Source organism: Tamandua tetradactyla, chromosome 11 (genome assembly GCF_023851605.1).
Source record: "Tamandua tetradactyla isolate mTamTet1 chromosome 11, mTamTet1.pri, whole genome shotgun sequence".
NCBI classification, from domain to species: domain Eukaryota; kingdom Metazoa; phylum Chordata; class Mammalia; order Pilosa; family Myrmecophagidae; genus Tamandua; species Tamandua tetradactyla.
In genome coordinates this window covers 27536311-27680489 of record NC_135337.1, presented here as the reverse complement: position 1 = coordinate 27680489, position 144179 = coordinate 27536311, and the positions used below count along the sequence as shown (strand labels likewise).

Below are 144179 nucleotides of genomic sequence, written 5' to 3'. Positions count from 1 at the left end.
AGCAAAATACGTAATGCAACATACAGAACAAAATGATGGAAATCTAGAAGATGAATAATCATCAAATGGGCCAGAACTATTGCCACTTATTGCCTTAGTCACAAAGCGTAACATTTCTTACAGATTTCCAGCTAACAGGAACTGAAACTTGAAACTGTAACTCTGCTATATAGCCTTTTTATTTTTGTATCTATTTATGCTTAATTTAAGTGTATCATAAAAGGACATGAAGTTCTTATTTCAGGATGTGGGTTCCATTGTTTGTAACTTTTACAAAGCCCTGAATTTGGGAAACTCCTCTGGGAACTGCATCCACATTTGGTAAATAGCAAACAGAGAGGATGAAGAAAGGGAGTGTCTATTATAAAAGTAAGTGTAAGTTCCTTCAAGCTAAGAAAAGAAATAATTCGATGGAAGACATATATACAAAAAAATGTGCAATACAAGCAAAATCTATGGAGAGGCTAAAGACAATGACTATTGATTATTCCTTACTAAACCCTTATCCAGAGGCATCTTTTTAAAAAACAAGTCTGTTCTTCAAATGTGGATCTAGACATTAGTATAGTGTTTCCAGCGCTGTGGGATCAGTGCAGAGTGCTGGGGACAGTCGTGCCCTCCTCACCCTTCCTGGCCCCAGTCCACTGTGTCTAATACGAAGTCTTAGAACAGGTCTCCCAGGCATCCCCCACCAAAGGCCCCTGTACTTTCCTCACGAGACCACCAGGCCGTTTCCTAACAAAGGAAGCACAGATTGAACAAAAGCACATTTAATAGCCTGGAGTGCAGGAAATCTGAAATTCACAGTCAGAACTAGAGACTAATATAGTCTCAGGTCTCCCAGAATGGGGGAAGCTTCTGAGGCTAAAGTAATCAAGTGGCTCCCAGGTGAGAGGACAAAAGACCTGAAGCGACCCATGTAGCATGACTGTCTCGTGGCATAAAACTGATATCTTTGACCTTCCTAGTCGGATTCTATAACCTCAGGCCCTCTAGATTAGAAAACAGAAGTTGATAATTCCATGGCTCAAGTACTATTTGGTATCACTTTGAACGAGATCTTTGACCTTCCTGTTTCACAGTTTCGCTCCTCTATAAAATGATAATAATAACATTTGCCACCTATTTCTTAGCAATTTTATTATTGCTGATTTTTCTGAATCCCTGCAATGGTTACATTATGTGTTAATATAAAAACCTGAAAAGATTCTTCAGATATAATTAAAGTCCCTCCTCTGTTGACTTTAAATTAACTAAAGCGATTTTATTATGAGTGAGCATGACCTAATTAGGTGAATCCTTAAAAAAGGGTCAAGAGGGCAGAAATGACTTTGTACCAAGAACATGAGAAATAAAAGAAAAAGAGATCATTCGGACTTCAACAAAATTTAATATCTTTATGCATCTATTGATATTATCAAGAAAGTAAAAACTTACAGGTAGAATTCAATATTTGAAAACCATATATATGGTAAGGGTTTACCAGGCAGATTATAAAAGGAACTCTTACAACTCAACAACGTAAAGACAAAGAACCTAACAAAAATGGGCACAAGATTCAAATAGATATTTCTTCAAAGAATATATACAAATGGCCATAAAAGCACATGGAAAGGTACTCAATATCATTAGTCTTTAAAGAAATGCCACTTTATGCCCACTAAAATGGCTATTATTTTTTTGAAAATGGAAAGTGACAAGAGCTGGTGAACGTACAGAGAGAACTCAGTATGTTATTGGTGGGAATGTAAAATCTAATTTTAGGAGTTCCTCAAAAAATTAAATATAGACCTATCATATGATCTGGCAATCCCACTTCTAGATGTATACCCCAAAGAACTGAGAGCTAAGACTCTAAAAGATATTTGTACTGATGTTCCCAGTAGCCAAAAGGTTGAAGCAACCCCAGTATTTATCAACAGATGAATGGATAGACAAAATGTGGCATATAATTTCATATATATATGCATATGCATAATTATAGGTAAGCTTAGCTTCTCAAGCCTCAAAATCAAGGGCTTGACCTATTAACTTGGGAGTCCTTAATGTTGAGAAAGTATCAGAGATTTCCTAGGTGGGAAAGTTTAATAGTTCCAATTTTTTTCTCCAGTCCCTCCAGGGACTTTGCTAATACTTTTTAATTACCTGCCCAACATACTCTGGGATGCGTCTGGGTATTACATTAAGCTGTACAGAATTGCAAACCCTCGTTCCCATTCTGGACTCTGTGCTCTGGGGTTGTTTAAATGACCTATCCAGGCAGGTTGAGTTAGATTGTGTGTGACAAAAAATTTATGTTTTGGACAAAATAAACCTTCTTTCCTTTCATCTCATACAGTAGGTGAAACTCTAAAATGCAGACTCCTTGGCCTTTTGTTTTGATTTACCTTATTCCCACCCAGATTGGCTTCATTTCTGATCTGTAATTGAGGCCTGATCTCTCTTTTTGTTTCTTTGTTTCTTTAGCAGCTGTTATATGTAACAATGCTGACTTTCAGAGCTACAGAATTTTAACTGTGAGTTTTAGGTGTCACACAAGTACCCAAAGTTCCAGGGAAATATCAGGTTAAACACATATAGCACAGCAGCTCAGAATCTAGAAATAACACTTAGAACTCCAGACTAAATGTGTCTGCTATATAAGCTTATACTCTAGGCTCCAATTTTCTTGTAAATATTTTCTAAAAGCAACCATGCAATATTGGTTCTTTTGTTTCTGGCTTATTTTGCACAACATAATGTCCCCAAGTTTCATTTACTTCATTGCATGCCTCAAGGCTTTGTTCCTTTCTGTAGCCACACAATATTTCATCATATGTATACACCACAGTTTGCCTTTCTGCTTCTCAGTCAATGTACCCTCAGCCACCTCCATCCATTAGGTATCATGGATAATGTCCAAAATAAGTAATCCATATCTTATAGTATCCTTACTTAGTTGTATAATCATCAACACTTTCAATTTTAGAAAATTTTCATTGCTCCAAACAGAAAAACAACAGATATACACACTCTCACCAAATAGCAAATCTAAACCTCCCCTTAACTCTTGTCCACTCCCCCCCCAATTATTTACTCTTGGTATTGCTATAGTACTGGTGATGTCTTCCTGTTATCTATAGGCCATAGTATGCAATAGTAGTTTTCTCCCTATACCCCTCTATTCTTGATGCTTTGCACAAGATGCAAACCTTTGAAGTAGTTCGTGCAAGAACTTATTAATATTTGTGGTGGTAATTAGTGGCATACATGACTATATATAAACTCTTTCAATCATGTTCACCTCTTCAATTATAAACCCACTAATGAATTGCCTTCACTTCTATCCATTCTATTACATTTAAATTCAACCTCATTAAGTACATTCACCCACCTCTAGCTTCATTTGTATCTCTAAGTCCCCTATAATCTACATTATAAGTTTCTGACTTTACTTTTACCAGGGTCACAATAGAAAGATCATACAGTATCTATCCTTTTGTACCTGGTCTGTTTCACTCAATGTTATGTCACCAATGTTCATCCATGTTGTCATATGCTTTAGACCTCATTTCATATGTATATACCGCATTTTGTTTATCCACTCACCTGTTGATGGGTGCTTGGGTTGTTTTCATCTTTCGGCAATTGTGAGTAATGCTGCTGTGAATATTGGTGTGCAAATGTCTGCTCATGGCACTGCTTTCGGCTCTTCTGGGTATATACCGAGTATTGATATTACCAGGTCTTAGGGCAATTCAATATTTAGCTTTCTGGTGAATCACCAAACTGTTTTCCATGGGGGCTGCACCATTTACATTCTCATCAACAGTGAATAGTGTTCCTATTTCTCCACATCCTCTCCAACATTTGTAGTTTCCTGCTTGTTTAAGAGCAGCCATTCTTATAGGCATGAATTGTTAAATATTTTTAATGTGATAACTGTCCTTAATATGATTATATAAGTGAAAATCTTGTTAGGAAATGAACACATAAATATTAAGTGTTCAAGAAGTATGATGCATACAATCTACTCTCAAATGTTTAGAAAATACAAGTAGATAGATAGATAGATAGGTAGATAGATAGAGATGGACAGATACAGCAAAAGTGGCAAATTATTAAAAGTTGGTAAACTTGAGTATCTGGGTAGGGGGTACATTAGAGTTATCTGTATTGTTGTTATTTAGTTTTGTGTCTTTCCTATAAGTTTGAAATTATTTCAAAATGAAAAGTTAAATAGAGAGAGCAGAGGCCCTCTCCTGATGGTTTGAAGAAGTAAGCAACCTTGGGTTCTATAGCTACAAAGAAATAAATTCCTCTAACAAACACGTAAGCTCAGAATAAGATCCCAGACCACAGATGAAATAGCAGCCCTAGCTGACACTTTGACAATAGCTTTGTGGGCAGAGGACTCAGCTAAGCTATGTCCAGACTCCTGCCCCATGAAAACTGTGAGATAATAAATGTATGTTGTTCTAAGCCATTAAGTTTGTGATAATTTTTTACACAGCAATAATGCACTTAGAAATACTGATTCTGCATTCAGTATACTCCTCATCTTTTTTTTGTACTTTTGCAAACAAAAATAGGCATATCTTCTCTCTTATCGGGTCAATTTACATACTCTCTGAACCTCAGTTTCCTCATCGGTAATATGGGAACAGCAAATCTTTAACCTTGAGTTCTTTGAAGATTAAATTAAATATGATAATATATAAATTATAACAATATGATAGATCAAAATTCACATCAGGGCAGAGTGGAAAAAACCCTGTAGAGAGGTAAAAAAAATGATGTGTGAGATCACAGGGAGAATGCAGCATTGTCCTTGAGTAGGTAAGAATGGAAAGAATCTAATGTACAAATGGAAGTAGTCTCTTAAGACAGGTACATGGATGTTCATCAAGATGTAAAAGCATCTGGTGGGTGGTAAAATGTGGGTATGGGAATCTGCAGAACTTCTGATTATTTCAACATTTTAGTTATCTAGGAAACAAGTATTATCAGTTGAGAATGAGGATAGTGAACAAGATATTGAGGTTTACAGACAGAAGAAATGAAATATTCATCAGAGGCATGACCAGATGAATACACTAAAATAATAATAACTTTATAATATACTGTATGATGATATATAATATAATAGTATATAAATCATATGCAAGAGATTGCCTGACAGCACTAAGGAGTCATTTGAAATTCAGGAATTAATAGGGAAACCCACCAATGTGGTTGTGTAGTTGACTCCAGCACATTCAATAGGATAAGTCATGGATAGAGAAGGGGGAGAGTTAGATTAAACCGGGATTGTTAAATCCTGTCAAAAAGGAGTCTATCAAAGCAAGAGAGAGACAAAGGAGTCCAGGCAATTTACAAAGGAGTGGTTGACCAGGGACGGTAAAGTGGATAGCGAAGTGTGCAGAGATATTAAGAGCTAGATAAAATTGAAAAGTTTGTGAAATCATGATTAGAGGTCCTTTAGGGTGAAAACATTTAGGTGGTTGGAATACTAAAAGAAATGAACTGGAGAGATTGGAGATGGTCAGCAGAGTGAAATTCAAGAAACTAGGACAATGGTGAAATTCTATCATTGGTGATAACAGGATCTTAAATGTAGACATAAGAGAGGATGGCGAGGTAGTGAGGGGCAGAGAATCAGTGGAGGTGAGAAATCCAAAGCACTGAGAGATTCATGGGGTTAGAGGGTTCATCTACATCATAATCAGTGACATGAGCTAGGAACTAAAATTTTGAGAAATGACTTGGGGCTTATTGGATGACAGCAATACTGAGGGGTAGAGGTGACACAGTCTGCTGATATTCAGAGGTGGAGGTTTCTCCAAGAGGGAGGAAGAACATTCTGAAAGCAGCAAGGAAGAGCATAGTTCACTTATCCACATACAGGCCCGTTAGGAAAAGAACTGCATGAGAAAAACCTTGCCAGCATTTGGGAGCTGTGTCCCCCAGGGAAAAAAAGACTTAGAGCAAGAATATGATGAGGATACTCAGAGAATAGGTTCTGATTACTAATTGGGCTTCCTAGGGGCCTCCCTTATGGTATCCAGGTACAAAGAAAGACCAACCAAATCCATGCATTCATAAGGCTATCATCCAAAAATGTGGATATTTCATGTGCTATTTTGTCTGTGTTTATAATACTAGATGCAGGAGAGTATTTATCCTCAGGACATTTTTTTTTCCCTTGGAACATTTTTTTTTTCTTACACATTCTGGTTGAAATGGGCTGTGGAAATGCTATTTGTTTTGCTAAGATTTTGTCTGTGCAAATGATCTTTAACTACTTAATTGACTTCAATAGATGAAATATAGGGGAAGCAAACTGCATGCTGGGTTGTGACTTTATAGGCTTCCAGGTCTGGGAGGTGTTAGTAGGGTAGAAAACTACAGTTTGTAGATTACTTGTCATTATTGAGGTCAGAAATAGAAACTGTGAAGGAGTCTTGTAAATTTAGCAGAGTCTCCCGAGCTGTTGAAATAGTTTATGAATGTACAAAACAAAAGGAAAGCATAGCCTTGTAACTTGTGGATAAAAGTTTATTTTAGTTCATTTTCTTTGTGTAATAAAGTGCCTTTTATTTTGTTAGCCAGTATTTAAAGTTTTAGTTTTCTTCCAATTGATGTGCCATGGGTAGTAAATTATGCACAGTACTGCTGAAAAAAATGCCCTTTTTTATTTAAAAAAACAATAATTACCAAAGACCAGAATTACAGTCAACATTAAAACAGATAATTTTGGCCCACAACTCGCTGTCTGCTTCTGTTACTCTACCATAACAGCAATTGGTATTTACAAGCTGAAAAACATGCCCCAAATTGTTGGCTTTAATGTACTGAGAACCTTGAGAAAAGTGTAATGCCAGGAAATACTAATTCCCGTTCATCCTTACCCACCACAGTTCGAGATTCTGATTTTTCTTTTATTTCTCTCATCCTACTACAATTTCAACACACAAGTCTTTTCATCTGTCCTCTAACTAGAACATGTCTAATCCATTTTCCAAATCCCATGCCATGGTAACTTACCCACAGCTGTTTTCTGGCTATTTTCGTTCTTTGTTTTGCTACAAAGCCCTAAATGGTGAGAGTGAAAGTGAATTGGGGTGAATCATAAGGAGAAATTTCACTTTGGGGCACTGAGAGCCTAAACTTGATACAATGGTGAGTTTTTCCTTCTGCTCTTTTTTTGTAGCATGATAACCATTTTTCTAATATCCTTTGTTAATTCATCTCAGGTACAGCCAGCTGGTTGTGGTCTGCATTTCCTTTTTTCTCAGGATATTTTCATAGGTTCCATTGAAATTGGGTAGTTAGAAATGAGCTTCTCTGTCTTTCACACATTTGCTAGATTGGTGCATATACATTTTGGCTCATCTACGAGCAGGTATAAATGCAAACAGGTTTAAATGTTTTTTATTTTTAGTATTTTCAACAAGAAGTTGTAATATGGACAAATGAAACAGATGATCTATGACTACAGATGCCAAAGTGCCAAAATAATTGGCATATACCAGATCTTTTCAAACTTCAATGTGTGTAAGAATCACCCAGGTCTCTAGTTAACATGCAGATCTGATTCTATAGATTGGGGTAGGGCCCAAGATTCTGCATTTCTAGCAAGCTTCCAAGTGAAGTTCAGAATGCTCGCCTGTGGGCCATACTTTGAATTAAAAAGATGTAGACCAGCACTGTCCAATGGGAGAATAACATAAGTCAGAAATGTGGACCACATATGTAATTTTACATTTTCTAGTAGTCATATTAAAGTAGTAAAAAGAAACAGGTAAAATTAATATTAACAATAATTTTGTTCAACCCAATATATAAAAATATTATAATCTCAATGTAAAATTAATATAAAATTATTGATATATTTTAGTTTCTTTTTTCACTCTGTCTTCAAAATCTAGTGTATATTTTACATGTATGGGCCATTACAATTCAGACTAGCCACAAATCAAGTGCACTTTAGCCACATGTGATTGATTGAGATGTTTAGCTTTAATATGCAAATGGAAGGCACCCTCAGGTGTGTGTCTAAATGAACCAATCAGTGCCCAAAAAATGTCACGAATGTCTTTTTTGGTGCTGTGTGAAAATCTTCAGTTATTTCCAGTTCTGTCAAATTCCCTTAATTTTTTTTAGAGGATATGTTTTTATAAAGAAATTTCTGAAAAAGAGAGAGTGATGAATTCTGGACTTTGTGACTATTAATGTAGGAGATGTTACGTCGAGGGTTGTTATGAGACTAAGTGGTCATACATGTAAAGATCAAAGGGCCTGGCACATCACAGATGACTAATAAACGCCTGCTGCTATGATTATGATAATTCTTATCAGTCCTTCATCACTACAGTTCCATTCTGTAAACATTAAATAGAACATTGCCTTTGGCTGAGTTGTGAGAATGCCAGGGTGGTGGGGTTGGAAGGTATATACTCAAAGATAAACTCAAATAAGGGATGGATTCTAAAAGGTGACCTCTGTGCCTGCCTCAGATAAAGCTTTGTCTCTCTCACGCTCATTTACTAAGATAATGAAAACTGAATGTTGTCCTCTGATTACTCTAAACTCATAAACACAGTCTTAACATAGTCACTTTTTCCTCTCCGGAAGTCACTTCCAGGCACCAAAATGCCCAAGCTGCTCCACTAACAGAGTTCTCAGCAGGGTTTACCGTTCCAAAGACAATCACTTTGAGACTGGCATGCTTTTAATGCCATTTTTAGATATATGGCCACAGAGTTTCCCACTGTTAGTTCATTGCTCCTAGGAATGTCTTTTTAAAGGGGAAAGCCATTGTTAAAAATATACATAGACTATCCTGAGATCCTCTTTTCGTAAAGAATACTCCTTTCATCACAGCCACTGTGATATTAGTTTGGGGCAGTTTAATGAGTGTTTTTCTTCCTTAACACAAAACCTGGAATGAATTTATCTGGCTGTTTACTCCTCAGCTGTAGCTAGCACGACCTGTTTTCAGACCCACATGCTCCAGGACTAATGCTTCTACCTTTCCAGCTTGTGTTCAGTGTGACTTCCTGAGAGCATTATTATGCGTCATTGAAGTAAAGTCCAAGTTACCTATTAAATCAGAAGACTATTTGGAGGAAAATAGGAATTTTATACCTCATTGAAGGGCTGACTTACAAAAGCATCATTTATGTTTATTTCATTGAACTGCTTTAAGAAATGTCACCAGGGCATCAGATTTGGGCGATGCCCAGCTTTCACACAGAAAATTCCTTTCTTCCATATTGTTTCTAAACTGTTTCAAGCAAGCAACCAAATGTCAACTACTGTCTCCATGTCTGTGGAATGTTTTAATTACCCTCTTCATTGGGAAATGACCAGTTCTTTCACCCGCCTCCTGGGGAAGTGTTTCTCTAACAGGTGACAGCTTAGGCCGTTTTGTTCTCAGAGCTCTGCTCAAGGTGGGATGATGCCATCCAGCTGTGGTAGGAGAGCATTTGGTGGCATACCCTAAGTCATACTTTTTATTTTTCTTGAGAAGCTTGCCTGCCTGCCTCCTGATTTCCTGCTGGCACACCACCCCCTTCTTTCCTTACTTTCTGGGCATATGGACTCCTAATTTTTATGATTCTCCTAAACTATACTGATGATAGACAGTTCAGTAGAAGGTCATCTTACGCGGAAGCGAAGATATTTTTTGTGTGAACAATGCATTTATGTTTCTGTTTATCAATGTTTCCTTGTTAGATTATGTATTTAGCATTACCAGCAACAATGCAAGCAGGCTGAGAACAACCCTGAATGAAGAAGAAAAGATTACCATTTTCTTTTAAGTCAAGTTTAAAAATATTTATTACTCAATAACATAAACCTCTGTCTGCTAGATAATGTAGGGGATACAAAAGGATCATATGATAAGAGCTCTGGCTTTAGGGCATAGTAGGACAGGTCAACGTTAGCTGAGCACTTAGTGTCTGCCGAGCTCTGTGAAAGGTCTAAAGAAGTGAAAGATGAGATATATGTGAAGAATATTTATAATTAAAATGATAAAACAATGTGTGACTACATGGTAAATACATGGCACAAGTGATCTGGGTGTGATTTTTCAGAGCAGGGAGAAACAATTAGAGGGTAGAGTGAGACCCAAGAAGGTACACCCAGAGTAATTTTTTAAAAGCCAATTTGATGACATCAACCGACACTCACCCCATTGAAAATCTCTTCAATATCTCCAGTTTACCAGACCTTACTTATGCATCTTTGTCTATTTCCCTCTCCCTCTAGAACTTAATGCTCCAGCCACATTGAAAATTGATCTCAGTTTCTTGGATTCTCTACTCCATGTGCTCTAAGCTTTTGCTTCTCTGATTCCTTCTGCTTGGGGCACTTAAAACCTTCCTCTTGTCTTGCTAATTCATATTAATTCTCAGAGTTTTCAGGGCACATTCCCTGGCTCCAATACCTGGGATAAGTGCCCCCCTTGGTACTCTGTGCTTACCTACTTGTAATTTCTGTAATTTCCTTGTGTTTTATCCCCCTTAATCCTAAACTTCTGACAGGTGAGGACCCCATTAGTTGTTTCACACAATCCATGTTCAGGACAGTGTTTGAAGAAGTGTTTTGAAGTCTCTGTACATTTGCCCAGCTAGAAGTGAGAAGGTACGGCTGGAGTGAGACTGAGTGTGAACTGACCTTTATTTCGTCTTCCCTGTGCCTGGTGCTGCAGTGGGGGCCCTGAATGCATCATCTCTTTGCATTCTTAGTTGTACCCTGTGGGATAAATATTATTCCCATTTTACAGAAGAAGAAACTTAGGATGAAGTGTTTGACTATCTTACTTAAGATCACGTAGCTAGTAGGTTGTGGAGCTAGAATTTGAATCTAGTCCTGTTTGAACCTAAGGGATTAGTTTGGGAACAATTTTATAGATTTAAAGCAATTTGATAATAATAATAATAATCCCTAAAATTTATTTCGGTTGGTGTATGTCTAAGCACTTCACATGGATTAGTTCACTAATGTACACACAAACTCTATAAAGGACACACTGTAATTATCTTTGTCTCACGGATGAGGAAACAGGCTTAGAGAATTTGACTGGACAAAAGCCACCCAGCAAATAGAGGGAGTGCAGGTGCCTGAATCCAAGCATGGGGACGCAATTGCTTGGGCTCCTGAGATGAATAAATTGCTTTGGCTCTCAGATCTGCCAGTATTCCAGTCCCGCCTCTTAGCATTTGCAAAACTTTGAGTAGTTACTTTACCTCTCTGAATCTCTTTGTCTTCATTTGTGGTTTTAAGGATTAAATCTAAAATCTTTAGAACAGAGCCAGGGATTGAGTAATTGTTAGCTTTAGTATAGTTGTTATTTGTACTATTGTTAAAGGTCTTGTTTCATCAGAGTCAAGAACAAACTTCTTGTTGCCTTTTCGATATAGCATAGTATTGTTTTTGGTGACTTTATTATTTGATACATTTTTAAGTTAAATTAGATGAAAAATGTTCCAAGTTGTCAGTACTTACAACAATAATTTCTCAATTTTGTGGTGAATCACCTTTTAAGTGAACTTTCAGAGGTTCTGAATTTGGTCATAGAGATAGTGGGAGGGAAATGTGTCTGTTTCACTTAGGGAATGTATTAACAGGTCCATATAAAGCCTGGGAAAAAACCTGGGCAGCAGCTTCAGGGGAAAAGAACTGAGGGCCTGTGTCTTGCTCTCCTCATAGTTGAATATTTGCATATGTGTTGGTGAGACTATTCAGCAGCAGCATCTTGTTTGTTGCAATTAATGACCTCCCCTAATTCTTGATTTGACTGAATGAGATATGTTTTAGATTTGTCTGCTTGTTTTTAGAGCTGTGTGTACCCCATCAATACAAATCAGGCAAAGTAGAAAAGTCTTGGTTCAAAATTTTGCCTTTTTTTTTTTTTTTTTTTTTTTTAAAGAAAGACAGAGAAGGAAGGAAGGATAGAAGGAAGGAAGAAAGGGAAACATCTTTATTTTATTATATTTTGTTTGTTTGTTTGTTTGTTTGTTTTTTACATGGGCTGGGGCCGGGAATCGAACCGGGGTCCTCCGGCATGGCAGGCAAGCACTCTTGCCCGCTGAGCCACCGCGGCCCGCCCCTCAAAATTTTGCCTTTATTGAACAAAAAGATCTGTATGGGTTTTACATAGTTTCAAGTGAATTTTCCATTTGTTCAATACAGTATAGTAAACTTTTTTGCCATATTAATTGGTGAAATCTCTTAAATCTGACTTAATGAAAAGGTGACCAGATTGAGACTCAGGAGACCTTTCATCGGGTTTCTGATCACAAATAGTAGTATAAATACCTTCTCCTCTCTGGACTCCAGTTTTCTCATGTGTAAAGAAGGGATCTGTACTATAGGAGAGATCATCACATTATGGGTTGTGGACCTAATCCAGGCCCAGTCACTCTCATTCATGTATGTATGCCTTTGGCAGCTTTCATACTACAACGAAGAGTTGAGAAGTCCCAACAGGAGGCCTGGCATACTTACGATTTGGCCTTTTCCAGAAAAAGTTTGCTGACCAGCTGTAAGTTAGAGACACAACTTCACCATTGACCAGGTGGTTGACATTGGCCATGCCATTTACTCTCTCTAGGTTTCAGTTTCCTCATCTCTAAAACAGGAATGATAATAATAGAACCTACTTTATGGGTATTTTTCTTGGAATAATTGAGATAACCATGTAAAAAGCACAGTGCAGCCCATGTACATCACAAAGACAAATTAAAATTAGGCTATTCTATTATTATCATTATTAGTAATGGTGCTATCATTTTCCATTTTATTAAAAAAGAATGATCTACTTAAAGTTGCATGCAATCTACACAGTCTTACTTTTAAATACTTTTGGGGCTTGTATCTCATGGCAGACAAGACCCTCATCTGAAATCTCTATGACCAGAGGAGAAAATATCAATCCTACATGATGGACCATCCTGCCATTGACTATTCCCCCAATCTGCACATACTGGCTGTTAAGAGGCTCTGTAGTCTATGAAAACAGATGTCTTTCTAGAAATTATGCAGCAGACTATCTAGAGTCTTGAGTCAACATAGGATCTAACTAAGATAGAGACATTCCTCCCACAAATCTATGGGTTAAAGTAGGCAAATCACATATTCATAAAGCTTCTGCATTGATACTGAATCCAAAAAACCTCCCACAGGAGATCCAGAAGGTGCTCTGAGACACTTAGGGAGAATCTTAATTGAGTAGTTCAGTTGTCTCTGGGCTTCTTCTTGAGTAGGATGAATCTCATTGTCCTCTACAATTAAGGTTCATTTCCCCTAACTACAAAGAGGAGTTTTGACCAAACACAGCCAAAGATCAGGGGTCTGGGAAGAGACTAAGTAGCATCCAGGAGCACCCAAGAGAAAAACTCTTCTGTTCCCACAGAGGAGAGTGGTACGTTTCCCCCACCCTCTTCCATTGGTCAACTGTTGAATGGCACTCAACACTCATCTCTAAAGCTGTACTGCATCTACTTCAATAGCCAGAGTAACTGTTTACATCCAAGTGGATGCCTAAAATCCTTTCCAAATAGGAAAAACACAATGAGCTCAGATATAAATGAAGTGCAAAATCCAATACATAATTTTGTGTCAGTGTTCACTCAGTTATGGGGCTATAAAAATTGAATTCTTTTGTGGAGAATATCAATACATTGCATTGAAAGTTCAAAATACCCACAACTTTTGAAGGGTTTCAAACCATAGGGAATAAAAATAGAAGTTACTGGTAGCTTGTCTTGGCAAAGGGGAAGTGAGAGTTAAAATAAAGAGGCCAGGCAATTGGGACTCCTGGAGCAACAGGCTTGTGTTCCCGACTTTTAGTGCCTTATTCTATTTTAGTCATACAAAACAAGTTCTTCAGATGTGAGTCAATGGCATTATTTTCTTAATTTGTTCTAAAACTATTTTTTCCATTCCTCCTAGGCAATGATGTTTTATTTTTCCCTTTGTTAGGAAGTTGCGCGTTTACAGAAGCATAATGCAGAAAGCATAAGATCCCCATATACCGTCCCACCACCAACATCTATATTGGTGTGGAATATCTGTTACAATTGATGATAGGGCATTTTTACAATTGTACTATTAATTTAAGTCCATGATTCAATTTAGAGTTCACTGTTTCTATAGTGTAGTTCCTTAGATTTTATCTTTATTTTTATCCTGTTACCATGTATACAATCTACCATTTCCCCTTTTAATCATATTCGGGTATACATATATTATACATATAATACATGTACATATAATATTGAGCTATGATCACTACCATCTATTACCAAACTTTCCCATCATTCCAAATAGGAACCCTGTACATTTTTTTTTTATTAATTAAAAAAAGAATTAACAAAACAATTAGAAATCATTCCAATCTACATGTACAATCAGTAATTCTTAATAACATCACATAGTTGCATATTCATCATTTCTTAGTACATTTGCATCGATTTAGAAAAAGAAATAAAAAGACAACAGAATAAAAATTAAAACAATAATAGAAAGAAAAAAAACAAAAAAAACAAAAACAAAAAACCTATACCTCACATGCAGCTTCATTCAGTGTTTTAACATAATTGCATTACAATTGGGTAGTATTGTGCTGTCCATTTCTGAGTTTTTATATCCAGTCCCGTTGTACAGTCTGTATCCCTTCATCTCCAATTATCCCTTCTCTTTTTTTTTTTTTTTTTTAATTAACGGAAAAAAAGAAATTAACCCAACATTTAGAGATCATACCATTCTACACATGCAATCATTAATTCTTAACATCATCACATAGATGCATGATCATCATTTCTTAGTACATTTGCATTGGTTTAGAAGAACTAGCAACATAACCGAAAAAGATATAGAATGTTAATATAGAGAAAAAAATAAAAGTAATAATAGTAAAATCAAAACAAAACAACACAAAGCAAAACAAAAACCTATAGCTCAGATGCAGCTTCATTCAGTGTTTTAACATGATTACTTTACAATTAGGTATTATTGTGCTGTCCATTTTTGAGTTTTTGTATCTAGTCCTGTTGCACAGTCTGTATCCCTTCAGCTTCAATTACCCATTGTCTTACCCTGTTTCTAACTCCTGCTGAACTCTGTTACCAATGACATATTTCAAGTTTATTCTCGAATGTCCGTTCACATCAGTGGGACCATACAGTATTTGTCCTTTAGTTTTTGGCTGGATTCACTCAGCATAATATTCTCTAGGTCCATCCATGTTATTACATGGTTCATAAGTTTATCTTGTCTTAAAGCTGCATAATATTCCATCGTATGTATATACCACAGTTTGTTTAGCCACTCTTCTGTTGATGGAGATTTTGGCTGTTTCCATCTCTTTGCAATTGTAAATAACGCTGCTATAAACATTGGTGTGCAAATGTCCGTTTGTGTCTTTGCCCTTAAGTCCTTTGAGTAGATACCTAGCAATGGTATTGCTGGGTCGTATGGCAATTCTATATTCAGCTTTTTGAGGAACCGCCAAACTGCCTTCCACAGTGGTTGCACCCTTTGACATTCCCACCAACAGTGGATAAGTGTGCCTCTTTCTCCGCATCCTCTCCAGCACTTGTCATTTTCTGTTTTGTTGATAATGGCCATTCTGGTGGGTGTGAGATGATATCTCATTGTGGTTTTGATTTGCATTTCTCTAATGGCCAGGGACATTGAGCATCTCTTCATGTGCCTCTTGGCCATCCGTATTTCCTCTTCTGAGAGGTGTCTGTTCAAGTCTTTTTCCCATTTTGTAATTGGGTTGGCTGTCTTTTTGTTGTTGAGATGAACAATCTCTTTATAAATTCTGGATACTAGACCTTTATCTGATATATCATTTCCAAATATTGTCTCCCATTGTGAAGGCTGTCTTTCTACTTTCTTGATGAAGTTCTTTGATGCACAAAAGTGTTTAATTTTGAGGAGTTCCCATTTATTTATTTCCTTCTTCAGTGCTCTTGCTTTAGGTTTAAGGTCCATAAAACCGCCTCCAGTTGTAAGATCCATAAGATATCTCCCAACATTTTCCTCTAACTGTTTTATGGTCTTAGACCTAATGTTTAGATCTTTGATCCATTTTGAGTTAACTTTTGTATAGGGTGTGAGAGATGGGTCTTCTTTCATTCTTTTGCATATGGATATCCAGTTCTCTAGGCACCATTTATTGAAGAGACTGCTCTGTCCCAGGTGAGTTGGCTTGACTGCCTTATCAAAGATCAAATGTCCATAGATGAGAGGGTCTATATCTGAGCACTCTATTCGATTCCATTGGTCGATATATCTATCTTTATGCCAATACCATGCTGTTTTGACCACTGTGGCTTCATAATATGCCTTAAAGTCAGGCAGCACGAGACCTCCAGCTTCGTTTTTTTTCCTCAAGATGCTTTTAGCAATTCGGGGCACCCTGCCCTTCCAGATAAATTTGCTTATTGGTTTTTCTATTTCTGAAAAATAAGTTGTTGGGATTTTGATTGGTATTGCATTGAATCTGTAAATCAATTTAGGTAGGATTGACATCTTAACTATATTTAGTCTTCCAATCCATGAACACGGTATGCCCTTCCATCTATTTAGGTCTTCTGTGATTTCTTTTAGCAGTTTTTTGTAGTTTTCTTTATATAGGTTTTTTGTCTCTTTAGTTAAATTTATTCCTAGGTATTTTATTCTTTTAGTTGCAATTGTAAATGGGATTCATTTCTTGATTTCCCCCTCAGCTTGTTCATTACTAGTGTATAGGAATGCTACAGATTTTTGAATGTTGATCTTGTAACCTGCTACTTTGCTGTACTCATTTATTAGCTCTAGTAGTTTTGTTGTGGATTTTTCCGGGTTTTCGATGTATAGTATCATATCGTCTGCAAACAGTGATAGTTTTACTTCTTCCTTTCCAATTTTGATGCCTTGTATTTCTTTTTCTTGTCTAATTGCTCTGGCTAGAACCTCCAACACAATGTTGAATAATAGTGGTGATAGTGGACATCCTTGTCTTGTTCCTGATCTTAGGGGGAAAGTTTTCAATTTTTCCCCATTGAGGATGATATTAGCTGTGGGTTTTTCATATATTCCCTCTATCATTTTAAGGAAGTTCCCTTGTATTCCTATCTTTTGAAGTGTTTTCAACAGGAAAGGATGTTGAATCTTGTCGAATGCCTTCTCTGCATCAATTGAGATGATCATGTGATTTTTCTGCTTTGATTTGTTGATATGGTGTATTACATTAATTGATTTTCTTATGTTGAACCATCCTTGCATACCTGGGATGAATCCTACTTGGTCATGATGTATAATTCTTTTAATGTGCTGTTGGATACGATTTGCTAGAATTTTATTGAGGATTTTTGCATCTGTATTCATTAGAGAGATTGGTCTGTAGTTTTCTTTTTTTGTAATATCTTTGCCTGGTTTTGGTATGAGGGTGATGTTGGCTTCATAGAATGAATTAGGTAGTTTTCCCTCCACTTCGATTTTTTTGAAGAGTTTGAAGAGAATTGGTACTAATTCTTTCTGGAACGTTTGGTAGAATTCACATGTGAAGCCATCTGGTCCTGGACTTTTCTTTTTAGGAAGCTTTTGAATGACTAATTCAATTTCTTTACTTGTGATTGGTTTGTTGAGGTCATCTATGTCTTCTTGAGTCAAAGTTGGTTGTTCATGTCTTTCCAGGAACCCGTCCATTTCCTCTAAATTGTTGTATTTATTAGCGTAAAGTTGTTCATAGTATCCTGTTATTACCTCCTTTATTTCTGTGAGGTCAGTAGTTATGTCTCCTCTTCCATTTCTGATCTTATTTATTTGCATCCTCTCTCTTCTTCTTTTTGTCAATCTTGCTAAGGGCCCATCAATCTTATTGATTTTCTCATAGAACCAACTTCTGGCCTTATTGATTTTCTCTATTGTTTTCATGTTTTCAATTTCATTTATTTGTGCTCTAATCTTTGTTATTTCTTTCCTTTTGCTTGCTTTGGGGTTAGCTTGCTGTTCTTTCTCCAGTTCTTCCAAATGGATAGTTAATTCCTGAATTTTTGCCTTTTCTTCTTTTCTGATATAGGCATTTAGAGCAATAAATTTCCCTCTTAGCACTGCCTTTGCTTCATCCCATAAGTTTTGATATGTTGTGTTTTCATTTTCATTCGCCTCGAGGTATTTGCTAATTTCTCTTGCAATTTCTTCTTTGACCCAGTCGTTGTTTAGGAGTGTGTTGTTGAGCCTCCACGTATTTGTGAATTTTCTGGCACTCTGCCTATTATTGATTTCCAACATCATTCCTTTATGGTCTGAGAAAGTGTTGTGTAAGATTTCAATCTTTTTAAATTTGTTAAGACTTGCTTTGTGACCCAGCATATGGTCTATCTTTGAGAATGATCCATGAGCACTTGAGAAAAAGGTGTATCCTGCTGTTGTGGGATGTAATGTCCTATAAATGTCTATTAAGTCTAGTTCATTTATAGTAATATTCAGATTCTCTATTTCTTTGTTGATCCTCTGTCTAGATGTTCTGTCCCTTGATGAGAGTGGTGAGTTGAAGTCTCCAACTATTATGGTATATGAGTCTATTTCCCTTTTCAGTGTTTGCAGTATATTCCTCACGTATTTTGGGGCATTCTGATTCGGTGCGTAAATATTTATGATTGTTATGTCTTCTTGTTTAATTGTTCCTTTTATTAGTATATAGTGCCCTTCTTTGTCTCTTTTAACTGTTTTACATTTGAAGTCTAATTTGTTGGATATTAGTATAGCCACTCCTGCTCTTTTCTGGTTGTTATTTGCATGAAATATCTTTTCCCAACCTTTCACTTTCAACCTATGTTTATCTTTGGGTCTAAGATGTGTTTCCTGTAGACAGCATATCGAAGGATCCTGTTTTTTAATCCATTCTGCCAATCTATGTCTTTTGATTGGGGAATTCAGTCCATTGACATTTAGTGTTATTACTGTTTGGATAATATTTTCCTCTAACATTTTGCCTTTTGTATTATATATATCATATCTGATTTTCCTTCTTTCTACACTCTTTTCCATATCTCTCTCTTCTGTCTTTTTGTATCTGACTCTAGTGCTCCCTTTAGTATTTCTTGCAGAGCTGGTCTCTTGGTCACAAATTCTTTCAGTGACTTTTTGTCTGAGAATGTTTTAATTTCTCCCTCATTTTTGAAGGATAATTTTGCTGGATATAGGAGTCTTGGTTGGCAGTTTTTCTCTTTTAGTATTTTAAATATATCATCCCACTGTCTTCTAGCTTCCATGGTTTCTGCTGAGAAATCTACACAAAGTCTTATTGGGTTTCCCTTGTATGTAATGGATTGTTTTTCTCTTGCTGCTTTCAAGATCTTCTCTTTCTCTTTGACCTCTGACATTCTAACTAGTAAGTGTCTTGGAGAACGCCTATTTGGGTCTAATCTCTTTGGGGTGCGCTGCACTTCTTGGATCTGTAATTTTAGGTCTTTCATAAGAGTTGGGAAATTTTCAGTGATAATTTCTTCCATTAGTTTTTCTCCTCCTTTTCCCTTCTCTTCTCCTTCTGGGACACCCACAACACGTATATTTGTGCGGTTCATATTGTCCTTGAGATCCCTGATACCCTGTTCAAATTTTTCCATTCTTTTCCCTATAGTTTCTGTTTCTTTTTGGAATTCAGATGTTCCATCCTCCAAATCACTAATTCTATCTTCTGTCTCTTTAAATCTATCATTGTAGCTATCCATTATTTTTTCTATGTTTGCTACTTTATCCTTCACTTCCATAAGTTCTGCGATTTGTTTTTCAGTTTTTCTATTTCTTCTTTATGTTCAGCCCATGTCCTCTTCATGTCCTCCCTCAATTTATCAATTTCATTTTTGAAGAGGTTTTCCATTTCTGTTCGTATATTCAGCATTAGTTGTCTCAGCTCTTGTGTCTCATTTGAGCTATTGGTTTGTTCCTTTGACTGAGCCATATTCTCAATCTTTTGAGCATGGACAGTTATCTTCTGCTGCTGGCGTCTGGGCATTTATTCAGATTTCTCTTGGTGTTGGACCCAGCAAGGTTGTAATATTTTTCTGTGAAATCTCTGGGTTCTGTTTTTCTTATCCTGCCCAGTAGGTGGCGCTCGTGGCACCCGTTTGTCTGCGGGTCCCACCAGTAAAAGGTGCTGTGGGACCTTAAACTTTGGAAAACTCTCGCCGTCCTGGGGGTTCACTAACCGAAGCGGCTTGAGCCGGCCCAGGGTCCGAACGCAGGGAGGGTTGCTGGTCGCCGCAGCCAGGGAAAGAGCCCGTCCGAATTTCCTAGTCGGCCCTGGGCAACAAGCGTGGCGGGAGGGTGCCAGCGGCAGCGGCCCGCCCGAGAGAGTGCACGTTCCCCGGGAGTCACGGGTTTGGAAGGGACCTCCCGCACCCGTCACCGTTCTCCGCGGCCTGGGGGTTTCCGATCCAATTCTCTCAGTTGGTCCGGGGGCTGCGCGTGGTGTGGGCGCCAGTCGCCTTGGTTTCAGGGAACCGCGTCTCCAATTCTCCCAGCCGGCCCGGGAAGGGGTAAGGGAGTAACTCCGGCCGCTTGCCACCCCACCCGGTAAGGCCCGCGCGCCTCGGCGATCTCACCCGAGCTGCTTCTCTCAGCCAGCCAGCCGTTCCAGGATGGGGTACGCTGTCTTTTTTATCTCTGTTGTGGCTTTGGGCGCTTTCTGTATCGTTTCTACTCCCCTAGTAGGTGTCCTGGAGAAGAAACTAAGATCCGCGCGTCTTACTAAGCCGCCATCTTCCAGAACCCTGTACATTTTAAGCCTTAACTTCCCACTTCCTATCTCTACCCTGTCCCCTGGTAAGCTATATTCCAGATCCTGACTTAATGAATGTGCTTATTCTAATTGTTAAACTCAGTGAGATCATTCAATATTTGTCCTTTTGTGTCTGTCTTAAATTTCACTCAACATGATGTCTTCAAAGTTTATGCATGATGCTACCTATGTCAGGAATCATTCCTTTTTATGGCTATTATAATATTCCATTGTGTGTATATATACCACATTTTACTTTATCCATTCATCAGCTGATGGACACTTACGTTGCTTCCATATTTTGGCAATTGTGAATAATGCTAGTATGAATATCAGTGTGCAAATATCTGTTTGAGTCCCTGCTTTCAATTCTTTTGGGTATAATCTAGTAGTAGGTTTGCTGGGTTATCTAGTAGTTCTGCACTTACCTTTCTGAGGACTGGCCAAACTGTCTTCCACAGTGGCTGTACCATTTTACATTGCCACCAGGAATGAATGAGTAATCCTATTTTCCACAACTTCTCCAACATTTGTTATTTCCCACTTTTTTTTATAGCAGCCATTCTAATGGATGTGAAATGGTATCTCTTTGTGGTTTCTAAATTGTTTTATGCATGTATGTATGTATGTATGTATGTATGTATGTATGTATGTATGTATGTTTGGGTGCATGATCTGGGAATCAAACCAGCTCTCCCTCATGGAAAGCAAGCATTCTACCATTGAATTACCCATGTACCCTCATTGTAGTTTTGATTTCCATTTCGTTGGTAGCTAATGATGTTGAGTATCTTTTCATGTGCTTTTTTAGCCATTTGTTTATCTTTTTTGGAGTGATGTCTATTCACATCTTTTGCTCATTTTTATGTTGGGCTGTTTATCTTTTTGTTGTTCAGTTGAAGGATTAGTTTAAATATACTGGATATTAATCCTTTATTGGATATGTGGTTTCCAAATATTTTCTCCAATTGTGTAGGCTATCTTTTTACTTTCATGATAAAGTCCTTTGAGGAATGAAAGTTTTTTTTTAATTTTGTTTTGATAAGGTCCATTTAACTTTTTAAAAATTTATTTTGCTGCTTGTGTTTGGGTGTAAAGTCTAAGAAACCATTGTCTAACACAGTATCCTGAAGATACTTCCGTATGTTTTCTTCTAGGAATTTGATAATTCCAGCTCTTATATTTAGGTCTTTAATCCATTTTGAGTTGATTGTTGCATATGGTGTTTTTAGGTAGGGGCATCCTTAATTTTGATGGCGATCCAATTTTCTTAGCACCTTTTGTAGAAGAATCTATTCATTCCCAGTTGAGTAGTCTTTGCCAACTTGTCAAAAATCAGTTGGCTATAAATGTGCGGGTTGATTTCTGAGCTCTCTATGCTATTCTCCTAGACACTCTTGTGTGATGTCATGTTGAGCCATGGTTTTGTTGCTTAAAATATACTTATGCAGACAGATCACCCTGGTTGTATGAATGTTGTTGTGAGTGCAAACACTGTATCTCAAGAGCTGCATGTACACTTAATGTACTTATGTTGTATTTCGTCTCCTTCTGGATGGATGAGAACTGTGACATTTTGCTAGATGAACAGAAACTAGAAATGACCCACACATGAATGAAATAAATCAGACTTACCTAGCTCTTTGTCTAATCTCCGATCTGCAATGGATGTTCCTCAAATGCCTTTGGGCCTCTTCCCTTCCACTACAGTTAATTTACTTAATGGTCACTGGTCAGAAGCTAGACCTTGGCACACTACAGTAAAAGACAGAGCAACGAATAAATAAAGAAAATATTGAAGGATAATAAGACAGTATCCATTGGGCTTGATAATAGTCTACCTATTATTATTTCCAATGATAGTTTTGACTGTTTTTTTTAAGCCATTTACTCATACATTCATCACAAATTTTCTGATGGTTTATTTGGTTCTGACTTTGGCTGTAAATATTGGGGATGTAGGAATGAATGACAAATCCTTTTCTCTGTCCTCATAGATTTTTATAAATCAGTAGTAAAAGTAGACATAGATATATTGGATAGATGGATATACTAGTGGTCAGTGAGAGGGAGGGGTAAGGGGTATGGTCTGTAGGAGTTTTTCTTTTTATTTCTTTTTCTGGAGTGATGCAAATGTTCTAAAAAATGATCATGGTGATGAATACATAACTATGTGATGATATTGTGAGCCATTGATTGTATACCATGTATGGAATGGTTGTATGTTAAGAATGTATGTGCTTATACATTGTTGTATCAATAAAAATTTTTATTTTTTACATATGCAATCAGTAATTCTTAATATCATCACATAGATGAATAAAAATTTTTAAAAAGTAGGCATAGAAACAGATGCATGCTAAGTGAAGAAAGAAGAGGCAAGACTGAAATAAGTTTTCTCTGTAAGTACTTTCTAAAAGTTAGAGTATGATAAATATGATTTCAGTGTTCCCTCACTCTCTCTCCCCCCCTTGCCAGAATATACACAATTTAATTATTTCTTGTCAATAACTGATTCTACCACAAAAGTTGTATTTTTGTAGCTTCTACCACAAGAGTTTTTTTGCTTTACCTTATAGTTTTACGTACACAAATGCTGTATATTTGGTGTATTTGTGTATGAAAGACTTTTTAAGTTGTTATATTACTTGTATATATGTGTGAACTCCGTCTTCTTTCTTAAAGCAAGATTAAACTAGAAAACAGGAAAGAGGGAAAGAACATATGCCATTTAAGGGAAAGATCTGGAGAAGGATGCTGCAGAATTTTTATCCCGGAACTTGACTTGAGGATGCTTGCATCTTTTACCTTCTACCCTTTACTTCCCTATTACCAGGATTTTCTCTTGAACAATAGATGGCCTAGAAGAAAGTTTTCTTCACATCTTTAAAGTCTTGTTCCCAGCACAGAATCCATATTCCAGAATGATTAACCCATCGCCTTAGCCACATGAGCGAATAGTGCTGTTTCTCACTCAAAAGTTACAGAGTGCTGAACCTCACCCAGGTGAGTGCACTGATTTCAGCCCCCACCATGCGAGTTTAAGGATCAAGGGCAAATGGCAGCTCAAGTATCATTTCCACATCTCTATGTGCCAAAGAAGTGTTCAAATAAGTCATATTGTCCATCCATGCTCTGAAGCTGGCTGGGCAATGTTGGTCTATGAATGGTAAAACAAGAGCTTTGATTGCATCCATTGTCACAGTGTCTTTGACTGGGTCCTATCCTCCAGGCTGGGCATAAGAGGATGCCTCCTGAACATAACCATATTTGACAGACCAAGTCTGAGGCCCTCCAACCAATATCGGAGAGCCTTAGACTTGGTTGCTGGCCATTTTCTCGTGATATTTTTGTGAGCAATTCTAGAGGCAGAATACAAACAGGTGATTGTCTCAGTTATACTCAGGTTACTTCTATGGGCATGACATGTTAATAATTGCAGTATCAGAGAAAAATCAAAATTATCCCCCAATTATGTTTGTCTCAAATTTACTCCCAATAGCTATTGCTCTAGGAAGTATAGCATCATGTTTCTTCAGGATCCCAGAGAAAGCTCTGTTTTTGTTTGGTGAAGCTTTCAATTGGAATTCAGGTGGCTAGCAGTTTTTCCATCACAATACTTAGGAAAAAACATGGGTCTCATTGAGAGTAACCTCACCCCTGCTGTGTGCACATCACAGTGACAATTTCACCTCTCCATGATCTCTGGAAGCTGTTATTAGAAAGTGGCTACTTTCGCCAGTCATTTTTGTGTGCGTTATACCTAAGGAGAGATAAAATGGAGCAATTTTTTACTTTTGTGGACTGTAATCATTAATACCTGGAATAAATGTTACCTTATGCCCCGAGTGAATCATGTTCTGAACATGGTACTTGTAGCTGCCTGTCCTTTGAACTTCTTCATAACATTGCATAGCCCCAGGGCCTTAGGCCAAAAGGTCATCAGAGAAGAAAGAATAGAATGCATCTTGAAATACCTATGGCTTCTGACATACATATTTTTTACTGTTTGAAAATTCCCATGTTGTAGTTTCAATCTTGCCAAGTCCACCCCCAAAAATGTACCAAATTAGAAGAAATTGACTTGGATGGATGATTGAAATAAGAAATTCATTTCAAAGGCTAAAATTGTAGAAAGAATGAGAAATAAATCCAAAACCTATGAGAAGTGAAGCTAAAATAAATAAAGAAAAATGTTGTTAAGCTTCCATAAGATTTAAATATTGCAAACAAAAAAAGCCAACAACTTTATCCTTTAATGGTATGTAAATCACAAGATTTCCTTTAAGTAGGAAGTCACGACTATTAATAACAAGAATGAAATGCCGGTACAAAAAGAGAGCTTGTGCAGTTTATTTATTCTTTGAGTATAAGTCAAAGAGCTTGAATAAAAATAGCCACAAAAATTTTAATATACATTTAACCGAACATTTACAAAATACAAATGGCAATAAATTAGGCTCTCCCTCATAAATGTATCATGGGAAAATTATTTGTAAATCAATTTCTAAATGACTTAGAAATATTGCTTTTTGATTTGGGTCTTTCTGGAAGCAACATTTTTGTTCGTAATTTTGAGTCATTGTGCATATTGCTTCATAATATCTAGTTTAGTGTTTGAACTTCTAAGAACTCAGCACAAGCTGGGATTTGCATAAACGGGAGCCATTTCCTCCCTCAAGACCAAGTTTACCAAATGAGTGTGTTTTTCTTATCACACACATTTTATATTTGGCTCTCTTTTCTCTTCTCTCAAACCTTGGTTATCAACCTTGCTATGAATTTAATTGTCAAAGTCACTTTGTGCTGCCACAATTTATAATCTCAGTTATCTTCTCAGCAACTTCTACCTTATTTTGTCTTCATCCATTCCTAGAGAAGTTAGCCAGTTCTGGAGTGGATGTATAGCACAGGTGAAGGGCATGAACTGGAGATGATTAAGTGCAAATCTCAGTCCTGCAACTTGCTATTCATATGACATTGGAGAGTTGTGCTTCTGTTCCTCAACTATGGAATGGGGATAAAATTTTCTCTCAGGGTTGTAAAGATTAGATGATTCAATAAATGTACATAAAGTACATGGACATAATGCCAGAAAAAGAACAGAACTTGAAAAAGGGTGGTGAGATTAGATATTTTCATTGCACTTGTCATTATTTTAGACTGAATCCCAGACCTTCTTTTACATATTCTCACTCTTGGTTTACAGCCTTAGCTGGTATGAATTTATCACCGGAGTCTCCAAATCCATCGTCTCTGGATTATCCCAGCCCAGCAACAGTTTAATAGTTCATAATCGCTTTGAAGGCCTTTACTAGCAAAAATTCACCTTCAGAAGGAAATTTCCAAACTAGCAATCCATCAGGCAGGTAAATTTGAAGTTGCTGGACCTTGAAACCCAGCATCCCAAGTGTGAGCCGTTTGTCCTGAGACCTCGCTGGTTCACCTTGGTCTGAATACTTTGCCGGTAACCTAAGAAATAGAGAAGTTGCTCAACACCCTCTTATCCCTATTCAGCCCCTTTTGAAACACCCACATACTTGGCACCATGAGCCTTATTCTCAGCTTATTCTTTCAGTGTTAGGTACATTCTGGAGGAGAGCCTGGTCCTAATATCAGGGTGTAGCAGCATGGGAGCAGGGCTGGGGATGCCAGCTATAGCTTGGTAAAAGGTAAGAAAATTACAAATGCTAGCACCTTTGATTAATGTCTTTGTGAATCATCTGGTTTCACTTTCTTCTAACATCTTTTCACATGAACTCTAATCAGGTCAACATATTGCCTTCTTTATGTTGTAAAAGGCTCCACTTTTGGAGAATACATTTAGGGGTAGAAACCATTGTCCCTGCTCCCCCAATAGCTAAGGTATCAATACTCTCTCAGGATTTGAGGGGAGCCCTCTGAATAGCACGTCAGCAAAACTTCTTCCCTGGTATTCCAGAATGGGGGCAAAGACAGAGAGACACCAACTGATATGCCCTGGCTTTTCCTGTGAAATCCTCTTGGCTCAGTCCCAGAAGACTCAAGGGCAGTAGCCACTCTAGGCACCCCACCCCAACCTACACTCTGCTGTCCTGGTCTTATAAGTGGGACCTTACACCATGGTCATGTCCAAAGTTCGCACCGAGTAGATTTGCTAGAATCTTATTGGGGTATTTTCCAGACTTTCTTCAGCAGAGAAAAAAAAATTCCCACAAAATTTAGAGAAGAAGAGTTGGGCTTTTTCCCCCAGTTAATAAAAATTTCAAATTTAGGTAAGGCATGAATAGGGGAGGAATGAAGTGGATTCCTGACCACCATGTTACTGAGTTGGGTGCTGTTAGGAGGGGGATCCACTAATTATCTTAGATTGAATGCCAGCTATTGCAGTGGGCTTATGGCAAGGACAGGGAGACTTGATAGAGACTTGAAAATGCATTAACAAAGGCTCCAGACTGAGATTCTGGGCCATTTTGGGCCTTGAACTCACTCAGGGCCAGAACTCCAGTACATAGAGCAGACTCTCTTTGAATCACAGGATCAATTATAGTAGATAAAATTCACAATGTTAAGTCATACTCTTGAACGCACCTGTAGCTACTGTAGATGTTGATCGTTGCTTTCATTTATTTATTCTAAACACAGTTTAGAATAATATAAGAATTTTTTTTCCCTCCTAATACTGTTTCTCATTATTGGGCTTGAAATAAAATATCCTGGCTATTGACCTAAATCTACTTTTAAGCAGTCATACTGAAGCCCTAAAAATACAAACTAAGTTGCCTTCCAGATTTAGCTTTTACTATTGAATTGGGATCAGTATGACTTTGCCATTGCTATTAAAATATCTATTAATCTGAACGATATTGTATATTGCTTTAAGGTCTCATCTAGGAAACTGGAAAGCCTTTGTAACTGGCTCCTTTGCTTTTTTTGCATTCTGACATTTTGTACATGAACAATTGCTCAATAGGTAAAGTCTAAATGGCTCTCTTTATTCAAGAAAGTATTGTATTATTGAATGAATTACAAAGAGGCAGTATGTTTTGCACATTAGCTTTGAATCTGCTGCTTGGAGCAAAATCCTGATTTTCTCTCAGATGCTAATAATGTACTGTCCAGGTAAAGGAAGGTCATTCTCTAAAAGGATTTGGTAAGATTATGTTTGCTTTCATTATTTATTTTCCTTAATAATGATTTCTTACAGTAACAGAATAACTTCTTTCCTTACTATACGTTATGGTAATTTTAACTCAGTTGATGCTTTTCTGCTTTTGGTAAGTTAAAATATTGATATGAAAGAATTAAATGAACAATACAATCCTCTTTTGATGGCTTATGTTAATTTTGGATGCATTTTACTATTTTATATTGCTAGTCAGATGAATTGTCATATTAATGTTATTATCAGTATCTTAGATTTCCAGGTTGCTATGACAAATACCATGCAATGGGTTGGTTTCGGAACAGGAATTTATTGGCTCATGGTTTTGAAGCTAGAAGACGAAACTCAAGGTATCCACAAGTCTAGCTTTCTCTAGGAGTCTAGTGCTGGCTACCAGTAATCCTGTGGTTACCTTGGCTTGTATCTATACTTCCCTTTACACAATGGTGATATCCTTTCTTTATGTTAGCTGCTCTGGTTTTCACTGACTTCTGGCTTCTTACTCTTCCTGGTGGCTTTTTCTTCTGATTTCCAGTTTCTTCTCTTTATAAAGTCTCCGGCAATATGGCTTAAGATCTCCTTCATTCGGTTGGATCACACCTTAATTAAAAATGACATCTTCAAGCAGTCCTATTTACAATGGGCTCATGTCCACAGGAATGGAGTTTAAGATTAAGAACATGTATCTGTTGGAGTACGTAATTCAGCTTTACCACATGCAGTAGGAATATGTATAATATTTACTAGATAGCTTGAAATTATTTGGTTTAGAAGTTGGTTACACAGATGTTTAAGGAATGAAAAAGCAAAATAAAACATGGAAGAAACACAGGGAAGACAACTGTTAGAAGCGCCACATTTTGGGCTGAAAGAATAAAGGAAAGAGGAGCAAATTAGGACAGCTAGTAATATTGAGGAGTCAGAACTCAAATGTCTGAGAAAGGGGACAAATTCTGACTAGTTCTGAGATTCCTGAAAGAAACTTAAGCCTGAACCCAGTTGTGGCTGCTGGAATAAAGTGTATTTCTGAGGGGATGCCGATAGAAGTAGTGAGAAAATAGGGAAAAGAAAAGACCTTTCACCCCTCTTCCAGCCTTCTATTCTATCTAGTACTCTCTGTTGGTGGAACCCAATAGGGAGCTTGCTGGCAAAGGAGAAATGTAGTTTTCAGAGTCCCAAATGGTAGCATCAAAAAGCAGACTTTGGAAGGACGAATCCAAAGCCAAGAGACAATAGCTTAAAAACCAATTCACGTTGTGTTATGTGGAGGTGTTTGTTAATAGTCTCCAGTCTGTAGACATAACCAGTCTGTATCTCATGGGGAAAAGGGACGAATAGCAGAGTGACGAGTGCCTAATCATCTTCTCCTTATTGAGATAATGACAGCAATTTTCCATACCATTTGCCCAATCAAACATGAGTCAGCCTTGGAACACCAAATTCTTAAAAGAACACTGCAAGACCTTCCCCCTGAGTTCCCCCTTTCTTTAATCTCATGGTGCCCCCTTATTCCTAATCTCTCAGAAAATTATAGAAAATCCAAGAGGATTTGGACAAATAAATTTAGAAGATGACCTTAATTTGGACTTTTACTTTTCTGAGGCCTTGTCTCTATGGTCTTAATTTGAAAAAAATAAAAAATTCAGAACTAGAAGTGACCTAAAGTTTTAGATCTTCATTTTTACAGATGGAGAAACTGAAGGTTAAAATATTTAAATGACTTGCACAAGAATAATTTTGGTGACAAAGTTGATATTGCCATGTGTGTTTCCTAATTCCCAAGTCTGGCTCATTCTACCATATCATGCTGCCAGGTAGGACTGGATAGTCATTTCATGCATGTTTGTTACCAATATGTATATTCATTGACCTTAAACATTACCACAAAACCACAAACACCTTCATTATGATTGTACCATTGCACCATTTGGCTGTCATTTCCAAAGAAGTTATTAAACCTAGACTTACATGTGTTTGTCAAGTCATTTTGTCATTAATTTTGGCCATTATTATTGCTGAATTCCAAGATTCTATTGCAAATAAAATGTTATGTTGTGTCTTACCAGCTGAGAAAACAATGTTCACTACTACTATAGCTGAATATTAAAATGTAATTTTAGTAAATTAAGGTCAGCTGTCCAAAGCAACTTTCTTGCTGTCTCAAATATTACAAAGAATGTGATTGAACCTTTTTACACTTTGCAAAAATGCCCAAGATTCATTTTATGTATGGTTTGCTAGCAGTGCTTTTATAAAGTAGGAATTTTTTTCTTTTTTCTAATTAGTATATACTTTCATAAATTAACATAAAGAATAAAGAATACATTTATAAATTTAATAAATCACAATATAACTATTAATTGCATTTTTAGATGTTGGTATCTTAGTTTTCTAGCCTTTCAATTCCCTATAATTCAATTCAATGCATTCTTATTAACCATTTACTTTCTTACTAAGCTTTAATAACCATGACCAAAAGTAATGATGAAATGTGAGAAATGTGAGAAAAAGTGTCTTTGCCTTAGCATGTATCAGGGTCAGAAAGTTTTCTACTCTCAAATTTATATTTGTTATGTAAACTTTCTTCTTCATCACATAACTGTTAGAAACTACTCATCCTCATCATCAGCATTTGAACAGTGGCCTGTTCTTTCTTACAAACCTGTGAAATGAGAAATGGAAGAAAAGCCATGAGGGTTTCCAGCACTTTTCTTCCAGCCTTCATCCCCAAACTTGGTTTTACTTTAGTAGGACTATATATATATGAGCTTATTTTCACATATGTAGTTTCATGTAATTCTCATTAACAGCCATATTAATTGGATCTCATGCCCATTTTTTACAGATGAAACTAATCCTCAAAGAGCTTAATCATCTTGACAAAGACTACAGACAATGATCTACTCTAAGTTATATGTTCTTTCCATTGTATTTAGTTGAGCAAGCACTGAGTATCTACTTTCTGTTAGGAACTGTGCTGAGCATATTGACACAGACCATCCTTGGCCTCATTCTCAAGGATATCGTAGTGCAAAGGGAGTGACACAGTGTTAAGGAATTAATTCTATGTAGAATCAGCTATTATGAAAAAGATGTAAGATATGCTGTGAGCATATAGGATGAAATGAACAGCTTCACTTGGGTGAGTTAGGGAAGTTTTCACTAGAAAGGTGGACTTTGAATTATGTGTTGAAACAATTGAAAGGAAGCATTCTCAGGAAGGAATCAGTATGCCCAAGGTGAGAAAAGGTGAAACAGCATTGAGTTCAGTGAACTTCATTGGTAGAATGAAATTCAGGCAAAGATGTGTATAGCTAATTGGATAAGTGCAGCTGAGGCATATGACAGAGATCTAAGATGAAAATGAAAATTAGGCAGTTAATGGTGCCATTTAAATAATAGGACTAGATACAACGCTCAAGTAGAATGAAAAGAGAGGAAGCCGAAGACAAACCTCTGAGAACCACCGACATACAAGGAAAACAGAGGAATAGAAGCCAACCAAGGGATCAATGAGGAATGGTTGTAGGATAACCAAGAGAGCCTGGTGTGTTACTGGGTGGAACTCAGGAGTAGGGCAATTTTGATGAACAGATCTTTGTCTATCATTGTGTGTCATAATGCATCTGGAATGCTATCTCCTAGGAATGTAGGGAAGAAAGTGGAGATTAAACACCTTAAGGCAAGAAGAAACTGGGACAGTTATCTAGCTATAAGACACAAGGTGTGTTAGACAATGCATATAAAGAGTACATTATTTTCTATGCTAATTCTGGAAATAGTGCTCAGTCTGTGGGAGTGGCCAGACCAAAGTCCTGATATCAGTCAATAGTTGGGCATCATGTCACCCAATAACCATTCTTGAGAATTTTATCTACATGTGGCAAAACCCTGGTAGACAGCTGAGGACACAGGAGTAAGCTATAGCTCTGGGGAATCTGACCAAAACCAGGCAGAACCCTGGCACCTCAATGACTGAACTAAGCTTCCTGAAAGGGACATAATTGTGAAGAAACAGGTGGAGAACCTTGCGGGGCAACTCATCAGCATCAAGAGGTCTGAAAACTAGGTCTGAAGCCTTTGTGGGAATTTGGGCTAAAATTTTGTAATGTAGGCTGAAGTTGATTCTCTAGGTTCTTATACAACTCCATGAACATTCGTTTAATGTAGATTCCACCAGTAAGCTTTTAAAAAACTAATTCAGTGCAAACTAGTTAATTAAAATGATAACATAGTAGTGAGCTACTACCAAATTTGCTGAAGTTTGACATTTATAATTCTTTGGCTCAAAAACTACTCTTTCAAAGAAACACACATAAAGGAAATAAGCTGGAGGGTTTAAATAAAATTGTTGGATCCAGGAAGCTAAAAAGTATTGCATATTACTTTTTTTAAGGTATAATTTTCCTGATTATCCTCAGAGAGCAGGTTTTTACTCATGAAAAATGAAAGCTTTAGTTCTAATGAGAACATTATATATATATATATATATATATATATATATATATATAAAATACTATATAATACTTTTTAAAAAAGAAAATCCAGCCTATTGAAAGTATTTAAAGTGGAGTAATATATTAATTTAAGGCAAGCCATTTTGATTAAGCATTTTGAAGATTAAAACAAGATATATTGAGGTGAGGAAGAAATGAGCTTCTTAAAAAGCCAAATAAACAAGGGTATACTCTTTCAGTATGGGAACCCTCAGATACAGAAGGGGTCTTTTTTAAATCAGTCTGTCTACATCAAAAGAAGTATCAATCCAGTTTGTCTTAGAAAATAAGAGGAAAATTGTTTAGTTTTACCTGGTGTATTGCTCCTCTGGCAAATACAAATATTTTCATCTCTTTGGTAAACTAGGAAAATTATGCATTTGTATTTAAATTTAAAAAAAAGCAGGAGTCTCCCAGATCAGCCAATTCTTTAATTTCCAAAATAAGCAAAGCAAAGGATGTATAAGTGATGTGCTAATAGTATGGCAATGTAAATCATTAAACCAATCTGTAGAAATATTGACTTTCACTTTTGTTTGTAAAGATCTGTTTATTTTATAAAATTCAATGTACACTTATAAATATATATATATATTTTTGAGGTAAAAAATTGAAGTTTGTGAAGCAGAAATACTCCCCTTGACTGTTTCCTGTCTGTCTGTTTCTGTCTTAATATACTCTTATCTGCTATGTACTCATGGAAAAAAAAATACCTTTGAGCCACATTTTACTTTATATGCCAGTTACAAAGTAAAGGGAAAAAATTATTGGCATCTGACTATCCAAGAAACAATTGGATTATTTTGCTATAGGAAAACTCACTTGGGTCCCAATTATTAGAGGACCAATGATGCGTCCATTTTAAAATCTTGACTTTTTTTTGCAAGTGCTGAACTTTACAGTGATATTTTGCTCCTTCTATGTTTAGAATTTAAAACCTAAAAAACATATAAGTGAAGTGCTCAAATCTTGAAAAATGGCATGTTCCCTTAAATACTTTCATAGTAATATGATAGTTAAAATATAAATCTATCTACTTATGGTGCTTTATTGAAAATTGAAAACAGTATTATCCTATATTGTGGGCTTAAGACAGTGTTTGGCAAAAGTAATGAGAGAAATTTAGTTGCCTTTAACTCAATAAGAAAAACAGTGAATGGAGCAGTTTGGAAATTGCAGAATATCAGGAATTTTCTTTTTGGACATATTGCATTTAAGATTTCTATTAAACATGCAAACAGAGATGTGGAATAGACACTTTAATATTTAACTCAGATTCAAGGGCTTAGTTCAAGGTAGAGACATAAATTGAGAGTTCTCAATATAAGGGTGATATTCCAAGCAATAATACTGGAAAAGACAACAAAGAGGCACGGGTTTAGATCAAGAGAAGAGGTCCAAGAACCAGGGCATGCCATTATTTAGATATTTGTTGAAAAGAGAAAAAGAAGCAGGACTAGGGGAGGAGCGGCCAGTGTAGTAGAAGGTAAATATGGAAATTTAGACTCTTCTAAATCAAATGAAGATTTCAAGGAAGAGGGAGTGAACATCTTGTCAAAAGCTGCCAAGAGCCTGTGTGAGATGTGAATGGAGGATTGACTATTAAATTTGGTAACATGTAGTAGAAATTTCCACTTGACAACTATTGCCTCAGATCTTGAAAACAGATGTTGTAGTTAATAGACCTATTTAGCTATGCCTAGTTTACTATAGTGTTAGAGTGTAGTGGTGGTATATTTTAGGAATGGCTACAGGTTTTCTAGTTGTCCATGGGAGCAATATGTTTCCTCAAGGTTCAATTATAATTCCTTATATAATTATAATTCATTATAAATTGTCTCTACTTTCACTTTTGTTACATCTTTGTTGAGGTTTAATCTAAATAGATAAGCTGTACATATATGGTATACAATTTAATGATTTTTTACATATGTAGACACACAGATAATGAACATATCTATTGACTGCAAAGATTTCTTGTGGCCATATGAGTCCATCTTTCCCCTTAGGCTCAACAACCACTGATTTCCTTCCTGATGCTATAGATAAGTCTTTTATATTTACCAAATATAAACCACTTGGGGGGTTCTTAATTCCTTTGTATAGATCTAAGTTTCCATTTGATATCATACTTCTTTTAACCTGAAAAATGTCCTTTTCTTATAGTGTATATGACACATTTTTCCATCTTTCATTTCTCTGAAAAAGTCTTTTTTAACCTTCATTTTATCCCAATCAGATATAGTGACATAGAAATGCTTTAATTTTTTGTAATCTTTAAATTTTTTGTACAGAAAAATCATGTAGAAAGCACAAACTTCCCATATCCCCCCCCCGTTATTAACATCTTGCTGTAGTGCAGTATATTTGTTATAATTGATGAAAGAATATTATTATAATTGTACTAACTTTACTCCAATATTTGCATTAGTGTTCCCTGTTTGTGTTGTACAGTCCTATGTTGTTTATTTGTTCTTAAACTTTGATTCTAGAAACATATATGCAGCCTAAATTTTCTCTTTTTTCCACATTCAAATATACAATTCAGTGCTATTAATGACAGGAGGACACAATGTTGAGCTACCATTGTTAACCTTGGTTTTTGAAGTATATTTTAACTGTGTACTGAATTCTATCTGGGCAGTTTTCTTTTTATTTCAGCCCTTTTAAAGATTCCATTCTATTGTATTTTGACTTGCATTGTTTTTGATGAGAAGTTTGTGGTAGTTCTTATATTTTTTCCTCTCTGTGTAATGTCTATTATTTTTTTAGCTGCATCAGATATTCTCTTTATCACTGAATTTCAGCAATTTTATCATGATGTGTTTTATTGTGGTTCTTTTTGATGTTTATCCTGCCTGAAATCCTCTGAGTTTCTTGGATCTGCAAAATTGCATTTCTCAGCAGATTTTAGAAAATATTCTGTCAGTATTTCTCCAAATATTTTCTGATTGTTCCTTTCTGAGTCTAACACTAAATATATGTTAGACTGCATGATATTTTCCTACATGTCCCTGTTGTTCTATTCATTTTGTTACTTTTTTCTTCTCTGTGTTTCAGATCATTTCTATTGCTATGCTTTCAAGTTTACTTATCTTTTCTTCTGCAGTATCTAATCTCTTGTTAATTTTACTCAGTGAATTTTTATTTCAGATATTGCATTTTTCATCTCTAGAAATTATGTATAGTTCTTTTTATATAACTTTCATTTGTTTCATCATTGCACTAAGATTTTCCTGTAAATCCTTGAAGATATTTATAATAGCTATTTTAATGTCCTTTAATTTCATCTAACCTGCCATTTCCAGGTTGGGTTCAAGTAACTAATTTTTTTCCTGCTTATGGTGCATTTTCCCATTTCTTTGCATAAGTAGTCTTTTTTATTGGATGTTACATGTTATTTATATTAGGCTGTTGTGTACCTGGGTTTGGTTGTTGTTTTAGCTTGCTAAGGCTGCCTAAATGCAACACAGCAGAAATGGATTGGCTTTTACAAAGGAGATTTATTTAGTTGCAAATTTACAGTTCCTCAGAGGAAAGGTATCTGGCTTTCATCTGGGTTCTTCTGTCCCATTGAAAGACACATAGTGGCATCTGCTGGCCTTCTCTCCAGGCTTCTGGTTTCAAGGGGCTTTCCCTGGGGGGTTCCTCTCTGCATCTCCAAACTTCTGGGTCTGAGTGCTTTCTCTCTCTTCTGACTTCTCCTTTTAAACCTCCAGTCATTAAATTAAACATCACTTATTGTGGAGGTCACTCCCCTTAGCCAACCAAAGATGTAATCAGCCATAGATGAAATTCACATGCTGATGATTTAAGTCCACAGCAACAGAACAACTGGGCACTATCTCTTGGCCAAGTTGACACCTGAACCTAACTATCACAGTTGTCTTCCTATAAAGAGTAGAAGTTTGTTTTAAGAGGTGGTTAAGTTTCTTGTAATTCAATCCGATCTTTATAGCTTATTTTCCAGTTTGTGGTATTGTGGATCTAGAATAGCCTTTATTGTAGAGCTAGTTTAGCCATACTTCCAAAGTGTGAGCACACTGGGATCTCTTCTGAATATCCTGGGTGGTCAGTGAAGTCTCTACTCTGGCTGGTCTGAACTCAAATGTCTTCTAGCCTAGCCTTGTGTGATCTTGGGGAGTTGTTCAACTTCTCTTTGCCAGACCTTCTGGAGTTTCACCATACACACACATACAGCTTAGAATTCAGTAACAAACTAAAGGGGACCTAATACATATTTAAGAAGTTCCCTCTCTGTGTAACTCTCCCATCTCCATTTTTTCTGATCTGCAATTTCAGCTACTTCCAATGTCCTCAAACTCTGATCTGTCTCCTTAATTCAGTAATCCTGTTGTATGATTTTTGGGTTTCCCCCTCCTTGAAATGTGCTATATAAAGTGCCTCTGGGCAGAGAGCTGAAGTAATATTAGTACTTACCTCCCTTGATTCCTTTCTCCTTGGGATCATAGTCCAGCTCTATTTTCCAATGTCTGAAAACAGCACTTTTGCATATTTTGTTTAGTGTTTTAGTTGTTTATGGTAAGAAAACGAATCTGATACCAGATACTGTATATGACCAGAAGTGAAAATTAAAATTGCCTCTCTTTTAAAATAAAAGTTGGCATTTAATTTTAAATATTGCCATTGGTACTAAAATATATCTTTATCTACTTTTCACACATGATGCCTTGATTTTCTTACCTATTTTGGAAACTAATCCTTACTCTGCAGTAGACTGTATTTCATACTCAACTTTTAAATGGCTTTTCATGTCAATAAATATATATTTTTTTTTTTTTTTTTTTTTAGAAAGACAGAGAAGGAAGGAAGGATAGAAGGAAGGAAAGGAGGAAGAAAGGGAAACATCTTTAAACATTTTCTTATTTTTATTATATTTTGTTTGTTTGCTTGTTTTTTACATGGGCTGGGGCCGGGAATCGAACCGGGGTCCTCCGGCATGGCAGGCAAGCACTCTTGCCCGCTGAGCCACCGCGGCCCGCCCAATAAATATATTTTATATAATTTTTTGTCATTACATAGTAGTCCCTTGATAGCATCACCACAATTTAAATAGTCCCTTATTACTGGACATTTATTCTTTTCTAATTTTTCATAATTATAAACAATGCTGATTTGAACAATCTTAGATATTTGTATTTTTTTGCCCTTTTCTGTAATTTCCTTAGAATACATTTACAAAATAAAATTTTTAGGTCAAATGATGTAAACAATTTTAAGGCTTTTGAGTCATATCGCCAGACTGTCTTCCAGAAAGGTTGCATGAACTCAGATCCTATTCAATCCTGTAGAACTGAACATCACAGTTCTTGTTCCTAACTAACCTTTCCTGTGTCACCCTTGACCATATAGTCTCTAACAAACACTTTAAACATCTATGGTATAAAGACAAGTGTGGTGGATTCAAATTTTAATAAGCTATAATCCAGGTTTTCTAATGGCTTATATTCTCTTAGAGAAGATCAGCATATAGATAGGAAGATATACTAATAAAGGTCTTTGGGCTATACAAACTATGGTCCTTTACCAAAGACATAAGAGCCTCCAGTGCTGTTATACAGCAGATTGTACTCTCTTAAAAACTATATAATCCAAATATTCACAAAGGGAAAGGAAGTCTGAACATAATGCCTGGCTAGGATTGGTTCAGAAGACTGAGGTTCATGCCCTATAAATGTGCAACAGGGCTTCTGCATGGCAATAAGGAAAGAAGAGACAAAGATAGATTCAATATTCAATCAAGAGTTAGATAAAAGTAAGCTACCTACAATTACAATCATCTTTAGTAATACAAGAAACTTGAGGCATGAAATATGCCTTAATATGACTTGTGAATTAATATAGAGATCACAAAATTAGAAGCATTTCCTTTCTAAATGACTCAGCTTGTTCGGTTTATCTCGTTCTAGTGATAATTTGCTTTATCTGTACACTAAACATTGCATTGCAGAAGCTGCAACCTAGTGAGTTAAATGTACCTCATTTAAAATGGCTTGGTGAGCCCAGAAAGACCCAGAGGTACTCAGGAGTCAGAAAACCTGCCTGTTTCCTGGATGTCATAATTGTAAGTACAGTACAATGAATAAATGACAAATGAGATAATTAAAGTTGAGTATGGTATGAATTACATTTAAAAACTCAAACATAAACACATCATATTATTTTGTGCCAGGAATTTTTTTTTCCAGCCCAAGGGGAGCCTATTCTTATAAAGCAGATTGAAGAAACTCACACATGAATAAAAATGCATGTGAGATTCAAAAATGCAAATGACAACTATTCCTTTTGTGCACACTGCAGACTGAAGAACAGAGTATGTGCTCACAGCTGGAATTCATGCTGGGAATTATATAATGTAATATTAGTAGCCTCCTTCAGATCAGGGACACCCCAGCTGTTCACTTTACAGAGGCTGCCTCCCCATCCTTCCCCTTCCCCATTCAGTAACCCCAACAAAGGCATAAATGAAGCAAAAACTTTTCATATAAAGTAAAGCACTATGAAGGAGAAGGTAAACCATAAGCTTTATTTTTTTTAATAAATTTTAAATAGATTTTGCCTTAAAAGTTACTCTTTCCCTCCACATCATCACTACATAGAATACTTATTCTGCATTTCCAAGAAAGTCACTGACCTCTGTGCATATTGGAGCAATTGATATGGCCCTAATGTTTTGGTGAATGAATAACAAAATAAAAAGTTTTGCAATGTTTAATATCCATTTTCTTGTGCTTGATTTTTGCATGTCATCTGAATCAATGTATTTTAAATTATGCTGTCACAAGAACACCATGCTGTATATAATTTACCAAAATTGTCTTGTGTTGAAAACTAATTCCAATTCCCGTTATATAACTGATTTGTGACTATGACTAAAATTCTGTATTTATTTTTTCCCATGACTTTCCAAAAACAAATGTCATTTAGTTATTAGTTAAAATTCTGTGTCTTAGCCTGGGTTCTCTAGAAAACAGAGCCTGAAGCATACACTACATTGTGAAAAAGCATGGGGCACTAAGAGTAAGGAAAAAAGGAAGGGAGGCATGGAGAAACTGGAAGCAATGTGGTGGGATCTGTTACCACACTGGTTATGACTAACTGCTAAGAAATATAGTATGCTGCTCTACTTTAGTACTTAGACTTCTCTAGAAAGCTGCAAGGAGAACTCTCGGTTCCTCCTTAGTTTATGGAAAGGTAAAAAGAAAAACAATTTACCTGCCTGGCTCTATCCCATGTCCTATTCCCCATGGCCAAGTCTCAGTGACAGCAATGCGCTTCTAAGATGAATTACGCAGCCCCTCAGTGATGGCTTGGGAAGCCAGATCCTGTACTATGTGGTGTATTGTTTCATACACATACAGAAGTGAAGGGAACCCGGAATGGATAGATTCAGCATGTGGGTCATGAAAACCATACATGCCTGAGCCTTCCATTTGGACTCCATCCAGCTTAGCAAAGATGGTGGCCTTGGTGGTTGATTTGGTGTGAGCCCAAGAAGCAGGATTGGGAATCTGAGGAGCAGGCAGAGTCTGTGCCCGATACTCTGATGCCTGAAACAAACTTCTGGGACTCCTCATCATTATGGTAGACACAATGATAGACTCATAATTGTGCTATGTTCAGTGCTCAGACTGAGGTCTGAGAAAGTTGTATTTTAGGATGTTTCCCAGAAACGGTGTTAAATAAAAATTAAGTCATAATTGATAGAGGTCGTCACTTAACACACTTCATTTTCCTCAGTTTATTTTTTCTATCTAAGCATTGCCATATTATGTTATCATTAAATGATGTCCATTTGAGGATTCTTAGTTACAAACCCAAGAATATATTATATTATATAAGAGAATGCTTTCATTAGCCATATCTACAGTGTATAATGCATATTCTCTCTGTTTTAAAATTATACATTCATTCATTTAATCATTAATTCACATAATATGTGTCTGGTTCTAAAATACAGTGGTGAATATGACATTTATAGTTGCTGACACTGTGAGAAGACAAACATAAAAAATAATTACAATGAAGTGTGGGTATTGTGATGGGGAAATAAAGGGTATTCATTCACTAACACACTCATTCATTTTATAAGCATTTTTCAAACAATTGTTAGGCATCAGAGGTACTGAGTTCTAGGAAAACCAAGAATGAGATAGAGATCCTCATGCTTTGGCTGCTCACTTGGGTAAGATAGCCAAGACATACTGCAGAGCATTTTAACCTTATCCTACTTTGGAAGATAGGGTGTGCTGGTTTGAAAGGATGTATGTACCCTAGAAAAGCCATGTTTTAATCGTAATGCTGTTTTGTAAAGACAGCCATTTCTTCTAATCCCTATTCAGTATTTTATGTTTGAAACTGCAATTAGATCATCTCCCTGGAGATCTGACTCAGTCAAGAGTGGTTGTCAAACTGGATTAGGTGGAGACATGTCTCCACCCATTTGGGTGGGTCTTGATTAGTTTACTGGAATCCTATAAAAGAGAATGACAAGAGAAAAAGCCAGGAGATTCAGAGAGAGCAGAGAATGCTGCAGCATCATGAAAGTAGAGAGTCCACCAGTCAGTGACCTTTGGAGATGAAGAAGGAAAACGCCTCCCGGGGAGCTTCATGAAACAGGAAACCAGGAAAGAAAGTTACCAGATGATGCCATGTTCACCATGTGCCCTTCCAGATGAGAGAGAAACCCTGACCATGTTGGCCATGTGCCTTCTCACTTGAGTGAGAAACCGTGAACTTCATCGGCCTCCTAGAGCCAAGGTATCTTTTCCTGGACTCCTTAGATTGGACATTTCTATACACTTGTTTTAATTGGGACATTTTCTTGGCTTTAGAACTGTTAACTCTTAACTTATTAAATTCCCCTTTTAAAAACCATTCCGTTTCTGGTGTATTGCATTTCAGCAGCTAGCAAACTAGAACATAGGGCTTCTGATTAAGTACCAAAAATAGATATCCTAGGAAGTTATTATTTTTATCATTTTTATTATTACTTTCTGAGAACTGCAAGGACTTTAGTAGAAAGAATTTGAATTGATGGTGGTGCCAGGAGGTGCAGAGAAGCTTCCCAAATCAAGGACTAAGATGGACCTTGCAATCTGTGTAGGTAAATGATCATGGAAAGAATACCTATTAAAAGATAATGTGAAAAATAAAAAAGAAAGTGTGACCAACCCATCAAGATCAAAGACAGCACCCTAATCCAGGGGAATAGGAGAAACAGTGTACTGCGGGTGCTAGCCACAAAAGCTGATTCTCTCTCTTCATTAGTGAATGTTAAAGGATGTTTGGTGATGTTTTTTCTGGAAACTAAGACACTGAGGACACTCAATAGCAACATGCTGACCTAAAAGCCAAAGTTTATTGGGGTTCTTTCTTATTAAATTAAACTTTTATTTTTAACCTTGTTTTGTAGTTTATGACAACTTTTTGGTGCCTTAGTTTCCTTACCTCTAAAATGGGTGCCTAATAAAATTTCCCTTGTAGAATCAGTTTTGGGATGATATCGGTAAAGCAGTTAGAATAGGGCCTCACTCATAGTAGGCACTAGATAAGTACTTAGTAAATAAATAAAAGAGGCTGTCCACTAAGTTGTGTTTTCCCACATAAGGTGAGTATGGACTGAAGCCAAGTAATGCTAACAACTGTAAATAGTATTGAACTCTTCCTGTCTGGACAACCCAACGGGTGCTGATAAATGTTTCACAGCCAGATCTTCCCTACCCTCACCCATCAAAGTATGGCTGTCTACACACATACACACATGAGATTATTTTATTGATACAAAGGATGTGTAGCACACAATTTACTGAAAGTGATAGCATAAACTCCCCATTTAACTTCCATATAGTCAATCGATCCTAAAGAAAGCTGTCTTTGGTTTTTACCAAGTCTTGTAGAGTAGCCAAACTTTAGTTGTAACATATGAATGAATGTAATTCTGACAGGAGTATTCGTTGATACTTTCCTTTACATCAATGAGTAAGACAAAACTGACAAAATGTCATATGTTGAAATTTTACTCATTTATCGGTGACATGAATGACTTTTTCACTAAATGGTATAATAGTTTTCAAATATTAGAAGAATATTTCCTTATTTTTTCTGCTATTCGTAATATGGCTATAGACGTGTCATACATTTTAGTTTAATCTGCATTGTTAACATTTTCTCCATAATATTTTTAAGTTAAGACAATTCACAAAACAATAAATCAAGCTCTGATTTGTAACATTTACCAATTTTAGTGGTATAAATACCATTACCGTGACTGAATTCAAGCTATTAATGTGATGTCACTAAATGCAGATTTGGTAGCACATTATCAAATAGTGTTTCCACCAAACAGATTCATAGGCATAAAAAAACTTAAGAACATAGATAAAGTAAAATTTGGTAAAATAATCAGGAAGCGATAAGTTTTGAGCATTTATAACAATTTTAATATAATTTCATTATATATAGTGTATGTATATAATTTGTATAATTTAATTTTTAACATTGTCTGTGTTAAACAATCAACTTGCTTTCAAACTGCCTAAAAATTTTACACTCGGCTCTAGCTAGCTGGTATGTGTTGGTTCTAGTAGATACTGCTAAATTAAAGGAAAATTGCTAATGGGTGGTTGTGAGAATCAGTTAAGATGTTTTAAGTGAAAATATTTTGACACATGTAACGTGCTAAATAAATGCATACATTCTTATTGAGAATAATGATTAAAAAGCCAAGTTCAAGTATGCCAAGAAGCAAATATTTGCCTGTGGCTCTTCAGGGGAAAAATGGGGATAAAGTTGAAACAGAAATTTGTATTGTTCTTGTACCATATGCACAGCGAATATTTGATACCTGGAATTTCCCTTATTCACTGATGAACACAGCATTAGACATTTTCAGCTTCATGAAAGTATACTTTTGTTCACCAAGTTTACTAAGAGTGATCATTTATTATAGAAGGGACAGGAGTAGATTGGAAGATCAATTATAGCGATTGTCTTTGAAAACCTAGTTTTATCATATTTTTGCTTACTTCATAGCATCTATTCAGTATTTTTAAACTTTTTTTATTGTGAAATATAGCATATATATTAAAAGGCAATAAATTTCCATGTACCTTTTAACAAGTAGTTATAGAACAGATTTTAAAATTTGGTATGGATTACAGTTCCACGATTTTTTGTTTTTTCTTCTAGCTGCTCTAAGACACTGGAAACCAACAGAAATAACAATATAATAATTCAGCACTCGTGTTCATTTGTTAAATCCTATCTTCTCTGTTATACTCCTCCTTCTCTTTAAATAATTATTGCTTACAAGCAATAAAATAAATAAAATAAATAAAATAAATAAAATAAATAAAAAATACATAAGCAATAAATTTCAAAGCACATCACAACAATTAGTTGTAGAACAGAGTTCAGAGTTTGGCATGGGTTACAATTTCACAATTTTAGGTTCTTATTTTTAGCTTCTCTAATGTACTGAAGGCTAAGAAATAGGGGCATAATGATTCAGCACTCATACTCATTTGTTAAACTCAAATTCCTCTGTATATCTTCACCATCACCTTTGATCTTTCTCCCACTCTTTAGGAATATTTGGACTATGCACAGTCTATCTTTTTCATATTGAAAGGGGCTGTCAATAATATAGAATAGAGGATTGGAACTAGCTGATGCTCTGGAAAGGCTGGCCCCTCTGCATTTCAGGAATTATCTGGTCCAGAGACCCATCTGGAGATCATAGGTTTTGGAAAATTACCCTAGTGCATGGAGCATTTGTAGAATCTTATATAATGCCCTAGGTATTCTTTAAGATTGGCAGGAATGGTTTGGGTTTGGGTTTGGCAAATTATGATTGGTAGCAATGTCTAACTGAAGCATGAGTAAAAGTGACCTCCAGTGAACTCTCTCAGCCACTGATAGCTTATTTGTTACACTTCTTTCCTCCTTTTGGTCAGGATGGCATTATTGATCTCATGGTGCCAGGACCAGGCTCACCCCTAGGAATCATCTCCCACGCTGCCAGAAGACTTTCATCTCTGGATGTCATGTCCCACGTAGCGGGGAGGGCAATGGTTTCACTTACAGAGTTGGGCTTAGAGAGAGAGGCCACATCTGAGCCATAAAAGAGGTCCTCCAGAAGTAACTCTGAGGCATACCTACAGATAGGCTAAGCTTCTCTGCTGTACACATAAGCTTCACAAAAGCAAGCCTCAAGATCAAGGGCTTAGTCCATTGATTTGGGTGCCCCTAATGTTTGGCACAGTATCAGGGGTTTCTCTGGTGGTAAAGTTCAATAGTCCCATAATTTTTCTTCTATCCCTCAAGGGACTTTGCCAATACTTTTTGACTATCTGCTTAATATACTCTGGGATTTGTCCAGGCATTGCATTAAGCTATACAGGATTAAAGGACCTCGTTCTTATTCTGGGCTCCCTGTGTTTGAATTGTTTAGATTATCTATCCAGACAGGTAGAGTTAGATTATGTGCTCAAGGAAAGTTAGGTTCTAGACATAATAAAACTTTCTTCCTTTGGTCATAAAGAGTAGGAGAAGTTCTAAAATATAACAATGTCTTCCTTATCCCTGTATTCTGAATCACCTTAATCCTGCCTCGATTGACTTCATTCTCTCTAAATACCAGGTTATACATATCTAACACAGCCTTAGTATTACTTTTAACATTTGCAGCAGTTGCTCATATTTCTATAACTCTTTATCATATTAAAAACCCTTTCATTTAGGGGTATGCTATCAAGTATAGTGTTCTATTTCACTTACGACTGACAATAACTTTTGTGGGAAAAGGAGTAGTTGTTAATTTCATTTACATACAGTTCAGGAAACGAAGTCTCAGTGTGGTGATGTATTTTCTCTGAAGTCACAGAACAGAACCTAAGAAGAACCCATGTCACTGTCTCCTAGTCCAATGTTCCTTTTCAATATCTGGCTGGGCATGCATGTTACACTTCATATATTGAAACTGGCCTGATTTGGGGAGGATATGAAGGAAAAACTGTGCTCAAATTTGGTCAACGATTAAAAGCCATTCATTCCATCATTTATTCATTTAGCAAAAATATATTGAGTCTGCACTACATACCAGCTACTACTAGGGGCACTATAGCTGGACCTCAAAGCTCTGGTCATTCAAAATATTTAATTGAAATGAACAGAATAAAACAGTCATCCACGAGAGAACCAGATCAGCTGTTCTCTTAAGTCTCTGAATCTGAGCTCTTGAATCTTTGGAGGGTAGGCATTTGTATCAAATTCTGTACTTGTTATTCTAATAGCTCCCAGGGTATGTCTGGAATTTAGTGCTATAGTAAGACTGAAAAGGCAGGTTGTCTTCAACTGTGGAGAACTTTTAATGCCAGTATGCAAATTTTCTTGTTAACTTAATTGGGTTATTTTTCTGGTTAAGAAATCATGCCGCATGCACATGGAAGAGGAAAACTCAAAAAATACAAAAAATACATAAATAGAAAATAAGTTCCCCTGAACACTTTTATGTAATCTACCATTAATATTTTAATGTTTCATTTCATACATGCACACATTTGTGCATACGTATACATATTATATATTATATAATGGCCATTGTCATATGCATACATATACATGTAGTCATTTATATACTACTCTTTACTTAGCATAAAGCATAAGTATTTTAATGTCATAATATATACTTAAGAAACATCCATATATGTCTGCTCAATATTTCATTATATAGATGCAGCATACATTTGCAATAGCCAGAAGTTCATCTATTTCCAATTTTTCATTATTATAAGTAAAATATACACTAAAATCTTGTAGAAATTTCTAATTATTTCCTCATACTATTTCTAGGAAGGAAGTTTTAAGTCCACAGGAAATTTTTAAAGGTTCTTGGTATATTTCCAATTTCTTCCCTGAGAACTTGTACCTATTCGCACTCCCAGCAGTGCTGTGTAGGAGTTAGTATTTTGTTGCATTCTTGCCAACGTTGAACATTATTTTTTAAATCTTGACATTTGATAGATAAATGATATACCTTCGATTTAAATAGCTTCATTTTGATTGTTAATGCACTTGATTTTATTAAATCAAGTCTGATTATTTGTCCTTTCCATATCTTTCCCAGTTAGTGTTTTGTTGTCCTTGCTCATTTTATTTCTTTTAAAGGTCTGTTGAGATATTTAAACTTTTCTACACTATTCTGGGTGCTATAGACAAATTTTGAGTAGGGAGGTGATATATGATCAGATCTGTTTTCTTTTTCTACTGAACAGTGTAAAAATTTTTGAACAAAACATATGGAGATAAATTTTAGCATATTTACATAGTACTAGTCTCATATGTACTACATTTCTCCCTTTTTAAATTAAATTAAATGAATTTTTTAAAGCTGCCAAGTGGCACAGACTGGCAATATACATACTCCTTAAGTTACACAACAGTCAAGCAGCTAAAGTCACGATTTATCTAAGTGTGCCCAATTAGAAAAGAGGCTAGTGCCAAGATAATCACAAATTTGCCATAAACTAAAGTTCAGTACTGTTACATGAGCAGAGACATTGGAAGAACTTCTTTTATTTGTTCCAGTTGTCCTGAAAAATAAAACAGGATTATGTGAAAAACATATCAGATAAAGAAAGGCACAACTAACATTTATTGAATGACCACCAGGAGTATGTATTAAGCCACTTTACATGTACTAAGAATTTAATCTTCACAAAATTCTACAGGATAGCTCCTATCTTCAGCCCCATTTCATGAATGAGGAGACTGAGGTACACATTTAGGTAACTTTCCCAATATTCTTTAGTAAGTACGTGGTAGTGCTAAGGTCTGATCTCAGACAGCCTTGCCCCAGAGTTTTGTACATAATCCTTCCTTGTTAGAAGCAGAAAACACCTTTCATTTCATATATCTACATTTCTTGATTGTGTTCAACTTATGGAGATAAAAAAGAAATAAGGGAGGGTTCCTGCCTTCAAAAGTTTACAGACAGATGAAAATGACACACCTGTAAAGAGTAGTAAGGGCTTAACTACTTACCACATAAAGTGGTAAGGACTAGTTAACCACAGAGGATTCTATCGAAGCACAAGGAAGGTGTAATTAGCTCAGTCTCCTGGCTGAGGCTGCAAGAACGAGATGTTAGCCAAATGAAGAAAGAGAGAAGAAAAATCTGAGTAGAAGAAACAGCTTGAACAAACATGTAAAGATCTGAAATAGTGGGAGGGTTTGGGGAAATTGTGAATTATGTGGTATTATTGGTATATGACATATAAGGTGTATAGCGGTAGTAAATGAGCCTGTATAGGTAGCTAGTCAACATGTAATAAGTGAGCCTCTCTCATGAATTAGCTTTATCTTGACTTCTGGGAATATTGCACCGAATAAATCTGAAAGGTTTTGTGCACTGAAAAGGAATGGCTCAGTCGGACAATAAATAAGAAATCAACAAAATGCAGACTGTGACAGGCACTGTGAGGGAGGCAAATGGTGTGCTGACAGAGAGCAACCGGGAATCTGTTTTAGATGAGGAGTCCAGGGAAGGATTCTTGAAGGAGCCAGTCATGTGAAGATCAGAGGAAGAACTCTTCAAGTAGAAGGAACAGCAAATGCAGAAGCCCTGAGGTGGGAAAGAGTTTTAACATGTTCCAGAAAACGAGAGAAAGCCATGAGGTGATAGCATTGTGAGCAAGAGGTAAAGCCGCAAATGAAAAGTTTGAGAGGTAGGCAAAAACCAAATCTTGGAGCATCTTGTAGCCATAGTGAGGAGATTATATTTTATCCTATGTGCAATAGATAGCTATTGATAGGCTTTTCGGTCATGATCACAGCATGTTCTCATTTCTCATTCAGGCTGCTTTGGGGAGAATGATATAAGTAAGGAGAGAGAAGCCACGAGCAAGGAGGCTCAGGCAGTGGTCAGGGCAAATTTGGGGTTTCCATCCATCACTTTAGTAAGGTTATGGAGACTGAGAGAAACAAAACCATTTGTCTGGAAATTTTTTTCAACGCGTTGTGTGTTTATACATATTAATATATACATGCAATTATAAATATGAATATTCCTTCCCCAAATGTAATTTTCTTCTTGGAAATGCAGGGGTCTCTCAGAAGATATCATAGACTAATATCCTTTGACTTCTTTCCCTCTTTCATAAGGGCTCACATCTCCACAGAGCATTCCCAGAATGGATTTATTTTTTTTATACCGCTTGCTAAACACTTCTTAGCCCCAAATGGATTTTTTTTTATTATCTTTAGAATCAACATTCAGATTAATGCTTCAGAGAAGAGCTGATGTGCATCTGCAGGAAGGAAAAGCAATGTAGGAGGGCAGCTCTATATTTGGTCTTTTCCCTGATTAACAGGCAAACTGTAGAAGGTCCTCTCTAGCATAGCTCCTGAAACCCTTGACAGGCTGGCTTCCATTACCCTTAGTCTGACAATTTGATTCCTAGATCTGTCTTTTCTCTGGGCAAATGGGAATCCTGCCCTGAACCCCTGAGGGTCTCACATGCTACAAACACATGCAGACAAAATAAATGTGTTAAAGAACACTAATTTTAATTCTCTAGATCGGGGAGTCATTACTCTGCATAGGCACAATGTGATTTATGTCCAAAACATCCACTCTTATGACTGATGTTGCTGAGGCCTCAGGGAAATGCTCTTTCATGTGTCCTCAAAGCTTAAACGCTATATGCAAATCCCGGGAAGGTTTGTGGATGGTGCTGCTGCCAGTGAGAGAAGAGGTAGAGAGTATTTTACAGTGTCGGAACTTAGGTTAAGAAAAAAAAAAGGTAAATTAATTTATAAAGTCAGTCCTTGCAGTAAACATGAATGCAATAGATTCTCGTATAATGAAGTATTATTTATCAGTAGTTCTGAGCTTCCGTATCCTGCTTGTCTTTTTGTTCAGTTGGTACTTCTGGAAATGCTTATGAGAAGTAGTGCTGGGCTCACTACTTTTGGATATGTTAATTCACATTGCTCCCAAGTTTGTTATATGTAGGTCAAGACGAGGCATGATAGCAATTCTTTGCATTGGCAAAAGATGGATGGAAGCTACAACTCATTCTTACAACATTTTTAATGATTTAATATTAAGAATTCAAATTGTTTTTTAAAATACCATATTTTTTCTTAATTAATTAAAATGTTTAATAAAATGTGTTCAAAACGCAAGTAAAATTTTAAACTAAGTATTCTGGTTAAAAAATTTTTTGCTTTTTTTAATTTATTTATTCTTTTATTTTGGTTCACATTTGATGTTGACCAACACTAATTTGATTCTTGCCTTATAATTTTATCATAATTTAAAAATATTTGGAAAGGAAATCATTTAGAAACATTTTTTAAAAATTTTCGTCTTTTACAGTGACTTTAATTTGTATTTTTGATAAAAATATATCACATTATTTACGCTTTGACTCCAACTGCAATATTTTAACTCCATAAGTTATTCCTGACAAAAGATAAGTATGTAAAGAGCTTCTTTATAACAACACAAGTTAGTAATTTTGCTGAATTGAAAGCAAGAAAATATTGTGAAATATTTAAAGGAGGTATTTATTTTATTATCCTCTAAACATTGCTATTCCATCGACACAATCCCCAGAAATGCTCAATAATTAAATTTAGCTGCCTTTGTTATGTTGCCAACCTTTAGTTATATGAAACTATAGCTTTACATGTATTTTTCAAGTTTGTTGTTTATGAAGGTATATTTTCAAGGTAGGAGATAGAGCTTTATTCAGTAGATTAATTCCTAATTTGTTTAATACTTTTTAAAATATTTAGACCTATGATAGAGGGGAGTCTCCTGTACTCTTGCTCCAGGCCCTGCATGTGTGAAAGGAGGGTACGTTGATTGCCTTCCTTTCCAGCCTCCTCCCCTCCCCTCCCCACACACTTACTGTCCTGCCCCAATAAATCTGCTCCCTCCCTCTTCTCTGCCTGGCTTCAAGGCTTAGCCCCATTGCCAGTCTTCTCCTGGTCTCCATCTATACCTAGTCACTTCCTCCTTTGGGTTCCCACTGCAATTTTCATGCTTTCTTTTTGATTAACCATTTGTATGAGTCCATCTTTTCTTCTACCATGAGCTCTTTGAGGCCAGAGAGTCCTCATTCCTCTCAGTATTATTCGTGATATAATACTGGCTTGTAGCCTACACCCTCCATGACTGAGGATAAAATTAATACTTACCCCCCAACCTTCTATCTGCAAACGAGAGCTTGTGTTTATGTGCTGTATTTGCTTGTGCATGCGGGAGGACACAGACACAGACCCAAATATAATAGACACATACTCTCCCACATATGCAGATTTCTTGGAAACTGATTCCCAAATCAAATAATATGTTTGTGCAATACAGATTTTTAAAATTATGATCTTATTTCATTTGAAAGTCAAATGCAAACCTTCTTTTTCCAATTCTCTGTGTTGCAAATATGAAGTTGGCTTTATTATGTGCCCTTAAGGTCGAGAGAACTTGCCTTTCTTTGGGCTACTTTTATTGTTATTATTATTAAGTTAACAGCTTAGGCATTTTTTTTTTGCAATTTACCTTTAAACTGTATTTATTTACCTCTTTAAATGACATAATTTCACCAAGGATAATTTCAAGTTACGGTGGCAATTTTGGAGAAGTTTCATTTCAAACAAAATTATTCATTTGAGAGACACTTTGGAATGGAAATGGTCTGCATTTACCACTGGCATAAGAAAACTTCCAGAAGAAATACAGTTTCCAAATTGATTCTTTCAAAAGATTTATTAGTCAAGGCAAATTAAAAATGTAAAAAGTTTAAAAAAAACACTTTAAACTATTGCTCTTTTAGATCCCCTTGAACTGCAAACTGAACGTAGTTAACTTCTATTCCACTATTCTTTCTCCCTCTTCCTAGGTTCGTATATTACCTTATATACCTACCTTGCTTCCTCATTTGTCTCCTTTCTTCTTAAAATTAAACCCCCTGCAGAATACTTTAAGCTCCTTGTGGTTGATTTTAAATCCTGCTATTTACCTACACAAAGCAGATGGAAATTTACAGAAATATTTAGAGGCATTCTAAGAGCAGACAATTTTGGACTCCTAGATATATATCATTAGTTCATATGCTATTAGGAATATTAGATGCAAAAAATGAATAAAAAATTAGTTTGGAAAGATTATGAGGTGACCTACTAAACCTTAAATTTCAGAGAAGATCATAGGGCTTTAGAAAAACTGTAGATGTTGAGAAAGGGCTATGAGAGGCTATCTCCAAACATTGTCCTATGAAAACAGATTGCATTGTAATTTTGTCCTAAAAATAATGAAAGGATGAATAATCTGTTGATGCCTTCAGAAATAGGTTCTTTAATACCTTAAGACAGTGTTGAAGAATAGATTCTGTAGCAGATGTGACTCCAGCTCTCTCCCCCATTATTTGAACACACTTAAGTTATAATCAGGGGGTGTAATATAAAAGCAAAAACAAGGAGAAATAGTTCCATTGCCAGATCCCCAACTGCTTCTTGAACATTTTGAAATAATCTTAGAGACAAAAGTATAATAAAGTCTAGAATTGCTAAAGCAACTGGATGCCTTCACCCAATCACGAGAATCTGGGTAGAGATTTATTGATAGAAATACCTGTAGACAATGTAAGCAGAAAGAACAATGAAAAAATGAGTACACTGTAAGAGTTAAGAAACTGAAAGAAAAAATGTGAGTGAACAAAGTCCTTCAAAGAGAAACAAAGTGTCTATCTTCCTATTTTATTCTAAAATTCATAAGGAGAAATTTCTGCAAATGTCAAAGGATAATCTGCCAAACATTTCTTTGATCAAACAATCCCTGCAAACAATATAGAATCTATCCCCTAGAGTCAAGGAACTAATAATCTCTAGATAATTCATCGCCTCAGCATAACTTTTGCATTTGAACTTTTAACCAAAGAACGTTTTTTCCTCCTCTGTGATAGCACACCTATGAATTTAATAGAAAAGGAGCTACAGTGAAAATGGAATGTTTATATTAAATGCTCTATTGTTGACCTCTTACTTAAAATCTATAGGATTCTTCTACTCCAAATCAGGTAACTAGATGTTGACATACCAGTATCTTGTGTCCTGAGTCAAGTCCAAATTGAAAATTTTCTCAAGATATTTAACTACTTGTGACAAAAATGTTCTCCTGGTACTGGCAAAATTGTTGATGCTGAACATCAAGATTTAGATTGATGCATCCAAACTTCTATTCAAGGTTGCAAAATACTATTTAAAACAAGAAGTTAAACAAGACTAAAACCAGTAGCTTAAAACTATTAGAGAAAGGCTGTTCATACCTTGTACTAGTCCTTGAAATTCTCCTAATTTCCCAGTCAATAAACCCAATTGGAAAGTATATACATTCATTCACATTTTCAAGATCCTAAACAAAGTAGTCATTCTCTCTTCATTGTAGTACCAAACTCCTTGTGTTATTTTGATGTTACTTGGTGCTACATTTTCTTTTATTTGGGAAGTTGTGGGTTTATAGAAAAATTTGGCATAAAACACAGGATTCCCATAGACCACTCATTATTACCACATTGCATTAATGTAGTATATTTGGTACAATTGATAAAAACACATTTTTATAATTGTACTATTAACTATAGACCATGGTTTACCTTAGGACTCACTGTTTGGGTTGTACAGATCCATGGATTCTTTTAAAAATTTTATTGTAGCAACATATATACAATCTAAAATTTCCCCCTTTGACCACATTCAGATATATGATTCAATATGGTGAATTATGTTCACAATGTTGTGCTTCCATCACCACCATCCATTCATAAAATTTCCGTCATCCCAAATAGAAACTGTACAATTTAAGCATTAACTCCTTATTCCCTATCCCCATTCTATCTCCTAGTAACCTATATTCTGGTTCTGGCTCTATGCATGTGCTTATTATAACTATTTCATACTAGTGATCTACAATATTTGTTGTTTGTTTCTTAACTCACTCAACATGATGTCTTCAAGGTTCATCCATGAAGCCGCATGTATCAGGACTTCATTCTTTTTACAACTAAATAAAATTCTTGTGTGTATATACCACATTTTGTTTATCCATTCATTGCTTGATGGCTAGTTGGTTTGCTTCCATTTTTTAGCATAACCTGCATTCAGTTTGCTAGTATTTTGTTGAGGACTTTTGTGTATGTATTTATAAGGACTTTTGTGTATGTATTTATAAGAGATATTGATCTGGAATTTTCTTTTCTTGTGGTATCTTTATGTGGCTTTGGTATAAGGGTGAAGTTGGCCTCGTAAAATGAGTTAGGGAGCGTTTCCACCTCCTCATTTCTGTGGAAGAGTTTGAGCAAGATTGTTGTTGATTCCTCCTGGAATGTTTGGTAAACTTCCCCTTTGATGCCATTAGGTCTTGGGCTTTTCTTTGTTGGGAGGTTTTTGATTACCGATTCAATCTATTTATTAGTTATTGGTTGGTTGAGATATTCTATTTCTTCTTGAGTTAGTGTATGTAATTTTTATGTTTCCAGGAATTGTCCATTTCCTCTAGGTTATCTAATTTTTTGAAGTACAATTGTTCATAGTATCCTAGCATAGTCCTTATTTCTGTGGTGTTGGTGGTTATGACTGCCTTTATAGTTCTGATTTCAGTCAAAAAAAGTTCTCTTTTTTTCTTTCTCACTCTAGTTTGTCAACTTTTTGATCTTTGCAAGGAATTAACTTTAAGTTTTGTTAAAATTCTATTGTTTTTCTTTCTTTTTTTAATCTCTATTTCCATTATCTCCTCTCTAACCTTCTTTTATTCCCTTCTTTCTACTCATTTTGCATTTAGTTTGCCCTTCTTTTTTCTAGTTCTTTCAGTTTTGAGTTTAGGACTCTGATTTGAAATTTTTTTCTATGTTTTGGCATGGACAGGCTGCAGGAATCAAACCTGGGTCTCCAGCATGGCAGGAAAGAATTCTGCCACTGAGCCACCATTGCACCGCCCTTTTTCTTCTTCTTATTTTATGTAAGCATCTAGAGATATAAATTTCCCTCTCAGAACTGCATTCACTGCACCCCATATGTTGCATTTTCATTGTCAGTCACATCAAGATATTTCCTAAATTCCCCTTTGGTTTCCTCTTTAACCCATCGGTTATTTAGTGGTATCTATTTAATTTCTATATATTTATGAATTTCCCATTTCTCCCTCTGTTATTGGTTTCTAGCTTCATTCCATTGTGGTTTGTGAAGATAAATGTATTACTTTGATATGTTTTAGTTTATTGAGACTTGTTTTGTGACCTAATGTGTGCCCTATCCTGGAGAATGATCCACGTGCAACGGAGAAGAGCGTGTGTTCGGTTGCTGTTGGGTACACTATTCTGTATTTGTCTATTAGGTCTAGTGGATTTAGAGTATCATTCACATCCTCTATTTCCTTATGAATCTTCTATATAGATTTTGTATCCATTATGGAAAATGTTGTATAAATTCTCTTACTGTGAATGTAGAACTATCTCTTTCTCCATATTAGTTTTGCTTCATATATTTTGGGGCTCTACTGTTAAATGTAAGTGTGTGTGTGTGTGTGTGTGTGTGTATGTATTCATCATTGTTATGTCTTCTTGTTAAATTTACCCCTTTATCAATATATAGGAGCAAAGGACCACCTTTGCTCCTTGTAACTGTTTTTGATTTAATATATATTCCATCTGATATTTGTATAGATGCTCCATTTCTCTTTTGGTTATTATAACATGCACATAATAACCAATTGAATAAGATTGGTTTATTTTTACAATTTTTTCATTTTAATCCTACTTTTATCTTTGAATTTAAGATGAGCTTCTTGTAAATGGTATATTGTTATTTGTTTTAATCCATTCTTCCCATCTCTCCCTTTTGACTGGCGAGTTTAATACATTTACATAAATGTAAAATACATTTACATAATGTAACAACAGAGAATGTAGGACTTTATTCTGCTGGTTTTCTATTTAGTCTTTGTTATTATTCCTTTTATGTCCCTCAATTCTTCTATTAATGCCTACTTTCAAATTTATTTGGTTTTTAATTTTTTTTTAAATATTGTATCTTCTTGGGTTCCTTCTCATTTCTTTCTGGATATATTTTTCATATGTATGTATGAAATTTTAACCCCATGGTAATCATCTAAAATCTATAACAGTCATATTTCATTTGATACCAACTTGACTTCAATAGTATACACATATACTGTCCGTATATCCCTCCCTTTCCTGTGCTTATTATATTTTGTTCAGAGAATGTCCAAAACTATATTTATCATGATATTTTATACATTTGAATTTTGGCCCCTCTAGGAAGTAAGCAGTGGAACTACATGCCAAGAAATACAATGAAACTGTATTGACATTTATAATTATTCAAATTATTACCTTTACCAGAGGTCTTTATGACATCTAGTGTCCTTTTCTTTCAGTCTAAAGAACTCCCTTTAGTATTTCTTGTAGGGTTGGTCTAGTGGTAATAAGCTCCCTTAGCTTTTGTTTATCTGGGAATGTCCTAATCTCTCCCTCATTTTTGATAGACAGCTGCTTTGCTGGGTACAGAATTCTTGGTTGTCACGTGGATTTCCTTATTGCCTTTCATATATCTCATACAGAGAGCTCAAAAAGAATCCAACATACCAACCATCAACAGGCACAAAAGAGGAAAAATAAACTCCAGGGAAAGCATTTTGTGAGTTCCTGCCCTGTTCAAGATGGTCCAGTGAGATGCTTCAAGGCTCTGGGTTTCATTCTCCCATAGAAGCTTTGAACAACATGTAAGAACTGGAAGAAACATCTTTCTTAAGAAGCTCCAGAAAACAGAGTCTTGCAGTAACAAGACAAGCACCAAATTAGGAAAAGGACTGCTAAAAGTGGTAGGATACTGTGGCACATTGCTGGCCCTTCTATCCCTCACCAGCTCAGTGTGACACTGGCTAGCCTTCCCAGGGCAGGTCCCTGATTCGGGTTCCAGAGAGAGCAGAGAAAACCTTGTGCAAATACTGTGAGCATGTATGTCTGGTCCAATCTCTATGGCAGCGACCTGAGAGACTCACTGTCCTAGAATTTGCCTTGCATGTAGAAGGCAGCTCACAGAATGCACATATTGAATTCTGTGGGAGAGCAGTCGACTTGTGATGCCTGGGACAAGGTATTATTGGCTGTAGAAAACATATCAGGAAACTGTTTTCTAAGGAAGAGGGAACATCTTAAACCACACTCAGGGGTATTTTCAGAGCCACAAATGCACGCCCAAGACAAGACACTTGTTCAGAAAGGATCAGGGAGGCACCTATAAGCTAGTCTCTAAACTTATTATATGGATAAGGCCTGAAGTTGAGCACTCACGCAATCAATCTGTTAAGACTGGGAAAGGTATTTTCTTTTTTTCCTTCTGTTTTACCTTTTGCTAGCTCCTGTCAATCAAGGAAAGCTCTGGCATAACACTAGCTGAATTCAAGCTTAAGGAACAGAAGCCTCATAGTCTAAATTCCAGTGTCAAATCAACATTAAAATATCAAAATGTCCAGGTTTCAACAAAAGGTTACAAAACATACGAAGGGATGGCTGAGGCAAAGGAGATTAAAGCTTTATAAACCATCAGTGAGGATGATCAGACATTGGGCATACCAAAGACTTTTAAAAAATGATCCTAAATAAGCTCCCAGTACAATCGGAAAACATGGACAAAGGATTAAAGGACATCAGGAATATGATAGAGGAATACAACAGGAATATCAATAGAGAGATGGAAATTATGAAAGGGAACCAAATAGAGCTAAAGACCACAGTAACTGAAATATATATATGTATAAAATCTTTGGAGAGGGCTTAATGGCAGATTGACACTGGCAGAATAAAGAATCAGTGGACTTAAAAATAAGACAATTGAAATCATCTAGTCTGAGGAGCAGAAGGAAGCAAGAATGAAAAAGTGAACAGAGCCTGAGGAACCTTAGAACACCATAAAGTATACCAATATATGCACTGTGGGAGTCACTGGAGAAGAAAGAAAAGGGACAAAAAGAATAGAAAGTTATAATGGCTGGAAACTTCCCAAATTCAGCAAAAGATATGAATACACACACCAAGACAAGCAACAAACTCCAAACAAGATAATCCCAAATAGACCCATGCCACAGCATGTTCCAATCAAACTGTCAAATGCCAATGATAAAGAGAGAATTCTGAAAGCTGCAAGAGAGAAGCAATATGTCATATCCATGGGAGTCTCAATAAGATTAAATTCTGATTTCTCACTGGAAATCATAGAGGCAAGAAGGCAGTAGGAGGACACATTAAAAGTGCTGAAAGCAAAAATGTACCAACCAAAAATTCTGCATTTGGAAAAGCTGTCTTTCAAAAATGACGGAGAGATTAAAACATTTCCAGATGAGTAAAAGCTGAAGGAGTTCATCACCACTAGATCAGCCCTACTAGAACTGCTAAAGAGAGTTCTACAGGTTGAAAGAAAAGCACAAAAGATAACACGTTGAAATCAAAGGAAAAAAGAAAATAATACCTGGTAAGGGTATGACAGAGGTAAATATAAATGCCAGTACTGTTGTATATTTGGTTTGTAACTCCGCTTTTTACTTCACCTAGGATCAAAAAAGGCTAATGTATACAATGTAATGATTAAATCTGTGGCTTTGGACTCATGCTGTATAAACATGTAATTTATGACTGGAACTGAATCAATGTTGGGGTACAGGGGTATAAGAACATAGTTTTGTATACTATTCAAGTTAAGTATCAAAGCAAATGAGATTATTATAAATTTAGGATGTTACATTTAAGCCCCATGGTACCTAGAAGGAAAATATTGGAGAATATGCAGTCTCATAGAGACAGAAATTGCTAGTGGCAGGGGCTAGAGGAAACGGGAATTAAAGCATAATGGGTTCAGAATTTCTGTTTGAGGAGCTGGAGAAGTTTAAATAACCGAGGGTGGTGAAAGTGCCATAACATAATGAATGTGAATAATCCCACTGAAAGTTATGCTTGGGAGTGGTAGATATGGGTAAGATTATGCTACATATATGTTTCCACAATTTAAATAGAGAAGAAAATGCAACTAAAGAGACAATGGCAATTAAAGGCAGTACATGATCCTGAAAGATATCTAACAAGAGAGGAGAGAAGGCTCAAAAGAATATTACTGGGATGGATGAAAAAAATTAAAAATAGACTGGAAGTTTTATATCAAGTTACATTTCTTGAACTTGATACACTTAAGGTAGACATATATTTGAGTATCATTGTTCTTAGGAATGTACATGACAATATTAAATGTTCGAGGAACATGATGTAAATAAACTTCACTCGAAAGTGCAGAAAATAGATTGATAGATAGTTGGGTTGACTGATGGATAGAGAAGTAGAATGATATGGAAAATTTGGCAAAATATTAAGATTAGTGTATCTGGGTATCTAGGGGAGTAGGGGTATGTTGGTGTTCTCTGTGTGGGGTGTGTATTATTCTTGTAACTGTCATGTAAGCTTGAAAGTATTTCAAACTAAAAAGTTTAAAATTTTTTTTAAAAGCCAGTAGTCTTGAGCCAAAAGATTGGGGAAACAGTGGTCTAATAACAGGGAGTATTTCTGTAATACTTGCTTACACCAAAGGAAAAGTAGCATTCCTCTACCACAGTGTCAGCAGCATTGATCAGGGAGCCGATCACACCCCACTCTCCCACCTTACAGACCCAAGTGGTGGTACTCAGGTTACCTGATGGATGGTGTCAGCAGACCAGGTGGGGAGCTGCTCTATCGCTCTCACAGCAAAAGTTGACAGTGGGGCTCCAATAACCCTGGGAAGGTCATGTCATAGGGACTGAGTGGAGAGCAGATCTTCCACTATGTGTGGTAGAAGTAGGCAGTGCTCTGTTTGCCCCTCTAGGTCAATGTTGGTAAGGCCTAGGGTGACGACCACCACCCAGTAGGGATGAGACATTGTCAGCTGGTGAGAGGCAGGTCTTGGCATCATTATGCTTGACTCCCTACCCCCAGTGTAAGTGGGGTCCAACAAGGAGCCGAGCTCCTCAACCCATTACCAGGCATCAATAAGACTAAGCATAATGTGTTCCTTGGGGTTAGCAGTACTCTGCTTCCTCCTCCCCCCCATCCCCCGAAGTGGAGAGCCAAGTATCCACCTCCATCTGGATGAATGAGGCTGAATTTGGTGATGGGGGTTGGAGCTGGTTAGCCTTCACTTTTCCATTCCACTTCCCCCTGGTGTCAATGGATACCAGGAGGGAGCTGAACTTCTGCCTTTTCTTGAAAAAATTCTGCATGTGGACAACAGCTTCAACGGGTTCCAGCCTGCCCTTCCTGATGGCTGCGCTGTGGATTTTGGACTTGCCTTGCCAGCCTCCACGATCAAGTAAGCCAATTCCTTGCAAGAAATCTCAATATACTGGTTATCTTTTCTAGTTAAACCTAGCTGATAAAGGCATTTCAGCCAATATTGCTCTATTTACTTTTGTGGGATCTTTGGACAGGGGGTGGGATCTCTTCTCTTCATTTAGTTTAGGCACTTGGGCTCCTGGCTTAGAAGTGGATCACAACTTCATTCATAATCCTTCCCTTAGTATTTTTCTGGGCTCAAATGTGTGTTCTTTGGTGTCTTAAATGCTGCTGCCTGCCTGTTCCCCTATCAAATGATCCAGTAATTGGTCTTCTTACAAGAAAGTAGAGAAAGTCTGACACTTGTAGAAGTTAGAACGACTAACATCAAACTTATGACACACCCCAAAATGGTGCAGTTCTGAGTTGATCATATCCTCAGTGTAGGCTGAATACAGACCAATAGCAAGACTGAGAACTGAGGTCAAACATTCCTTTCTTCTTACAGTAAGCAGTTCTTGGATCAATTATAATTGTCTCTAATGTTAACTAATACTTTGGCCAGGCAAAAATACCTTAATTGCTTATTCCACGAAATACTCACTCTTAGAAAAAAGGGCTTACCCCAGCTAAGTAACTTATTTATCAAGACTAACAACTTGCTCATCACGACTCACTTCCAAACCCTCACCTAGTTGTGCCTACCAAGATAAAGCTATTATGACATAAACACTGACCAATTCCAACCAAGTATATGCCTTTTAAGACTTGCCTTAAATTTATTCAGCTCTGGCCCAAAACCCTCATAAATATCTTCCCTTGACTTCCCCTCCCTGAGACACTTTTAAAAAATTTTTTTGCATGGGCAGGCACTGGGAATCGAACCTGGGTCTCTGGCATGGCAGGTGAGAACTCTGCCACTGAGCCACTGTCACACTGCCTCTGAGACACTTTTCAGACTATCAATGTACTGGGTGGGTTTGTTAGACAAAACTAAGTAGTTTGTTTGTTTTTAATTTACACTTTTTCTGATGATTTTTGGGAGACTCAACAGTTAATATTACCTGACCAAGAACAGCTGTTTCAATATTATCTTACTCTGGAAGGTATTGGCATTTATCTATATAGAGTGGTCTTGACTGTGTGAATGAGCTGAGTCTCAGAAAATGTTCCACATGAATATTTTAAGGCTTAGAGTCCAAGCATTTTCCTAACACGGTATGGAAGAGTCTACCTGTTGATTGGCCTGTCTCTAATGTGTTCACATTCCACACACATATTTGTAGATCTAAGACCACAAACATTGGTTATATCATTACAGTTACATTTATTGTCCCTTCTAACTTATAATTCAAATTCAGTTCCTGGAAACAGTCCCTGTATTCACCAATAATACCAACATAAAAATTTTCACTGTTACAACTTCCTTGTTCATAAAACATTAGTAATCTTCTGTGACTAACTTTTCTATCTGTAATTGAGCATCATCAAATTCACAGCCAGAATCTCTAAGATAAGAAAATTTACACATTATGTATAGTAACTTAAAGTACATATGCAGGTGTGCACACTCACCCATACATATTTCTTTAAGGACTGTGCTCAGGGAAATACCTTATTGCTTGCCATTAAAGGAATATTTTGCCAAATGCATTTTTGTTTAGGAAATCTATCTCAGCAGGGCAAAGCTGTTTAGTAGATGAGAAGAAATTGAAAGATATGATTGTTGCAACTGAAGGTTTTAAGGTCCTTCAAGTTAAACAGAAATGGACCTGTATATTGAAGTGTTCTCGAAAGTAAAGTTGCAGCTGAAAGTGAATATCAAGTCAGTTGGAAAGAGTATTGAGCAGCCATCACTTGAAGTCAGACCCAGCATTCAGCTATACAAAGAAGCTTCAGGACACCTAGCTTTTGACCTTGTCCCATTTCAATGCATAATCTGATCAGGTGAATTTCTCAAAAGATTCCTGATTGATCTGCCAATTTAGTATTGAGAATTTGCTTATACTTCTTCTGAATTTTATCTTCATGGTCTCTTAAGAGATGTTCTCATTTTACTTCAACTTGTCACAGTATAAAGAAGGCTGGTTCTTCATCAGGGAGGACCTGATGAACTTGATTGCTATTAGTGCAGAGAAATGAGACTTATTTTCCAAAGAACAAGCTTCACGGTGATGAAAAACAACCATTGCCTATTTGTCTCTACCTTTGAAAATGACTCTATTTCACTTTTCTGTTATGAAAAATTTGCGCTTGGGTTAGATGGTGCTGCTTGCTGCCAGGCAGGGTTGGCTGCCATGAGGACTGTCTCTGAGACTGCATCAGTGGGCGGGCTACAGTGTGTTCACAGGGGGGTCTGTGGTCCAGCCTGGTGATCTCTAATTCCCCAGGCCACATCCATGCTATTCTCATGGGCCCAGGAACTTCCCCAACCTTTTGCTCCTCAGTGAGGCTATAGGATTCCAGCTTTAGTTATTTTGAAAAATAAACAAACAAGCACCAAAATACTAAAAAATAAAAACCAAAAATGTACTCATTTTTTTCTCTACTAATGTGCAGTGACTGACTCTCATTTAGTTTGATTTACCCAATTTATTCATATCAATTAATTGGATAATGAGTCACCAGCAGTCTTTAGATTTTGCAGAACCATTATCCTCATTTCCTAATCTACTTCAAGGGAAATGATGTATGTAAATATTTTCTCAAATATTAGGAGAGTATATCCATTTTTCAACACACATAAATTATTATTTTTTTCATTCCAACTCCCATCTCAAAATATGAAAAATCTTTTGCGAAATCCTTTGAGGACCTTGTAATCTGTTGATTTGCATTTTCCCTCACCCCTCATCTATAATGCTGTTTTGAGGTGATCTATGGAAGGTGCAAACTGATCTCCGTGCCCACCCACATCCAGACTTAAAAGCTTTTGCAGTTTCCCATTACTTCCAGAATAGGTCCTAAAATATCCTCCCTCATCTGAGCCCCAGGTCTGTTCACCACTCAGTGCCCAGCTCCATACTTATGGTTTTTTTTTTAATTAATTAAAAAAAATTAACTAACACAACATTTAGAAATCATTCCATTCTACACATGCAATCAGTAATTCTTAATATCATCACATACTTATGGTTTTTTCTGACCCGCATTTTCTTCTCTTACTTCCTGGTTGTTACAAAACTACAACACTCCCGTGTTGGGACTGCTTTTTATCGTGAGTTCACATATTACAGTTCAGTTGCCTGCCCAGTCTCCTCTGAAGTTCCATATCTTCTTTGATCCAGTCCTTGGTTACCTCTTTCTCTATCTTTCCAGGTGGGCTAGATGTCTCTACTCTGAGGTCCTCTCTCAGAGCTGCCACGTTGCCTGTTTCCCACTCTTGTATATAGCAGATAACAGGACGCTCTCTGGTCAGGAACTGTCTCATTTTCTGAATACTCAGAGGCCCCACCAGTCACACAGGGGGCTCAGCTTCTTTGTTGAATGAGCAGAATGAATGCACAAGTAGTGTGAAGGAAGTATTTGGCCTTTCATAAGTGATGCTACTGTTAGAGAGGGCAGGGAGCCACCTTTTCCCTAACGTTGGGGAAAGGCCTGGTGACTCATTATCATCAGGCCTTAGATATTTCAAAGTCAGTATTTTTAGGAGGAAATATCCCATTGGATCCCAGACACCTGTGAGAGGGGACAGGACTGCAAGAGAAAATTTGCCTTTTCGGGGTCCTGATCATCTTGAATCACCCCTGGTCCCAGGTAAAGGGAAACAAGATGATCATCTGTTTGATTTCCTTCAGTGAATCCTCATTAATTTACTAGGCTATTTTTGAGGATCCGCTCTGTACCTGGCACAGGAGATTCAATAATGAATAAGATAGGTAAGACCTGTCCTTGCTGAATAAAAATCATGGGAGTCCAACATTAAACAAATACAAAAATGGCTATGAAATCTTAGTCAGAACAATGGCTATGAAAGAGATGCTTAGAATATTTTGAAAGTCTGCACATTTTAGATTTTTTAGAAACATTAGCCACATTTCCTTATTCCAGTAAAACCAAATATTCAGTTTAACTTGATCTGCAGAGGCAGCAAAGGCTTCCCCAAGAAAGGACTAGTGGGTTAAGGATGTGGGGTGGGGAAAATGAATTCAGAAAGAATGGAAAGCAGCCTGTTATCACCAGAGTGTAGTGAGCAAGGCGCATGGCTTGAAATAAGACAGGATAGGGAGGCAGGGACTGAATCACATATCTTTGTAACAAGCTCTCTGAGTAAGCCCTGATCTTTCATATTTTGTTGTCTTTGCAATAAAGTCTTGTGGAGTTAATTCAAAGAAGAATGAAAAGCCTTAGAAAAGTTTAGGCAGGTGAGTTCCAACTTCACAATTATGCTCATTTAAAAATAATCATGATTACCACTGTCTGGAGAGTAATTTGGAGTGGAGAAGCAATGATTATGGATAAATCATCATGGCAGAAATTTTACCTAAAATTTATTGTGGGCCCTTCTGTGATTATCTGTCCATGTGTCCTGGCTTCCTCAGTGATTTGCTCTGTGGCTCTTGTTCTGGAGACGACTCAATAGTGGAGTGCCACAGTCTGGGGCCCTCTGGGGTTAGGTGAATATGTCTTACAGTTGGGTTTCCTGGCTTCAAGGCTGCAGCCTTCATTTGCCATGTCCTTGTATTGTTGAACAGAGTTTATCATAGGAGAAAGGGTCATGCCATTAAGCTAGGGTAGTATACAGGAACAGCTATTTGGAGATTCTAGAATCGATGGTATTTATAAATACAAAAGTACCAGTAATTAAGTTAGATTCTACCTTGGACAATTAGACTTGACTTCCATCACCCTGCTTATATTGAAATGGCTATCTTGTTCTCCTGACATCATCGGAATTGAGTGGAAAGCAGATCACTGAATGATCTCTGACAGCTTCAACCTTCTGAAAGAAGAAAAAGGTATGCTTTTGCTCTCCTGAGTGACAACATCCTCATTCATCTTTTTGTGCCCTAGTACTCAGAAAGACTAACACTTAGTAGGTCAGCAATAAATGAGAGGTCTTAGAGCACAGTTGTAAAGAATTTGGCTTTTATGGCAAACTTGGGTTCAAGTCCTGGATCTACTACTTCACAATAGTTCCTTGGGCAAGAAAATTAACATGTCCAAGCCTCTGCTTCTTTATAAACAAGATAAAGAGTAAATGTAAAATTCTTAGTTCAGTGCCTACCAAATATGAAGGCCGCAATATATGTTAACTATAACTTTTAATGAATGAATGAAGTCATAATAAAACAATTAAAACTGGTGGTGAAAAAGAACAAAAATGTGCTGAATTTTTTGGTTCACCTTCTTTCATAAGTCTTTCAATGTCTGCACTTCTGTTTCTGGGATGTGGTTGGATATTATTTTGTATATCCATCCACATAATATTGGGTCTACTTGTTTTAATCATGATGTAGCCTGGATTAAAACCCATGCATGTGTCTGTGACATGCCAGGTCTATGGGTTAGGTCTGCCATGGGACATTGGGTAGCCATGACTTTGGAATAATGGTGTGATCCAGGTGCACCTGCGTGGGGTAGTCCAGTCAGGCAGGACAGGCATTTGATTGGCATAGGGAGGCAATTATTATGCGTCCAACCGCAAGTCTGCCTGAAATTTTTTTGCTAGTATTACAAAGGAAAAACAAACAGTTTTATATAACCTATTGTTATTTTCTATTTTCTACCTCTCTGTAAATAAACTGGATGATTCAGTGGAACAATTCAGCCTGGAGGTCCTGAGGAGACCATCGTTTAAATTTGCAAAATTCTTACACCTGAATAATTCCCAAATGCGGATTTTGTTAGAGCATCTGCTTTGGTTCTATTGTTAAAGTTTTGTGTCTGCTTTTACATAGTTGTCTAAAATCCTAAATTTTTAAGTTTTATAAACTAAGGTAAATCAAGTAATATCACCCATTAAACCCATTGTCCTAACACAATCCTGGTCAATATTAGGATTTTGTATATTTCTTTACAAGTTTTTTTCTAGTCACCCATTTTGTTTACTTATAGTCATTGTGTACATAAAATGTATATTCTTTTTTTATAATAATTTTCATATTATCTCAGTCTTTATAAGCAACTATTTTTGTCATTCTTATAAAATAACACTTTACACTAAAAAATTCACATGATATGAAGAAGTTTTAAATTGGAGTTGACTCTTAAAAGAGGTTAAGTTTTACTCAACAGACATGTGAAAATTCATTTTTACTTGAGGTTTGTTTAAAAGGCCATAAAATGAGCATATGAAACACCATCTTTCTCAGTCAATATTTTCTATAATGCTAAATTTGTTCTTCAATTCCCTCTCCAAAGATGTTGACAAAGGTATACCACTTATTCATCTAATCACAGAAGTGGTTTAAATTATAGTCGGAATATTTTAAAAACATGCACATCTGTTAATCCATGAGTTCCCATCAAGCAGCATTGGTTATTTTGGGGCATGATTGCATCTACTGCCAGGAGCAAAGGCTCTCTAAGAGAAATGACTGGCTAAACGACTAACATTATTTTAGATTCATCTCTCTATTTCTCTGGTAAAATCGATTTTATGTGAGTTAAATGGAAATACCATGTAACTCTGTCATTGAAAATACTACCTGCCATTCCACCTGTCCTCCACACCCAAATCCTAGAGCTCATAATTTTTAAACAGTTTTTAAGTGTGTATCTCTGTTGTTTAGAGCTTTAACATTTATTCCATCGACATTTAAGGCTCTAGGAACTAATCAGACAAACTTAGTATGTTTTTCGTAGAGTAGGTTTTGCATATGCAATGAATGGCTTCCATAAAGAAGAGTAACGGTGCCTGTAATAATAACACAGAATTCCTGAGGCCTTACTATGAATCAATTTCTGGGTTAAACACTGTGTATGCATTATTAAGTATCATACAACAGACTATTGCAGTAGATGCTATTGTGAGGGGTTAGTAACCTGCCCAGAGTCATGGAGTTAATGAGTAGAGAGCTAGGTCTCTATTTCCAGGCCTGTACAGCTTCAAAGAGTAGTCTGCTAACCATGCTATTAATGTCACTGTGTATTTGAATAATATGATGATACCTTTGTTTCTTAACTCATAATTCTTTTCTATTGACTCCTTGATATTAAATATGAGGAATTTAACTTTATGAACTTCTAAGGTGATCTTCTTGTCAGGTTTGTTGGGGATTTTCCCAGTTTTAGCAACAAAAGTCCTGCATCCCAGAAATCTTCAGTCTATAGCAAACTGCTTTTTGCACATCTGCTTCATATTCTGAATTACTTTAATAGTTCTTTTAATTATTAACTTCTATGTATTGATTATCAACTAATAGTTTCTATCAATAACTTGAAATCTAAGTAAATGCCTATTTTTTCTGTAAATGTTTTGATAGTATCTCCTGCTTTCCACTGTGCAAAATGAAGAAATCAGTCCTCATGCAATATCCTTCCCTTTTCCTCTTCTTACCCACTTCCAGATTTCTGCCAGCTATGTACTCTCAAGGTTAACACCACGTACTTTCTCTACTGTATATCTGAAACTCAATCTTCTATGCTTTGTTTAAAGTTTGACTCTAAAATCTGAAAACTTGTGAGCTGCATTTGTAATGTTATGACTACATATTTATTATTTATTTTTAATCTTTTAAATGATTGGACATATGGAGAAGGAAATGTCACTGTTAAGTGGCCTGTGCCACTTAATGGAGTTTGTTCCTTAAAGGAGATTGTTCTTTTTTTCTTTTACTAAATTTTTTAATTTAAATTTTTTAGTTAGAGAATTTGTAGGTTTACAGAAAAATCATGCAAACGGTACAGCTTTCCCATACATCCACCCATATTATTAACACTGCATTATTCACATCTATCTTATAATTGATGGAAGAATATTATTATAATTGAACTATTAACTACAGTTCACAATTTACATGAAGGTGTATATTTTTTCAATATGTCACCCAATTATTAACACCTGTATTAGTATGGTACATTTGTTATAATTCTTGAAAAAATATTTTTATAGTTGTTCTATTAACTGTAGTCAATCACTTGCAATAGGGTTCACTGGACTTTACAGTCCAGTTTTATCTTTAAATTTTTATTCTAGCAACATACATATGACCAAAAATTTCTACTTTTAACCACACTCACATATATCATTTAGTGCTGTTAATTATACTCACAATGTTGTGCTACCATCACCACCATCCATTTCCAAAACTTTACAATCAACCCAAATAGAAAAACTATACAAATCAAGCATTAGCTTCCCATTTCCCACCTCCAACCCAACCTCTGGTTCACCTATATTCTGGATTCTAACTCTGTGAATTTGATTATTCCAATTATTTCATATCAGTGAAATCCTACAATACATGTCCTTTTGTGTTTGTTTGGCTTATTTCACAAAATATAAATGTCTTCAAGGTTCATCCATGTTGTCACATGAAAAAGAACTTCATTCCTTTTTAATGCTGAATAATATTCCTTTGTATGTATATACCGTATTTTATTTATACATTTATTCATTGATGGACACATGAGTTGCATCCATCTTTTGGCAATTATGAATAATGCTGCTATGAATGTCAGTGTGCAAATATCTGTTTGAATCTCTGCTTTCAATTCTTTTGAGTATATACCTAGTGGGGAATTTCCAGTTCATATGGTAATTCTATACTTATTTCTGAAGAACTGCTGAACTGTCTTCCACAACAGCTGCACCGTTTTACATTCCCACCAACAATGAATGAGTGTTCCTATTTCCCCATATCCTCTCCAACATTAGTAATTTTCTTTTTTTTAATAGTTGCCATTCTAGTGGGTATGAAATGGTATCTCATAGTTTGAATTTGTATTTCCCTAATAGCTAATGATGTTGAGAATCTTCATTTTTTTTTTAGCCATTTGTCTATCTTCTTTGGAGTATCTGTTCAAGTCTTTTACTATTATTAAATTGGGTTGTTTGTCTTTTTATTGTTGAGTTGTAGGATTTCTTTATATAATCTGAGTGTTAAACCATTATCATATATGTGATTTCCAAATATTTTCTCCCATTGAGTCCTTTGATGCACGAAAGTTTTTGATGAGGTCCCATTTATCTATTTCTTCTTTCATGGCTTGTGTTTTGGGTGTAAGGTCTGAGAAACCATTGCCAAACACATGACCCAGAAGATTCTTCCCTGCATTTTTTCTAGGTGTTCTATAGTCCTGGTTCTTGTATTTAGGTATTTGATCCATTGTGAGTCAACTTTTGTACCTGGTGTGAGATAGGAGCCTTCCTACATTCTTTTGCATTTGGATATCCAGTTCTCCTGGAACCATTTGGTGAAAAGACTGTTCTTTTCCAGTTGAATGGACTTGACAGACCTGAAATCAATTAGCCATACATGTGAGGGTCTATTTCTGAGCTTCAGTTTGATTCCATTGGTCCATATATCTTTGCTTGTGCACTTACCATGCTGTTTTGACCATTAGAATTTTTTAATAAGCTTTAAAGTCAGGAAATGTGAGTCCTCCAAGTTTGTTCTTCTTTTTCAAGATGCCTGAGGTTATTCAGAGATCCTTCCTCTTCTAGATAAATTTGATAATTGGCTTTTCTGTTTCCACAAAGTAGATGTTGGAATTTTTATTGTGATTGCATTGACTCTATAAACCATTTTAGACAAACTTGAATATTAACAATATTTAGTCTTTCAATCCATGAGCATGGACTGCCCTACCATTTTTCTAGCTCTTCTTTGATTTCACTTAGTAAATTTAATAGTTTTCCATGTTTAAGTGTTTTACATCCTTGGTTAAATTTATTCCTAGATATTTGATTGTTTTAGTAGTTATTGTAAAAGGAATTTTTTTCATGATTTCCTCCTCAGATTGCTAGTTACTACAATATAGAAACACTACTGATTTTTGTATGTTGATCTTGTATCCTGTCACTTTGCTACTAGTAGCTTTATTGTAGAATTTTTGGTACTTTTATATATATGATCATGTCATCTGAAAGTAGGGGAAGATTACTTTTTCCTTTCCAATTTGGATGTCTTTTATTTCTGTTTCTTTCCTAACTGTTCTGACTAGATGTTGAAGAACAGTGGTTACAGTGGGCATCCTTATCTTCTTACAGATCTCAGAGGGAAAGCTTTCAGTCTTTCACCATTGATATTTTCTGTGGGTTTTATTGATATGTTGAGGAAGTTTCCATCTATTACTATTTTAAAAGTGTTTTTATCAAGAAAGAGTCCTGGACTTTGTCAAATGCCTTTTCTGCATCAAATGAGATAATTCTGTGTTTTTTAACCTTCCCTTTGTTAATGTGCTGTATTACATTACTAGATTTTCATATGTTGCACCACCCTTGAATACTTGAGATAAAACCCATTTGATCCTGGTGTATAACTAACTTAATCTGCAGTTGGATTTTATTTGCAAATATTTTATTTGAGGATTTTTCTATATATTCATTAAATAAATTGGTCTATAAATTTTTTTATACTATCTGTATCTAGCTTTGGTATTAGGGTGATTTTGGCTTCTTAGAATTAGGTAGTGTTCCCTTCTGTACAGTTTGTTGGAAGAGTTTAAGTAGGATTTGCATTAATTCTTCTTGGTAGAATTCATCTGTGGAACCATCTGTTCCTGGGCTTTTCTTAATTGGGAGGTTTTTGATGAATGATTCAATCTCTTTACATGTAATTGGTCTGTTGAATCATCTATTTCTTCTTGAATTATTAGTAATTCAAATTCTTTACAAGCTATTGGTTTATTCAGTTTGTTTCTTCTTAAATCAGTGTAGGTTGTTCATGTGTTTCTAGATATTTACTCTTTTCATCTAGGTTGTATAATATGTTGGCATGCAGTTGTTCAGAGTGCCCTCTTATGATCCTTTCTTTCTGTGGGGTCAGTGGTAATATTCCCCCTTCTCATTTCTGATTTTATTTATATCTTACCTCATTTTTTCGTTGGCAGTTTAGCTAAGGGTTTGTCAGTTTTATTGAACTTTTTAAAAAACCAACTTCTGACTTTGTTAATGTGCTCTATTCTTTATTATTCTCTGTTTCATTTATTACTGCTTTAGTCTTTGTTATTCCTTTCCTTCTACTTGCTTCAGGTTTAATTTGCTGTTCTTTTCTCATTCTTCCAGTTGTGTAGTCAAGCCTTTGATTTTAGCTCTTTCTTCTTATAATGTAAACATTTAGGGCTATAAATTTTCCTCTCAGCACACCTTCACCATGTCCCATGTTTTGATATGTTGTGTTCTCATTTTCATTCATCTCAAGATATTTACTGATTTCCTCTAATTTCTTCTTTGAGCCACTGATTGTTTAAGACTGTACTATTTAACTTCCATATTTTGTGAAATTCTGAGCTCTCTGCCTGTATTGACTTGCAGCTTCATTTCATTATAGTGAGAGAAGATGCTTTGTGTAATTTCATTTTTTTAAAAATTTATTGAGACTTGTTTTGTGACCCAACATGTGACCTATCCCGGAGAAAGATCCATGTGACCTTGAGAAGAATATATATCATTCTGTTTTGGGGTGGAATGTTCTGTATATGTTTATTAGGTCTAGTTCATATACATTATTATTCAATTTCTCTTTTACCTTATTGATCTTCTATCTAGATGTTCTAGCTATTGATGAGAGAAGTGTATGGAAGTTTCCAATTATTATTGTAGATGTGTCTTTTTCTCCCTTCAGTTTTGCCAGTGTTTGTCTCCTGTATTTTGGTGCCCTGTTGTTATGTGTATAAATATTTATGATTGTTATTTTTTCTTGGTGGATTGATCCCTTTATTAATGCATGATATCCTTCTTTGTCTCTTGTAACACCTTTTGACTAAGAGTTCATTTTGCCCCATATAATTATAGTTACCAAGTTATTTTTTGTTTGCTATTTGCACAGAATATGTTTTTGCATACATTCACTTTCAATCTATTTGTGTCTTTGGGTTTAAGGTGGGAATTTCTTATAAACAACATATATTTGGATCATGCTTTTTAAAATCTGTTTTCCCAATCTGTGTCTTTTGATTGGAGAGTTTAGTCAATAAACATTCAGTATTGTTACTGTAAAGAAAGAATCATCCCCTTTGTCCTTTTTTTTCTCTCTTTTTAACTTTTTTTACTATATAGTATAACATATATACAAAGCAAAGAAATAAAAAAGCAATAGTTTTCAAAGCACTCTTCAACAAGTAATTACAGGACAGATCCCAGAGTTAGTTATGGGCTAACATACAATCCTCTCATATTTCTCCTTCTAGCTGTTCTAGAATATAGAAGGCTAAAAGGTGTAAATATTTTTTTTTGTCATCACAATGGACTTTTTTCTTCTTTTTTGTGAAAAATAACATATATACGAAAAAGCTATAAATTTCAAAGCATAGCACCACAATTAGTTGTAGAACGTATTTCAGAATTTGACATGGGTTGAGAGTCCACGGTTTTAGGTTTTTATTTCTAGCTGTTCTAAAATACTGGAGATTAAAAGAGATATTAATTTAATGATTCAGCATTCATATTCATTTGTTAAATCTTATCTTCACTGTATAACTCCACCATCATCTTTGATCTTTCCATCCCTCTCTTTAGAGTTGTTTGGGCTATGGCAATTCTAAATTTTTCATATTGAAAGGGTCTGTCACTAATATGGGATAGGGAGATGGAGCTATCTAATGTTCTGGAGAGGCTGGGCTAGATTTCAGAACTTATTGGACCAGGGACCCATCTGGAGGTTGTAGTTTTCTAGAAAGTTACTCTAGTGCATGGAAAACTTGTGGAATCTTATATATTGTCCTAGGTGTTCTTTAAGATTGGCTGGAATGGTCCTGGTTGAGGGTTGACTGGTTATGATAGGTAGCAAGGTCTAAATGAAGCTTGTATAAGAGCATCCTCCAGAGTAGCCTCTTGATTCTATCTGAACTCTCACTGCCACTGATACTTTATTAGTTACACTTCTTTTTCCCCTCTTGGTCAGGATGGAATTGTTGATCCCACGGTGCCAGGTCTAGATTCATTCCTGGGAGTCATCTCCCATGTCATCAGGGAGACTTTCACCCAGGTTTCATGTCCCACGTAGGGGGGAGGACAATTATTTCACTGGCAGAGCTGGGAGAGTGAGGACACATCTGAGCAACAACAGAGGTCCTCCAGAAGTAATTCTTAGGCATGCCGATAGGTAGTCTGAGCTTCTCTGCTACCTACATAAGCTTCACAAGAGTAAGCCTCATGATCGAGGGCATGGCCTATTGATTTGAGTGTCCCTAAAATTTAACACAGTATCAGGGGATTCTCTGATGGTAAGGTTTAATAGTTCTATATTTTTCTCCTCTCCCTCAGGGGATTTTGCCAATACTTTTTTATTATGTGTTTAATATACTCTAAGATGTATCCAGGCATTACAATAATCTATACAGGATTAAAGGATCTCTTTCTTATTCTGGGCTCCCTGTGTTGTTCAAATGAGCTATACAGATGGGTTGAATTAGATTATGCACTATAGAAAATTTCAGCTCCAGACTAAATAAATCTTTCATCCATTGGTCTCAAAGACTGTATGTGGTTCTAAAATATAGACTCTGTCTTCCTTACCACTATTCTGAATTACTTTAACCCCAACCTGTTCAGTTTCATTCTTATATCTAAATATCAAGTTATATATATAAAACAGCCTCTCAAAATCCAGACATAATAATCACCACTCCAGACTTAATATGTCTGCTCTAAAAGCTTACAGTATACACCCGTTTTCTTATAAACATTTTCTAAAGGTAACCATACCATTCTTGTTCTCTTGTTTCTGGCTTATTTTGTCTCATCAAATGTCCCATATGTTCATTCACATCATTGCATGCCTCACTATTTGTTCCTTTTTGTAGCAGTACAGCCTTTGTTCATAAGTATACACCATCGTTCACCAATCTACTTCTCCATCAGTGCATTCTTCGGCCACCTGCATTCATCAGGCATCATGTATAGGGACTAAAGTTCACGGTCCATCAACATTCTCAATTTTAAATAATTTCTTTATTCCCAAGAGAAAGAAAACCAATAAACACACTGTATTAGTTAGGGTTCTCTGGAGAAACAGAATCAACAGGGAACACTCACAAATATAAAATTTATAAAAGTGTCTCAGGTGACCGCAGGAATGCAGAGTCCAAAAGCCGCAGAGCAGGCTGTGAAGCTGACGATTCTGATGGAGGGTCTGGATGAACTCCACAGGAGAGGCTCATCAGCCGAAACAGGAAGAGCCTTTCTCTTCTGAATCCTCCTTATAAGGCTTTCAATGATTAGATTAAGCATCACTCATTGCAGAAGACACACCCCTTTGGCTGATTACAAATGAAATCACCTGTGGATGCAGCTGACATGATCATGATTTAATTCTGTGAAATGTCCTCATCGCAACAGATAAGCCAGCACTTGTCCAACCACCACTTGGCCAAGCTGACACATGAACCTGACCATGACACACACCCTTGCCAAATAGGAAATCTAAACCTCTTACCTCTTGTCCCTCTCCCCATTATTTACTTCTGCTGTTTCTGTGGTAGTGCTGATCTTTCCTTTTGAACATAGCTCATAGCATGCAATAGCAGTTTTTCCCTTGTACCTTAGATTTAAACACTCTTTGTGCAAGAACGATATTTTGAAGTAATTCTTGTGAGAACTAATTCATATTTCTAGTGTTAATCAATGGGACATGTAGGTCTATACAACCCCTTCTAATCTTGTTCATCTTCAGTATGGTAATATTACTTATAGACCCACTAGAGAACTACTTTCACTCTTATCTATTTCCTTACGTTGGAGTTCAACCTCATTAGCTAATGGTTCACCCATCCGTACCTTCTGTATATCTCTAGGTGCCTTATATTCTGTAATATAAGCCTCTGATTTTACCTTTATATTGGTCATAAAAGTGGAAGCATACAATATCTATCCTTTTTGTCTGGCTTGTTTCACTCAGCGTTATGTCCTCAAGGCATATCCATCTTGTCATGTGCTTCAGGATGTCATTTTGTCTTACTGCTGCATAATATTCCATCATACATATATACCACATTTTGTTAATACACTCATCTATTGATGGCCATTTAATTTGTTTCCATCTTTTGGCAATTGTGAATAATGCTGTCATGAGCATTGGTGCAAATGTCTGTTTGTGTCATTGCTTTCAGCTCTTCTGGGTATATACCAAGTAGTGCTATTGCTCAGTCATAGAGTAATTCAGTATTTAGTTTCCTAAGGAATCGTCAAAGAGTCTTCCATAGTGGCTGTACCATTATACATTTCCACCAGCTGTACCCAAGTGTCCCAGTTTCTTCACATCTCTCCAATATTTATACTTTCCTGTTTGTTTAATAGCAGCCATTCTTATAGGTGTGAGGGGGTATCTCATTGTAGTCTTGATCTGCAATTCCCTTATAACCAATGAAAATGAGTATCTCTTCATGTGCTTTTTAGACATCTGTATTTGCTTTTCAGAAAAATGCCTATTCATATCTTTAGCCCCTTTTATAATTGGGTTGTTTGTTCCTTTGCTGTTGAGTTGTATGATTTCTTTGTATATACAGGAAATCAAACCTTTGATATGTGATTTCCAAATATTTTCTCCCATTGAGTTGGCTGCCTCTTCACCTTTTTGACAAAGTCTTTTGAGGTGTAGCAGCATTTGATTTTGAAGAGTTCCCATTTATCTAATTTTCCTTTTGTTGCTTGTGCTTTGGGTATAAAGTTTAGGAAGCTATCTTCTATTACTAGGTCTTGAAGATGTTTCCTTACATTTTCTTCTAGAAGCTTTATGATGCTAGTTCTTATATTTAGGTTTTTTATTCACTTTGAGTTAATTTTTGTGTAGGATGTAAGATAGGGGTCCTCTTTCATTCTCTTGGCTATTGATATCCAATTCTTCCATGCCCAATTATTGAAAAGACTATCTTGTCCCAGGTCAGAGGATTTGGGAGCCTTGTCAAAAATCACTTGACCATAGATTTGGTGGTTTATTTCTGCACTCTTGATTCAATTCCATTGGTCAATGCTTCTATCTTTCTGCCAGTATCATGCTGTTTTGACCACTGCGGCTTTATAATAGGTTTTAAAGTTAGGGAGTGTTAATCCTCCCACTTCGTTCTTCTTTTTTAGGATGCTTTTAACTATTCGAGGTCTCTTTCCCTTCCAGATGAATTTGGTAATTAGTTTTTCCAAATCTTTAAAGTAAGTTGTTGGAATTTTGATTGATACTTTGTTGAATCTGTAGATCAGTTTGGTGAGAATTGACATCTTAACTATATTTAGCCTTCCTATCCACGAACAGAGAATGTTTTTTCCATCTATTTAGATCTCCTTTGATTTCTTTTAGCAATGTTCTGTATTTTTCTGTGTACAAGTCCTTTACATCTCAAAGTCATTCCTAAGTACTTGATTCTTTCAGTTGCTATTTTGAGTGGATTTTTTTCCTTAACTGACTCCTCAGCTAAGTCATTGCTTGTGTATAGAAATGTTACTGATTTTTGCGCATTAATTTTATATCCCATCCCCTTGCTGAGTTTGTTTATTAGCTCAAGTAATTTTGCTGTAGATTTCTCAAGATCTTCCAAGTGTAGTATCATATCATCTGCAAATAATGAGAGTTTTACTTCTTCCTTTCCAATTTGAATGCCTTTTATTTCTGTGTCTTGCCTGATTGCCCTAGCTAGAACTTTTAGCACAATGTTGAATAACAGGGGTGAGTGTCTGTGGGCACCTTGTCTTGTTCCTAATCTTAGGAGGAAAGCTTTCAGTCTCTCTCCTTTGAGTATGATGCTGGCTATCAGTTTTTCATATATTCCCTTTATTATATTGAGGTAATGACCTTTGATTCCTATCTTTTAGAGTGTTTTTATCAGAAAAGAATGCTGAATTTTGTTGAATGCTTGTTCAGCATCAAAGGAGATGATCATGTGATTTTTCCCTCTCAATTTTTTAATGTGCTATAATACATTAATTGATTTTCTTGTGTTGAACTATCCTTGCATCCCTGGTATAAACCCCACTTGGTCATGGTGTATAATTCTTTTTGTTTTTTTGTATAATTCTTTTAATATGTTGTTGGATTCAATTTGCTAATATTTTATAGAAAATTTTTGTATCTATGTTAATTAGGGAGACGGCCTATAGTTTCCTTTCTTATAGCATCTTTATCCAGTTTTGTTATTAAAATGATGTTAGCTTCATAAAATGAGTTAGGTAGAGTTCCTTTTTCCTCAATTTTTTGGAAAAGTTTGAGCAAGATTGGTGTTAGTTCTTTTTGGAATCTGATAAAATTCCCCTGTGAAGCTATTTGGCCTTAGGCTTTTCTTTGTAAGAAGATTTTTGATGACTGACTGAATCTCTTTACTTGTAATTGGTTTGTTGAAACCTTCTATTTCTTCCTGAGTCGGTGTAGCTTGTTTGTGTGTCTCTAGAAATTTGTCCATTTCATCTAAATTGTCTAGTTTGTTGGTGTATAGTTGTTCATAATACCCTCTTATGATTTCTTTTATTTCTTCAGGGTCTGTGGTAATGCACCCCTTCTCATTTCTGATTTTGTTTATATGCATCCCCTCTCTTTTTTTCCTTGTCAGTCTTGCTAGTGTCCCATCAATTTTATTGATTTTCTCTAAGAACCAACTTTTGGTTTTATTGATTCTTTCTATTGTTCTTTTTGTTCTTTCATTCATTTATCTCTGCTTTAATCTTTGTTATTTCTCTCTTCTATTTGCTTTGGGGTTAGCTTGCTGTTCTTTCTCAAGTTCCTCTAGGTGTGCTACTAAGCCCTCGATTTTTACTCTTTCTTGTTTTGTAATATAGGCATTTAGGGTAATAAATTTCCTGCTCAGCACAGCCTTTACCACTTCACATAAGTTCTGATAAGTTGTATTCTCATTTTCATTCATCTCCAGATAGCTACTGATTTCTCTAGCTATTTCTTCTTTGACCCACTGGTTGTTTAAGAATGTGTTATTTAATCTTTATATATTTATTCTCATTCTTTGGTTGTTATTGAGATCTAGCTTCATCCCATTGTGATCAGAGAAAGAACTTTGAATAATTCCAATGTTTTTAAATTCATAAAGACCTTTTTGTGCTCCAGCATATGATCTATCCTGGAGAATGTTCCATGAGCACTAGAGAAGAATGTATATCCTTGTTAGGTCTAATTCATTTATCAAGTTATTTAACTTCTCTATTTCCTTGTTAATCTTCTGTCTGGTTGTTCTATTTACAGAGGAGAGTGGTGTATTGAATTCTCTTACTATTATTGTTGAAACATCTGTCACTCCATTCAGTTTTACCAATGTCTGTCTCATGAACTTTGGAGCTCCTTGATTGGGAGCATAAGCATTTACGATTGTTGTATCTTCTTGGTGAACTGACCCTTCAATTAATATATAGTGTCTTTCTTTGTCTCTTATTATGTCTTTGCATTTAAAGTCTATTTTGTCCTATATTAGTATAGCTACTCCTGCTTTCTTTTGTTTACAACTTGCGTGGAAAATCTTTTTCTATCCTTTCACTTTCAATCCATTTGTATCTGTGGTGGTTAGATCCAGGTGTCAACTTAGCCAGGTGAAGGTGCCTAGTTCTTTTGCTGTGGACATGAGCCAATGGTAAATGAAGCTCATCTGTTGCTGATTACATCTGCAGTCAGCTAGGAGGTGTGCCTGCTGCAATGAATGATGTTTGATTTAATTGTTTGGATGCTTAAATGAGAGAGCTCAGTGTAGTAGAGCCTAAGCAGCTCAGCATACTTCATCTCAATACTTGCAGCAGCCCAGGCCTTTGGAGATACAGATAGGAATCACTCTGGGGAAAGTTGTTGGAACCCAGAGGCCTGGAGAGAAGGCCAGCAGAGATTGCCCTGCGCTTTCCCACATAAGAAAGAACCTCAATTGAAAGTTAGTTGCCTTTCCTCTGAAGAACTACATGTTAACTAAATAAATCCCCTTTTATTGAAAGTCAGTCCAGCTCTGGTGTGTTGCATTCCAGCAGCTAGCAAACTAGAACAGTATCCTTATGTCTAAAATGAGTCTCTTGTAAGCAGTATATAGCTGGATTATGTTTCTTAATCCATTCTGCCAAGCTGTACCTTTTAATTGGTAAGTTTAGCATGTTAACATTCAAAGTTATTACTGAAAAGGCGTTTCTTGAATTCACCATCTTATCTTTTTTATTTTATTTGTCAGATCTATATATCCAGTTCCCTCTTTCTCTTTGTATTCTTTAAATTACTCTTAGTGGTACTTTTCAATTCTGTGCCCTCCTCCAAACCTCCCTCTCCTGTCTTTTTTTTCTTTTTTTTTCAACTGGCGGAACTCCTTTTATTACCTATTGTAGGGCCAATTTCTTGTTGACAAATTCTTTCAGAACTACTTTTGTCTATGAAAATTTTAATCTCTCCCTCAGTTTTGAAGGGCAATCTGTCTGAGTACAGAATTCCTGGCTGGAAGTCTTTCTCTTTCAGGATCTTAAATATATCATACCACTGCCTTCTCACCCCCAGGGTGCTAGTTGAGTAGTCTGAACTCAGTCTTATTTGGTTTCCCTTGTATGTAGTAGATTGTTTTTCTCTTGCCACTTTCAGGATTTTCTGCTTTTCTTCAACATTTGACAGATTGATTAGTATGTGTCTTGGGGAAGACCTATTTGGATTTATTCTATTTGGAGTTCATTGGGCTTCTTTGACTTGTATGTTTATGTCCTTTATGAGGGTTGGGAAGTTTTCCCAACCACTCTTCCTAGTCCTTTACTCATCTCTTCTCCTTCTGGAACACCGATGATTCTTATATTTGTGTGCTTTCTTTTATTTATCATTTCCCTGAGATCCAATTCAAATTTGGCCATCCTTTTTTGCTATTTGCTGTTTCGAGTCGTTGAAGTCTTGAGTCTTTTTTTGCCATTTGCTGTATCCTGCCCTCTATATCATTTATTCTTTCTTCTGTTTCTTCAAATCTGGTATAGTGTGCCACTAGTATGTTTTTTATTTGGTCAACAAAGTCTTTAATCTCTGTGGTATCTACTATTTTTCTATTTATTCTTTCAAAGTCCTCTTTATGCTCTTTTACTATCTTCTTGATCTCCTTTATGTCCTTTGCTATCCCACTTATATTATTAAGTAGAGTTGTATGAACAGCTTTGATTAGTTGTTCCAATGTTTGTGTCTCCTCTATTGTTTTAATTTGGTGATTAGGCAAGGCTATATCTGCCTCCATTGTGATACGCTTTGTGATCTGCTGTCTTGGAGGCATGTTAATATCTTGATTGATTTACTTTGGGAATTGATTTCTTTCAATAGTCTAAGGCCTTGTTTTTGCAGGATGGTTGTACAGAAGGGAGCAGGGTATGGGGTGGGGCACTCCGTATGGTGATTTGTTTCAGGGCAGGTATAGGTGCAGACTGGGGATGTTACACTGATTCTTGTGAACACAGGCACCCAGCAGCCAGGGAAAATGTAACTGTGTGGGTGCACAGGACTGGGGGGCATAACTCTGGGGTGCACTGGTTTAAAGCATGGGGCTCTTTGTGTACATGTGTAGAGCTGTGACAGCAGGTCAGCATTATGCCTTCATGGGTTGGGGGCAGATGTGATCCAGCTACGCAGCTCAGCACTTTCTCAGAACTGGGAAGTATGACTGAAGGTCATGAGCATGTGTGGTTCTGGGACTGCTGTCAACTGAGATTCCCAGAGCTGAATGACGTGATTGAGGGCCCATGCGTATGCATGGGTCTAGGAGTGTTGTAAATGGATGTGCTGAGCTCAAGGTGGGGAGATGGGGTGAGGCTGTGTGACACAATGAGCAGGGGGCCAGGGGTAGCCTGGGTATGGAGGTTAGTGTCCACAGCCTTTATGCACTGGCAACAGCCTGCAGGGAATTATAGGGAAGGGTAGGTAATGCTCAGGAGGGATACAGGAGAGGGGGGTTGGGCTGCACATAGGGTGGGTGTGTGGGGTAGGTATGTGCACTGGGGGCTGGTGGGGTGGGGGCACCTACAGCATGAGGAATGGGAGCGGGTGACAGGGTTCAGGTGCGTGGATTGTGGGGTGAAGGTAGCGTGCCCAAGGAACATGGCCTGGCTTACTTCCTAGTCCCCGGCTCCCATCCGTGCACTCCTGCAGGCTCCATGCCTCCATGCCAGGCTCCAGCTTTTTGCCTCTCAGTTCCTCGGCCTCTGCAACTAGGGCTGCCCTGTGTGGTGCAGTAGGCTCTCCCAGGTCAGTCACACTCCCAAATCACTACCTCAGTTGCCCTCCTGTCCCTTCTCTAATTTTTCCATGGAGCAGGGCTAATCTTGAGCTACTCGATTCGGCCATCTTCCTGGAAGTCTGTCTTTTGGTTTTTACATGCCATATTTTTTTTTCTCTCTCTCTCTCTTTTCTTTTATTGCATCACCCTTTATATATAGTTGATCTTTTTTTTTAATTTTTGTTTCAGTATATTTTAAAATACTTGCCATATGTTTCCTCTGAGCTTTGTAGTAGTAAATAGCTTACCTCTACATGTTACTAATTTGAAAAGATATAAACCTTGCTTCAATAGCTCACATGTTCTCTGCTCCCATATCCCTGGCTTCCCCTCTTTATGTTGTTTTTGTCCCACATTGTCTCATCATATATTGCATGTCTGTTATCAGAAAATATGCCTTTTTCTTATCCAATTGTATTCTGACTCTTATAGCAATTAAGGAGTAAACTTATATATTGAGGATACAGTACTGTTTGGTTTTGCATTTAGCATTTTAGTTACCTTTAATGAAAATCTTCATTCTTCATACTATTACAAGCTGCTCTCTCCTGTCTTTTCAATCTGCAGAACTCTATTTAGTAATTCTTGCGGGGCAGATCTTTTGGTGACTAACTCTCTCAGGTTTTGTTTATCAGTTAATATCTTTAAATCTCCCTCATTTTTAAAGGACAGTTATGTCAGAGAAAGTGTCTTTGTCTGGCAGTTTTTTTCTTTCTTAAATATATCTTAGCACTGCCTTTTTTCCTCCATGGTTTTTGGTGGGAAATTGGCACTTAGTCTTATTCAGGATCACTTGTTTGTGAGGAAACACTTTTTTCTTGCAGCTTTCAGAATTTCTCTTTATCTTTGGCATTTCATATTCTGATTAGTGCATGTCTTGGCCTAGATGTTTTAGGGTTTATTCTGTTTGGAATACATTATGTTTCTTGGACATGTGTATTTATATCTTACATAATATTTGGAATACTTCAAGCCATTATTTCATCAATTATTCTTTCTGGCCCTTTTCCCTTCTCTTCTTCTGGGATATCCATGGTGTATATGTTTGGTCTCAAGTCCATATGACCCAGCTGAGTTTTTTTCTATTCTTTTCTCTATCTGTTTTTCTGATAGTATGATTTTGATTTTCCTCTTTTCTACTTCACTGATTCTTCTTCCTGTTCAAATATGCTATTGTATGCCTCCATTATATTTTTAACCTCCCATGTTGTGCTTTTCACCTCCATAGTTGTATTAAACTTTCAAATTTTCTTTATGTTCATACATTGTATTTTTAATATCTTTTAGCTCTATATTCATATTTTCTTTCTCCTTGAATTGATTTAGAGGATTTGTTTGAACTTTTTTGATTAGTTATTTCAAATTCTTTGTCTTATCTGAAGTTTTGATTTTTTTTCCCTTGACCGAGCCATACTTTCCTGTTTCTTAATCTGGCTTGTAATTTTTTGCTGATGTCTGGGCTTCTGATAATTTTGATATGTTATCTCTGAAGGTCACTTTCTCCCTCTTCTCTAGGTTTTATTGTAGAATGGCTTTGTGTTAAGGTTCTTCTGTAATGCTTGACCCAACTTAATCTAGATCTTAGGAGTAGCCTGTGCTTAACTGTTCAGATTTTCTCAGCTCTTCTTCATCTGTTTCTTGCTCTAATACACAATTGCTTCACCTCTAGGAGTGAACTTCCTTTCCTCTTTTTCTTCTCTGGAAATTTGGATCTTTCTGTTTGTTTTTGTTCATATTCTTCTCCTCAGCTCCTATAATTTGTTTAATTCTGTACATCACTCAGTGCCTCATTTTCCTTACACTTTCCAGTTCTGGGAACTTTCCTGTCTTACACCAGTTTCATTTATCTCCCCCAACCCTTTTTTTTTTCTATGAGGCTTTTGTACCTCTGGTTTCTTCCCTGTTAGGGTATCCTATCCCAGGGGCCCAGATGGGGCCAATCCAGCAAGGTCTACTTGGCACTCAGGTGGTCCAATGACCAGAGACTGTATTGAGTGTGTACACCTTTTGCCAACAGTTTTCCACAGTCTCCAGTTCCCCTGGGGGCCCTCTAGTATGCACCACTCCTCAGCAGCTTGTGTTCAACTCTGGGTATCTGCAGATTTGGGTCCCTATGCCTAGGTATGTGTGGGGTTCTAATGTGCTGCTTGGAGTAGCTCTTTAGTCTGTATCCACAGCAGGCGTGACCCAGGCCACGCTGCCTTTGAGCAATTTCCAAACTGCATGGGGCCAAGGGAGGAAGAGAGAGTCTGGACTGGCAGGTCTTGGAGGGGAATCTCCTGCCTGCTCTTGGAGATTATTTTTCTTTTTCTGTTATCCAGCTTGTGTGGAGTACTTCTCCAGTTTCTATCTTCTTCCAGAGCTCTAAGCAAGTGGGATTTTTCTTTTCTTAGTCGATACTTAAGGGACCCTTTTCCAGAGGATGTCTTACATTGTCATGTATGACATCATCACCTTGTTGACATCACCAAGATGTTGTTTCTTAAAGCATAAATGTCAAGTGTCTGGTCATTTTCTCTCTAGGTTAACATTTAAATTAATTCTCTTCTTCCATTGGCTTCATATTTGAAATTTATTTTATTGTTCACTTTTTTTTATTTTTGCTTTCCCTGGAATTTCTAATTGTCTTCTTTTCCCCTGTAGACAAAATATATGCCTTTTTTTCTGTTATGACTAATATCTTGCAGCTTTTTAATCAAATGCTGAATGGAATCCTTTATGTTCTTCTTGAGGAGATTATCTTTAACAGCCTCTGCCCAACTTTTTGATTGGGCCACACTGCATTCTCAGTTTGCTACAGAGCTCTCACCTTGGAATTGTGTTTTAAAGTTCTTCTGGATTCATTAGCACTGTTTACTGGTTTATTTTATGCTTTGGATTTGTTCCTATGATTCCATATTTCTTTGCAATATTCCAGAGTCTATCTTTAGGTAATTTTTTTAGAAAATATATATGAGGATAATAATTTCTTATTTCTTGAGTAGCTTAAAAAGTTTCATTTTCATCCTCATGCTTAATTAACAGTTTGAATGAAAATGAAATCTAAATTCAAACACATTTCCCTCTAGAACTGCAAAGACATTACTTTATCGTTGCTGATAAGATGTCTGAGGCCAGTATAAACATTCCTTTGTTAATAACCTGTTTCTGTTGCCTTCGTCCTTCCCCAGTATTATTTTTATCTAACGTGGTTTTCCTTTTAAATTTCTGGACATATTTATGTTTTGGAGTATTTAAAAATGTCATTTTGCTTAAAGAGACTGAAAAAGATATACATATGCATACATGCACAAATGCACACACATGTATGATTTTTTTTGCAAACTAACACAAAATATTCAGTAACATTTTCTTTTAGTGATATCTAGCTTCAGAATACTATTCCCATTCTTAGTTTAGTATTATTCTAAATCAAACCACGCCTTCATCTTCTATTCTTTCATCTCTGTATCCTTGTGGTTTTATCATGCACTCATATTTCAATATGTGTTTCATGACTATAACCCTACAACTGGTAAGGTGTTCTAATTTTGTTCCCTTTCCATGCTTTTCAGAGCACTTGGAAAGATGTTAATCATTCAACTCCTTAAGACATTTTTGATGTGGAGTGTAAAATAAGAAGGATATGTCTTTCAAATAGAGAGAGAGGAGATTTTTTGTAAATGTTTTATTGCAATTTCCCCCACATACTTCCAAAAATCCTCACATTTTTCCTTGAGTAATGGTGAAAATGTAAAGGCTTTTCTGAATGTAGCAATTTTAAGAGAACACTTGCATTGTGAGAATAGAATGGCCTGAAGCAATTCCTTTATTTCCTTGTCAAATCTTATAAACCGAAAGGTATTAGAGAAAAGGTGTTGGGGACTTTGAGAGAACAGAGCCTTCCTTTTAATTCTCTTTCTTCTTATTCCCTCAACACTGTCATGATGGGCACGAGGCTGCCACGGGGGTTGGTCTTTGAAGAGCCAGGCAAGTAATTTTCTAGTTGCAAAGAAGTACTTGAGGTACCTCTCAAAGATGTGCTTTAAGAGAGTTGGGGCTTTCTCATACTCAAGTAGATTGGCCATTCTGCTGTATTGGAACTGGGAGTTGGCATTTGTTAATACTAAATCTGTGAAATTTCTCTTAAAGAATGGGATAGAAAATGAATCACTGGCTTTCAAAGGATGAACAGAAATCCGATATATTAAATCATGCTGCTGCCCCTGCTGTGGCTAACCAGTGACAATGACTAGCTCCTTTGAACACTTATGTGCCAGCAACAGTGCTAAATACTTTAGCATATATATCATGTTATATAGTTCTTACAATTTATTGCAATGACTTTATGGGGTTAATGGATATTATGGTCTCCAATTTATAAACAGGGAATATATATATGGCTTAGAGAAGTTGAAATTCTTGCCCAGCATCGCTGTTAATAAGTTATATAGCAGTAATTCAAACTGAAGTGATTCAACCACATTGATATCCTATTTTGCAGGTCCTTTCACCCCAAATTGTATCAAATATATTTTAATATACTCATATCCATGGTAAATTTAATTTCTATATAATAAGAATTGAGTTAAGAAGCATTTAACCAATAAACAGACTGAATAGCTGACACATTAAACTTTGTAGGCATTTAATTAGATTAATTTTCATTTTGTTCAGGTTGAGTCTTTTTTAATCTAAAATTTGCAACAAATAATCATTTTACAGACTCAGATACTTTTAAATATCTTGAATATCTAATAGGATTAGACATATGAGAAGAGATAACAACAGGAGCTTTGATGGAGGTTGAGGAGTGTAAGTGCAGCTGTTTTTTAGTTGTAGAGTACTAGATTTAGAATCGGGTAAACATGGAGCCAATTTGATCTCTGCCATTTCCTAGCTGGAGCTTTGGGAAAATAATGTAACCTCCTTGGACCTCAGTTTCTCCACCTAAAATGCAAAATTTCAGACTGTTATAGTGACAGTTGCATTCATAATTTGGAATCATTTCTTCATTCAAAAAATCTTATTTCCTTGCTACCTAGCAGGTACCTTTCTAATGTTGAGAATGCAACACAAAATGCCTTCCCTCACAGATCTTATATTCTGAGAGATGAATCATGATATATTATTGTATATACAGTCAGGTAGTAATAAGGTCTATGGAAAAAATAAAGTAGGCAAAGGGGATAAAGATTGAAGAGATTTTGTTTTCAATAGATGGTCATGAAAGTCATCTTTAAGGAGGTGACATTTGAACAGAAACGTTTGGTAAACCCATATGTGCCCAACATTTTCTAGAGAATAAGGAAGAATGTAAAGTTTGGAAGTAGTCATAGGGATGTTATGGCAGTATAACAGAGATGAAACAAATGTTTCTAGAAATTCATGCTATTTCCCTGACTCTCCAGGCTGGCTCTGCTCTGAGTGCTTAGAAACTAAAATAGTGCTATTCTTCTCAAGAAATGTATTAGATAATTTCAATCCTGTGCAAAAATGTCTTTTAAAAAAAGTTTGCCTGATGCAAATTCAAATCTGTAAATTTATAGTAAATGCCAATCTAAGTTTGAAGTAAATTATTATGGAGGACATGAAGCAGTATATTACAAAACTGAAGAAGGACCTGACGTGATTTCATTTACCTCTGCCATACAGTAGGTAAAATATTATCAACCCTATTTTTTCAGGAGCTGTGTAGGATTACCTGGATACTATAGAGAACAGGGGGTTGTGAGCCTAGTCTGACCCCAGTACAGGACATCCAATCTTGTATATTAGCTCTTTACAAAATAAACACTTCAGTTTTAAGTACAGGCTTTAAAAAAATCAGAACATCATTATGTATGTCAGTCACTTATTCATGAAGGAAAGCAGGATAGGATTCTTTGAGGGGAACCAAACAAGGCTTCAGCTAATAAAAGTTTGCATGAGAGCTCCAGCCATTGAACAGACATTACAGAGATAAAGAAAGGAAAGCCCTAGGTCCTCAAGGAGCAAAGAAGAGAAGGAAAGTATAACAGGGACAAAAAACACACATGGATGAATATCCAGTGTATGTTTCCCTCCTTATTCTCTCTAAAGAAAATTATGGCATTGAATGCTTGGCTTGTTTTTGTTTGTTTGTTTGTTTGTTTTGCCTCCTGCTCCTGAGCTTTATCATAGGCTTTAATGTGGAAAGAAGGGAGATGCAAGATGATTTAACTGGAAAGAGAAGGAAGAGAAAGAATGAGCAAAGCAATGCTCCCTAACCCTGGCTCTGCATTAGAAACACACAGGGAACTTTAAGCAAATCAATGCAGGGGCAGCACACTAGACCAATTACTTCAGAATTTCTTGGAGTAAGGCCAAGGCATCAGTACATTAAAGCACTCCATGTATTTCCAATTTGCAACTATGATTGAGAACAGCTAGGCAAGAGGAAGAAAGCAAAGGGAAGGGGAAAGGTTAGTGGAATGAAGAAACTTGTAGTCTAGGCTTAGACAAGTCTGAGGATGACAGGTATAGTGGTTGAGAGGGAAGAGCTGAAGAAGCAGCAGCATCCACAGGGACAATCTTCAGAGTGGCAGAGACAGAGAGAAAGGAATTTTAAGACGTTTTGCCAAAATCATTTTGAAAAAGAAGAATGAATTTTGAGGAATCACACTTCCCAGTTTTAAAACTTTTCACAAGAATACAGTAATCAAACCAGCATGGTACTGGTGCAAGGGCTGATGTTTAGACCCATGGTGTGGAACTAAGAGTTCAGAAATGAACTCTCACATCTAAGATCAGTTGATATTTGAAAAGGGTCCTAATCCACTCAATGGAGTAAGAATAGTCTCTTCTACAAACGGTGGTGGGGAAACTGGATATCCATATAGAAAATGATAAAAGTGGACCCCTGTTTCATACCATATACAAAAACTAACTCAAGATGGATCAAAGACCTAAATATAAGAACCAAAACTATAAAACTCCTAGAGAGCAACACAGACAAGTATCTTCAGGATGTTGTGTTGGGTGATGATTTCTTAGATTTTACTCAGAAAACATGAGCAAAATATTAAAAATAGATAAATAGGACTTCATCAAAATTGAAAGCTTTCATAAGTCAAAGGACTTCATCATGAAAATAAAAAAGAAAAGTAACCTATGAAATTGGAGAAAATAGTTGGGAACCCCATATCTGATAAGCGTTTAATATGCAAAATAATAATAATGTTATCCTATTATCCCACAGCAAAAGATAACCCAATTTAAAAGTGGACAAAAGACTTGAATGGACATTTCTCCGAGAAGGTATACAAATAGCCAAAAAGCACATAAAAAGATGTGTAATATCTTTAATTATTAGGGATATGCAAATCAAAACAAAATGAGATATCATTTCATATCTGCTAGAATGGCTGCCATTACAAAAATGGAAAATAACATGGTGGAGAGGATGTAGAGAAATAGGAAAACTCATTCATGGTGGATGGGAATGCAAAATGGTGCGCTCACTTTTGAAAAAATTCTGGTGTTTCCTCAAGAAGTTAAACATAGAATTACCATTTGCAGTAATCCCACTTTTTAGTCTAGTGTTATATACTCAAAAGAATTGAAAGCAGGGACTCAAAAAGATTTGTACGTATCTATGTTGATAGTGACAAATTCGCTATTGCCAAAAAATGGAAGCAATCCAAGTATCCATCAATTGACAAATATGATAAACTATGGACTACGCATGCAACTGAAATGTTATTAAGCCATAAAAAGAAATGAAATTCTGATGCATTCAAGGATGGACCTTGAAGACATGTTGAGTGAAATAAGCCAGACACAAAAATACAAATATTATATGATATCACTGATATGAAATAACTAGAATGATACCAGGGGAAAAGGTGGGGGATGGACAATGGTAGGTTAAGGCTTAAAATGTACTGGGTTTTCAAGCATAGACAAAAGGAGAATAACCACAAAACTGAAGACTCCTGGCAATGGTGTAGTCTCAATGATTTACAAACCAAGAGGGATTCATAGACCAACCAGAGAAACTGAAAACTGCCTTTGCTTCTTCATGACTCACTAATACCATAAACTCTGGAAAATGAAAATAGTGGCCTTGGATCAAAGGCATTTAGGAATTTTAAAAGAGATCATAAACAATACACACCAAAGAAAGTCAAATGAGAGCAAAAAGTCTGGAGAATGATGCTTCAACTTTTTAATGAAATGAGCATCACTAAAGTGATGTCTAGGGAAAAGTAGACAGATATGACATAAATTCTATACTACTTATCCATCTATCATTCAGGGGAGATAGGAGCCTGGAAATATATCTGCTGTTAAGAGAGGTTTATTTTGTTATTAAAAAATAAATTTAAGAAATTATTCGTTGAACCATTCATTTATTACACACAGGTAAATGAACACCTTATGACAATCTGAAATCGTTTATAATGTAACTAAAAGCATCACAGTATTGAGTTCCTTTTGAAATTGAGTTAGGCATCATCTTATTTGGGCCAAGTCTTTAAATAAAATAGATGAAATGAATAAAAAATATATTCACATACGCAATAAGCAATAAAGAAATGAATATATAATGAAGTCAATTCTCTCCAAAGGCTTATGACCTCAGTTATTTCATTGGGAAAACAAATAATAATTCTCTTTCTGACTTGTAATGTTATTTGTTTGTTTTATCAGTATCTTTATACCTTTCTTATAAAGGTAAGTTATATAAATATTATATTATAAAATCAAATACAATTCAAAATATCACAAGTCACAGGTGAAGAGACTACAAGTCAATAAATGATTTATCAGATGTCTTTTGTTTAAAAAAAGCAAAAAGGCATAGCATTTTATTTTTAAAATGTAATGAAAAGCCGTATGTGTTAAATGTGTTGCATGTTAAATTTTAACACTTTGGAGATAACCAAAAAGTAACTTGTGGACCAGTTTAACCAAGTTGTCCATTGTCCTCGGATGAATCACTTAGGTCATCCTCTTGCGTGCATTTGAACTGCTTTTTGAGTCACTATTAAAATGTTTGAGCGTCTGCTTGCGTCGCTCTTCATATAACACTGTCCACAGGAGGGCGCCAGAGCAGCACCCGCTCTTCCCACGCCTGGAATGCTCATCGGACCTCCAAGCTGACACCTCCTCTTGGGTGCAAAAAATCTTTGGGTGCAAAAATAGTGAGCTCCGACCATCAGGACCAAATAACTGAGCAATGCAGTGAATTTCAGCCTTTGCTATCAGGGTTGAGGGCATCCGGTGTGTTTTAAAGTTACTAAACATGGAAAGCTGTAGAGAATATTTGTTATGACTGGGGACTTTGGAATCAGTTAAACCTGTAAAAAAAAAATCTCCACTTTGCCATTAATGGGTTCTAGGACCCTGGGGATGTTATTTAATCTCTTCTGCATACCGGGGATAATAGGACTGTCTTAATATTTCACCAGGCATTTAAAGTGCCGAGCACAAGGCTTGGCACATAGGTGACATTCGGGGAAAGAGCAACACTATGTCTGAAGAGTCTAAATGGAGAGACAAAAGTTATATCCTCTACCCCGTTGCCCAGCAGTTGAGCCAGAGGTGGTGTTAGCTTGTGAAATGGTTAAGAAGGTGGTTGTGAGATCAAAATTGTTTCGTAATTGTAAGAGGGTGTGACGACGAGGAGCTCCTTCTATAATCAGCATTTTGTCAGGCTTTTATGGGAGCACAGGATCTAATTCGGGGTCCTTTGAAGCAAGAGGTAGAAAACTTGGAATGAGCTCAAAAGAGAGTCACTGAAATGATTAGTTTAGAAAATGGGTCCCTGGAGTAAAAGCTGAAGAGATTTAGGTTATTTAGCATGAAGAAAGGTATGATGGGAGGTGAAGAGAGGGGTGGGAACACAGTGCATTTTATTTAGAAATTTTGACTTAAATCGTTAGGCAAAAAAACTGCACTTTAAAAATGTGGTTCCTATAAAAAGCTGATATTGTTTACCATGCAGAGAGAGGCTGGTTTTTCTTCTTAGAAGGCATGTGCTATGCATTTTAAAGCAGTAATTTATTTTTTCACATCACTGTTGCAGTTACAAAAGAACATGGAATGTTTCTTTTTCTTTTTTGAGAAATTATTAAAGTCAATTGAAGCAGAGATAAATTCTTTGGAAGGCACAGTGAGTTGTCTCTAATTCTAGAGGTTAATATTGGATAGTTTTCCCGGACATATTGAGGCAACAACCATATCTCAAAATAGGCATGTAGATGCATTTATTTAACCAAAAATAAAAACCTTTATATATTAGGTGTACCTTTGTTTTGTCAGCAAATCACATAGTTAATCATTTCTTAACAAAATAAGCATATATATTTATTATTTTAGCCACACCTGGGAACTGTGCTTTTTTGAAAAATAAATAGACATTATTCAGTTAAGTCGAAGGAGAAAAAGTTAAAAATGTTAAAATTTGTCAGACTGTATGGCATCATCAGGCTTTTTCTCCTTATCATTTGCATTCTTATTGCTGGCAAAGGAGGAACCTCTGTTATTTTCAATTCTTAGATGTTTTCTCAATTTAGAACAAATTAGCTCAATGAAAGTAAACATTCATCCTACACCTGTGAGAGAGCTACTCTTGCTAAAAGATAGTTCACTATTTTAAAGATCTGATTCAGGTGTTTAAATTTTTTTCCTTAGTCTAACATATGCGCTTCTTTGAAATCTGGTCAACAAATCCTGGTCTTGAGTGTTTTCTCCTCAGTCCTGAAGTGATTTCTAGCTGACCTTTGAGGAAGATGAGCTCTCTGTTCCTTCCACAGTCTGCTCGGAAGAGAACAGATGTTAGCAAGAAAGGAGCTGGAGGGAGTGTGAGGCACCTTAAGACCTCTTAGAATACTTTTCTTAAAATTTGTATGAATAAATTATATTTTGTAATCCCATTTCCATGATAATAATCTGAATTAAAAAAATCCCCATCTTCAATAGAAGCCTGTTTTGCTTAGATCCAATTTAAGTTTAAAACAAGACATTCAACAAAATCTCAGATCATTAAATGATTTGCACAAAGTTGACGTTTTAACTCATTCTGAGCTTGTACGATGTGGGAGGATACCCATGAGAGATACAATGGCAACTTTTAGTTTGCTGGTTTCCAGTGAAAATGTTAAAAATTACAATTAGACTCAAAAGCGTAATTGTATCTTTGCTAGAAGTCATCTTTTCATGTCCTTTAATGTGTTAGATGGAGGAATGTGATCAGAGAGGTTTTAGGCATTTGACCAGTTCTTTGTGAGTTGTGCCATCTTTTTCTCATTCCTGTGAAAGAAAATGAGGGGTGCTGTGCTTCATGTGCTAAGCTGGGAAGAGATGTTTGTAATTGACCAAAGTGGTCCGTACAAGCAAGCTCCTTGGTTTTAACTTTAAAAAGTTTAGGTAGTGATTTCTCCAGGTGGTCCGTGACCTGGCCCTCCATGAGTTTTCCCTCCACCTCTGTGCTGAGAAGCTGAAGCTGCACTTTTTTTTTTTTTTTTTTTTTTTTTTTAAAGAGAGAGGGAGGAAGGGAAGGAAAGACAGAGAAGGAAGGAAGGATGGAAGGAAGGAAGGGAAACATCTTTAAACATTTTCTTGTTTTATTATATTTTGTTTATTTGTTTGTTTTTTTACATGGGCTGGGGCCGGGAATCGAACCGGGGTCCTCCGGCATGGCAGGCAAGCACTCTTGCCCGCTGAGCCACCGCGGCCCGCCCTGAAGCTGCACTTTGAAGAATGGAAATTAACTTCCTGTTAATGCTACAGAGAATAGCCCTGCTTATGGAACTCTGCAGAAGGTTTTAGCAATGGAAGCTGATGTATAAAAAGGCAATCACAATCGGTAATTTCTGGTATCCACCCACACTGTTGGCACTTTTTTTATATATATATATGCTGTGTGGTAGGGTCACATTTCATTATTTTTCTATGTGAGTATCCGTTATTGCAGCACCATTTGTTGAATTTTTGCTTGTTTGTTTTTGGAAAGTGCAGGGACCGGGAATCGAACCCAGGTCTCCCGCATTATGGGAACTATTCTGAATTTCCAGAAACATTAATAAAATGCCCCCTTGAAGTAAATTATTAAAGGTGGATTATGATTTGAAACTTCATAACCATATAGGTGGCGTATTTGTAAATTTAATACATTGGGCTGACTTGGGTCAATCATACAAAATCAATAAGAACCAGATTTTCAGTGAGGTTAGGCAGGGTAGTAAAAAAAAAAGCTGATTCTAAGGATAATGTCTTCTTGTGGGAAAGAAAGAAAGATTTCTCCCTAGGTGTTTTCAAGTGCCTGATGAAATGTGAAGAATCTTCAAGGCAACTTAACTGAAGTTGAGTAATTGCAGTAACCTTTAATTATGCTTTTAGCAAGTTAAATATTGTTGTACTTAAAAATCAGAGTATTTATTATTAGGGTAAATTATTATTAATTTTTTTTGATTTCACAGGTAGACCTTCTTCTTCAATTTCTCTCCTTACATTTATGATCCAAAAACAGGTATATACTGAATGTTTATATACTCCCACACTGAAAAACATCCCATTTGAATATTTAACATTTAAGTCTATAGAAAGGTCATTTGATGTTCACCAATCTTGTAGCCTTGTTGGTGAAATAAGTATTGTATGACACGTCTTAGCATTATCATTTGGATGTTTTTTCCAATCTCTGTCAAAAAAAGTTGTGGTATCTACATAAAAGGAAAATGATTCTAAATTGTACCTTCCAAACTTTATCCTCTTCCCATGTTAACAAAGAAGATTGTTTTATACAAGAGGATCAAAATATGCCAACATGGTGTCCAAATATTTTGGTTTAAAAACCTTTAGTTTCTTTAAAATTGTAATCCAAATTCCTTTATTATTATATATTTTTAATATTCCCCTTTGATACCTTAGTTTGCTTATTCAGAATGGAAGGATTTCTTTTTCATCATTGATTCTATTGTTTCAATCCTGGAGCCATGCAAATTAATTTTTATATACTGCACTCAGTTTAGTAAAATATTTAGTGCTTTTATAATGGTGTAAACCATTAAGCTGTAATTACACTAACATGGCACAGAGACTAATAGTTCTGTTAGAACACAACAGTGATGCATGATGGCCTTATTAATATAATAGTCCTGAAACACTAAGAATATTAAAAAAATTAATCATTGTTACAGTCTGTATTTAGTTACCGGTTAAAAAAAAAACAATACTTATAATTTTACTACTATTCTCATAGCTTCTCGGAGAGGCCCTAAACAATATCTGTAAAGATTCAGAAAGTTTCGAGTATTATTTAAGTATACCTTGAAGATCTAGCTGTAATTTAGTGAAGTTTAAAGCATCAATAATGTTACAAATAAGAGCCAGGCTGACTTCAGTAATTACTCAGGGATAATCTATTGGCTCAAACCCATCATCATGTGTCTACTAGCTGGCTGTAAAGTAAGCAATGGATCTCGGTGGTAACTGAACTTGATGCCCTGCTTCCTATCTCCATGTAAGCTGGATGAGGTGAGGGTACTTGGTATATCTTTTCACCAGGAACACCTGACTCATTGAAGGGACTTACGGAAACATGTGATGTAAGAATGAACGAATGGTCAGAATCCAAGACATTAATCGAACCACGTTTTTAGTGGGTAGGGTCACTGCGTGTGTAATGTCACACTCTCTTTCTTGCCAGCCTAACGTCTTCTGCTCTGCAGACCCAGCCATCTTGACTTCCTCCTCTCTCTTAACATCATTCCAATGAAAGCATGAAAACGGTAGAAAACTGAAACTTAAATTTGGATACTGCGGAAAGTGAGAGCATCAAGTTTACTTCGTAAGAACTCTTTACTAGTGTGCCTAGTGTTTTTGGAGCTATTAATGAAGTGGAACTTGGATTCTTAGTTGTCATTTTGCGTACTTTTTGCAAATGGCTAGACTCCCTACATGTCTTACCATCTAAGCCTGTTGCATATTTTTGGGCTCCCTGCCATTACCCCTCATTACAGAGGACCCACATATTTCTCTAAAGATATGTTCTCCTTCTTATCCAAGCCCCTTGTCCTGTCGTTCTTGTTCTGATAGATCTCGCTGTGTTTTGGGTTTGACAGTTTATTTCTCTCATTCTGCATTATGTGTATAGCAACTCTGATTTTACCTCTCATCACTTACTAATGCTGAGTGACTACAACTCTAACATTGATCAGGTTTTGAAACAAGCAAATCAGACTAGAGAAACTGGGGTTTTAATATCCCAGGATCCACCAGTGGTTGTTTCAAGGGTCTGTCTTTCCAAATCACATTCTCGAAAGTCGCTGTGTAAAATCCATCTGCTAACTACTGGTAGCAATTCACAAATGTAAGGATTAAATCATCTGAAATGACACAAGCCTCATGATCACTTTAAGGACACCTGACATGGAAGCTTGACCGGCAAAGGCAGGTAGACTGGTTGATTCCCCTGGAAAACAAGTTGGCCGTGGGTGCAGAAATGTATGTTCAATTATTTAAACACAGTGTATTGATCCCCTACTGTGTTTAAGGCACTAAGTTGCTGGAATTAAAAGATAAATAATGATGTCTGACAGTGATCTATCACCAAGGAGCCCTTGGTCAAGGGAAGGAGGGAGTGGTGTTCATTAGTGTAGACAATGCATAAACTGTGAGGAGGAAAGCCTATTATGGTAGCAGTTATCTTGAGGTAGAATACACAATTTCAGGTGTGGAAGGGATTTAAAATGTAGCTCATCTACTCTCCCACACCCTCCCTACCAACCTTGGGTATCCGACCTTGCGATAAGAAATGTACTATACCCCCAAAGCAGCCTGTTCCAATTATATGTCTTAGAGCCACAATCTGTGTTCCTACAATTTCCACCACAGATCAAACTTTAATTTATACAATCCATCCAGTGGTAAATTTAACTCACCCTTCTGAAAATTCTCAAAGTATTTGGCAACAGCTATGAACATAATGGCTAATATTAATAGAGCAATGTAAAACAAAAGTGTTGTTTAAAGCTCTATACTTATTCATTCATTTAACCTTTATAATGACTCATGAAATATACATTATTATTTGCACGTCTTGTAGAGAGGAGAATGTGGAGATGCAGGAGGTTAAATTAATGGTCCAATATCGCCCCACTGATGAGAAGTGAGGCTGATGTTTGAAGTCAGGCATCTGGATTCAGAGTCTGCACTGCTTGCCCTCCCTTCTGAGTCCTTTGCCAAGAGAAATATCCCTAGTTTTCCCTCTGGCATGTTTTTATCCCCTTCTTATCCTACTGCCACAATCAGTTTTTTCTATGTAGTTTGAAGTCAGTAGTGAAAAGAGTATTCCAACTGTTTTGTGACCAACTTGGAGTCAAGTAAAACTCTCACTTCTATTCACTTGGACGTATTAGGTCTGTTACTACAGCTGGGACCCAGGTGCTTTTTAGATGTTAAGTAGTACTGCTATTCATATAGTTTTAAAATTATGCATTTGATAAAGCTTCACATATGTCATGAAATCAAATCTCCTCCACCCTAAATACCCAAAATTATTTTCATATTTCACATGCTTAAAACCCTTTGGCAGGGTGGGGACAGGAGACCCATGTTAGTTTTTAGCCTATTCTCCCAGCATCTCCCAGTCTGTCCAGTCTTTTGTACAAGCTGCCCAGAATGAACTATAGTTCCTTACATGTGTCCTGTTGAAGTGAGTGGGATCGCAGATGGAGCAGGAATCAGTAAATACTCCTGGAAGAAGTAATATAACAGCAGGGTTTTGAAGATGTATATAAAATTTCTCTGGCAGATAATTGTCTATGGAAGGGAAGGCAGGGCTTGCCAAACAAATTGAAGAGCCATGCAAAATTATGGCGGTGTGAACCAGGCTGGAGAGTTTAAAAGAGCTGTAAGTTGCTCAGTATAGCCTAGGCCAGAAATTACAGAAGAGGTAATTAGACCACGGAGGGCTTTGGATGTTGTACTGATATAACTCTGAGATGCCAGCCTATGGGTTTAACCAAGGTAGAGATAGGTTAAGATGTGAAAAATGAGAGAAGACAATTTTCAAAAGAGGATAAAATTGTGACTTTGATACAGATATAAAAATGAACACAATAGAGATTTTATTTAACTCATTCAGTGAGGGTGAACCAGGAAGATGCTATATCAGGTTCAAAGGAAAATCCAAAGGACAAACTCACTTGTAGATCAGGGATGTTGAAATGAATATGCTAATGGAGGTACAACTGCTTTCCCACAGTTGGGAAGGAAGACAATTGAACCTTCTTAGACAGGACAGGCAAAAAAGACAGATTGTGTCTATGGATGTTTATTTGCATTGCTATCAGTTACCTACAACTTATAGTTCTAAAATACCTTCCTTAGATTCAGAATCAGATAAGGGAGAAAAGTGCTTTATAAGCAATATATAGTTTTCTGTCAAAGTAAAAATTTTCCTCTACTGATCTGTATTCTAGAAAATTTCCTTTGTCCTCAGAAGAACAAAACACAAAGGAACTGATTGGGTTTTGCTTTTATTTTGAAGGAATTTTTCAAATTATACTTTAAAATTAAGTTATTTGTTTTTTGTGGTGGGAAGCATAATTAATAAGGGAAAGGTGAAATAAGTTTTCAAATTGTTGTATTCTTTACTGTATTCCCTTCCTCAGTTACATGGTGCCTTAGTTTGCCAGGCTGCTGTGACAAATATCACTCAGGGGATTAGCTTAAACAAACAAACAAAAGCATTTCTTAGCTCATGGTTTTGAGGCTAGAAAAGTCCAAAATAAAGATATTGGCAAAGACTGCTTTCTCTCAGTCTGTGCTGTCCTGGTGCTGGCTGCTGGCCTGCCTTGGGGTTCCTTGGGGTGTATCCCCTGCCCCTCACATGATGATGACTTTTTTCCTTGGGCTCTTCCTGCTTCGGTTCACTTCCGGCGTCTTCCTCTGTGAACCGCTCCAAATTCTGGCTTCTGGTTTGTTCTCCTTTATAAGACCACCGGCGATACAAATTGAAACCCACCTTACACTGTATGGCCACAACTTAATTAAAAATAACATCTCCCATGGCTTCTATTTACAATGAGTTCACACCCCAGGAATGGGAACTAAGAGTGAGAACAAGTCTAAATCGAGGCAAAGAATTCAACCACCACACACGGCATGAGGGGGACTAGGGAGCAAAGTAGAAAGGAAATCTCCACATAACCATTATGGAATATACTTCGTTCCTTCTCTCCCTCCTCATCAGTAAGATTGATTTGGAGTCCAGGCAAGCAAGTCTCGGAATTGTCTTATTCCTTTAATGATGATGAATAATTTTATGATCAGACCAACAAAAGAGGGACTTATTCAATAGTCATCAAGTGTGGAAGGTCATACGAGAGAAGAGAGGTAAAAAGTAAGGAGAAGTAGAGAAAGTGACAACAACTTTAGATTTTCTTTTAAATTAGAGAAGAAAGTGTTTCATTCCTGTACTAATTTTTATACATTCTTGTATAGTCTTATTTTCATATATTAATAGCAAGCCATACTTAAATATGTCTCATTTTGCTAACAGTATAGTTTAAAGGCAGAGTTTAAAATCTGATACGTAATCTTTTCATGATTTGCCTTAAAAAGTTCCAGAATGTGCTCAAATACAAAAGCTTCTCTTTGACGCTATGATTAACTGTGTATCTATGGATGAAGCTAGGGTTCTAATCAATATTTAATAATGGTTTCATAGTGAGTGGGTGGGCATGCTCATTAAACAGTGAGGAAAAGATGTATTTTAATGGAGAATTAACAAATGTAGCTCAAAGGCAGGGATATTTTCTTTAGAGATGTGTCCTAATTTAAGTAAGGTATCTTAAATACCTTAAGTAGCATAGCATACATTTCCTTTAAATGAAAAATTGTGTCCTAGATCTAAAACTGTTACAATTATTATGATGGATGTGATCTGACATGAGGTCTGAACAGCTTAAATAAATTAACATTGTGAAAACATGGCTCAAAACAATTTGAAATGTCTTCAGTTTTTGACTCATTAAGACACAAGATGTATTTCCTTTGGTCTTAGATTCAATAGTATGAGTTAGAAGTCTAGAAGTTTAAGTAAAACTTTTGGAAAAGCCTCTACTTTGTTTTACTCCCTTCTTTTCCATGGGTTAAACTTAGCTCAATTTCTCCATTCCCTTGGTTACAAATTCACCCTTGAGAAAATCTCAGATCTACAAGCATTCTCCACTGATCAAAAAACTTAGTAATAACTATTGTAATACAGTCGTGAATTGTAAAAGTGAACTTGACCAGTCACTGCTATACAACGCACCAGCATGTGTTGATTAAGCAAAAGCTGTCCAGAAAATTCGTATTCTAATTTAAATTAGAAATTGGAGAGAAAAGATGAACTGAGAACTGTTGAGAACCTGAATTTGTATCTGTTTATTTGAAGTTAAGTACACTCTAACTAGAATCATGGAATTTGGAAAGCAAATTTATCCTGAGGAGCAGCCAGAAATGAAATGGATCCTCACTCCAAGTTGGAGACCATTTTAGGGGAGTCAGGCTGATCTCTAAGGCTTCAGCAAGCCCTGTTCTCTTTACCCGAAAATGTCCTGTGTGGACATTCCTGTGGGACATTTCAAACATACCACCATCACCGCTGAAGCTGCTCTTTGTGTCACTAAGATCTGAATTAGAGGATAGAAATAAATATGGTATCATATTTGTAACTATGTGTGTGTGTGTGTATTTGAGAGAGAGCGACCCTATTGAAAGCTTTTGTTAATATACCCACCGAAAATCCAAATTCTGTGCTCCTATTTGCTTTGTTTTGAACATTGTTTTATATGCCATTCATATACAGAGTAACCTTAGACTCTTTCACAGGTTTTCCTGTTGGGGATTCAGAGGGAATTGAGAGAATTGAACTATTAACACAGCCCACTACATTACAAGCCAGTAACTCAGTTTTTTCCGAGAAGTAGTGTTCCAAGGGAAAAAAATCCATACAGGTAATAATTTTTTCTATGACTTACATATACACCTATATGCAATTCTTCTTATTATTATTGTGCATTAATGAATCTTTAAGAAATGGTGTTGCATATATCTCAAGAATCCAGATATTTGCCTTGAGATCTGATGTAAAAATGCAAGGTTTCTGCTGCACTCACTCGTCAATGAGAATGCTGCCTTGTTTTTTATTTGATGATTGTTGATTTATGCCACACAGTTGTAATGCTCTCAGAGTATATTTATTGATATTAACTATTTATTTAAAAAGGTATAATTTTAAAACAAAATCTTATGTTTTTCGAGTTGACTGAATCATGTTTGCACGTTTGGATAGTATTACAGCTTATAGAGTCTAAAGAAAGGAGAAATGAGCTGTCCAAGGTAAAACAATAATGATGCTTGGAATATTATAATTTAAGTATTGTAGAATTTGGCAAATGTACAGTTTGCTTGTGTCTTCTTGCTGCATTTTTATAGCATTTTGCAGAGAAAACAGAATACAGACAGTAGTGGAACTTCTTGTTGCATTAATATGAGGCTCAGATTCAATGGCACTGTTCCTAACTTACAGCATTCAGATATATTTATATATATATATATATGTATGTATATATGGAGAGAGAGAGAGAGAAAATACTCTCAGTCTTTTTAAATGCTCAGATTTATAATACTTGTGAAATGAAAGATGGTCTACTTGGCCATTTATTTTAATTATTTTGTCCTCATTACAATAAAAATGATAATTTTATTTTAATTTTTATATTTGTTTTGTCAAAGCAAAAGCTTAAAACATATAAATTAAGTTCCTATCAGCAATTCATTCATATTTGTGAGCATGTTTATAATCTAAACTCACATATCTCCCAAGACTCTGTGGTCTCTTATTTATAGTTATAAGCAATTTTATTTTATTTAACATACAAATGTTATTTTCAATAATCAAATAAGTTTAGGAAGAATTACACAGCTGATATTTGTTGATGTGAAAAATTTTAAGGGCTTTCTTGACTCTAGGTAGATGGTGTAATATATAAGAATGTGTCAGGCTTTGGGATTAGACGGTCTGTGGTTCAAACTCCAGTTCTGTCCCTCATGAACTGTGTGATCTTGGAGAATCACAGTGTTTAGGAGTTCCAGTTTCCTTGTCTGTAAAATGGGGACAAGCACATTGGCACAGCAGAGCTCAGGGAGGCCGCACTGAATGAGTTGGCAGGTGATGTTATCAATTTTAACACCTCGTTTTAGCAGGACTGGGGCTGCAGATGAAACAAACTGGTAAAGTCCTTTTTATTTCAATCCTATGAAAAGAATAGTCAGAGGCATGAGGGATTGTCTTGGGAGAAAAAAGGCTTGGAACTCCTCCCAGGCAAAAGCAAACAAATTTGGGGTTGTATATATGTTAGTAGAACAAAGTTCAAAACAAAAGGCCTAGGACTATACAACACAGTGAACCCTACTGCAATTGATGGACTATAATTAATAGTACAATTATTAAAACGTTCTTTAAAAAGTAGCAAATGTACCACACTAAGCAAGTTATTAATGATAGGGTAATATTTGGGAACTCTGTATTGTATGCATGATTTTTCTGCAAACTTATAACTTCTCTAATACCAAAAAGAAGCAGGTCACTAGTCCTTCCCCACTTTTCCAGCCTTTTGGAAGTGAGAGTGTGTAGAAGGAGAGATGGCTGGGTTTTTACCTGTGGGGGACCAGGCTCTGGGATAAATCTCACCTCTCCAGGCTTCTGAGAAGAAAAATGTTCAAAACTTGACTGACTTCACTTGGACTCCAAGTCTTAACACATATCCTAAGCACACATAAAATGGCATTCAATGCATAATGAAGAATAAAATAAACTTGGCCCTTGACTCTGACTCATGCATGGGGAAGAATACGATGATGCAAAATGGAAAGGAGATGGTATATCTTTCTCCCCTCAACACCATGTGTAGGATGCCGTGGGACTATTGGCCTGGCACAGAACATAAGGAAAGGCCTTCTGGAGGAAATCCTTCCTCAACTGAATCTGAACGGATGAATAAGATTTAGCAGGGCATTGCAGATAGAGAGCACAACCTGAGTGAATTCATGGAAACAAAAAATAACATGATATTTATATGGCAAAAATCAGCAATTTGATGTCAATAAAGAATGAAGCGTGAGACAGAGAAAATCATGAGAGCTTGGAGAGGGAAGTAGAGAGAACCTCTAGGTTTGTGGGGTCTTATCCAAGCTTTCAGTTAGATAGACATGGTCCAATGTATGTTTTAAAAGGAGCACTCTCTCTCTGCCATGCTATGATGAAATAAAAGTAGGCACAGTTAGAAAAAGTTGATGACTTAGTAACCTATAGTAGGTATGTAACAATAATGAGGTCTAACTTTGGACAGTTGATACTCCCCAAAATCAGAGTTCTCTAGTGAAGCAGAACTGTTAGAAGACATATATGTGTGTGTGTGTGTGTATACTATGAGATTTTTTAATAGGGATTGACTCACACAACTGTGGGGATGGGCAAGTCCAAATTCCCTAGGACAAGCCACAAGCTGGGAACTCTGATGAAAATTTTTGATGACTTTCCCAGCAAGCCGATGTAGAGATGGAAATTCTCCCTCTGACTGCTGAAATCATCACTTCTCCTTTAAGGCCTTCAACTGATTGGGTGAACTTCTCTCCTTGTTAAAGGCAGTCTCCTCAGTTGACTATAGATGCCAACATCCACAGATGCCTCAACTTACTGACTATTTACATCCATTAAATATCCTCATGGTAACACTCAGGCCAATGCCTGCTTAAACAAACAACTGAACACCATGATCCAGCTAAACTGACACAAGAACTTAACTATCACAGGAGTAGAGGTTGTGGGTTCCAGCCCAGCTTCTAGACAAGGTGATTGAAGATAGGAAGAGCAGTTGCTTTTTATTTGAAACCAATATATTGCATTCTCCATTTATTCCTATTCATTTTTTTCATTTTAATTTAGACACATGGTCAAGATTTCTAAAATATTGTCTGTTATCTGATGGATCCAACTTTCTTTAAACTTTGTCATCTGCAAACTTGATAAACATGCCTTTTATGTCATCATTCAAGTCACTGATAAATCTTTAAATGGGAAAAAACTATACACATACTCATCTGCTTTACACTGCCTTATCCTTTGGGGTGACATTGATACAATAGTTCAAAATTATATATATATATAAACCATATTTTCCTTTCTAATCAATGCCTTACTGAAATCCAGATAACTTTGTTTTGGGGAACCCTCCTCCCTCACTGTGCTCTGAAATCTGACCCATATAATGACCTTATTTAAAAAATTAATTGCTCCTGTACCATATTATTCCTTATAGATAGCTATGAAGGACATATTTATATGTAGGTTATATTTTTTATGAAAATATTATTTGCTAGGAATTATGTCCATTTAAGTCAGTTACATCTGATGGGCAAATGCTTACATTTGTATGACCAGAACCTAAATATATATTGGCAAGAGTTCCATTTGAAAAGAAAATCAAAATGTTCTCTATATGATTAATCCTATAATTCTGCATGAGGTAGCTTTGCCATTGACTAGAACAGGATAGCTCAAAATGTCAGTTCAATCTTATGGGTCAGTAAAGGTACAAAAATTATCGTGTCTTTATGTAGAATTAGGTTGTCTAAAAACAACCTTGGGTTCGATTCCCAGAACCTGCCCATGGGGAAAAAAAAAAGTGAATGGCTTATAAATTTAAAAGTTAGTAGAAATCAAAACAGAGCTGTTGAGTTCATTCACGTTCTTACTTCAAATATCTCTGCTGAATACTTCACCACAAATGAGTTGGATGATATCCTTGGAGCAAGCAGACTGCTGGAGCACTGGTATTCAACTGGGGGTGATTTTGCTCCTAGGAGACATAGAACAAGATCTGGAGACATGTTTGATTGTCATTACTAGTGTCATTACTAGTCACTGGTATCTGGTAGGTAAAGCCCAGGGTGCTACTAAATATCCTGCATTGCATACAGCAGCCCCTTTCCCCTGGCCCCAACAAAGAACTATCTGACCCAAATGTAAAGAGTGTGGGGACTGAAATCAGGATGTTCCTGATTGCAGTGTACTGTTATGAGGGCTGAAGCATTAATGGCCACATCTGTACTATCATTTAAAATATAAGCTTGCTTAACAGTAAGTGATTAAATTATGGCTAGATGATCCAATGACTTTCCAAGGAAAATGGCTATTTACATAAAGGCAGTATTATGGTTTCCTGCTAATCTTCAATTTTATAATCATTTTTCTAAAATGCTTTAATATACTTCCTCCTAATGATTTTATGCATTAATCTTTCTTCTGGATTAATAATTTAAATTATAAAATATTATTTTATTGTGACAACTGACATAACCCATAACCCATCTACCTTAACTTTACTTTTAAACTTTACTCTTTTGTTGTTGTCTGAGGTGAATCTTAGAAATAAAACCCTTTGGTCTTAAGCCAGGTCCCCCTGGTGCAATCCCTGAAACAAGTATTATTGTGCAAATTATTTATTGAGGAAATACTCCTAGGAGAATCCTGCAAAGTAGGGGAGGATAAGGGTAGGGAAAAGAAAGTAGCTAATCAAGGAAGCAATTTCCAGCCAAGTACTGGGAGGATTGCTTCAGCCTTATTCCACAAGGGGCCTACTGAATTATAAATTATGGCATCAGAATTATCCTATTATCATACAAGGGAGCTGAGCTCACATCCACCTTCCCAGGTCAACCCTTGGCTAAGACCCACTTCAAAAGTCATAAATTCCCAGCATATCCTGCTTGCTGTGCATGCAGGAAAAGTTGTTCCAATAGCTTGAAGTCCTCCCAAAGAAGGTGCTAGAAGTTGGAAGACAAAACACATGGAAGGCAGGGAAGAGGTTCCTGAAAATTGTGAAAGGGAAAAGAGAGATCTGGAAGAACATTGATGGTGATTCATATGCCCTCACGTAACCAGAATTTGGTAAGTCATAGCAAACATTCTCCCTGTGGGAAAAATGCTATATAAATGAGATAATGATTTCTTAGTAAAGTTAGCATAAATTTGTACGGATTTCCTAGGGGATTTTGTTAGGCTATTTTTCATCCTTACATTTTATATAAATACCTCATCATTGCCATAAACAGTACTTGCCTCAAATTTAACATAAATTGAATATTAATTTATAAACCACGTGTTTTAATTTTGAGTCTAGCATGTTTAACAGCTTACATCTAGGGAATGAAAAGCGTTTGGCTTACACAACTTTGCACTTTTCCAGTTCACAAGCCTCCAGATCTGCTCAGACTGAAGGCCACATATATTTTTTTTTAAATCAAAACTCAGTTCCTTTTCATCTTCACGTGCAAACTGATTCCTGCTAGTTTGACTTTACCTCTCCTTTATAGAACTTTTCTGGAAGTGATGTGAAGTAGACAATACCCACCGACATTTTGAAGTTTCCCTATATTTCCTCTGCTTGCTATTTACATCCTTGAAGGAATGGTCTTCCTTCTAAGGTACCATCAATTAAGTTTAGTTGAATAATTTCAATTAAATTTTTTCTTACAGTGAAAGAGTCATCACTTTTCCAAACCCTAATATCTGAAACCTTCTGATGACCATATATTTTAAGGTTTGATTTGGAAAGTACCCCAGCATAGGAATTAAGTTCTGACTAATTAGGATATAGTTTTGGCAGGAAAGCAGGAACCCACAATCATATTGGTGTGGAAATACAGAAGTATTTTTCTTTCTCACTTATAAAATCTTGAGGTGAGAGGTCCAGGGTTGATATAGCAGCTTTTTTCCCACAAGCATGGCAGAGATCCAAGTTTCTTCCATTTTGTGGCTATACCATTCACTTTAAAACTATTTGGCACCAAACAGCCTTTCACACAACAGTCTGTTAGAAAGGGGGAAATCAGAACATCTCTCTTTAAAGGCAAAGAGGAAGTTATACACTACACTGACACTCATTCTCATTGGCCAGAACTTAGTCACGTGGCCACACTTTATGTTTAAGAGATTGGGAAATACATTCTTTTTTTTCTGGGCAGCTATATACCAAGATAAAACTCTTTTACTTTGGAAGAAAGGAGGCATGCATCCAAAAAGACTTCTAACAGTCCTTCCCTGCCATAATAAAGCCACACTAAATAATGATATGTGGTTCAAGTAAACAGGGATATATCATAATTATAAACTATGCAACACATTACAGGGTTTCTACATAAATACAAAAGAGACCTAAAAAGATAGATGATCAGTGTGTGTGTGTGGGGGGAGGGTGCAAGGGTAGTTCAGTAATAGACTTCTTGCCTGCAATGAGGGAAACCCGGGTTCAATTCCAGTCCATGCACTTCCCAAAAAACAAACAAAAAAACATTCAACAAATGGTGCTGCAATAATGCGATACTCACATGGAAAAATAATGAAATGTGACCTCACCATACAGCATGCAAAAAAAAAAAAAAAATAGATGGTCAAACATTCCCACATAATGGAAGTTATTTTGTTAACAGCTTTATTGACCATTAATTGACATGCAATAAAGCACACAAGTTTCACATTTACAATTTGCTAAGTTTTGATACATGCATTCCACGAACCCATCACCACAATCCAGAAAATGAAGACATCCATCACCCCCAGGGGCAGGCACCAGCCTCTTTCAGTCCTGCTGACACTGCCTCGGTTCAGGCTTTCAGGATCTTCATCTGGACAATTGCAATAGCCTCTCAACTGGTTTCCCTGCCTTCAGTTTCTTTGGCCCCAGTACTTTCTCCATATTTCCATCAGCATTAGTGAACGTGCCCCTTTTCTAGTTAAAATGTGAAGGCTTCTTCTTATTATGTTATACTCCTTAGTCTAGCATACAAAGGTACTCACAATCTATGCAGAACTTCATTTCCTAGTCTTATCTTTTCCTCTTTCATGTTACATACTCTCCAATCACACTAAACTGAAACATGTATTATCACAGCTCTGTATGCTTATGCAGGCTGGAATTTACTTCTCTTTTTTTTATTTAGTGCTTAAATGTTGCCCTGCATAGTATGGGTGCATTGTAGTGTTCTTTATCTCAGATGTATGTTATATTCACATGCATGTGCATATCCATATCCACGTGTGTGTGTGTGTGTGTGTGTGTGTGTGTGTATGATGGGCCAGCCAGCCAGTTCAGCAGACTAAGGGCTAACCTAGACTCTCCCTAATGAGCACTAAGGAGCCTTTCAGAAAATGCCTTATTTTGAATGCTGCTGAATTGTTTTATTTTGTTTTCTTAGCTCTATGTGATGGTTAAGTTCAAGTGACTACTTGGACAGTTTATGGTGTCCAGTTGTTTGGCCAAGCAAGCACTAGCCTGATTGTTACTGTGAGGATATTTCATGGATGTAAATTATTAGTAAGTCGATTACATCTATGGCTGATGACATCTACAGCCGATTGAGGAGACTGCCTTCCTACAAAGAAAGAAGTCTCAGTCTATCAATTGAAGTCTTAGAGGAGTAGTGATGATTACAGCAGTCAGAAGGGAAAATTTCCATCTCTACTTCAGCCAGCCAGTTTCTCCTGGGAAATTCATTGAAAACCTTTGTGGGAATTCCCAACTTGTGGCCTGCCCTACAGAACTCAGACTTTTCCATCCCCCCAGTTGTGTGAACCAATTTCTATTAAAAGATCTCCTAATTCCATAAAATAAGCATAAATATATAATATGTGTATATGTGTGTGTGTATGTCTTGTGTCAGCTCTGTTTCCCTAGAGGACCCTGACTAATTATCTCCACTGTCACTCTTTCTTGGTCTTCATCTTGGTGAACAGTTTTGATTCTTCATAGTTGACAAAATGAAAAAAAATGATGGTATTGTAGACGCCATATAAAACCCTGAAGTTTTATATATTTAGGGGCACCTTCAAATTAGTAGTCAACGGAATAGGGAGTAAAGACCAGCAAACAGTCAGGGATTGGTAGAAATACTTTTACCCTATTGTAGGTATCATAAAGCTCACAGCAGTCTGGAAGAACTGATCTACTGTTGTATGAAGAGCATGTGAATGAAATTATAACTTGAAGCATGCCACAACTTGGGATTGAAAGAGAATTCCATAGCAGGTGTGCTGTGTGATTGCTGCTAATGAGGCTCCATAGGAACCGTCCCACAAAGACACCTTATATTGTTAACATTCATTAGTTCATTCATTTCCAGAAACTTAACCCCTGCAGTAAGAAATAAATAAATGCCTATATTATAAAATTATCCATTGTTCAAGGCCCCATGCATAGTGCCTCTTTTACCTGAAACTTTCATTCCTGACTTGGCTGGGAAAAAACTAGCTATTTCATCTTTTGTCTTAGCATAGCATCCATTCATACCTTTGCCATAGCACTTACCATATTGAAGCATGTATTTGTCTGTCTCCCTAAATATATTCTGAGCCTCTTGGGGCCAGGGATAATGGCTTATTCATCTTTGTATCTCTAACACCTAGCATAGAGCTTTACACATAGCAGATGCCTGGTAAATATTTGTTGAAACAAAATAAAATATTTACTATAGTACTTCATTGTAACTCATAAAATTTGCACTTCTTTCTTCCCTGGATACATAACCATCTATGTCAAGGGAAAACTTGATTCAGAATAATAAATAGAGCTGGCCCTGAAGTAAAAGAGAACTTTCTGGCCTCCACTCTTTTCTTATAGCTCAATAGCTCTTGTTAAGATCATCCATAACCTAAATTCTAAATATAATGATATTTTTCAGCCCTGGTCTTGCCTTCCCACTCTGCCATGTTGACACTGCTAACTGCCCTTTCTCTCTCTCTCTCTTTGGAAATTCTTTCCTTTCATGACTTCCATGATGCTACCTAACTTTCTGACTGTTCCTTAACTTCCTTCGTGGACTGTCTTTTTATTGTCCTTCAATCTTCACCATTCTTCTCCTCTCATTATGCACATGATTTTATTGGACAATCATCCATGCTTGGGCTTTAATTGTTTTCAATATATTGATAACTCCCAAATCTATATAGCCCACATCCTTTAGTGAATTTAGAATCGTATCATTTCTATCCATCTGGATTGTGGAGAGCCGCCTCCCGGGTCAGGCCTAGTGGTCGCGCTGCAGCCTGCTCTAGAGTTCCCCCCGCCCATCGAGTGAGTCAAGATAGCGCCCGCATCCTGTTTCCGCGTATGACGCACGCGCCCACCAACCCTATCTTCCAATCACCTCTGTATACGTGGCACTAACCTATTGGGTTTGGGCACAGTATATAAGAGGTTACCCGGACAGGGTGGGTGGAGACGACCCACAGGGAGCCGTACCTGACGGCCGCATAGAGGTTGTTCCCCCCGCGGGGTATCTTGTCCCGCGTGGAACCTGTAACAGAGAATGCAAGCTTAACTCCAGTAAAGGTCTGTGCTCACAACCGCTGCGTGCCTCGAACCCGTGTTTATCACTCGAGTCGGTTTGCCTGCGCCTGTCTCTTTCTCCCCTCCTGTTCCCTTCGCCGGCCGGGGATCAGAAGCCGAACGAGACGGCTGCGGACACTGGATGTTCAATAAGAACCTCAGCATAATGTCTTTCCCCAGTATCTCAGTTTGACAGGGCTGCTACGACAAGTACCACAAAGTGATTGGCTTAAACAACAGGAGTTTTATCTCACAGTTCTAGAAGCTGGAAGTCCAAAATCAAAATGTCAACAGGATCAGGCTTTCTCTGCCAGCAGGATCAGGCTTTCTCTAAAGTCTATAGCATTTCCTGAGAATTCATGGCTCAATCTCTTCTTCCATCACATGGTGATTTATCTTCTGTCTCCTTCCCTGTCTTCTACAATTGACTGCATCTGAATTTCCTCTGCTTAGACAGGCTTCAGTCATATTAGATGGAAGCCCACCCTGATTCAGTTTGGACTCATCTTAATAGTCGACATCCACAGGCTCTAGAGCTAGGATTTAAACATGTATTATGGGCACATGATTCAGTTTATCACACCAAGAAACAGAAAATCTTCCTTTTCTTACGATATTTCTTATCACACTTTAGTTCCACCAATCACTATAGCTGAAAACTAAGAGGTAAAGGTGAGTCCTTGCAAGCCCCCCTCCATATATGGTTGTTCTTTCTGTTGATTGTCCCTGCTTCTCTCTAACCCATTGCCTTTGTCCCCTACAACAGCCTTTAATTCATCCTCTTCCCATCCATTCTCCTCAGTTTTGCCAGATGAAACCATCTAAAATGTGAACCTGATCATGTCATTCTCCAATTGGAAATCTGCCAATAGTTCTCCATTGTAATGATAAAGAAGTCAAAGTTCTTTAGCATGATACAAAAAGTCCTTCATCACCCCAGGCCCTGCTTCTGGTCCAGCCCACCCCTTAGCATCCCTGTGCCTTACTCTAAGTTCCTTCCAAGCTGAAACACTTGTATCCCCTTAAAATGCCACATGGCCGTGTCTCCTGCCTTCTTGCATGCTGCCCATCCAACTTGGAACATCCTTTCCCCTCTTGCTTTTCATTTAGCTGAATTTCCCTTAATAAGTTATTGAATAATTCACATTTCTTCAATATATAGTTATTATATGTTCCAGATAATGTACTAGGCTGGAGACAAATGGCTGAACAAAAGTGATTTAGCCCTTAATCCCATAAACCTTACATTTTAGAAGGGGAGGCAGTAATTAAATAAACATTCATACTAATAAATATAGAATTATGAGTTTCAGAAAAGTCAATATATATAAAATAAAAGGTGTGCTGAAAAATTACCACAGTGGAATTTCCTCGATTGCCATACTTATTACAGTTGTTACAGGGAATTAAACTGTATTTGTCAAGCTTCCCAGTTAAACTGGGAGCTTCAAGAGGGCAGAGATTTCCGCATTATTCCTCTTTAAATTTTCGGTTTTCAGACTGGGTTTGGGCCCCAAAGGTGTTGAGTAGGTGTGTTCTGAACTAATGAAACATAGTTTGCATTCCTTAAGAATAGAAATTGGTAAGGAGTTGAGCGTCTCTGGAAGGAGTAAGCAAAATGGCATAGGTTAGCAGCCCCCTGCTTATGACTCTGTAAAGGAATTCCCACACTGGGGCTAAGTGAATTAATTGATCCCTAAAGTCTCTTACAATTCTAAATATAATGAATGGTAATGACTCATGGGATCAAGTGACTTAAAAGAAGCAACTTGCCTTGTATATTTTGCTGATACAGTGTCTAGGTCAGTGTTTCCTTTGAGTGAACTGTTTACTGTGTGGGAATTTGGGAACATAGTTGCCTGATTTAAAAAAAGAGTCTTCATTGTTAACTTCAGAATAATCCAGAATACACGAAAGTAGTCACCAAGTAGACTCGGAGGTTATGAGGTTTGGCAAGCTAAATAATAACTTGAAGTCTCAATATCTATTATTATTATTAATATTTGCTTTGTTAATTACATTTACTTAATCCATGTGTCCAAACTGCCTAATTGGACTATAGTTTGCACAATATAAAATATTAGAGGAAAAATGGGGCAAATTTTTTTAGCAGACACCAATGCGGAAACCTAGGTGACATTTAATAAATCAATTATTTTTCTTCTTCCTTTCCTGCTTCCCTCACCATGGAAGTAGAAGCTTGCTTTGTGAAATTGACAAGATTTGAAAACTCTTTGTGAAAGTATGAGATGCCTGATCCTATTCCAAGATTTTTTGTCTTGATGTCCATGATATGTATCCCTCCTTTCTACCTTGAATCACACTAACATAATACATTTGTAACTCATCATGTTTGAGCATGGAAATAACTTGTTTGGTGGGGGTAGAAATAATCTTTTGGTATTTTTTTTTGTTTTTACTTGTTATGGCTCTGAATTTTTCCTGCTTTGAAATGATGGCTAAAATGTGCACAGCATTTCTGTGCCATCCGCAAACATATTTTCAGCATGCCTGTTTTCATGAAGAAAGTGAAGGAAGCATAAGCTTGGCACAGCGCTAAGTATGGGGTGTGTACATGGAAGCCATCTGTTCTGCATATATTGTGCTCTGCTGACATGCAGGAGGAAAGAAATCTGTGAAATCAGAATGCATACTTTTCAAGGTGTTAACTACTGAACGACTCGAGCAATGGGCATGGAGGCACTGTCCTTACTATTGATTAACAGCTCTTTCCTCCATTTCAACCTCATTTCAATTAGTAAGAGTAACTATTTATTACATAATACTGAATATGAGAAAAACTTTGTCATCATTCTTCTGTTGCGAGTGGAAGAGGGAGAGACACAGAATGCTAGTTAGCAACATATTTCAGTTAAAAAAAAAGTCAGTTAGCCATGCCACTTGGAAGAGGTGCTGCTGTTTCTACTGGAGCTAGAGGAGCTGGGAAAGGATAAATCTGAGCCAATGGAACTTGTCCTGCTACAGAGCTGTATCCATTGGTTTCTGTTTGGAGAGTGAAATTCTGGGGGCTGCTGCCAGATGCCTCCAGAAGTGACTACTTCATTTCACTGACTTCTTCCTTTGGAAAGTCCAGACTCATTCCACAGAGATATACCACTGGTCTCAACTGTAACAATGAAGATTTGTGTTCAGAAATCTCCTGAATACCTCCTTGTCAATTATAAATGTGTTGTGAAGTCAAATACCAGTTTGCCCTGAAATTGGTTTATTCAAGAATTGACTTAATCCTTAGTTATCCTCACTTAATGTAGTTGATTCAAATTAAAATCCTCATTCTCCCGGGCTAATTCCTGATCCTAGTAAAGAAACACAACTGATGCTCAATGAAAAAAGACAGAAAATTACACCCCCGTGGAGGATCTTGTATGATATAAATAGAAGCATGATTACAAATTGTTCCCTTTTGTTTTCCACATCAGGGAAACATTAGTGGAGCCAAATTCAAACTCACTCTTACCAGTCTTCCTGGTCACAGAAATAATAATCAGATGGTTACCAAGCGACATCAGTTTCCCCCAGGGAGTCAGTATCTAGGAGAATGAGAACAGGCTGATTTGAATGAGCCTAGAATGAAGTAAACACAGGTTCTGAGGGCTTAGCAGCCCTGTGTGAGCAGATGGACCCTCTACCTTGAACTAGGCATTGAAGAAGAATTTCTGGTGACATCATCAACACCTCTGAGAAATACAAGGGTCCACTCGCTGTAGTCCCTGGATGCTATTTTGTTGCTTTATTTATTGGCAGTTTTCATCTTCTGTAGAAACTGGACCTTTGTTGCATTCATTCCTAAACCCAGCCCACAACCAAACTACTGCGTGAAATATTATTTGAACACAAAGAGACAAATAGATAAATCAGAGTCTTTTCCAGTAAACCCATAATCTGAAAAATTACATGGAACTATTATCAAAATCTATTTATGCAATCTTATCACAAGTTAAGAACATACCAAGCTAATATCAGAGGTAAAGAATGGCTTCTATCAGTTGGATTTAATTAACATGCATTTTTTTCTTGTCCCAAAAAAAGGAACTGGTATTAAGTATAACATTAAAAGGAAGGAAAGGGGTGGTACAACAGTGGCTCAGTGGCAGAATTCTTGCCTGCCACACTGGAGACCCGGGTTCGATACCTAGTGCCTGACCAAGCAAAAAAAAAAAAAAAAAAGAAAGAAAGAAAAGAAAAAGGAAGAAAAGGCAACTCCTAGTTTACTAAAAAATAGATGTTTTGGAGTATCTATTATGTATGTCCCCACTGTTGATGCTAAAATGATGAACAAGATAATGTTCTTATCTTCAATTTTCTTATGGTCTTTTGAAAAATAATCTAGTAAAACACTTGTGAGATTGTGCTAATGTCTGCTGCAGATACTAAAGTAGTCAAGCAGGAGGGCTGGGGGAGTTTTCCAGGAGGAAAGAATGCTGGGTCTTGTTGGAGGACTGGAAGTAGAGGACAAGGTGGAGAGTGAGATGTGAGGTTGCTGAGGGGCCGGCAAGGTGGTGTTCAGAGAGAAGCAAAGAGTTTGGTCTGTCTGAAGTCCCAGGGTCTAATCATGGGGAGATGGATGGGACTGGATAGAGGTGTTCCGTGGCCGGATCACAATAGATCTCCCGTGGCTCGCCGAAGCTCAAGTTTGTCTTTAAAAAGGAAAGAACAAAGACATGTCTCCTGTCTCCTGGTGGAGACTCTAGTCTACCTGACTGCACACACCTTGATCCGTGGCTTTTCTCTTCTCTGTTCAAAGAGCTTGGATTGCTACAGAAAGTCGGAGAAAAAGGAGAGCTATGACCCAATTCCCCTTTCCTCCTCTTCTGACTGTTCTCCCCTTGAGAATTAATCCTGAATGGCAATTGAATGTCCTAATTTTAGGGTAGAGTTTCAATAGACAGTAACTGTGACTAGGTAAAAGAAGACATGGCATCTTTTGAGCAAATATCTTTGGGGATGGGAGCCCACAAAAAGGGACATCACAGAAACACCATATTTTAGGGTTTGGCTACCAGGAATCATAGAGAGGCAACAGCTTTCCATAACTGATACCAAAAGGCCTTGGTTATTTTCAATCCCTGTTATTAACAGTGACACATATTTCCTGGTCTCAGTGTTTCATCATTTCGGGATTTACTGAAGGGCTCAGAATCCAGACATAATAAGTTCTTGCATTTCATTTGCCCAGTTGCTACCTGGCTGATATTTGGCAAACAGATCAAGTCAGAAGAGAAGTAGAGTATCCCCCTTTCCCCTCCTTCCTTCCTACCATCATTCAATCCGACTCTTTTTTAAAGGAAAAAAAAAAAGACTTCTTTGACTAGATGCTCCTCTCTCTGACATGGGACAAGTAAACCTATTTTCTAGCAGATTAATTATGAGAAAGCCCCCTGTTCAGCAGACATCCATGATTAGAAGTCCGTTCCCAAATACGCTTGTGTGCATTTTCATAGTGCTGGCCTGACCACCTGCTGGCCTGCTTTCTGTTTCTATTACGAGTTTTCTTGCATTGTTGGCTCCTTCATTTGACTTTATCTAATTTAGCTGCCATTGTTTCCCCTGTATATCAAATAGAGATTGCAAACTACATTTGTGTTGCAGGGAGCTTTCAATCTGTTTTATGTTTTTTTGTTGTTGTTGTTGTTTTCTCGTGGCCCTTTGTCATTCATTTATATCACTTGTTTGGCCTTACAGGCACCCGAGTTTGCAACTCTACCTTAAACACATAGAGCATTCTTCCATATCTCCCCTAAGAGATCCCCTACCAACACGTGCCCAGCCTCTCCAGAATAAAGCTTGCCCCAGTGTTTAGTTGGGAAAACCTGGAAAAGAATACTAAATTAATTATACAAGCTAATTGAAAAATAGGTTATGATCAACTACCTCAGTTTTTTCATTGTAAAGGGGGTAAAAGTAAAATTTAAAATGTTAGTAGTCTCACTCTGCTTTTAAATTAGTGACTTTTTTTTTTATTAGCGTCATAAAGGTACTTGAGGAAGCTGAGATTTGGGCAGGCTGAAATGGAGGTCCATGACCCCATCACTTGGTTGTTTAGGAAATGAGTGAAGATCCTAAGGCGAAGGCCACAGGAGGGGAGGACAGAGCCAAATGCCAGTCCAGCAGATTGGCCAAACTCAGCATCCTTTAGGTCAGGCTGTTTACCCCAACCTAAAATGTAGATATCAAAAGGGTTTCCCCCCAGGGGTGTGGATTCAGCACCAGAAGGAGTGTAAAGGGGGAAGAGAGTTGGAATTGGGTCTTGACAATGCAAGACGGAGGAAGAGAGATTTTCCACGCAGGTTTGGCTGGTGCCCCCTTAGTTCCCCGGGAGAGACACAGAGACCAAAGGTAGCCCTGCCGCATCTCACCACTGCCCAGGACGCCCCGGACGCAGTGGTTCCCAGTGGGGAGCCAGGCACTGTGAAATCGCTTGTGGGCGGTGAGCAGGTGGTGTGTTTGAAGGGACAGTGGCAGGGGAGCCCGTGGGTATGCAGGGGCTCTGGGCAGGCCTGCCCGGGATTGGGGAGGAAAGCGTCCAGCACATGGCCGAAATCGTCGCAGCTGCAGCAGTTCATCTGGTCCAGGCACGGGATTTTAACCCAGAAGCCACAGTTATTCCACTTTCTGAAGGGGATTGAGAGGAACGCTAGTCTGGACATCAGCATTTACAGTCAAATTCCCAGGAATAGGGCGGGCCACGCCGTAGACCCGGGTTCGATTCCCGATGCCAACCCATGAAAAAAAAAATTCCCAGGCATGGCAACGGGGTCAGGTTTCAAACTCAGGGCTTCGGATCAGGGTAGGGGCTTTTCCCTCATCACTGTTTTCCCGGGAACAGAGCTGTTGAACTGGTTCGGCAGGACTTGCGCAGGGGTGATCGCGAGCAGAGCCTGCATCAGAGGGTTCATTGGGAGCTGGGGCGGCTACAGGTCCCGCTGCAGCGGCAGTGCCTTTAAAGGGCGGCCCGCATCACCTGTGCAAAGCTGGGCTCCATTCTGACGGTGTTTACCTTATTTCACAACAGAACCCAAGTAAAGATTGATTCAAGCTCATTTCTGAAGTAACTCATTTGGTATAATCTAGCCACATCACATATTCTGGTTTCTCTGTATCAGAATTCAAGTTTCAACTAAATGCAGTACAAATGTTCAAATAAATCCAGAGTTAAGTTTTGAATTTAAATGAATCTTATGGTGTCAATCAAATACACATGATATATGTGACTTAAATTCTTAACTATTTCAATGACTTAGAGAAGAGAAATCCAGAATGGGTTCATAAATCCAGGGCTGGGTTTATAAACTCTAGAATTGCATCGCTCATGTTTCTATCATGAATTGGGCATATATATATATAATCTTGGGGGGAAGAGATCATTTTAATATTTGAACAAAGTTCATTACACTGGATACATGATCTGGAATTACTTAGTAAGTTTCAAAAGCACAGGATATTTCCAGGGTTTCACTTGGTTACACATCATTTCTCTTAATATGTGAGATGGGGTTAATCATGTGTTAATATTCAAAGAAAATTCACTAGTGGAAAGAAATCTTTACCAATTAATGACTAAGCTAACGATTTCCTAATCACTACTGAGCATACAAGAAAGCCATGAAAAAAAGTGCACAATTAGGTCGAGAGAAAAACCTGTAATATTCTGAAGACAAGTTAATTGTATCTTACAGTACGCCTAAATTTTACCCACTATTTGATATTGATGTTTTGAGCTTTTGATATATGGATAACCTTTTCAAAAGCATTTCATCTTTAATTATTCTAGAGAATTGTCTTTTAGTCATTTGTCAGGTGCATCTTTTATTCATTTTCATTTTAAAGCATATTTTGTTTCTGTGGATGCAGCAAAAACTTAGAAATTAGTTAAGTTCAACTCAAGTGTTATTGCCTTTATTTTCAAGTAGCAAAGATCTTGAGGGATTTGATGGTGATAGATATTACATAATGATGATTTTGGTTAAAGAGGGCCACTGGACCAATAAGCCTATCATTGGGACTCAGTGTCCTGGTATTTTTTTGGGGGGGGGGGCGGGGGGGGGCAGTGCATGGTCCGGGAATCGAACCCAGGTCTCCCTCATGAAAGGCGAGCATCTACCACTGAACCACCCCTGCACCCCTGGTATATTTTGACATCCTCTTTCTCATTCTTTAAACTGCATTAGAGAAGTTTATAAGTGCTGCAAGTAGCAAAGGACTGACACGTGCCGACTTAAGGAAGATGTTTATTTCCCACAAATAACTAGGGACCTGGGAAATAGGGTGCTGTGGGCAGTGGTCCAAAACTCAGGGATCTCAGAGCTGATGTCTCTGTATTTCTCTTGGCCATTTCCTCATGGTCACAAAATGGCAGCTGTATTTCTGTCCATTGTAATGATATTTATATTCCATTCAGGAAGGGTGGGAGTGGCTGAAGGGGCATGTTTCCAGATTTCTTATTTAAAAAATTTATCCTAGATGCTCCAGCCAAATATGTTCTTTGACATTTCATTGGACAAATACTGAGTCTCAAGAACATCCCTGGAACAACCGTATCAAGTAGCATGAGACAAGGGGTTGTGGTTAGGGGCCTGGACAGAGAACAAAAATGTCCTCTAAAGAATGTGTTAAACACAATCACAAAGAGGTGATTTTTTTTTTCACCTTTAAAACACCTTAACTAGAAATTATGTGATAGAGAAAGTGGAGGCATCTAGCTAATTTTTCATATGTCTCCCTTTTTATGTACTAAATTTGTCAAGAGTTTCCTATTATGGTTCTTTGGCATCCAAGCTGAATTTAGCTAAATGTTCCATAACTTAAGTATGAACCAATACAAGTTGTGGTACATGGTGCAATGTGACATGTTGTGACTAAGTGAAAAACTAATGTATGATGAAAATTTCTGCCTAAAAATCTATCCAAAACTCAGTGGATAAAACCACAGTCAGTTACTTTCTCAGGGGTCTGCTGGTCAGCGATTAGTCTTGGCGTACCTTGCAGTTGATAACCAGAAGGTTATCCCAGGCATGTCCTTCTCAAGGTGGTAGCTGAGGTGCAAGAGAACAAATTTCCCATAAAAACACTTTTTAAACCTCTGTTGCATTATGTCTACTAACCAAAGCCAAAGCAAGTCTCACAATCAAATCCAGAATCAAAGGGTTGAGAAAGAAACCCATCAACAGAATGAAAGAGTGAATGTTTTTGATGATTAGCCCAAACTACTGCAATCTTCTCACCAGCTTTGGGCATGAATACTTAAAAATAGTGATAACTCGGGCATAGCCAGAATAACATAGCACTATTTTCACCATACGTTTGAAAAACAGTGGTGTAAAGATTACTTCAGACTCTAAGTTTCTTTTCATAATATATATACATTAATAATATATGTAGTATATTATATATATTCTTATATATAAAATAATAAATATGTATATTTAAACCAAGTGGTTAAAAAACAAAGCCTTCTGTCCTGCCCAGGGTCACTGCAATTTCATTAGAAACTTGCCTGGATGTCATACACTGACTCCAATGGAAAGTGGTAGCATCCCAGACCTCTTAATGCAGAAATGCCTAGAATTGCCATTTCCAAGATTTCAAAATGTTTATGCAGGGACAGTCTGGATGGCAAAATAAGCTTTAAGTTATATAAATGTGAAAATTTCATGAAGCATTCTTTCTTTATCCAAAGTAGGGTACATGTCAAAAAAAGGAATGACCCTGAAACACTATGCTTGTTATGCAGATAAAAAATGTGATATCTCATGATATAGGTGGTCCCTCTTTTATGGGCTTTTAGCTGTGTGATTTAAAATTCTTACTCTCCTGCAATTGTCAGTCTCTCATACATACAGCACACACCTGATTAACCTGATTAGTGCAGACACAGTAGCTCTGGAGCATCTGGTCTAGAGCTTCTTCATTGTTTCCTATAACAAAGTATATCAGGCGTGCTTAGAAATGTATTTCAGGCCGGACAGAAACTGAGTAATATTAGTAAGAGTAGGAATAAAAATAATATGTGACATTTATTGAACATTTCAGGCACTTTACTGCATGGAGTAAGTAGTGTTGTTTTTCCTTGTAATAGATCAGGAAATAACTGCTTTGAATATTTAAGCAACTTGCCTAAGACTGCATAGTGGGTTCATTTACTTAAAAACTAAAAAGAACCTGTATTTTTTCATGTTCAAGATAGAAATTAGAGATAATTAATGCATTTGTCTGTGTAGTAAATAAAAAAATTAACATTGAAGAATATGGACATTTTGTTTATTACAAATAGATTCGCTACATTTTTTTTTTGTACATAATACCGTCTACAACAAATAGACAAAGAGAAAAAAATATCATTGACCTTTATGATGCTTCATGAGAAATAGAACTGCCAGGGAGAGGTCTCTATTGTGCTCTTGAAAGAAGATGAACAATTTTAGAAAGGAAATGTAGCCCAGAAATACTTTGAAAACTCTGTGATGCAAATTCACAGCTCTGGTTCATGAAGTATTTTGAGGAGGAGGTGGTCTCTGAAAGATGATGGGATTGACCTGTAGCATTATGATAGAAAGAGTTCACAATTTAAACTACTTTTGAAAATGGAGGAGAGACAGAACTCCGTTTTCTGGAGAATTGATGTGCACAGTGAGCCGCGTGAATATATCCTTAAAGTCAAGAGGAGCCGAGCTGGTTGAATGGATAGGGCACATATTAAACTGATAGTGATTAATTAGTTTTATGTCACTTTGGTGCTTTTAGACTTGTTCATGGTGTGGTTTTCAATTATTTTAGTATTATTGGAAGAGCCAAGATTAGACCATAGTTATTAGAATTAGATGAGTTACCTTATTTGCAGAGAAGGATAACCTTTGCTATTTTCCTTTCACGTGATCAGTGCCATTTACGAAGAAAAGAAAATGAGGTAGTGCGAACATATACAAAGGCTTAGCAGACAGCTAGAATTTTAAAAGCAGGATCAGATAAACCATATGCTCAAGATTCAAAAAGGTATTTGGATATGTTTTTAAAATGCTTATTGTCACTTGCTGTTATTTTTAAGTGAGTCATATTAAGATGCGAAAAGTCGAGAAGGAAGTGGTCTTCTGAACTTTCTAAATAAAATTAGAAAAGCCAAGCATCTTAAAATCCTCACATTTAATGACAAGCAAAGCTGAAGACTGTGTTTGTTATCAAATTTATTCTATTGCATTGTTTCATGGGGAGTGGGACCAAAAAGGTTAATCATCCCTAAAGTACTCGTGCTGGTTTGGAACTGTTTTGTACCCAAGAAAAGCCTTGTTCTTCTCATCCTGATTCAGTATTGCAGGGTGGGACCTTTTGATTAAGCTGTTTCCATGCAGAAATTGTGGGTTTGTCCTGTTGATTAGATTACTTCCATGGGATGTGCCACACTCAATTGTGGGGTGATCTTTTGATTAGATGGAGGTGTTATTCTGCCCATTCAAGGTGGGTCTTGATTCGTTTACTGGACTCCTTAAAAGAGCCAATAAAGGGAAACATTTAAGAGAAAGCTTAGATGCAGACATTTGTAAATTCAGAAGCCCCAGGTGACAACAAGAGCTGAGAGAGTTGACAGTAGCTAGAAAGGAACCAGAGCCCAGCAGACGTTACCATGTGCTTTTCATAAGCTGCGGAGTTAAGAGATGAAACCTAGAGTTTTGCCCTGGAGCAGATGAGTCAGGACCTTCCTCTGGTATCTTTCTCTGGATGCCTTAGTTTGGACATTTTAAGGTTTTAGAACTGTAAACTTATAACTTAATAAATCCCCTTTATAAAAGCCATTCCATTTCTGGTCTGTTGCACTCTGACAGCATTAGCAAACTAAAACAGTACTATTAACAATTGTGGCAATGTATATCATATTCCATATCAAACAGAAGGTCCAAGTGACTGTGCTTTGTGGGCACACAAAATGTGCTTTGTGTGACTGTGTGCAGGTGTGTTGGCTTTAATTGTGTACTCCAATTTGGACATGTTTATAGTCTTGGTCTGCCTTGTGAACCCACTGTAATAAGATCTCTTCAAGATGGTACTTTTCTTTAAGGCGTGACACAACTGAATCAGATTGACCTTTAATCCAAATTACTGAGTCCTTTATAAACTGAATGAAAGTCAGCCAGAAACCATAGGGAACAAACAGAACTTGGAAGTCAATGGAACCCAAAAGAGAAAGTAGAACATGCTACCATGTGCATTACCATGTAATGGAAAAGCCAAGAAGTCCCTAAGTTTGCCAACCAGCCAGAAGACACTGACCCCAGGAAGAAGCAAGTTCTGTAGACATGAAACCACAATTCAGCAAATTCCTATTGTTAAGCAAACCTACCACATGGTGTTTGTTTTTGCAGCTGGCAAATTAGGACTGTATGTGTTTGTGTGTATATGCATGTGTGTGTGTGTGGGGGGGGGGGTGTCTGAGAAGTGACTAGCTTCATAGAAATCCTTTCACAGTAAACCTATGGTGAAGGACAATATACCCTCCTTATATGAATCAATCCATCTCACTTCTTCTGAACTCATGTCCCATTAATCGATCTATTCTCTTTCCTCTTAGCCTATAAATAAAGAATAATCTCTTTTATTTTAAAGAAAAATAAAACCTGCCATTGACCTTAGGGCCCCTATCTTCCTTCTTTTAAAAGCCACTTTCTTGTTTTCATGCAGTGAAATATGGCTATTTGTTCCTGTAAAACATAGTTGACTTCCTGAGTGTTAAGCCCATCTTTTAAAATCCTATATAATTTAGTATGTTTAGTCTGTCTTTTCAGCATTAAAGCATAAACTCGAAGAGAGCAAGTATCTAAATATGCTTTGCTTACTAATGTGCTCCAGATTTTAGTATGGTACCTGACACGTATGATTTTTAAAAATATTTGTTGAATGAATTAATATGTAATTGAGAAGGAGAATGTGGCCTGTTTAAGTGCTGGTGCTCATATGGTCTCCCTTTTCTATCCAATTTCCCTGACTGATAAACATCCAACTACTGGCCCTGTCTCTCATAGGGTGCTTTTGTAGGTTCTTTTCAGATCCCACCTCTGAACACTTCTATTCTGCACCAGCTACAGATATGGAAAATGCAATGTGTGATGACTTGGGAAAAATTCTTTCATGACAGCCCCTGCCTGCTTCTTTTTGGGCACCATCTGGTCCTTGGGGGTTAATAAACTCTGGCATCCTTGTCATTCAAGCCAATAAGGAAAAGAAAAAATCATTATGTCATCACAAATACTAAATAGGCGAGACAGTTGATACTCTAAAAAAGAAACTAAGAAATTATGAAAATTATTTTGTCCACCAAACATTCAGCTGTGAAATCTACACATGGTCCAAGTAGCGGTTAGTAGGCATCTAAAGAGACACAACGCACAGGTCAGTGATTGGAGGTATCAACATATTTGAAAAAATAATATGCCATAAGAAATATAAGAAAAGTCATATGCAAAATTTGGCAATAACCTTCCAAGAGTAATTGAGTTTATTATTCACTTTAGTTAATCGATATTTTCTCTTGGAAGGAAAATGTAGTGTAACTTCTTTAAAAAAAAAAAAGCTTAAAACAAGAAACATTTCCAGCAATATCAGAAACAAAACAAGGATTCCTTGTTTTCCTGATACCCTCTAGTTCTTTCTCCATGTTTTCCTTTATCTCTTTCAGTATATTGAGGATACTCTTTTAAAACTATTAGTCCAATATGTCCCAAATTTGGTCCTCTTCATAGATGTTTCCTGGATTTTTATCTTTTGGGTCTGTGTGTGCAGGAGGGGGCATCATTTCCTATTTCTTTATTCATCTTGTAAGCTTTTGTTGTACCCTGTACGTTTTGGCATTTCAGATTAACTCTGGTGTTTAGTCCCTGAGCTGTTTGTTTCTCAAGTTGTATCCATCTAGTGATATGATAGAGATTTCCTTGAGTGCCAGAAGCTAACAGAAACATACAAACCAATACAAAAAATACCTTCCACAGTCTTGCGAATTAGCTCTGTTTTGGCTGGTGGTATCCTTTAGAGTTAGCCCTCTTATCAAGAAGATAAATCCAAGGTTAATTCAAAATGCAAGATCTTCTTTGCCTTCTCCATGCCTGTATGAAGACTGCACCTTTTCCTAGACTTGCACTTGCTCCTGGTTTAGGATTTCCCCCTTTATAGGAAGTCTAATGCATCCTCATCTCTTTATGAAATAGACTTCATATCTGTGCTGATTTGAAAATGTTTGTACCCCCAAAAAAGCCATATCTTTTAATCCTGATTCAATATTGTAGGATAGAAACTTTTGATTATATTGTTTCCATGGAGATTGACCCACTCAGTTTTGGGTGTGACCTTTTATTAGATCACTCCACAGAGACATGACACACCCAATTGTGGGTGTGGCCTTTTGATTAGATGGAGATGTGACTGCACCCATTCAAGGTGCATCATGATTAGTTTACTGGAGTCCTTTAAAAGGGAAAACATTTGGAGGACTGTTGCTTCAGGGTTGACAGAGACACAGACATTTGGAGATGCTTGGAGTGCTGAAGGAGAGAACAGATGACTAGACACAGATATTTGAAGATACAGAGCCCAGCAAATGTCACATTGTGCCTTCCCATGATATGTTAAGCAAGTCAGAACCCAGAGTTATGTCTCACCAGAGCTAAATGAAGGCCCACAAATGCTTGAGAGGAAAACAGTGGCATCAGAAGCTGGAAGCAATGGAACTAGGAAAAAGGACCAGCAGACGTTAGCTACGTGCCTTCTCATGTGAAAGACATTGGCCTTTCTGGGGTCAAGGTATCTTTCTCTGGATGCCTTAGTCTGGACATGTTTATGGTTTTAGAACTGTAAACTGATAACTTAATGAATTCCCTTTATAAAATCCATTCCATTTCCGGTATATTGCATAGCAGCAGCATTTAACAGACCTAAACGATACCCTTCCTGCTGCTCTATTTTATGACTTAAGGGAGGTAATCCTTGGCCCCAGGCCACTTTGATTCAATTGCTTATTACACTGCTTTACTTGTCCCAAGCTGCTTCAGCCTGCAGGGCAAGTAATGAGGTTGAGCCTTAGTATATTTCCTGTTTCAGTCTTTCAGGCTTCTATGCAAAAGATTGGCCCCCCAGTACACACATTGACATTACATTGCTCCACATGGAATCAGGGTCAGGGACTCACAGTGGTCATCCTGGCTGCCTCCACATTGTGCCTAGATGGGCATGAAGGAGGTCTAGCAAGGATACCACAAGCTTCATCTACAATTTTTAAAGCTGTGTTATCTTAGTTTTAGCATTCACCGAGCTATTGCAAACCTTTAACTGTTTTCTGAATTTTTGAGGAATATGGTTATCTTTATATTGCTAGTTTTTTCAAACATTCTATAGAAGAACAGCTCCCCTGGAAAATCTTACACTGACATCTGGTCAACCAGAACTACCTACCCCAGAATATTTAACTTGCATTCTTAAATTATCAAACCTAAAATTAATCAATAGCTTTATCTGACTCCAGAACTATGTAAAGATCACAGAACATTTTAATTGAAATCACACCCTTTCAACCTGCATAACATATTTTTTGTTTTTAGTGTTTATGTTCTTTTAACTATATCTTATTTATTTAATAGCAAAGATTATTATTATTTAATGAAATTAGTTTATTTAGATTTATCCAAATATCTATACTCACACTTTAGATGGACCCAAAGAGTTGCATTCTTTTTTTTTTTTTATTGACCTTCTGAGGCATTTGAGGGCATACAGTCCACGAGACCATCCTCACTACTGACACTTGCAGTTGCAAATTCAGGGGTTCCCCAAACCACCCTTAGCTTCAATAATTTGTTAGAAGGATACAGTGGACACCTGAAAGCTGTTGTACTCATGGTTATTGTTTATTATGGGGAAAGGATTCAGCTGAAAATCAACTAAGGGAAGAAACACATGAGACAGAGTCCAGGAAACTTCTAAACCGTAATCACTAGTCATCCTCTCCCAGTGGAGTCATGTGCCATGTGTGACAACTCACACAGAGTACTGCCAACCAAGGAAGCTCAACCCAACCCTTGGTGTCCAGAGTTTTTACTGGCATTCCACAGTTGACTACTCTTGTCATCCAAAATTTGCTTCCCCTGTCAATCAGACTTTATCAGACTTTCTGGCATTGTTAGTTTCCACCTTAAGTATTATCTGGTATGGTTAGACCTTGCCCTAAATCTCACTAATAAATTAAGACCCCAGGCAAACTAAGACTCATTTTTCAGGAATGCCGTTCCAAGGGCAGAGTGATGGCTTCCCAGTATGTGAGGACAAAGGCTAACCCTCTTTTTGAGTAAAATTAAATTTCTTCTAACACATTTTCCGTAAGGACCATTCCTTCAGTGGGAAAACCTCTGAAGCCTAGTGTAAGGTGGTGTTCTCCAGAGAGATATTTACTTTAATTATGATCTGCTAAGGAATTTTTGGTGCTTTTTTTGTCTGAATAAATCTTTATTTCACAGCATTCTGCAAAGATTTTACAATGGGTATAGAATTCCTGGTTCATGTTGTCTTTCATTGTTGATCTTGACATGTTGACTCTAAATATTTTCTCCTTTGAAAGTATTATGATTTTTATGTCTGGATGCTTTTACAATTTTCCCTTTCTCTTTTAGTGTTCTGCAATTTCACTCTGTTGTATCAAGGTGTGGATTTTATTTTTCATTATCTTATTTGGGATTTACTCTTAACTTATCTTTTCAATTTTATTCATTTATTTATTTATTTTATGTGGGCAGGCACCAGGAAGCGAACCCAGGTCTCTGGCATGGCAGGTGAGAACTCTGTCGGTGAACCACAGTGGCCCACTCTCAATTTTTTAATTTAGGTTTTAAAAGATACAGACAGAGTTGCTTTATAACTGTGTTTGACGATTCCAATATCCGAATCCTTTAATGTCTGTTGTCTATTGTTTCTTTGGGTTCATAATTATGGTACCTCTATTGTTTCTTTTAGTTCATAATTATGGTACCTCATTTCCTTCTTCATTAGTGATTTGTTTTTTACAGAAAACTACTCATTTTACTCGGAACCTTATCTGTGGGAAACCCTTTAAGGCCTAAGAAAGGTTGAATTACTTCAGAGAGATTTTCTATTTGATTCTTTTAGGCATATGGTGCCATTTCTGTCACAAACTTTTTTTTTTTTTTCACATGGGCAGGCACCAGGAATCAAAGACCGGTCTCCATCATGGCAGACGAGAATTCTGCCACTGAGCCACATGACATCACCCTCTGTCAGAAATATTTTAAACAATACTCTTAGCTTAAAGTTTTTCAGACTATTTAGGCCATGTACCCCCAGACTTCACACTGTTATAAGGTCAAGACAGTAGGCACAAATTCATAAAGGTGATTATTTTTTCTCCTATTGACCAGGATCAGAACTTATTACAAGCAGCTGTGCTTCAGTCCAGGGGGGTGGATTGAATTTATTTCTGCTCTATTGAGCATTTTCTATTAGATTCCTCATCTTGGGTAGGGCCTGGGTCTTTTGTCTTGTCTCCTGAGCTCCTCAAGACCAAGAAACTGCACTCATTTTACTCTGCTTGGCAAATGCCAACTTCATGTTCCAAAAGCCAGGTGGGAATTCTGCCTTAATTTCATTTTTGATCTCAATATTCCTCACTTCATCACCAGTCATGAATGCATGAAATAAAATATATGTATATCCTTTGTTTTGCTGCTAATGTTTTCAATGGGAGGGTTTAAATGCCTTTAATAGTTACCTACTCAATATTAATGCTGGAAACGGAAGTCAGCTGTAATATCTCTAATTTGAAAGACATACTTCAGAGAAAGATAGAGGATTAAAAACATGAGCAAATATTTCTTCTCCCTGAAGTTTACCAAAAGTTATAAAAAAATGAAATCTTACTTCCTTGAAGTTAGAGTTGGTACCGCATTCATATATCATAAACTTAGAAGACTATCAGATATAATTTATACCATGTTGAAAGGACATGGAGGATTATCACACACCTCCATTAAGCCCAACCATTATGTGTTTTAGCAAATAAGCAAAGCAAGTTGTTTGGCTGTGTATTTATGAGTACAGGGTTTCTAACCTAATAGTTTGGGTTATACTCTGTGTCCACCATCTTTGACGTTTTAAGCAAGTTACACGAAGCCCTTGTATTTCTGTTTCTTCAATTGTAACAGGAGATAATAATACCTAATTCATAAGTATGCTGCAATAATTGAATAAAATAAAGTATTTAAAACATTTAGCTTACTTTTTGGCACATTACGATTGTTCCAATAAAAGTTAGCTGTCCAGAATAATCATAATTTTAACGCATTATAAGATCAACTACTCAAACTCACAAGAACAGATGCTAGATCATGGGTGAAGATACTTCATAGTGGTCCATATTTCTGACGTGAAGCAACAGAGCTGAAATGGAGTCTGTATGGACAAATATTTCTTCTTTCAAATATATTTCTATATAATTGAAAAATAAGAGATCTGGGATCAGCAGCAAGATGAAGGAGAAATGGAACATGATTTCATGGCAGCCAGATCTGCCGCTGATACCAAATGCCAACTAATCAGAAAATATGCAGACTTTCCAAGTCAATAGCTCTTAGCAAAGTGGCTGGTTCACCCTCAAGGAAACTCACCATATTTACCAGCAACATACAGAACCCTAGGAAATGTGATAAAGTACATTTAACAGGGATGTATTGGTAGACAAAATACTTCATCTGCTTTCCTCCATGGCCACTTCAAACTTCCCCCAGACAGTTTAATAACTAACTATACAAATAACACCAATTAGCAATATTTGGACTTCTCGTATTCATGTATGCAAGGAAGCAGAGAATGTGGAGTCCATTCACATTGTTTAAAGTTAGTAATATGTTAAGACAGTTCCTGTGCACAATCACAAATAAATTAAAAACAATAGAAGCTTGTGGAAAATTCTGAAAATAATTGAGGAGGAGAAGGAAGGCAGCATGGAAAATTCAGAGGAAGAGTGCATTTTAGAAAATGGCACTCTAGGAAGTGGAGGAAAAAGTTAAGGGACTTCTTTCTTTATTTTTTTATTTTTGGGACTGCATTCTATTCTAAACATACATTCTATGGAATAAGAGGCAAAAAGGAGATGACATGTCAACAGAGTATAATGGAAAGGGAGTTAGTTGCACTAAGGGAATAAAAAGGAGAAAGATTTAAAGATTTCGGATATTCAGAACACATTAACCCATCAATGGGCACAGCAATAGGCAAGAAATAGGTTGAACCTACTATGTGCCAGGCAATATTTAAATAGTTTAAATATTTTAAACTTAGATCTACTTATAGATTTATTTATTTGTAAATCTTATGACATGTAATTCTTATAATAAAGCTATGAGTTAGCTACTAATATTTTTTTTTTTAATTTTTTTTTATTAATTAAAAAAAGAATTAACAAAACAATTAGAAATCATTCCAATCTACATGTACAATCAGTAATTCTTAATAACATCACATAGTTGCATATTCATCATTTCTTAGTACATTTGCATCGATTTAGAAAAAGAAATAAAAAGACAACAGAATAAGAATTAAAACAATAATAGAAAGAAAAAAAACAAAAAAAACAAAAACAAAAAACCTATACCTCACATGCAGCTTCATTCAGTGTTTTAACATAATTGCATTACAATTGGGTAGTATTGTGCTGTCCATTTCTGAGTTTTTATATCCAGTCCCGTTGTACAGTCTGTATCCCTTCATCTCCAATTATCCCTTCTCTTTTTTTTTTTTTTAATTAACGGAAAAAAAGAAATTAACCCAACATTTAGAGATCATACCATTCTACACATGCAATCATTAATTCTTAACATCATCACATAGATGCATGATCATCATTTCTTAGTACATTTGCATTGGTTTAGAAGAACTAGCAACATAACTGAAAAAGATATAGAATGTTAATATAGAGAAAAAAATAAAAGTAATAATAGTAAAATCAAAACAAAACAACACAAAACAAAACAAAAACCTATAGCTCAGATGCAGCTTCATTCAGTGTTTTAACATGATTACTTTACAATTAGGTATTATTGTGCTGTCCATTTTTGAGTTTTTGTATCTAGTCCTGTTGCACAGTCTGTATCCCTTCAGCTTCAATTACCCATTGTCTTACCCTGTTTCTAACTCCTGCTGAACTCTGTTACCAATGACATATTTCAAGTTTATTCTCGAATGTCCGTTCACATCAGTGGGACCATACAGTATTTGTCCTTTAGTTTTTGGCTGGATTCACTCAGCATAATATTCTCTAGGTCCATCCATGTTATTACATGGTTCATAAGTTTATCTTGTCTTAAAGCTGCATAATATTCCATCGTATGTATATACCACAGTTTGTTTAGCCACTCTTCTGTTAATGGAGATTTTGGCTGTTTCCATCTCTTTGCAATTGTAAATAATGCTGCTATAAACATTGGTGTGCAAATGTCCGTTTGTGTCTTTGCCCTTAAGTCCTTTGAGTAGATACCTAGCAATGGTATTGCTGGGTCGTATGGCAGTTCTATATTCAGCTTTTTGAGGAACCGCCAAACTGCCTTCCACAGTGGTTGCACCCTTTGACATTCCCACCAACAGTGGATAAGTGTGCCTCTTTCTCCGCATCCTCTCCAGCACTTGTCATTTTCTGTTTTGTTGATAATGGCCATTCTGGTGGGTGTGAGATGATATCTCATTGTGGTTTTGATTTGCATTTCTCTAATGGCCAGGGACATTGAGCATCTCTTCATGTTCCTCTTGGCCATCCGTATTTCCTCTTCTGAGAGGTGTCTGTTCAAGTCTTTTTCCCATTTTGTAATTGGGTTGGCTGTCTTTTTGTTGTTGAGATGAACAATCTCTTTATAAATTCTGGATACTAGACCTTTATCTGATATATCATTTCCAAATATTGTCTCCCATTGTGAAGGCTGTCTTTCTACTTTCTTGATGAAGTTCTTTGATGCACAAAAGTGTTTAATTTTGAGGAGTTCCCATTTATTTATTTCCTTCTTCAGTGCTCTTGCTTTAGGTTTAAGGTCCATAAAACCGCCTCCAGTTGTAAGATCCATAAGATATCTCCCAACATTTTCCTCTAACTGTTTTATGGTCTTAGACCTAATGTTTAGATCTTTGATCCATTTTGAGTTAACTTTTGTATAGGGTGTGAGAGATGGGTCTTCTTTCATTCTTTTGCATATGGATATCCAGTTCTCTAGGCACCATTTATTGAAGAGACTGCTCTGTCCCAGGTGAGTTGGCTTGACTGCCTTATCAAAGATCAAATGTCCATAGATGAGAGGGTCTATATCTGAGCACTCTATTCGATTCCATTGGTCGATATATCTATCTTTATGCCAATACCATGCTGTTTTGACCACTGTGGCTTCATAATATGCCTTAAAGTCAGGCAGCGCGAGACCTCCAGCTTCGTTTTTTTTCCTCAAGATGTTTTTAGCAATTTGGGGCACCCTGCCCTTCCAGATAAATTTGCTTATTGGTTTTTCTATTTCTGAAAAATAAGTTGTTGGGATTTTGATTGGTATTGCATTGAATCTGTAAATCAATTTAGGTAGGATTGACATCTTAACTATATTTAGTCTTCCAATCCATGAACACGGTATGCCCTTCCATCTATTTAGGTCTTCTGTGATTTCTTTTAGCAGTTTTTTGTAGTTTTCTTTATATAGGTTTTTTGTCTCTTTAGTTAAATTTATTCCTAGGTATTTTATTCTTTTAGTTGCAATTGTAAATGGGATTCGTTTCTTGATTTCCCCCTCAGCTTGTTCATTACTAGTGTATAGAAATGCTACAGATTTTTGAATGTTGATCTTGTAACCTGCTACTTTGCTGTACTCATTTATTAGCTCTAGTAGTTTTGTTGTGGATTTTGCCGGGTTTTCGACGTATAGTATCATATCGTCTGCAAACAGTGATAGTTTTACTTCTTCCTTTCCAATTTTGATGCCTTGTATTTCTTTTTCTTGTCTAATTGCTCTGGCTAGAACCTCCAACACAATGTTGAATAATAGTGGTGATAGTGGACATCCTTGTCTTGTTCCTGATCTTAGGGGGAAAGTTTTCAATTTTTCCCCATTGAGGATGATATTAGCTGTGGGTTTTTCATATATTCCCTCTATCATTTTAAGGAAGTTCCCTTGTATTCCTATCTTTTGAAGTGTTTTCAACAGGAAAGGATGTTGAATCTTGTCGAATGCCTTCTCTGCATCAATTGAGATGATCATGTGATTTTTCTGCTTTGATTTGTTGATATGGTGTATTACATTAATTGATTTTCTTATGTTGAACCATCCTTGCATACCTGGGATGAATCCTACTTGGTCATGATGTATAATTCTTTTAATGTGCTGTTGGATACGATTTGCTAGAATTTTATTGAGGATTTTTGCATCTGTATTCATTAGAGAGATTGGTCTGTAGTTTTCTTTTTTTGTAATATCTTTGCCTGGTTTTGGTATGAGGGTGATGTTGGCTTCATAGAATGAATTAGGTAGTTTTCCCTCCACTTCGATTTTTTTGAAGAGTTTGAAGAGAATTGGTACTAATTCTTTCTGGAACGTTTGGTAGAATTCACATGTGAAGCCATCTGGTCCTGGACTTTTCTTTTTAGGAAGCTTTGAATGACTAATTCAATTTCTTTACTTGTGATTGGTTTGTTGAGGTCATCTATGTCTTCTTGAGTCAAAGTTGGTTGTTCATGTCTTTCCAGGAACCCGTCCATTTCATCTAAATTGTTGTATTTATTAGCGTAAAGTTGTTCATAGTATCCTGTTATTACCTCCTTTATTTCTGTGAGGTCAGTAGTTATGTCTCCTCTTCCATTTCTGATCTTATTGATTTGCATCCTCTCTCTTCTTCTTTTTGTCAATCTTGCTAAGGGCCCATCAATCTTATTGATTTTCTCATAGAACCAACTTCTGGCCTTATTGATTTTCTCTATTGTTTTCATGTTTTCAATTTCATTTATTTGTGCTCTAATCTTTGTTATTTCTTTCCTTTTGCTTGCTTTGGGGTTAGCTTGCTGTTCTTTCTCCAGTTCTTCCAAATGGATAGTTAATTCCTGAATTTTTGCCTTTTCTTCTTTTCTGATATAGGCATTTAGAGCAATAAATTTCCCTCTTAGCACTGCCTTTGCTGCGTCCCATAAGTTTTGATATGTTGTGTTTTCATTTTCATTCGCCTCGAGGTATTTGCTAATTTCCCTTGCAATTTCTTCTTTGACCCAGTCGTTGTTTAGGAGTGTGTTGTTGAGCCTCCACGTATTTGTGAATTTTCTGGCACTCTGCCTATTATTGATTTCCAACATCATTCCTTTATGGTCCGAGAAAGTGTTGTGTAAGATTTCAATCTTTTTAAATTTGTTAAGACTTGCTTTGTGACCCAGCATATGGTCTATCTTTGAGAATGATCCATGAGCACTTGAGAAAAAGGTGTATCCTGCTGTTGTGGGATGTAATGTCCTATAAATGTCTATTAAGTCTAGTTCATTTATAGTAATATTCAGATTCTCTATTTCTTTGTTGATCCTCTGTCTAGATGTTCTGTCCCTTGATGAGAGTGGTGAGTTGAAGTCTCCAACTATTATGGTATATGAGTCTATTTCCCTTTTCAATGTTTGCAGTATATTCCTCACGTATTTTGGGGCATTCTGATTCGGTGCGTAAATATTTATGATTGTTATGTCTTCTTGTTTAATTGTTCCTTTTATTAGTATATAGTGTCCTTCTTTGTCTCTTTTAACTGTTTTACATTTGAAGTCTAATTTGTTGGATATTAGTATAGCCACTCCTGCTCTTTTCTGGTTGTTATTTGCATGAAATATCTTTTCCCAACCTTTCACTTTCAACCTATGTTTATCTTTGGGTCTAAGATGTGTTTCCTGTAGACAGCATATAGAAGGATCCTGTTTTTTAATCCATTCTGCCAATCTATGTCTTTTGATTGGGGAATTCAGTCCATTGACATTTAGTGTTATTACTGTTTGGATAATATTTTCCTCTAACATTTTGCCTTTTGTATTATATATATCATATCTGATTTTCCTTCTTTCTATACTCTTTTCCATATCTCTCTCTTCTGTCTTTTTGGTTCTGACTCTAGTGCTCCCTTTAGTATTTCTTGCAGAGCTGGTCTCTTGGTCACAAATTCTTTCAGTGACTTTTTGTCTGAGAATGTTTTAATTTCTCCCTCATTTTTGAAGGATAATTTTGCTGGATATAGGAGTCTTGGTTGGCAGTTTTTCTCTTTTAGTATTTTAAATATATCATCCCACTGTCTTCTAGCTTCCATGGTTTCTGCTGAGAAATCTACACAAAATCTTATTGGGTTTCCCTTGTATGTAATGGATTGTTTTTCTCTTGCTGCTTTCAAGATCTTCTCTTTCTCTTTGACCTCTGACATTCTAACTAGTAAGTGTCTTGGAGAACACCTATTTGGGTCTAATCTCTTTGGGGTGCGCTGCACTTCTTGGATCTGTAATTTTAGGTCTTTCATAAGAGTTGGGAAATTTTCAGTGATAATTTCTTCCATTAGTTTTTCTCCTCCTTTTCCCTTCTCTTCTCCTTCTGGGACACCCACAACACGTATATTTGTGCGGTTCATATTGTCCTTGAGTTCCCTGATACCCTGTTCAAATTTTTCCATTCTTTTCCCTATAGTTTCTGTTTCTTTTTGGAATTCAGATGTTCCATCCTCCAAATCACTAATTCTATCTTCTGTCTCTTTAAATCTATCATTGTAGCTATCCATTATTTTTTCTATGTTTGCTACTTTATCCTTCACTTCCATAAGTTCTGCGATTTGTTTTTTCAGTTTTTCTATTTCTTCTTTATGTTCAGCCCATGTCCTCTTCATGTCCTCCCTCAATTTATCGATTTCATTTTTGAAGAGGTTTTCCATTTCTGTTCGTATATTCAGCATTAGTTGTCTCAGCTCTTGTGTCTCATTTGAGCTATTGGTTTGTTCCTTTGAGCCATATTCTCAATCTTTTGAGCGTGGACAGTTATCTTCTGCTGCTGGCGTCTGGGCATTTATTCAGATTTCTCTTGGTGTTGGACCCAGCAAGGTTGTAATATTTTTCTGTGAAATCTCTGGGTTCTGTTTTTCTTATCCTGCCCAGTAGGTGGCGCTCGTGGCACCCGTTTGTCTGCGGGTCCCACCAGTAAAAGGTGCTGTGGGACCTTAAACTTTGGAAAACTCTCGCCGTCCTGGGGGTTCGCTAGCCGAAACGGCTTGAGCCGGCCCGGGGTCGAACGCAGGGAGGGTTGCTGGTCGCCGCAGCCAGGGAAAGAGCCCGTCCGAATTTCCTAGTCGGCCCTGGGCAACAAGCGTGGCGGGAGGGCGCCAGCGGCAGCGGCCCGCCCGAGAGAGTGCATGTTCCCCTGGAGTCACGGGTTTGGAAGGGGCCTCCCCCACCCGTCACCGTTCTCCGCGGCCTGGGGGTTTCCGATCCAATTCTCTCAGTTGGTCCGGGGGCTGCGCGTGGTGTGGGCGCCAGCCGTCTTTGTTTCAGGGGACCGCCTCTCCAATTCTCCCAGCCGGCCCGGGAAGGGGGAAGGGAGTAACTCCGGCCGCTTGCCACCCCGCCCGGTAAGGCCCGCGCGCCTCGGCGATCTCACCCGAGCTGCTTCTCTCAGCCAGCCAGCCGTTCCAGGATGGGGTACGCTGTCTTTTTTATCTCTGTTGTGGCTTTGGGCGCTTTCTGTATCGTTTCTACTCCCCTAGTAGGTGTCCTGGAGAAGAAACTAAGATCCGTGCGTCTTACTAAGCCGCCATCTTCCAGGAAGTCCAGCTACTAATATTGTCTCAATTTAACTAACGAAGAAGCTGACTGTCCAAGGTCAGTAAGTCTTTAAGCTTGGATTTGAACCCACACAACCTAGCTCCATAATCCATATACTTAACTAATGCATAAGTAATATTAGGCTAATTTTACTGTGCCAAGTACCCAAGAAATCTCATGGACTTCAAAAACAAAAGCCCTCTCTCACACATTGTCTGCCCAAAGCAGGTAAGGAGAGGGTATGGGACCAGGTTGTCAGTTTTTAAGACTTAGGTTGAAGGAGGCTCTGTTTTGACACATGTTGCAACGATCATCATAGCAGGGCTAAGAAACACTCAGCATCCTGCACTGGTAATGAATTGATTCTCCCCAGAAGTGACTCTTGGCACTTAAGTTCACATTTCATAGGCCAAAGCAAGCCATACCTTCAGGGATGGGAATAGAGAAATGCACTCTTACAAATACATAGAAGGAAGAGGAAAATAAGCATATTTGCAAATGAATCTATTGACTACCAGAACTGTCTGCTCTAGTGCCTCACCCAATATTATTCTACTTTTTTATAGATCCACTATAGAAAAGCCATAAAGTAGTATGATGTAAACCTTGAATAGAGCACATGAAATGCAAAATTAAAGACTATGAGGGAAAATATTGATAGAACATCTAGATTAGAATGGAAAAATTAGAGATCTAAAATAAATGTAATTTGTTTGTAACTTCTAAAGAAAATAACTAATTATAGAAGAAAACTTTTTTTTATCTTAAGTTCTTGGATTCATAGTGGTATGTGTTGACTTTCTTAATATCCAAGGAAAATAAAGAACGTATACAAATGGAGACATGGAAAGCCATCAGCCTAGCCTAGGGCTCTTTAGCAGATTTAGATGACACAAAGCTATGATACTGACTACAGAGTTTTAAGGGGAAGCTGACTCAAGACACTTGTTCCCCACCAGAGTACAGATTGCATTAAAATATAAAGGCAGCATTAAGGCCTTCTTAGGATTATGGGAAACAATTCTCATGTACTATTTCTGAAAATTTTACTTAAAAGTATAATTCTGAAGAACTCATTAATGAATTAAAATTTTTAAAAATCAAGAATGAATGAGGGGTGAGACAAAGGATTGGTGAATCATTTAAATGGAAAATTACATCTAGATAACGACGATATTTGATACAAAACCTCAAGATGTAGAAATAGAAACAAAGGAGCCAACAAAAGTATGGTAGGGAGAAGATAATATAGATATGCTAATTTCATTGTATTTGCTAAAAGATTGTCAGTAGCTACCGTGCTGTTAAGAGTAAAGATCTAGGTATATGATCTAAAACTATAATGATATTCTATCAGGATTAAAAGTGAACTAAAAGTTGTGTTGGCTTATTTACCAACAAAGAAAATATACCAAAGGATGAATGACAAATGAAAGAACAAGGGAGCATTAAAAAAAAATCTTTTAAAAGTGTTGCAGCAAATTTTCCAGAAGGAGAACAGGAGATAGATTTTTGCAGCAGCTTTGCAAAATGCATGATTATCCCATGTGATAGGAAGCTTTATTACATCAGATCTTTCATAGATCAATCTACTGATCATTAATGTTGCAAAATATGTCAAACAGTAGATGTTTACTTATTTTCCTTGCCCCCACTCCCATCATTTCTATACATTTATATCTCAACCACTTGTAAATTTCATTTAAGAGTAGCCTCTTCCCCTAGGCTCTCCCCGATTGCTCTCTGGACAAACTGAGTATATAAAATGGCAGAAGACCTTGTAATAAATATAAATCACTCAAAATAATCTATTAAAATAAATGACTCACTGTATTAAAATAAATAAATAGGAAATCTATATAATGCATATATATCATAATCTGCCTAAGAAAAGGGAAGGACATGAAACACTTGTAGGATTTTCTTGATCCTTATTCTGAGATCATGCCTTCTTAAGGATTTTTCCATTTTTTTGGATCAATCAAGATGACTCAGATAGAAATGAGCAATATGGTGTATATTATAATTGTGGATACCAGGTTAATACTGTAATGCTTAATAATTCTATGGTCTCATCTTTTCTGGAAGGCAGTGGGCTTTGATACTTTAGTTTTTTGTTTGTTTGCTTTTCTTTAAAAGGTAGAGAATTGAAACTGATAGTGTTTTTCTTCTCTCCCATACAGACAGAAACTCATAATATGATGGTAAGGTACATTATCAAAGATAGGAGCTCAGCTTGCCTCTAATGTGAGCACAGCTGTTTCTGGAAGGCGTTTGTTCCCTTAATACATAGGAAAAGAGAGCATGAAGAAGCAAAGTTTCATTTCCGCAGTAGAGGATCGTGAATTTAAGTTTCAAAGGGGAAATCTCAAACCCAGATAAGAGAAGGAAAGGCAGCAGGGAAGGCAAGTGAGGTATATGTCTTTAGCTATTACGGTAGGCAGGGAAAAATAGCTTAATGCCTTGAGAATTTTTTCTTATGATTTTCTATATATAAATTTTCAGGTCATTGGAAGCAGAGTCTGATAGAGAGCTCACTGGACTTTGAGTTAGAAGACTGAATTTTAAGACTGGATCTGTGACAAATAGCAAGATATGAAGTCAATTAGACTGAATGTGCCTCTGCAGTATAAATGCTGACTCTGGCCCCATTTCTGCCCCACTGGGTAAATGAAAGCCTGAGAGGGCAATGCTGCTAGTTACTTGGAAGAAGACACCACAGATGGCAATGATCCTAAATATTGAACTTTTCAAGAGAATAATCTTTTGAACTGGACCAAATAGCCTCAGAGATTTCTTCTGTGTGAAGCGCAACCATTATTTAAGTATTTGAGAGATTTGAGAAGTAAAGCAATGCCTGCCAAGCAATGTTCAGAACACAATTTACTAAACAGGATTGCCATGAAAATCTTAAGAATAAATATTACCAAACTGATTTTAGTCCTTCCTGTGACCAGGGAAACTGCTTCTGAGCAGAACTATTAAGACGATATCTACTCAGAATATTTTTCTTTCAAAAACTCTATTTTCTCCCTTTGGATAGTGGATTTCACTTCACTTTACCTGTTTATTGATTTCCTTTCATCTGGTATCTGGATCATCTCTTGTGTAAGTAACAACCTATACAAAAAGTGTTGCAGCAAATTTTCCAGAAGGAGAACAGGAGATAGATTTTGCAGCAGCTTTGCAAAATGCATGATTATCCCATGTGATAGGAACCTTTATCACATCAGATCTTTCATAGATCTGATCATTAATGTTGCAAAATATAAGTAAAACAGTAGATATTTACTTATTTTCTGTGCCCCCACCCCCATCATTTCTATACATTTGTATCTCAGCCATAATTGACTCATAAATTTCATCTTAAGAGTAGCCTCTTCCCCTGATTGCTCTCTGGACAAGTTCATCTTTAACACCCAAAAGACTTGCCTATTATATGGCATTTACCACTTTCCACCTTGTGCTGTGCTCCTGCCTTCCCTAATGTACCAGAGTTTACAGGAAGTGCCATCTATCTTATTCCATTTTTCCTTTTTCCAAGCTCAGCGCTTGGCATATAATGGGCATTCAATAAATGTTCCTTGAATGAATGAATTAATATTTAATCTAGCTATAATTTGAATTTATTGATGCTTTTTTCTCAATTAAAAAAAACCTTTCACATCAATAAGTATTAATTGAGTATCTATTTGGAATGTGTGGGACTTCCAAGAATATAGGCTGCTATCATTGATATTTGATGATTACTTAATAGATTTTCTTTTTTAAAACATCTTAATTGAAATATAATTCACTTATAAAATTATATATATATTATATATTATATATATATTATATATATTATAATATAGTTCACTTATAAAATTATATTATAAAATTATAAAATTTTATATTATAAAATTTTATATTATAAAATTTTATATTATAAAATTTTATTATATTATATTATATTATAAAATTTTATATTATAAAATTTTATATTATAAAATTATAAAATTATATTATAAAATTATAATTCACTTATAAAATTACACATATATAAATTCACTCATTTATATATGTGTAATTCCAGGGTTTTGGTATATTCACAGAGTTGTGCAACTTATCAATTCTAAGTTGAGAACAATTTCACCACCCCAAAATAAATCCAGTACCCTTGAGCAGTCACTTCCGACTTTCTCCCAAATGCCACAGCTCTAGACAATCATTAATCTGTGTCTCTGTAGATTTCCTTCTTCTGAAAATTTCATACAAATTGAATCATACAATATGTGTCCTTTTTTGACTGTTTTGTGTCACTTAGCACAGTGTTTTCAGGTCCACTTGTGTCAGTACTTCTTTCTTCTTATGGCTGATTAATATCCTGTTGTATGGATGTGCCACATTTTATTTACCCATCCATCAGTTAGTAGACATTCTTAGTTGATAGACATTTGGGTAGTTTCCATTTTTTGGCTGTTCCAAATATTCATATACAAGTTTTTGTGTGGACATAAGTTTCATATGAATTTTGGAATGGAATTGCTAGGTCATATATGTTTTAACATTTGAAGAACTGCCAAACTGTATTTCAAAGTGATTGCACCATTTAACATTCTCACTAGCAGTGTATGAGAGTTCCAATTTCACCATGCATTGTTGTTATCTGTTTTGCTGATTATAGCTATCCTCCTGGGTATGATGTGGTATCTCATGTGGTTTTGATTTGCATTTCTTTAATGGCTAATGATATTGAACATCTTTTCATGTGCTTATTGGTCATTTATATATCTTGTAGATATGATTATCAGATCCCTTGCCCATTTTTAATTGGGTTATTTTTCTTTTTATTATTAATATTAGGCATCCTTTATGCATTCTGAATACTCTTATCAGATATATGCAAATATTTTCTCTTTTATGTGGGTTGTCTTTCTAGCAATTTGAGTTTTCTTAAGCCATATAGAGACTGCTGTTCGCAAGCTAATCATGTACTTTCCTTTAAGAAGCTTAAATTCTAAGACGAGAAAGAGTTAAGGTAGATACACAAAGAGTACTGTGGCTTTTTAAAAAAGGGACATTTTGCACTTACAAAAAAAAAAGTTGCCACAGAATTCAGATGGTTGTTTTGTCATCATTGATTTTTTTGTTGCATTGACTCAGTGAGAATAGATTTCTCACAGAATCAGTGCTCCATTATTTAAAAAGAAATTATCCATGATTCCAAAAGTCAATTTTCTTCCTTGCTGGGAAGTTAACATCATGATGCTTTTGCTATACACATCTTTTCTAAGCAAGAACTCCTCATCTCAACAGCATATGTACATACATTTGATCCTTATTATTTGAGTATTCAGTATTTGAAAATTTGCCTTCTCTTGAAAATTTATTTGTAACCCCCAAATTGATACTCATGATGCTTTTATGGTCATGTATGGACATTTGCAGAATACTGAAAAAGTTGAGTCTTCCGATGTACAACTTTCCAGATGAAGGCAGCAGGGTAGTGCTCTGCCTTCTTGCTTAAGCTCTCACAAGTATTTATTTCACTGTTAAAAATGGCATGGCCTCAAGTGTAGTGCTGAAATACTGTCTAGTGTTCCTAAGTAAGAAGGCTGTGATGTGCTTTATAGAGAAAACTTGCACTTTAAATAAACTTTGTTCAAACCTCATCATCATGCTCTTTGTTGTGAGTTCAAATTATTTAACCATCAATAGTTATTAAATAAGGAGTCTTTAAACACATAAAACTAGGTTTTGTAATGATCAGTTAATGAAAATATTGCAACCAGAGGCTTGTAGGAACCTAATCCTCTATTTCCCCTGGGAACAGTGGCTCAGTATTCAGTAACTCAGTGTTTGTGATGACTTTATAGAACATAGCTACCACTATTAATGAAAATCAACTTATGTCTCATTCTCAGCACCTAAATTACTTTAAAAATGAATCACTGGAGGCTACAAAAGAGTGGTAGAGCAGAGATAATGGGAAAACATGTATTTTGTCTTACTTGCCACATTATGATCTTACAATTATGACTATAATTACAACCACCACCATTTCCCCCACTATCCCTGTCACCCCAAGGTAATGTCTATGCTAAACAATTGACAAAGATTATCACTTTCAATCTTCTCAACAATTTGAAACAGCACATGCTATTTATTGTTCCCATTTGACAGATTGGGAAACAATTTCTGCAGGTATTGGCATTTGGCATAAATTATAAGAATTCTGAGATTTACTTAAATTTTCTAAATTTATGGCATCGGTTATAAGTAGTATAAATATTACTGAATTCTGAATAAATATTACTGAATATAAAGAACACTTATTCAAAGAGGAGTATAGAGAATTATTCAAAACATACCTAGGACAAATAATATTATTGTGGAGCATAGGCATACGTCTGGTATTGTTGCGGATGATTTAATTAGCCATGTTATGAACTATGAAATGTTCAGAAGAATGTATGTCCTTTAAAAAGTATCACAAATGTACAAACATCTTATTTCTTTATCCAATGACTTTGTACCATGTAATTCAAGTTGTCTAGAGGACTGGAGGTAATGAAAAGATAGAAGTTGATTAGAGAAGCTATTTCCATAATGAGCACAGTCTTATCTAGAACTTTTTGTGAATATTTCTTTCATTAAGTAAGGATTGAAGAAATCTAGGTCGGTACCATGCGCTGTTAGGCAATAGGAACTCAGTAAGAATTGGTTTATAGCAGACAGATCAGACCTGGATTGGTCTTCTCCTTTTATTCCAGAGGTTCCTAAGGAATCTGAGCTGTGGGAAGAAGATCCAATGCCAGCAGTGAATGGAAGCTATTAGAATAAAATAATACAGTTAAATAAATTCACTGTAATTCAGCATGGGGAAATATTTCCCCAGTATCTTCTTTTCCCGTTTTATGTGGTTTCATGCTTATGATAACATAACTATTTTATCTATTTTATAAAATTAATTGATTAGACTACTCTAATAATATTCTGTATATAAATTGTCTCTAATTGAAACCACATAGGAATAGCTGTATGAAACCGAATTAAGTGCAAGGTTCCTTCCAAGCACTAAGATTCTGCATCTAAACTTCATCAAAAGGAGAATCTGTCCTCAAAAACAGACAAAAATGTTTGTAGAAGTGACATCACAAATGAACCCTTATAGATATATTTACTTTAATAGAATAAAGCAAAAGTATAACAGAACGGCTTAACCACGGCATGTAGAAAGGTGATAATGGGAGTGGCTTTGGAGCTAGAACTGTGTGAGTCTGAAACCTGCTTTCACCATATACTAGTTGTATGGTTCTGGGCCAGTCCTTCACTGCGCTGCGTCTCGCTGTTTCACATTTCTCCTGCCAAGAATGCTTTCCATTTGCCTTTTATCTAGAAATTACAGCCTGAGGGATAAAAAAACACGTGGATGTTTATTTGGGGGTGGGAGAACATACATTATTCAAAATCTCAGTCTCTCTCTCAATGAATGACACTATTTCAAGTCTAGGGAAGATTATGAACTTTCAATTGCGTAGTTGTGACCTGGAACTATTTTTGATCTAGCCTGTTTAAAGAGAGCCCTTTCTTTGTTATGTTATATTTTTAATTGAAAAATTTATTCAGGTAACTGTGAATTCATATTTATTATAAGAAATAATACAGAGAGATCTTGGATAAATTTTGTCAAATTTCTTACAGTGGAAACATTTTGCAAAACTATGCTACATTGTCACAACCAAGATATTGACATGGGTATAATCCATCTTTTTTTTTTTTTTTGAAATTTCCCCAGATTTTTTGACTCATGTGTGTGTGTGTGTGTGTGTGTGTGTGTGTGTGCGCGCTGAGCTCTATTCAATTCTATCACATGTATAAGTTCATGTTTCTACCACCAAAGTTAAGTTACTGAATGTTACATCATCAGAAGGATCCCTCGTGTTGCTCTTTTATAAACAAATCCATCATCATCCTTCCCCCTTAACCCCTGGTCCCTAAACCCTGGCATCCACTAATCTGTTTTACATTTCTAAAATTTTATCTTTTCAAAAATGTTATATACATAGACTCATACAGTATGTAGCCTTTTAGTATTGGCTTTTTCCATTTATCATATTTTCCTGGAGAGTCATCTAATTTGTTGCATGTAACAATAGTTTCTTTATATGTATGTATGTATACCACATATATATGGTATACAATTAAACAAACCCTACCACATAGGGTTTGTTTAATTGTTTACCTGCTTCTGGACATCTGGGCTTTGTCTAATTTTTGGCTATTATGAATAAAGCTCCTATGAAAATTCAGATACAGGTTTTTGCATGAATATACCTGAGAAGAGTTAATGGCACATAATAAAGACTCAGAAAATGTATTTAAATTAACTAAATGTTTAGGGTTTATATGAAATTTATCTGTTGCTTTATTTACATTCAACAAATTTTGTTAATCACCTATGATTGACTGGAACATAAAAAAGTCAAAAACGGTTCTTACTTCTCAGAATTTTTAATCAGAGGGAAAACTGGAAGATTTCTTTTCATGGTTTCTTATCTTCATAATGAAAGGATTTTAATAAATTCATTTCTTTAATGATGAAAGAATAAAAATTCTTAAAAATAAAAATTTTATTTTAATTAAGAAAGAATTTTATATAATTTTGGTTTAGACTATGGGATTGCCCATATCACACTTACTATTTTCCTTGTGTTGATTCCAAATAGAGTATAATTTCTTAAATGACAAAAATGATTACAAAAATATTTTTTTGAATTGTTAAGTGCACGAGAAAGAAATAAGATGTAAAGGAGAAGGAAATTACCATATTTTGATTTGAAAACACAAGAATCCGTTTACAAGTT

General features: G+C 36.6%; 1 long non-coding RNA gene across 1 annotated transcript; it reads left to right on the top strand.

Moving 5' to 3' along the window:
• The first annotated feature begins 31547 nt into the window (after positions 1–31547).
• Positions 31548–100023, top strand: LOC143649439 (uncharacterized). The gene is made up of 3 exons (XR_013158999.1): positions 31548–31635; positions 38379–38492; positions 99934–100023. It is a non-coding gene; the product is annotated as an uncharacterized LOC143649439 (long non-coding RNA).
• The last annotated feature ends 44156 nt before the right edge of the window (positions 100024–144179 follow it).